Here is a 144,179-nt window from a genome sequence, read left to right as displayed (position 1 = left end):
TGTCGCCCACAATCATTTGACAGCAAATGTCACCCTTTCAATGCCAGAGGGACAGTCTAGGATATAGCACAATCACCATGTCCTTGGAGAAGGGTCAGGAATTCTCAAAAAAGCTCCAACAAGTCCCAATCTCTGGCTGGCACAGCTTATCTGTACTCCTTTATATATAAGCCCCTATGTTTACCTTTATTTGAGAAAAAGGGCTCTGGTTTTTAAAAAATATATTGGTTTTGGCACAATCCCAGAGAATGTAATTTTAGGACATTAATCAGTCACAGAATGAATTGTAAAAACCACAGAACTAATCCAATACCTTTCTATCCAGACCAAGATACCAGTACCCAGAGAGGGGAAGGAACTCACCCAAGATCACACAGCTAGTCAGCAGCCGAGATGGGACTACAACTGAAGCTTTCCTGATCCTTCTACCCAGATATGTGTGTGCACACGCCTGCATGTGCATGTGTGTGCACATGCACACGCACACACAAAAAAAAACTGATTCCTAGTACTGTACAGTTTGCCAATTTTTTTCCTCAGAGTTACTGTTTTATTAGTTTCCTAGGGCTATCAAATTATCACAAACCAGGTAACTTAAAACAACGAAAATTTACTGTCTCCCGGTACCAGAGGCTAAGTCCACAGTCAACCTCTTTAGAGAAAACAGGTCAGGTTCTCTCTAAAGACTCTCTTCCTTCCTTACCTCTTCCAGCTTCTGGTGGCTCCTGGCAGTCCTTACTGTACCTGGCTCACAGTGCATCTCTCCGATCTCCCCCTGCGTTCCCATGGCACCTCCTGCGTGTCTCTCTGTGCCTCTGTTTTCTCTTCTTAGGATACCAGCCACTGAACTAGGGCCCACTAGTATGACCTTGTCCTAACTTTTTTATATCTGCAAAGACCCCATAGCACATTCATGGGTTGTGGGTGGACAAGAATTTGGGGTGGGGGCAGGATGCTATTCAATCCAGCTTATGTCTATTTGGGATCTTCATTCCAAGAAATGAGTAGCAAGAGTTCCAAGTCCAGCAGTAGCCAAATAACAAAAAAACCAAAGCATGTTCTCCATGTCTTTCTTTCTGCACTGCATGGTAATAACCTGTGGCCAGTTCTGCTGCCCCTCCAGCCTGTGCAGTCCTCAGGGACAAAACCAAATTCCTAGCCCCTTACATAGCCCTGGCTTGAAGGAGACACGTTAGGATCATTTGCTGGACAAATGAATAAAATGAGATATTTGGAAGGACAGCACAAAGAACGTGATTTCTAACAGTGAGATGGTGGCTGAGCGAATTTTAATGGTGATGTCACCAACTTCTCCACCTCCTGTGGCTTCTTGGTTTCATGGTGAACAATTGCAGGGGACTCTCTCTGAGGGAGTCAGGAATGGGGCTGGCATCTGGCAACCCGCCAGCAGGGGGCAGGGTGGTCTCAAGGACAGAGACCCAAGGAGGTGTGCTTGGCTTCCCCCAGCAAGGAGAGCGAAAACAGGGGCATTTCCCACCTCAGGGACTTGGTGGAAACAGCTAGTCCAACTCTTCTTTGTACTGGCAGAGAAACTGAGGCGTGGACATGGGAAGGAGCTGGTCCAAGCTCACACAGAGTTGGGACCCAGGACTCCAGACCACTCCCTGGGCCAGTTCTACTGCTGGCTGCAGGCATGGTGTCCCTGGGACACAGAGCTTGTCAGTTCATCAGGGGGCTTTTAAGTGACCCCTCCCTGGGCTGGGGTTGTGACTCAGTGGTAGAGTGCTTACCCTCACGTGTGAGGCACTGGGTTTGAGCCTCAGCACCACATAAAAATAAATCAACAAAATAGAGATATTGTGTCCATCTACAACTAAAAACATTTTTAAAAAGAGTCCCCTCCCTGACTGAATTATAAGTACATGATATATATCCCTTTCAACTAAGTGATGTCACTCTCAGAAATGTGTCCCAGAGGATGTTCACTGGGGTGGTGTTTTTAGGAGAGAAAAATCATAAACACAAAACTTGGAAGCAGGGGTGGATGGAGCAAAGCAAAAAGAAGAAGAAGAAGAAGAAATTAGAAATGATCAGCATGGGGCTGGTTAGCAAATGATGATGTGTCTTGCAGAATGTTGTACAATTATTACAAATAAATTTTTTGAAGAATATTTATATCAATGCAAGAATGTACATGGGTAATCACAGCAACCTGGGAGGCTAAAGCAGGAGGGAGGCCAGCCTCGGGAATTTAGTGAGATCTGTTTCAAAATTAAAAAGGTAGAGCTGGGGCTTGCCTAGCATGTGTGAGGCACTGGGTTCAATCCTTAGCATTGCATTAAAATAAAAATAATTATTTTTTTAAAAAAGGTAGGGCTGGGAGTCAGAATGGGAATAATCAAGAATACAAGCAACAAAAAGTGTTGGCAAGGATGTGGGGCAAAAGGTACACTCATACATTGCTGGTGGGGATGTGAATTTGTGCAACCACTATGGAAAGCAGTATGGAGATTCCTCAGAAAACTTGGAATGGACCCACTAGTTATCCCACTCCTAGGTTTATACTCGAAGGACTTAAAAACAGCATACTACAATGATGTAGCCACATCAATGTTTATAGCAGCTCAATTCACAATAGCTAAACTGTGGAACCAACCTAGATGCCCTTCAACAGATGAATGGATAAAGAAAATGTGGTATATATACACAATGGAATATTACTCAGCTTTAAAGAAGAATGAAATTATGGCATTTGCTAGCAAATGAGAGAGCTGGGGAATATCATGCTAAGCAAAAATAAGTCAAACCCAAAGAACCAAAGTCAGAATGTTTTCTCTAATATGTGGATGCTAATTCACAATGGAGGGTGGGGTAGGGAAGAATAGAGGTACTTTGGATGAAGAGAGGGGAGGGGCATGGGATTAGGAATGAAAGTAGACATTATCTCCCTATGTGTACATATGATTACACAACCGGTATAACTCTACATCATGTACAACCAGAAAAATAAGAAGTTATACTCCATTTATCTATGAGGTGTCAAAATGCATTCTACTGTCATGTATAACTAATTAGAACAAATTTTTTAAAAGAGAAAAAAAAAGGTAGGGCTGGGGATGTGGTTTGGTAAAGTTCCTCTGGGTTCAATTTCAGCATGACAAAATAAATAAATACATATTTATGAAGAAAATGTTCATACTAGAAAACTGGAGAAATAATACATCCTGTACATTCCTAATGTGTCATATATATATATATATATATATAAAATCAACCCATACAAATATATTTATTGGATGTGTATATATATTCATCCCATAGATATATTCATAGTTTCAAAGGTACTAATTAGTGCCAGTTAAAAATTAGACCTTAGATATGTTAATAATTATAATAAAATGAATAAAAATTATCTTAGTTTTTTAAGTGAATATATTTATTTTAAATTATATATGTGTATATATTATATAATATATTATATATACATATGTATGCATATTATGTATGACATATATAATATATGTGTATGAATATATATTTATATACCCATAAACATTAGACCTGGACAAGTAAAGCACTGCCTTGGGTCCAACGGTAGAATGTTCTGCATTTCATGAACACAAACAGACAAATAGTTATTACAGAAGACAAGGCGTGGACACTTCCGTTACTTGGGATCTGACGCTCAGTGCTGCTGGTATAACCCTAAACATCAACTCGGAACTAACATCATTCAAGCCCCAGGAAGCGTGTCTCCAGCTCTCACCCTCTGTCTTTGAGACAAAGCAGGTCTGAACCCCAGTGCCACATCCCTGGCTGGGCTGTGCTGCTGCTGATATCAGAGATGGACATGGCTCCAGAGTGCCTGGAAGATTCTAACAGAGGATATGCTTAAGTACATAAAAGCAAAGAACTTAATTTGTCAAATATCACCTCTCAGACAGCATGAAATGCAAGATTTTCTTGCATAACAGAATATCATCTCCCAGTAGTGCCAAGTGTCCTTTACCTTGCTTTTTCTTCAAGTTCTAATTCATGGTGCCAAAGGTGCTCGCTAATTAGCAGGATATTTGCAACAGCTGCACATAACAGCTGAGGAATATTTTGTAACAGCAAATAATTCATTTTACTCTTAAACTTGTCTATACATAGCTCTAGATACACTATGTGTGAAGCACAATACCCATTCTTTATATTGAAAACTAGATGGACCTTGACAATCAAATAGCATAGTTTTATTATTTTTAATATTTAATCAGCTTTAATCAAATGTTTAAAAAAATAAATTAAAATCTGCTTTATTGAAATACTTTTATCTAAATTTTTAATATTTACTAATTGTGATTTGAATTTTGCCTTTCCATCTTCACAGATAAATTTTGGCTCTGTTAGAAGAAAAATAACTCTATAGAAAAATGATTTAGATATTAAATATTTAAACATGGTTGTGTGACTCCAGCTGTACTCTTGCCCTGGACCTGTGTTTATAAAAAAAATACAGATATAAAATATGCCACAGTTTTAAAGAAGAGTGACTCTTGACTGTGGGCTTGCCATTTTATTTTATTATTTTATTTTTTTCTTAGTCTGACTCTAGATGTAGTAAGTGTATATTTTCAAGTATCGCATCAGTTCTCCAGTCCTCAACCCCATTTCAACCTCGAATGATTCTGCATTCAACCAGCGTCCTGGGGAAGGTTTCTAATTCTGTCCCCTCACAACCATCCCAGATTTCCAGCAGGAGAGACCCCAGAGGGTGACTCTACCCTCAGCTTGCACTGGTCACTCCCCACTTACCTGGCATGCCTGGGTTTCAGAGGTCAATTAATGAGAAACAGAAGCTGTCCCTAAGTACCCTGGGGGTTCATGTCCAGGCAAATGATACTCATAGTCTTGGATATTATTTCCCTGAGCTCTTAGTTCAATAAAACTTGAGAACTGTTTTAGTTGCTTTTTTTGTCACTGTGACCAAAAGATCTGACAAGAACAATGCAGAGGAGGAAAAGTTTATTTGGGGTTCATGTTTTCAGAGGTCTTGTCCATAGACTGACAACCCCATTGCTCTGGGCCCAAGGTGAGGCAAAACTTTGGCTTCTAACAGAGCCAAAGTTTATCACAGGGGACTGGTGTGGAAGAGGAAAGCAGCTCAGGATATGGCAATCAGGAAGCAGAGAGAGGGAAGGAGAACGTACATGCACTTTGCTCACCAGGGACAAAATCTAAACCTAAAAGCCATGCTCCCAGTGACCTACCTTCTCCAGTCACCCCCTACCTGCCTACAGTTACCACCCAGTTAGTCCATATCAGTGATTGATCAACAGATTAGGTGACAACTCTCATGATCTAATCATCTCACCTCGGAACGTCCTTGTTTTATCTTACACATGAGCTTTTGGGGGACACCTCATATCTAACCCAAAAACAGGAGCCAAGGTAGACAGTGGCCACTGTCCCTGAAGTTTATGACAACCTCACATTCCCCGTAACAGGATGAAAAGAGCTCAGAATCTGACGTTCCAGGAGCCTCCTCTGGAGGATGATGGAGCACCCCACGGAAGTCCAAATCTGAGAGTCTTTTTTTTTTTTTTTTTTCCTTTTTTTCAGTGCTGGGGATCGAACCCAGGGCCTTGTGCTTGCAAGGCAAGCACTCTACCAACTGAGCTATCTCCCCAGCCCTGAGAGTCTTTATTAAGCTGGCCGGCTGACTGTCTCACACAATGTCCCCAAAAATGGCTATTGGGAGAACAGCCCCGAACACAGGGTTGTAGGGGTTCTTATACCAAAGTCACATCAATCATATGTGTCTGTTGCTATGATTCGAAATTACACATTAACATCATGAGACATTCGACAGAGGGGGAAGTGGGTCAAAATGACCCTTACCTAGGTACAAACTAAAGAATGGTTACTAACATCCATACAATCACTGTTCACATGGTACATTGTTTAGGAGCAATAGGAATCAAAAGAGAGCAATTCTTTACTACATAGGAGTTGCCATTGTATATTATTAAACATGTCACACCAAGTAACTGATGATGGGTACAGAGGTGAGGTGTTCCCATGGGAGAAGCTTATTTCCTACATAACATGGAATCTCAGAGCAACATGGAGTGTGTTTAGTCATTTCCCTTAGAGTCTGGCCTAGAACATTCTGATGGAGTCAGATCTGTCAGCCCATCACATACGGACCAGTTCTAGGGCCCAACAAATGGGATCCTTCCATAGAAGGAACAAACTGCATCCCCTGCAAGAAAACAATGGTAACAGAGATGGAGAGGCCAGCGTGTTCTCCCTGTTCCCATTCAGTCCCAGCAGTGGCCTCTAAGGGCAGAGGTGTCTGACCACGGAGCTTCCCCTGCCCACCCCACCACAAGCAGCCTCCCACCTCCCTGCCTGGTGGCCCTATCCGGGCACTCGGCCTCAACAGCCACATTCCCTCGACAGACAGTGACTGGTAGGAAATTCCCCCTGAAACTGAAGGAGGGTCCCCTGCCATTCTGTACTCCATAGGTCCCTGGAGGTAAAAGCCAGGAGGGCCTCTGAACCCAAATGACCTCTTCTTTTTATGATGCTGGTTCAGAAGCCTCACCTGATTACTGACCCAAGTCAGATCTTGTTCCAACGGAACAACGCATTTTCCCTTCCAGCACACCGCATGTGAGGATGTGCTGGACGTGACATTTTAAAGTGAACACAAGATGCCTGTCACATTCCTCAAGGAGATGTACTCACACTTCAGGATTTTTAAGAAAAGAATCTCCACCCAGAAGCTTTCTCCAAGCTGCAAATTGAGCTAAGGTGGAGACTGCAATGGCCTTATCCCCACTGGGGCCCCAGAGGCTGCCAGTGTGGTTACCTGGCTCAAGGTGGGCTCTTTCATGGTTCGTTTTTTTTTTCCTTTCTTTCTTTCTTTTTCTTTCTTTCTTTCTTTCTTCCTTCTTTTTTTTTTTTTTTTTTAAGCACTGAGTTGCCTAGGCTGGCCTCAAACTTGTAATCCTCCTGCCTCAGCCTCCTGAGTAGCTGGGATTACAGGTGTGTACCACCATGCCTAGCCACTTTCTCACATTTTATCTTTGAAATAGTGATATAACTTGCAAATTGGGAATATAACAGGTCAAAGTGTAATAGGCAGCATATTTGTCCTTAGCCAAATCATTGTACAGCCTATAGTCAATTGATGGCATCTTAGATTCAGTGAAATATGATCACAGTGGCCAAATAATATTTGTCAAATAAATAAATGTGCCAAGAACTCTGCTAAGATTCTACATGCATCATCTCGTTTGCTCCTCCTGTGAAAGAACCATTGTTACACCCATTTTACAGATCAGAAGACTAAAGCTAAAAGCCGTAAAGGCCCTTGTCCAGGCTCACACAGCAATGGTGGAGGCAGAATCGACATCTAGCTCTGGGAAGATGTAGTTTCTGCTGTACCACAAATAAATCTGACATTACCAGGAAAATGCAGTTCCTTAGCCACAGAATAGTGATCACCCATCCTAGTCTGCCTGGTCTGGGAGTGAAAGGGGTGGTTCATGAGAGTTTAGGGCTGAAACTAGGAAAGTCCCTGATGAAACAGCATGGTTGGCCACCCTCTCACCAAGCCCACAAGTTCTTCCCTCCCCTCCCCCTCTCTGCCTGCTTCCTCCTGCACGGTCACTTCTTTGCCCTTAGGCCTGACTGGGGCCCCTAGGGCTTGAGTCCCTCTCTGAATGAGCTGCAGATACCTCTCCTTTCCTGAATGTCTGCCACCAACACAGGCCAAACCCAGTTGTTCACTGGACCTGCTGATGTTCATAGGACCTACTGGGCTGTTCCTGCAGCTGGTGGAACATCTGGTCAGGTTCTCACAGCATCATTGAAATTATGTACCAGGCTCTGGCTCATTATTTCCTGTTTCTTGGTGCTACATGGATTTAACAAGAAGCTCAGTCTTTTGGGGTTCTGGGCTAATATCAGCACGCTCAGACCCAGACAGGAAGGATCCTTGCATTCAAGAAGTCTCCCAGCTGCCCTGACTGCGGCTGCAGGAATCCAGGTAAGACCTAGGTTTTCTCAGAAAGTCAAATGCCCTTGAGCAGAGCTCTTAAGTGGGATCCTCACCCCAAGGCTCTTGGGGTCACCTCACTCCAGACCCTCCTGCAGCTGGGTCCAGAATCCTACTGCCCCTCCCCCTGAGGCCCTTGACCACAGCCCCTTCCTCCTGGGCATGTCTGGGCTGTCCCATGGTTAGACTGCAAGGGTTCACCATATCTGTTCCCACTCAGGGCGATGGCTGCAGTCCCTGGAAAGGACCTGAGGACACAGTGCCAGGACCCACAGGAAGTGCTGCTTTTACTCACTGCATGTGGGCATCTTACATGTCCTCTGCCATCATCTTCCCCATAAACTGGCCTCCCTACATGCTCTGCCCCAACTATTACAGGAGTCCTAGTTTTATTGAGTCCAAATTCAGGAACCCACCTCACCATCCCTGGCCCCCAAGCTCTGTTCCACCATGCTACCGCCACCTGGGTCCTGCATTTCAGGAGCAGACAGACCTGGGTCTCCTTCGGCAACTGGTTTGCATTCTGTCCTGAAACTGGACATCGTAAAATCTCTCTCCTCTGTTCTTGCTGCTACATTTACATTTCTGCTTCTCTTTCTTTGCCCCTCACTTTCTCTTCCCAGACCAGGTTCTGCCAACGGCCACCTCGAGAGAGATATCAGAGATATGAGAGATATGAGAGGTGATGAAGCAAGGCAGAACTTATTACTCAATGTGGCCACACTGGGAAGCAGGGGCACCAGAGTCCTAAGCCCTGTTGACAGGGTACCCACAAAAGCATCAAGATTACATAGGAAAGAACAAAAGCAGGACCTGAAGCTTGCTTGCAGAGTCGAGCAGCCTTGGCCCAACTGTGGCCCAGTTGATCATCATTTCTAGTCTGGTTCTGCAAGGTTCTCCTGGCTCCAGGGAAGTTGTTATTCTCAAGGGGCAGATTGGTTCCCTCAGGACATGATGGCTTCCTCTTGGGAGGCAGGGTGGTTCCCATCATGGAGTGATCTGACTACAAAGTTTGCTGTTCCTGGAAACTTGAAAATATCTTAGTTCCTTCCCCCCCGCCACTGCCCGTCCCCGGTGGTGCTGGGAATTGAACCCAGGACCTTGTGCATGCAAAGCAAGCACTCTACCAACTAAGCTATATCCCCAGCCCCCTTAGTTCCTTTTTTCTTGGTGTCGTTAGCCTTGAAAGGGGACAAGACAGATTAGGTAAATTTAGTACTCATCGGCTTTATATTACCATTTTTAGGCAGACACTCCTTAAAGGATGAGATGTCGACCTGCAGAGTTGAGCAGGAATCTGAGCCCAGGCTTCAGGTAGCAGAGGACACAGCTACAGCTCAAGGGAAGCATCGGTGCCTTTAGCCACAGCTACCTGTAAGTCCCTGTTACACCAAGGCACCTGCCTCTGTCCTCCGCAGCCTCCCTTCTCCTCACCTGAGAGCTCCTGGGCTCCCTGAATCCTGGTCATCTGGTGTCCCTTGCAATCCTTGTACATTTTACATGACTCATTAACAAATGGACATATGTTGCCCTAACCTGATCGTAATGCCATAAAAATACAGAGATGGGTCCTGTGTTTTGCCCTCTGTTATATTCCCAGTGCTTAGTACAGAGCCAGGGACATTGTAGGAACTTAATAATTAAATAAATAGATAGATACATAAATCCCCACATGATCCTAGGAAATGGAAACTATTATTATTCCATTTTCACAGTTGAGGGACTGAGGCTCCAGAGGAGGGGTTGAGGAATTTACTCATAGTGCTCAACTACTAATTGGCGGAACAGAAGGAACCCACCTCACCATCCCTGGCCCCCAAGCTCTGATCCACCATACTACCACCACCTGGGTCCTGTATTTCAGGAGCAGACAGACCTGGGTCTCCTTTGGCAACTGGTTTGCGTTCTATCCTGAAACTGGGCACTGTAAAATCTCTCTGCTCTTGCTGCTTACATCTACTTTTCTGCTTCTCTTTCTTCTCTCCCCCCTTTCCCTTCCTGACCTGCCCTGTCCACCGTGTCCGCAGCCTCATAGAGTCCAAAGTCCCGTTAATGAGGAACTTCTCAAAATACAGGCAAACACATGCTGTAAATAGAAAAACAAACAAGTCAGCATCGCTTCTAGGTGATTCACCAGCGCCAGTGAGTTGGAAAAACAGAGGCAAATAAGTATCTAAAAGAATCAGTGCTTTTTTCTCTTCAGATCTGTCTTCAACAGGAAGGAAAAACAAATTAAGGAAAAAATAGAAACAGCTCCTAAAGATGAAGAAAATGATATTTGGAAAACTTGTAGAAATAGATATAATAATGATAATTGGAAACTGTCTTCCACCCTTTATAGCAAATCCTGATGAGATGCATCCTGAAGTGTAAACAGATTTGAACAATAAACTTATTGAACCATATACAATTATTTCTGGAGAGAAATGGATGAGCGGTTGGTTAGACAAATGGAAGAGGTGTGAATGATTCTTAACACTCTGATCTGGCAAAATGGTCCTTGGAAATTAATGGAACAAAAAATTATACCGGGGAAGAGAAGCATCATCAGGAGAAAGCACTAAACATAGGAACCATGAAATGAAAATGCATTCTTATGAATAAGAGAATTAATGAAATGAATTTAAGAAAAGGTCAAGTTGGGGAGAATTTCAGATGGGCTGCGGCTCCACAAAAGCCCCTGATTTACTGTGGCATTTGAAGCAGAGGTCTTTGGGATGTACAAAGTCCCTGAGAAATCATCCATTCCATGTGTTTTTTTTATAGATCCAGAGAGGGTGAGTAACTTGCCCAAGGCCACACAGCTAGATGGGTATGCTCTTAGGCTGGATTAGTGCCACATGTGGACCAAGGGAAGTTACATGCCTCCCTCTGGTCTGGGCTGTTTTTAGAGACAGATGCTATGCTTTAGAGGTTGCTGAGAGGTATGAAACAGGCCTCAAGCTTGCTCAACAGTTGACTTGCAAAGAGCATCCTTTCTAGAATCAGAGAGATCTGACTTCAAATATCAATTTCACCAATGACCAGCTGAAACCTTGTTAGTCTCTCCACCTTTCTGAACCTCAGTCTTCTCATAAGTAAAATGGAGCCACCATTACCTACTTTACAAAATGACAGATCTCAGGAAAATCACCTACTACATAGTAGAAACTCAACAAATGTGTTATTATTCAATTCATTGCCTGGAAATGCTTAATTTATCCCAAAAGGAAAAATGGCAACAGAGAGAAAAAAAAAGTCATGGAAAAGAATGAAAGGTCTGACAGAAAGAAATCAGGGTAGCCCCCAAACTTAATAGCTTTCTGCAGAGAAGTTATGGCCCAGGATTATAGGAAAAAAATATATTCAGGCCTGGCACAGTGTCACACGCTGGTAATCCCAGCTACTCAGGAGGCTGAGGCAGGAGGATGGCAAATTTGAGGCCAACTTTGACAATTTAGTGAAACCCTTATCTATTTCAAAATAAAATAAAGACTGAGGATGCAGCTCAGTGATAGAGCTCTTGCCTAGCATGCGCAAGGCTCTGTCTGGGTTCAATTCCCAGCACGACGAACGAGAAAGAAAGGAAAGAAAAGAAAAAGGAATGAAGAAGGAAAGAAAGAACACATGTACCCAGACTTGGGTGCAGCCTGGAAAGTGCTAGCCATGGTTCTCGACCTGCTTTTGAGGCTCTGGGCTGCCCTTTCCCAGGTCATGCCTGTGGGATCTTGAGGCAACACTCCCTCCGCGGAGCATTCCCCTCATAACTAGGGGTTCTGCGTCAATTTCTGGGTGTGGCTCAGGGAACCGGGGCAGAGGACCTTGGTGAGCAGGTTCCACTTCCCTCCACAGGGGGCGCCAGGGAGGCGCTGTCCTCCCGAGGCTGTCTCCAGAGCATGCGCCATGGAGCACGTCTTGCAAGGCTGGCTGGAGTGGCGGGGTGGAGGACTTTGTGGACAAGTTTGGCAATACTCACGGGACTGCTGGGGTCTGCAGGGCCCTGGGGCGACTCCACTCAGTCGTGCCCCTGAGCACTCGTACCTGCCAGGGAAACGAGGAGAAGGACCTGGTCAAGAACTAATTCTTGTAATCCTATCAGAAGCCAAAGTGTACTTAGCTGGAATTATTTTCACAAAATAATACTATGAACAGCTTAATAACAAATTATTAAGCTTAGATATCAGCATGGACATAGCTCAGGATTCACCCAGTCAGCAGCTCAGAGGCTCAGGCGCTACACTCTGCGCTGAGACCTATGGTCACAGTTCTCTAGATCCTTCAGATTAAGCTGCCTGTTTTGACTGAATTAACTAAACAGCAATGATGTCCCATTTCAGAGTTTGCCACATTCACAGCGTCTTCCCAGATATCCCACCAGAATCAACCCCTGCCTCCCCGGACTCCTGCAGGTCTATGTTGACCATGTCTTTGTGGAATTAAAGACATGACTGCATGTCAAGTGTTAGCAACTGAGGTCAGGCCCACCTTTTCTTCATCCTCAGTGCCAACAGAAGTACTTAACTAAGAATCTGGCACGTGGCCAGGGCTTAGAAGCATTCTTGAGATTAAATCAAATAATCATGGAAAATGTGGGACTAGACAAAATGGACTCAGAAGTCAATCTTTCCAAGAGGCTGTTGTTGCTGTTGTTTTAATAGCTTTCATTCTTCCTGGAGAAGTCCAGGGTGGCTTATACCAAGGGACTTTTGGTAAAGGGTCCTGGGCTCTGGGTTCAGCCCTGGGGTAGCTGTGGCTGCAGGGATAACCTAAGGTGGGGGAAAGGGGCTTCTGTTTGGTGGTGGAGGGACCCAGGGTCAAGCTCTGGCCCTCTGCTTACTACCTTGGACTTCATTTTCTTCCTCTATAACAAGATAATCATAGTCACTTTGCAGGGTTATAGTGGGATTTAAATTTAACAATGTGCAAAGCACCTGGATCATGGTTGGCTCATAAATACAGTGGTTTCATTCTCCTCTAATCTTTTAAAAAGACATGGTGGGGTAGAGAAAGGTTCAGGCTTCAGTGCTAGGCTGATCTGAGTAGTTTGAGTGTTCTCTTCTCCACATACCCTTGTATGACTATGGCAAGTTATTTAATGTCCAAAAACCTCTGTTTTCTTATGGCTGGAATGGGAATAATAGGACCTACTTAATTTGCTTGGGGAGGACTAAAGGAGATTAGTAAAATGCTGAGAATATTGCACGGAACTTATTCATTTCTAAACACGTGGATGCTATTATGATTCTCTTCCTTAGCCTGGAATGGAATATCAACCAGGCTGACAGTCAGGGTCAGGCTTTATAGTGGACTCTGGATTTGGGGTACTGGCTCAGAGGGCCTGACTGAGGGTGGAAAGCTCCTCCTGCGTGGTCATCACCATGGACAGCTCCACCAGTACTGTCCATTGGGGGAAGAGGTATGGAGGTGTCCCAGAGGTTCCCAACTCTGTTGGGGGTCTACCTTCCAAGGAATCATCAGCACAAATTATTCAAAAGGAATCAATATCCTGGTTCTCAACTTCCATAAGAGTTCCTTTCTAAAAATGGTCTGCCTGTGGTGGACTTGCCATTCCCACCTCTCCTTCACTACGAAGACTCACACATCTTTTTCACCCTAACCTTATTCTTGTGCATTGTTCTTTTGAGTCGCAAATTCTGGGATCAAATAAAGGGACAATTTGACAAATGGTGTGCTCAATGTCACCTTTAATCAAAGCACTATATCACTACACCCCCAAATCCAGGGCCACCACATCAGTTGTACAGGTTGTCCACTGAAAAACTCCAGTGGTTGCTGCTTATATCATAAGTCTATGGGAATGACCATCCCTAGGATTTTTAGTGCTAAGGCTGTCCTGCTCCCATCCATCTCACTAAGAAACACATTTCTAATAAAATTTAACTCTTTAATAATTATTTATCAAAATGTGCAATATATTCATGTTGTTTTTATCATTCCTATTTGAGATGATAACTCAATCCAGAAGAATTTTTTCTTATACTTAGAGGCTTATGGTCAAAGGAAATTTTAAAAATTCAATTTATATACATCTTTTTGTTGTAGAGACATGTGATAGAAAAATCAATAAAAGACTTTCAAGCATAAAAATACATTACATTAGGATAAAATTCTGTGGGGGAAGTGAATTGGAAATACAATTTCCTGCTGTTAAATAAGAGCTCATTCGTGTATTTTTTAAAAGGATGATGGTATCAAATTGCTATGATATTTGTATTTTATTGGATACATTTAAAACAGCAATGTAAGAATTTTATCTCATAATGTCTATATTCATAATACACTAGACATTACAACCTTTGTAATTATTTAAAATTGTTATGAAGTAGTCTAGATGTCATTTTTTAAAAATATTGGAAAAGAGACAGATTTTCAGAATCATCTCTGGCAGCACGGAGCCACGATGTTGAGCCCACTGAGATCATCAACACCACTTTAAACACCCACTCAGCCCAGCTAGCGAGTGCACCCCAGACACAGAAGAGTGAAGGTATCCTTTGGGCCTTTGCTTCTCTTCAGGCCAAACTCAGGCTCAGGGGCCAGGACGCTGCTCTGTGGGAAGGATGGTCATCCTACTAAACCAGATTTGCCTGTCTTTCTGTTGTCCCTGCTTTCCTTGCCAAAGGACTTGGGTTTTATTCTGTGTGAGGGTGGACAAGTGCTCACCTCCCTCTGGGCTTCAATTAGGTCTCTTTCCGCAGAGAAAGAGCAGGCCTCCTTGGTGCTTTGGGATTCTGGCTTCTGCTCTGCCCAGGCTCCCTCACTCTACATCTGACACCACACCTAGCACATAGTAGATCTATAGTAAATGTGCCTAACCACAGGACAACCCCAAGTGTAGATAGATTTGCTTTTTCCCCATTGGAAATTCCAAAACAGATTTTTGACCAACTTTCATATATAAACTTTTAGGAATTAGACAAGAGTATCCAAGGTCTCCCCGTAATCTTTAATTTTTAAAAAATAGTTATAAGCATCTTCTTTAGCATTAACTATTATTTCACATCATTTTAATGATTACATAATGTTCTACTGAGTGGTTATGCTGGAGTATGTTTTGGGGAGGCATTTGAGTTGTTTCTAATTTTTCCCAGTACAAACGAAATCTCTTCAAATTTAATTTTAATATATAAAATATATTAACATATTGTGGTGACTAGAAATTAATATGTTGCTCAGAAGTTAACGTTAATATAGTCTTATGCAAATGACAAGTACAGTTCAAAGAATTTCTTTTCTTCCATGTTCACATCTGATTCATGAAGCAATTGTATTCACTCTTCACATACATCTTTGACATTGACATTGGTATCTTTGTCATCACCAGAGCCACTTCTTGAGTCATCTAACAGAGCTTGCCAGAGTGCGTCATCTTTGTTTCCATCTAAGTCATTGAAGATACAGGATGCTTTGCATCCGTGGATGATGCTGTCACTGGAAATTATACTCCTGGCCCCAAGTACCCATTCTCTATTCATGAGCTCTGCAAACTAACCACTTAGTGTATTATTTTTTTAAAGGGATCTTTAAGAGACTTATTTATAACATTCAACACTTGCAATTGTAAGGAGAAATTACTAAATCTATACTGGGCGTTTTTGTCTCCATTTTTCCTCCAAAGAGTGACCTTTACAAGCATTTGAAACATAGCATTGATTGGAGTATTTTGGACAAATATATTTTTCCCTAATTCTTTGTGGATGAAAATTAAGTGACTGAAATAAGCCTTGTAACTTGAGAAATTTAGGCTGAGTAGATGAACTGTCCAGGTTGGAGCTGGTTGAGGGCTGCCCTCCTGGGACTTAACCACCAGCACGCCAGGTTCCAGTCTGGGGAAAGACCAGTGGCAAAAATTGTAATCCCAACCCAGACCCCAGCCAGGGAAAAGCAGCCACCTGTGCCAGGCACTTCCTTTGTACCAACCGTGCACCAGAACCGTCTGCTACCCTGCTAAGTCTCCCAGCCAGGTGTGAGGTGGCTGTTTACCTGCATTTAGCAACAAGGAAACTGACACTCTAGGCATTTTCAACCACATTTTTGTTGTTGTTGTTGTTGTTGTTACCGGGGATTGAACTCAGGGACACTTAACCACTGAGCCATATCCCCAGCCCTATTTTGTATTTTATTTAGAGACAGGGTCTCACTGAGTTGCTTAGCTCCTTGTTTTTACTGAAGCTGGCTTTGAACTCACAATCCTCCTGCCTCAGCCACCCGAGTCCCTGGGGTTACAGGTACGCCACCACACCCGGGTTCAACCACATTTATAGAGATATGAGAAACTGGCCAATAATTAATCTCCCAAGTGGTTATGAAACTCTGGCTCAGAACTAGCTTTGGAATGAGACATCTCAGATTTAAATCCTTGTTCTTCCACTTAGAAGACATATGACCAGCAACAAGTCATTTAATCTTTCTGGGCTTCACTTTTGTTACCTATAAAATAAAAGTGATAATGCCTACCTCATAGGGTTGTCATGAGGATTAAAATAATGGTATCTGGAAAAGAAATACCTTGATCTTGTAAAGAAAAAAAATTTTTTTAAATAATGGTACCCAGGCTGGGGATGTAGCTCAATGGAAGAATGTGTGCTTAGCACACACAATGCCCTGGGAAGAGTAATAATAATAATAATAATAATACCTAACACAACTCACTATATCATAAGTGCTCTTCACAAGAACCTGGAGGTCCCAACTATAAGGACAGAAAACATAATATAAACAGAGACAGTTGCTCCTTGTGAGGACACAGCTTTCCTGGACAGTAAGTGACCACAGTGTTTACCTTTGTGCTTGTGAATTACAAGAAAGAAAGCAGGCTTTCAAAACTAATCTGAAGTCTGGGGATATAGCTCAGTTGGTAGAGTGCTTGCCTTGTATGCACAAGGCCCCAGGTTCAATCCTCAGCACCACTACAAAAAAAAAAAAAAATGACCACCCACTCAGTGTCAATGATTAGTAGGGATCTTGGCCTGTGACAAGCATTTTAAATATCATGTTGTGGCTTGTTTTTCTTTATTTCAAATATGAATGATACATCTCATTCTACACAAAAAGAAAATTGCAAAAAATTCTAATTCCCAGGGATAAGTTCAGTTGTGATTTTGGTATGCATCTTTCTAATTTTTTTTGTTGGTTGGTTGGTGTTTTGTTAGTTTGCTTACCTGCTTTTCCTCTTTAAATAGTCAACACAGGACCACGCTCTACACATTATTTTGTAACTTGCTTTTCTGAGTCAACACTTCATCAATATCCTTCTTTAGCATTAACTATTATTTCCCATCATTGTAATGATTACATAATGGCCTACATGCCATGCTATGTTTGAACAAATCTCCTTTTTTGGAGGCATTTGAATTGTTTCTAATTTTTCCCAGTACAAACAAGATCTCTTTGAATTTTATGGTGATTAAAGCACTTGCTCCCGTCGCATGAGATCTTCTCATTAACTTGGCAGGAAGATAATGCCATGATCACTCTCTCCATTTGACAGATGAGAAAACAGAGGCTCACAAAGAAAAAGTGACTTGCTCAGTGCTGCTCAGTAACTGGTGTAAAAGCGCCCAACCAAGGTCTTCTGGGCTCCCACTATAGCCAACTTCCTGACTCTCCTTTATTTCTTCTCATGGAAAAATGAATCCCACATCTTCCCCCTTCCCAGGAGCATCTGGGTTTAGAAGGAGCCCTTGACCCAAACCAGAAGCCCTGACTCCCCCATCCAAAGTAGCTTTTCATTCTTTCCCTAGTTCATCACTCAGCCTTTTTTTCTTTATTTCTTTCTTTCTTTCTTTTTTTCTTTCTTTCTTTTTTCTTTTTAAATTTCTTTGTGGTGTTGAGAATGGAACCCAGGACCTTATGCATGCTGGGAAAATATTCTACCACTGACTTACATCCTCAGCTAGACCAAGTCAATCTCATTTTGATCATAATTACTATTATTTAATTTTCTTTATTTGCTTGTCTTTTATGTAGTTCAGGAACTCTCAAGTGGGTCAGAACCAACCCCCAAGGAGGTATTTTGGTTGTCAGCAGTCAGAAGGCAGAGGGAAGCAGGAAGCTAAACATCCTGCAAGGCATGATGGTCTGACAACCTCACAACACTCCATTTAACAAGACGTCCATGTAAGTCAAAACCACCTATAATTATCTCAACCTAGAATCCAAACCATCTCATCTCACACTCAAACACTAGAGATGGTATGGTTGGTTTAATTTATAATGACTTTTCCAAGAATAAAACCAATATGGAAGCTGAGAGGGTTTTTTTATTTTTAAGAGATTATTTTGTTTTCTTCAACTTGGAGTTTCATCATTTCAGAAAATGACATCATCATTGGTCACACTGCGCATGACATTTGAGTCACAGACACTATTTCTGGGCCAGGATGACTTTGTGCCTGCCATCTTCAAAGCAATTCTAAGTATATTTGCCGATAGACTTTTTTTTTACCTCTTTTTTCAAAATGTCAAAAATTAAGAGAAAATATCATCAACATTCAGTAGGAGATCATGTCTTTTTATTAAATTCAAATATTCATGGTAAGTTAAGCCTAAAAGCCTGAGTGCTCCATTATATTTTCCTGCATCATTATGACCAAACATTTAAATACTGAAATATATATTATTATTAAAATTGCTTTTTTTTTTTACATTATATGACAGGATAAATGTTATGCTTATTTTGTTTAATTATGTGAATAAGTGGAATCTAGTATTTATCAATTTAATTTCAGGATGATAAAAGGCAATTTTAGAAATTGTATCATCCATGCATTTGGCCTCCCTCTACGCTGGAAGATCAGCTGCGTGAAGGCAGAGCCTGGTCTGGTGACTCTCCACTGCGGGCCCAGCACTCAGAAGAGCTCTCCATAAAGTTCAGCTGAATGAAAAATGGTGGAGGCATATTCCAGGCACTGTCAAAGAACTTGAGTGGGGGAAGAGATTTATAGCCAGAGTTCAGCCTTAGATAAGGGGATTGGGTGCTGTTTCTGAAATTCTTTTTCACCAAGTACAAATTCGAGCAGGAACCCCAATCTGCCTGGATGGGAAAGGACGCAGGGAGATCTTGGATCTGGAGACTGCTGGCGGAGCGCCTGGCAGAAGGGAGGGCTGAGTAAACAATGGTTTTGTCGTCATTATTAGATTTCTCAAGCAGTAAACCTGAACTCTCTGTTCTCAGCTACCACCCCTCCTTCTCTGCTCAAAATCTGTTTGTTGTTGCTTTTAATACATTTTCCTAACTGCCTCCTATTCTCATTTATTTCCTCCCACCTCCCCCGCCTGGGCCTGGGCCACCTTCAATAATCTCACTCTAATTGGAAATTGGGGCTGTCAGGGTGACCTTCCTCTCCCCTTCCCGATTCTCACCTTGGTCCCTGCCTCTGACAGATGCAAACATCCCCACAGCTCCAAGCAGAAGCCACAGATCAGGAGGGTGCCGTGAGGGGCAGGCTCCCACAGGCACTGTGGCGGGCAGGCCTGTGCCCCAGGCTTCAGCTGCCACGCAGGGAGTGGACCCGGCCTCACTCGTGATGAAATGTGCCACCCCCGGGGAGCCGTCCCTGGTCTTCCACAGTGGCTCGGGCGGCAGGTTTATCACACTCACTGAGAGAAGACATAATCAATTCCCCAGCTGGCACTTTGCGCTGAATACCCACTTTTTCAGCTTGATAGCAGGACTAAATTAGTTATTTAGCAACTAGGCCCTAATTTAGAGCGAGCGAGAGCCTTGACAAGGATCATTGTTCAAGGCCATCCCCCCTTTGCCTTCAGATAGGAGGCCCACAAATCCCCAGAAGGTGATAAATAGACAATTAGAAAATAGATATATTTGGTTAGATCTACAAGGCTCCCCAGCGCTGTCAGGCTCACAATGAAGGGGGCCGGGGTAAATTGGTGGCCAATGAACGCCAGCTGCACGGCCATCCGTCCTGCAGACACTCAGCCATATGTGGCCATTTACAGGCCATCCTGAAGAATAGATCGGACCAATAAGACCAGAGGGAACTAAAAATACTTGACGAAGTTGGCTGCTCTTCATTTAACAAGAATAAAATATCTAATGGGGTGTAATGGAGGCCATCAATCACCTACTGCCAGCCCCGACCATAATACCACTTTTAACTATTAATGCAACTTTTTTTCTCTAGTAAGTGGGACAGTCACATCCGCTTTGTACACAGGGTGGATGTTTGGGGAGGGGAGATGAATGGAAGATACTGGAGAGCTGTGGCAGAGGATGAATTCCAGCTTCAAAATAGGAAAGGGATGGTGAGAGTGTAAGATGGTGCAGATGCTATGGAAAACAGCATGGTGGCTCCTTAAAGCCTTAAACAGAATTATAATACAATCCAGCAATTCCACTCCTAGAGGTAAACCCAAAAGAATTGAAAGCAGGAACTCAAGCAGATATTTAGCTACCCAAGTTTGTAGCAGCATTATTCACAATACTCAAAAGGTGGAAGCAACCCCAGTGTCCACCACCAGATGAATGGATAAATAAAATGTAGTAAATACAAACAATGGAATATTATTCGGTCTTTAAAAAGAAGGAAATTCTGACACATGCTACACCATGGGTGGACCTTGAGGACATTATGCTAAGTGAAATAAGTTAGTCACAAAAAGAGAAATATTGTGAGATCCTATTTTATATAAGTTACTCAGAATGATCAAGTTCTTAGACATAAAAAGTAGATGGGTAGTTGCCAGGGACATAGGATAGACAGGAATGAGGAGTGGTTGTTTAATGGACATAGAGTATCTATAGGGACTCATAAAAAGTTCTGGAAATAGAAAAAGATGGTGGTTATACAATGTTGTGAAAATACTTAATCACTGAATTGCATGCTTAAATTGTTAAAATGGTAAATTGCATGTATCTTTTACCATAGTAAAAAGGCAGGCGGGGGTGGGGGCGTAATAGGAAAGGGAGAGCAGGCAAGGTGTTTGAATCATTTGCTCCAGGAGCAAACCCTGGATTCAGCAACTTGGTGCAGTTTGCTTATTTCCTACAGATAGGTTTTCTAGTCCATCTGCTTCTTCAGATTCTAAGAAGCAGCCACTGAGCCCTGTTCTGCATAGGACAGCGACCAAGGGTACAGGATGTATGTGGATTAGGCCACGCCTGCCCTCATGGAGTTGTCATTCTACTATGGTGAACCAACACATGCCCTGGGCATTCTGTCTCTGGGGAGATTGAATTTTCAGCCTTAAAGAACAGAGGAAATTTCTCCATGCACAAGAAAGAATGCAGGCAAAGGGACCACCCTGGTCCCCATGACACACCCTTTTAGCTGGAGTGGAGGGTACATCAGAGGAGGAGTAGACAAGGATGAGGTGGAAGATGAGATTGGAAGTCATGAAGAAAGGCTTCCTCCAGGGATGGGGTGTAGCTCAGTGATACAGCATGTGCTTAGCATGCACAAGGCCCTGGTTTGATCCCCAGCACCGCCCTCCAAAAGAGAAGAAAAAAAAATCCCTTCATTCATTCATTTGCTTATTCACTCTATAAATATTTAACTATGATGTCAGATATTGGGATTTGTGAAAGAGAGATATATAGAGAAAAAAATAAATTTTTAATATATCAATAATTTCCAATCTTGGCTTTATATCAGATTAAAGAATCATTTTATAGGACAGCACTCTCTGTCCCACAACTCCATTAGAAAAGAAAGGCTCAGAACCACTTGACTTTAAGTGCTAACTTCTGCTTTTCACTCCAAATGACAATCCAGCCCCTCGCCCCGTCCCCAGCACAGCAATGGGCCACGAAACTGGAGGAAAGAGATTAGACAGGCATTGGTTAAGATGTGCTTAGCAGTGCCAAGCAGGAAGCCTGGCTCAAGCTGGCCTAAACAACAAGGAGATGCCCAGGCTCCATCACTGAAAGTCAGAAATAGAGCAGGCCCTTGGGTGGGTCACCTTGGAGGATCAGCCTTGCCAACACATACACTCTACTTTCTTTGGGGAGACTAGGTTTTCACTAACCCATTTTCTCTTCTTCCTGAGCATGAAGCTAGAGTACATTTCCCAGCTCCCTTGCAGGTGGATGTGGCCCACTGAATTTCTGGCTGATGGAAGGTGGGAAGGAGGGTGCACCACCCCAAAACCTGGTTCATGAAAACCTCCCTAACCTAATCCTCCATTGTGGTTTCTCTTGTCATCCAACCAGATTCAGAGGAACCCAATGCAAGGGGGTGGCAGAACCGCATGCAGGAAGGAGCTGCATTTCCTGAATAACCATACATATTAATTTGCTAGAGCTGCTGTAACAAAATACCACAGAACGAGTGGTTTTAATAACAGATTTTCTCACATTCTGAAGGCTAGAAGTACAAGACCAAAGTGTCCACAGGTTTGGTTTCTCATTGGCTTGCAGATGGCTGCCTTCTCACTGTCCCTTCACGTGATCCCCCAGCATCTCTTATGTAACATAATTTCCTCCTCTTGTAGGGACAGTCAGTCAGACCAAAGTCAGGTCCACCCTAACAGCCTCATTCTGACTCTCATCTCTTTAAAGACCCTTCTCCTGGACCTCACATTCTGAGATACTGGAGTTAGGATTTCAACATATGAATTTTGGAAGAACAAAATTCAGTCCATAGCACCACATGAAAGATCTTTTCCAGATTTCCAATTGGTGTTCATGTGATCAAGACGCAAACCAGGTATTGTATTAAGGCATTGAAATTTGGGGGTGTGTTAAACAGCTAAGCCAGTGCAGTCCTCTGCTCTGTAGTCAACGGTGAACTTCATCTGAAAGAGTTTGCAAAATAGTCACCAAGAGAAGCAGAGTTGTCTGTTTCTTTGTTTACATCCTTTAATAAAAAGAGGGTGATTTCCCAAAGTTCTCTAAGAATAATGAGTACCCTCCTTTCCCAGAAGCCCCTAGCAAACACCTCTCCTGTTTCATTGGCCATAAATGGGTTGCATGCCCTTGATCAATCTCATGACTGGGGAGATGGTGTCATTTCTTCCCCCAAGCTCACGACCACATGGGAGAAGAAGGGATATCTGAACAAAACTTGAATTCTGTTAGACTACAGGAGAGAACAGATATTGGGAATGCAATCAATAACATCTGCTGCAAGTAGTGTTGATGTTTTTGAGCCACTGCCGCTTCGGCATTTGAGGGAACCATAGATGGGAGGATAGTATGCGAAAATGTGAAAAGAAATTTGGTACTGTTATCACTCCAGAAACATGGAAAGATGGGGCAACGAATACCACAGAATGTGGAGGAAGAGAGCTGAATGAAAATAAAGCTTTGACTTCAAAAAAGCAAGCATACAGCTTACATGGAAGGAGCAGAGGTAGTCACCCAGAAGAGTCTGCCTGTCAACTATAGAACTGGATATAAGGAATGGTTTGATCCATATGGAAAGAATAAGTTCTCCACTTGCAGAATTGGTAAAAGTTCTGTGCACTAACCAGGTTCTCATTACTGCCAGAGCTGTGCCTACAAAAAGGGCATCTGTGCAATGTGTGGAAAAAAGGTTTTGGATACCAAAAACTATTAGCAAACATCTGTGTATTGATGAAGTTACTGTCTTTCTGTGATTTTCCTTTCTGCTTTGAATTTTCAAGGCATAACATAGATGTTCAACTTAAAAATAACCTATTTCAGAACAAATGATTAAGTTTTAGTGAGGAAAGTTGATCAGTACTCATTCTTTTGCTCTCAACTTCTAAATGCAACAATGTAACTAGTTTTTTGCTTTAAGTGGTTACTTTTCTTTTGAGCATTTCTTTGAACCAAACTAAGTAGCAAATTTAATGAAAAAGTGTTTCTGTGTTCTGTATGCACTTTTTACTTAACATCATTTTATTTTATCCTCTCCATCTACTTTTATTTATAGATATTGCAAAAGTGAGAAGATTATTGATATTTTGCTTTGAACTTGGCATCCAGAATGAGAATTCTTACCTCATCCCCTTACTGGTGGCATAGTTCTTGGAGTCAGCAGTCCCTTAATGAACTGCAGTTTCAGAGAGGATATTTAAATGTTTGAGGCCATTATTGCTGAATGGTTCCTTAGTAATTAGGCTAGACTCAAATCAAAACAAGTTGGGTTTGTGATTTTTAAAAAATTTGTTCTAGAAGCCAAAGTGCCAGTTCCTTTCATATGTGAATAAGAATACAAGGAGTACCCAGGTGTCCAAATGAACTTACTGGATTTCAGAAAAACATATTACACATATTGATTGCCTTCAATTCAAATTGTCATGAAAGTTATGAGAACAGTGTTCATCCATGTTGATGTGTATTGAAAATGAATCCCCCCCTCCTTTGGGAAAGCTCTTTGAAGCAAGAAACAAACTTTTTTTAAACCTTCTTCCCACCCCTCAAAGAAATAAATAGAACAAAACAAACATCTTGACTTTTTTTTATAAGGTAGATAACTGAGAGATTACTTTGAGGTTTCAAATAAAGATCTTTCTTATACAAGTTCAGAACTTCTTTTAAAATTCACAGCCTATTATAGGGGACCAAAAGGATATTTCCTATTTCCAATTGTAATATGTATAAATTTGTGTCACTATAAAATATGTAGAATATTGTAGATAATGTGATAATATACATGGTAAAGACATTGCTTCTATTGGCTTACTGTGAAAAGTATTTAAAAGTTTTAACTGTACAAGATTTTTTGAATAGTATTTTTAGGATACATTGTTATTTGTTTATATATCCAGAAAGATTATAAGAATAATGAAAAATAAATATCTCTGAGAGCAAGAAAAAAAAATAACATCTGCTCCAACAATACTTATCAGGGTTCTCCTTGTTTTAGATCCTCCAGGGGCCAGAAATTAGCAAAGCCTATAGGACATGCAGAAAGTAAATATGGGATGAAACTTTTGAGATCACCTATTCTAGGCCAATCCCTTCATTGTATGGATAGAGAAAATGAGGCCCAAGGACCCCAAGAAGTCAGTGTGAAGCCAGAGCAGAACAAAGGGCCCTGACCCGCAAGTCATGCCTCCCTCACCCCAGTGATTCCCACACCTTGCTGTTTATCAGCAACTCCTAGGGAAACTTCTAGGAAAACAGATTCTCAGACTTTGGCCAGGCTAAAGCCAAATCTCCAGAATTGGATCTCAATAATCTGCCTGTTTAAACATCTCCCTAGTGTTATCTTTTGTTATCTTGTTTGAAGACAAGTGTGGGAACCAGAACATCACACTTTTCCTAGAGAAATTGTCTTTACATTCCAATTAACCCTAAGAACAGAAAATGTTGTGAATTCAGTTAATCTAGGAGTATTGAAAGAAAAATCCACCCAGAAGATCAAACTTCTCCTAGGCAAGTCCTACTTTGTTCAGGCCTCTGTTTCCTTGTCAATAGATGAGTTACCAACCCCGGTTCCTTTACCTCCCATAGCTATCATGAAGCCCAATGAATGAAACATGCACATCCGTTGGAAACAAGCACTGTTGTCTAATTCATATGTCCACACGCCCTTCCAGCCAGCTAAGAAACATTTAAGGAAATACTAAAGATACTTCATCCATGTGGACTGAGCCATCAATCTGAGAGATTCTGTGGATGGAAAAGTCAGGTCCCCACAGATGGAGGCTAGACCCTGTTCTCAACCCACCACTCACTTGGGGAGGCTCCCCCTTGGCCACTGCTGGATTCATGCATTATTCAGCCACAAAGTCACCCTACAGTGGCCTGATAGTGTCCTTCACACAGTCTGAGAATGTCTCCAGGTAGGGCAGACAAGGAACAAGAAGCTGAATGACTTTGAACACACCTACGGAATGCAGATGAGCCAGGTGCTTTGGCAGCGTGGGACTGAGTGCTCTTCAAGGAGAAGGCAGAAGAGGTCTGGGCACAGAGGGGATGATGACAGCTACAGACTGTTGGCCATTAGGTTCTTGATAATGCCTGTGGTTTGGGCTCTTTGTAGTCTTTCATCACCCTAGAACGAATCTTTTGAGTTCATTGTAAAATTCCCTTCTATCTCAGTATTTAGCACATTCACACCTCTTAACTCATTCAATCCTCAAAAACACCTTGTACACAAATAGATTTAATATTTCCTTTTGTTGACATGCCATGTATCAGTCCTGGTTTCAACTCAGTCCCTCTGCTCACTGTTTGACATATGTTCACAAACCCAAATGCCCTAGGTTCCCTTTCTTATTTCATTTGAATCATGCTCAATAAGGTCTTCACTTAACAAACTATGTAAGTTAGGATTCACAAGTAGGAGAAAACTGACCCGAACCTAAGCAAGACTGAGGAAGTTATTATAAGGATAAAAAGAGAAATCCATGGAACACAAGAACAGGATCATACAGAGAATAGAGGCAAAACCTGGGAGCTCAGACTTTGTCAGAATATTCTCTTCATCTCTGGATCAATGGGTAGCTATGATTCCCTCCCCTTCGCGGTCAGTCTTCTCCTGTTCCCTAGTTCAACAAGAAAGAAATATGGCAGCCAAGAGGCCTGCTTTGCCTCTTACATGTCTATCCACTGGAGTGGGGGGAATTTGGTCATCCATCTAACCCAAATTTTTAAAGTCCTTACTGGCCTACTCAAAATCCAATTACTAGTGGAAACCACCATATGGATAGAATAGAAGGTTAGGGGATAACCCTAGAAGAAGATGATTGGGGGGATTATGCTAGGAAATAAAACAGAATGTGTCCATTATGCAAATATTTCTGTAGTCCACCATATGTGAGACATACATTCATTCAAAAATATATACTGAACATCTACTATGTGCTAGCCACTGTGGAAGGCCCTGGATATAAAGCTACCTCTGCTGAACAAGTCACTACCTCTGCTGTCAAGGAGCTTACACATTATCTGACAAGACAGAAAACACAATCATACCTGATAATTTATTACAAGTGAGGTAGTATGAAGGTCAAACCAGGTCAAGAGATAAATACAGAGATGAAATTAGAGAGACATCATATGACCTAGTTTAGAGGGATGAGATGTCCTCCCAGAGGAGGTGAGATTGAAGCTGTGACTGAACAATGAAGAACTGTTAGCTGGAAACTACTGAGTACTCTGAAAACTTAAAGATGAAGACTGTCTTCAAGATATTTCAGGCTAAAAAGAGTAATGTTTCCTGAAAACTCCCATAGAGCATTGGATGTATCCACAGCATAGTGACAAGTTTCTGTCTGGTTAAAAAAAAAAAAAGACACTGCAGTCAAACAGATTTTGGAAATGCTGAATTGACCGTAAAAATAAAATTAAACTGTTGCCTTTACTGCAAAATTTGTTGGAGAATTTGATGTGACATGGTGCCCCAAGAATCTCCAAAGAGAATCTTTTTCCCAATCAAGACATCTTCAAATGCCAACAAAAGTGCTATCAGGAAACCATGTCAATCTGTAGAGGTTAAGAGACCTGTTCAAGGACACACAACTCATTAACAATCGAATTTGTCCTCTGTTGATCTTTCCACTGGCCTTCCCTCAACCCCATCTTCTTTGCACATGTACAGAGGTTGCAGGTGTGAATTAACTACTTTCCAGTCTCCTTTACGGCTACAAATGGTCATGTAACCCTTTTCTGCTAGTAAGATATCAGGAGAATTCTGATTAAGGGCTTATGAAAAACGCTTTGCTCCCAATATAAAGCGAGACTAATATGATGGAGTTCTCTCATTGTTCTTCCTTTTTGTTTTTGGACTCTGCTAACAGCAGATGTGATGCTCTGAGCTGCTGCAGCCATTTTATGACCATGAAGAGAGATATCCCTAACACCATGAGTGTGGAAAAGCAGAAAGCAAATGAGAATGGCAATAGCCCTCAATCACATTGCTACTAGACCAACTCTGTGACTGTCCGTCTCTGGACTTCGTGTTATTAATACCCACTTTATTGAGGATGTTCTATTACTTGAAGCCAACAAAAGAAAATCTTAATTCAATTCTCAACCCTGGTCATCCATGTTGGACTTCAAAAATGCAGAAAGTCTTCCTGTTTAACATTTTCCTGATAGAATATCTTAGTTTTTTGTTTTGTTTTATGCAGTACTGGAGATTCAATCCAGGGGTGCTGTACCACTGAGCTACATCAACAGTCTTTTTTTCTTTTTATTTTGAGACATGATCTCACTAAATCTCTGAGGCTGGCCTCACACTTGCAGACCTCCTGCCTTCGCCTCAAGCACTGTACCCATCTTAGGATGTCTTATTTTTTATTTCCAAATTTCATACACACACACACACACACACACATATATACATATATACATATATGTGTGTGTGTGTGTGTGTGTACACATATACATATATATATATATCTTTCAATATATTATTTCAGTCAATATTCATAAGGGAAAATTTATACATACATGACTTCAAAAACTCATTGTGACACTATTAACAAAACAGTGCATGAAAAAAGTCTCAAGTGATATTCCAACTTGGAGACCATCAGAACCACACTCAAAATTTTGAAGAGCATACCAGGAAACAGCAAAATGGAGGCACCTCTCAGATGAGCTGCACTAGGAGCCTCGTCACTGCACATGAGCAACACTGTTGATCATTTGATGACAAGAAGAGATGTTGGAAGCATTTTTACACCCTAACATGATTGTTACTAAATTAAGGCATTTGATTGTGTTTAGTTCTGTTAGGCAAATGTGGTTAAAGATTGTGAGTTGACATTAAATACGTTGTATTTTCTTTCCATTTAAAATAATGGAAAACAGGCTGCCAGTCCATATTTCTGCATAAAGTGTGTGATTTTCGGGGCTGGATTACTGAAAGTACAAATGGCTGTAATTTCATGTGGTGAGAAACCTGAAATTTGAACTGTTTTAGAAATAGTCTTCTTATATTTAACAATCAATATGAATATTTGCTACCTTAAGAATTTCTGCATCTAGGGACTGGGATTGTGGCTGTATGGTAGAGCGCTTGCCTGGCATGTGTGAGGCACTGGGTTCTATTCTCAGCACAGCTTATCAATAAATTAATAAAATAAAGGTATATCAACAACTAAAATATATTTAAAAAAAAATTCTGCATCTAGCCAGGCATGGTGGCACATGCCTGTAATCCCAGCCACTTGGGATGCTAAGGCAGGAAGATTGCAAGTTCAAAGCCAGCCTTGGCAACTTAGCAAGGCAATCAGCAACTCCGCAAAATCCTGTCTCTAAATAAAAATATAAAAGGGTGGGGGATGTGGCTCAGTGGTTAACATCTCTGGGTTCAATCCCCACTACCAAAAGAAAATTCTGCATTTATTATAGAACAGTGATTACTTACTTGTTTTCCATAAACCACTGAGCCACAGGTCTGGCCATGCACCCAACCTACCTGAGGACGTTTTAAAAACACAAATGCTACTGAGTATGGTAGTTCACACCTGTTACCTCAGCTACTTGGGAGGTTGAGGTGAGAAGCTTGCAAATTTGAGGCCAGACTGGGAAACTTAGGGAGATCCCATCAAAAAAATAAAAAAGAAGAAGAAGATACATGCACATATCCCACCCTAGACAAATAAAACAGAATTTCTGGGTTCATTCATCAGTATTTTTTAAACTGTCCAGATCATTCTAAAGTATAATCAAATTTGAGAATCCTAGCTCCAAGAAGTCAGAAGTAGGAAAAGAGTTGAACTCTGTGGCACACACCTGTAATCCCAGTGACTTCAGAAGCTGAGATGGGAGGATCACAAGTTCAAAGCCAGACTCAGCAAAAGCAAGACACTAAGCAACTCAGTGATGCTGCTTCTTTTATCTTAATTCATTTACATTTCAATAAAGTCCCAAGTCATGTCCTGTCAACAGAACTTCTCCCTGCCTCGACCAACCACTCTAACATGGGCACGCACGCAGGTGTGTGCACACGTATACACACTCACATTCCAGGGTTTAACTACCCCTGGAAGTCATACGTCCTGCTTTTGACCTAATCTTTTTTAACCTCCTCCAGAAGTTTGTTTTAAACATGTTCTACAGTGATTGGAACCTTGACTAATCCAATTTTCTAATTAGGAATATCAAATATTAATATCAACTTACTTTCTGTGGCTAAAAAAAAAATGCTTTACTTTGGGAACAAACCACATGGTCTCATTTACGCCTGAGTTTATCAACCAATTGAAATTTTTTGTGTTGTTCTTTTCATCAGGTCTGACAAAGTGATATAGAGTTAGACACCCTGTGAACTGTTTCTTTGCTCTAATGTGTGAGCTGTGCTTCACTAGAGGGGATAAAATAATCCACTGTCATTTCTGTTTTTATCATATTCATTTTTGGCAGAGAATTTATTCACTCTTCACTATATAGTTATATAGTGCTACAATCTCGCATTTTTTGCATTCCCTAGAGAACGCACCATTAAAACTCTTAATATGACACCTCATATTTTTAGTAGACTAGAAAATAGTTACAATTTTAATTTAAATTGAAATGACTATGTAATAGCTGGACAAATCAGTTTGAGATCCCCAGAGCTCTTAATTGTAATTCTCCATTGTTTTCTATGCATAAATTTCTTTCTCAAAGTGCTCATTCTGAAATACTCAGTCATTTCTTTCAGCTGTTCTGTTCATTTCAAACTCACTTATTTAATAATTTTCTATGGTTAACAACTTCATGACTAAACTTTAATGTTAAATATAAATGGCTGAAATAATAAGCTTTATTAGAGTGTTTAGAAAAGAAAAAGGATTCAACGTTTAAAGATGATGAACTTAAGTATCAAATGTAAGAAAAGGGGAGATATTCATTCTGACCAGGAACAAAGCAGAGACACAGATTTATATATATGTATTTATTTTTATGTATTTATTATATATATATTTAAACTATATATGTTAGAGATGTAAGTGGGAGATATGAATATGTATGTTTTCACAAGCAGAGGGAAGAACTTTAATATGATGGAATTTGAGGACAGAAGCAACTGTGAGGGTATTTAGTGTAACCCACTCATTTTACAAATGAGGTGTCCAAGGTTCTAAAAAAGGAAGCGATGTTTTCTTTTTTTCCTGTACCTGTATTATTATATTTTTTAATGTGGTGCTGAGGATCAAACCCAGGGTATCACTCATGCTAGGCAAGCGCTCTACCACTGAGCCACAAGCCCAGCCCGGGAAGTGATATTTTCAAAATTAAATTATTTCTACAGTCCCCAGGTCCACCATGCTCAAGTGTCAGACTGAGCAATAATTATATCAAAGCTGTCCACCGAGGGTGTGGCTGTGCTGAGGACGTATTTCATGGCATCTCCACCTTAGTTTAAAAAAAAAAAAAAAAAACCTGACACCTGGGATACTGTAAGATCAGGTTTGATTTTACCCCTGGCTGGCAATGTCATGATTAAAACATTTCCAAAAGGAAACCAGTGGGTGCCTCTCAAATAACCCATGAAGGGACAACTCAGCTGTCTTGCACAGTGTTGGAAGCAAGAACATCTATTCTCCTCCTCTGTGCCACATCCCAAGCCCCTGAGACACACACACACATGCACACCTAATGAAGGCTGACTGCTGAGCTATCCCTCCAGTTAGTTACTTGAAAAAGATTTAAACCACCTATATAAGAGCCTCTGAGAGGTTCTAGCAATCTGGGGTCTGATGCTAATTCTGCCTTAACTGATCATGTAACCTGAATCTTGTCCATTTTCCATATTGGGCCGCAATTTCTTCAGTTATAGAATGAGAAGTTAGGCTATAACTTTCCCTGGCTTCTAACTCCCTTTAACTCTGTTTCTGTGTCCTTAATTAAATATTTATTGAGTTTAGGTAAGACCCTGTGCTTGGTACAGGGAATATCAAAGTGAGTAAGATGCTCCCCTAAACTCCAGTGGCAGAAATGAGATCAACAATACAGAATGTGGGGCAAGCAAGAGGGGGCTGAGAATAAAAATGGGCATTTGTGTGGATGGGCAGACCAAAGTGCATTGAATGACCATATGATATGCCATATAAACCAGGACACTTGTGAAGGAAGGGGGGGTACTATTAATATCATGCTAAAACAACGGGCTTAAACTGACACTGTCTCAGGCAACCCAAGATGTATGTCACCCTATAGATGAGGTTTGGAGAGGACAATAACTTAGGGTCTAGGAATGTTGGCTTTTAGGTGCCTATGGAGTATTCAAATGGAGCTGAATAATGGAAAAGTGGACATGGTTTTGGAACCAAGCTGAGAGGTGTAGTCCAAATATACAGATTTGGGAGACACTGAGTCACAGGACAAGCTTGGTATGATGGTACATGCCTGTAAGCTCAGCTACTCAGAGGGCTGAGGCAGGATTCCAAGTTCAAGGCCAGCCTGGGTGACTTAGCAAGAAAGATTCTATCTCAAAATAAAAAGGCCTCCAGGTGTAGTGTAGCTCAGTGGTAGAGTATTTGCCTAGTATATGTGAGGCCCTGGATACCAAATACCAAGTACAAAAAAGGGGGGGGGGGCGTGCATAGGACAGATGGGCTCATCCAGAGAAATGAGAATAATACAAAGAGAAGAGGGTCAAAGTCAGAAGACTGAAATTAACATCCAAGGGTAAGGCAGAAGCAGAGACAGAGAAAGAATGGTAGGAAACCATAACAGGATAAGCTTCATAGCAGAAAACCCTCCAAATGCAGGACATGGTCATTGCTGCCAGAGGCAGTGAAGAGTGATTTCAGCAAGTAAGTCACTCATGCCCTTGGAAACTCTTCATCACTGGCAATCTCCTCCACAGAAACACTCTAATATCCCCTTTAAACCAAAGGACTTCTCGCCTTCCCTTTAAAGTTAGTCCCATCTCTATGGCGTCTGTGCAACCAAAAAATGGATATGATATTCAAAGACTTCAGAGTTCTAAAGGGACCAAAGCACTATGCAAACTCTAAATACCATACCGAAATTCTCTTTCTCCCTACCCACCAGCCTTTCCACCTTTAGCAGAGCAATTTCTCATCTCCATCCTCCTTCCCTCTGCCATCAATTTTTATCAGTCTTACCAGTCCAGCCTCCACCCCAATCCTTCTTGCAGCCAAACTCAGGAGCATATGGTCTGCACTTCTTGCCTCCACCTCCCTTCTTCTGAGATCAAGCTTCTACCCCCGCCTCACTCATGAAACATCCCCCAGTTTGTCCTGGACTGACCCAATGCTCTCTTCTCCTTCCTTAGCCTCCTCATCCTCTGCAGCATCAAGTACTGTTGCCTATTCCTCCTTCAAAGATTTTTTTTTTCAAGACAGGGTCTTACTAATTTGTTTAAGGCCTCGCTAAGTTGCTGAGGCTGGTTTTGAACTTGTGATCCTCCTGCCTCAGCCTCCCAGGTCCTGGGATTACAGGCATGCACCACCGTACCCGACATCATTCAAAGGTCTTTAAAGTTCTTGGTTTTGATGATATATTGTTCTTACTCCCACCTCTCTTCAACTCTATTTATTTTTTAGGGCCATATTTTATAATACATGAGTCCAGCTGCAGTTTTCAAAGGGCTTAGACCTATTCATGTAACCTTGGAGAAGAAGAAATACCAGGCCAACAGAAAGGGCCCAGTTTGCCATTTCTAAAGCCAGATCCTAAACTTGAACCTTTCATCAAAAAGCCTTTTGGCACCCACTCTACAACCTAAAATCCAGGACCTAGACTCATGTAAAATATCTCAAAGAATTATTGCCTCTCGGTGTTCAAAAGAAACCTCAAATCATTGAGTTCAAACATCATGTAAGGATTATAACCTTCCTCAACAGACTCAGTGGAGGGACTCTCCTGCTTCTACCCGAGGACCTTGGGACAGGGAACTTGCCACTTCCAATGCAAGTGTTTTCCTTCCCAGACAGCGAATGGAGAAGTCTTACCTCACATCAAACCAAACCCGACTTCTTTATTTTTTAGGTACTGGTAACTGAACCCAGGGCCTTGAGCATGCTAAGCAGGCACCCTACAGCTGATCCATATCCCCAGCCCTTTCAATCCTAGCTTCCTATTGCACCCACACATTTGGTCTTCTTTTTACCCCACAGGTTACCCAAAGCAGCCAAATCCCTCTTCCACACATTTTCAGATATTTGAAGATGCCTATTACATCCTTGTTCTCACCTCTGAAAAGCTGAGCCACCTCCATTTCCTTCACCATCGTCACACCGAGCAGCTTCAAATCCCCATAAAGACCTTCACCCATTTATCTAAGTGTGACTGTTTCTAGTAGTGAATGTGTGTGCGCGAGCACGCATGGTCATGTGTTAAGTGAACAAAGGGAATTTCTTTTAGTTTTCCTTTAAGTAGTTCATTTTTGCAAACATCAGGAAACAATTTCCAAGAGGCAGCATGACATATGATGACATAGGGACAAGGTTATCCAGAGCCCAGCACATCAGAGCGTCTGGAAATCCCTTAAGTGAAGAATGCTCGTCTCCATGAAACCTTGATAATTTAAAAGGGACAATGACTATCTGAAGCAGTCAAGGTCTCCGTTAAATCTGGCAAAGCTAGGTGACTGGAAGGGGGGGTGCATCTCATCTTTGGTCTTTAGCGACATCATTATCTGTGGGTTATTATCATTACTACAAATACTAATACACTTTTATTAAGCACTGGCAATGACCCAGGGCAAGTGAGTTTAAGTTCATATTGTATCCATTTTCATTATCTGGAGAAAAGAGGAGAATGAACAAAGGACCTAATGTGAAATTCTAAAGTAGGAAAAATGAAAAAAGGTTAATTAAAAAAAAAAAACCCACAGAGTAAAGAGAAAGGCTCCAACTGTTGGTGGTCAGGAGCCATGATGGATGGTGGATCTTGTCACCCTGGACTTGTCCCCTGTGATTTCTTTCCATCTCTCTCTCTCTTTAAAAAAAAAAAAAAAAAAAAAAAAAAAAGCTCTTCCTCTCAGCTAAGGACATGGCAGGGACAGGAGAGGGGGTGAGGAACAGGGAGGCAAAGTTTTTCTTAAGGGCCCCTCTGGCTCTGAAATTCTACAAGTCAGTACTCCCTTATCCTAATACCTAGCCCCAAACAAAATTAAATTTATCATTAAACATACATTAAAATGTAAAAATAAAATTAAAACTTTAAATCCTAACAGATGCCTCTTTTTTTTTTTTTTTTACCCAGACACTAAAATATTGAAGCACACCACTTTCACCTTTCAGTACACCCTGGTCTTCTGGACAGTTATAGTTCTCAGGAAAAATGTAAGAAATGTCCCATTAACCACCATACCTCTTTGAAAACCTCCTATGAAATTATATCTTTCTGCTCTATGACTCTGTGTGTGGTAATTTGGATTATGTTTCAAAGCAAGTTATTTCTCTCCATCAAGGGAATGGTTGAGGTTTTTCAGAGTGTAAAAACTAGCCTGAGAATCAGAACACCAAGCATGTCAGCAGGATGGACACTAATGTAGGGACGGAGGGTCAGAAGCTCAGACCTCTGTTAAACAATAAGAAAATCTTTGAAATGCATGAAATGACTGTAGAATCCAGAAGTTGAAAGTTTTTCAATTCTTTTTTTTTTTAAGTAGGAAAAAAAGGAAGACACTTTGAACTTGTTGCTTTCACTAATAAGAATCACATACCACATTCAGTTGTATATGACACTTAATATAGTCTGCATTAGTGAAGTCTTCCTATGTTTTAACCAGTTTGTATAAGATTGCTGCCATGGAGAGGTAATCTTTTAATAACTATCAAGTATAATCATAATTTTCTATACAACGAAGCTTCAGGAGACAGGTAGTCCTTTATTGCACAGGCTTTGGGGCCAGTCACACCTGTTTCAAACCTATTGCACCTGTAAGTTCTATGACCTTGAGAGTTATTACCTTGCCTCTCTGAACCTTAGCTTTCTCCTCTGTAAAAAGAAATACCACCGACCTTGCAGAGTTCACATAAAGATTTAAATGAATTAATACATACAATATACAGGGTTGTGGTGGTGACTTGAAAGCATTTATCTAAATCTGAGATCAGCAAACTTTTTCATATAGTAAATACTCTGCAAACTCTGCCCAAATTACTCAGCTCTACCACTGTAGCACAAAAGCAGCCACAGACAATATGAGCATTGCTGTGTTCCAACGAAACTTTACCAAGAGAGGCCACAGGCTGACTGGCATAATGTAATTGGCCAGCCCTTAATAAACTCATCCAGCATACTGCATGGTACAAAGTGGGTGCTCAATACATGAGAGCTGCCATGATGATTATTTTATTTCTAGCCAACAAACAAATCATTTTCCCTTGTGGAACTCACCATCTTATCATTCCCAATTTCCATAAAATTCAAAACTATCTAAAATGCTACTGCCAAAGCTTCAGGATTCAGTCTTCTCCCAAATTCAACCAATTAATTCATTATATTCTATATTGTTACTTGTTCACAGATGCCAAGGTTAAAAGGCCCTTTGAGACTATGGGGTTTATTTCAGTACTCAAGTTCCTTCTGTGACATATCCCACAAGGTGTCATCTAACGTGTCTGAATATCTCTAATGATAGGGAAAACATTGTATTTCTTAGAAGCCCTTTCTCTTGTCAGGTAGCTTTGAGTGGTTTCTAAAGTTCTTTATACTGAGCTAAAGTTCAATATGGTTCAGTATTATAAATATATGCTAAGTCCCCTGCTATGTTCTAGTCATTTCTACATACAAGACAAAAGATGAATAAGATATGACGTCCTTATCTACAACTTTTCACTGGACCTACTTCACCTGCTAGTTATCCAAAACTAGTCCCATAGTCTCCTCCATATGACAACTGTTCAGGTATTTGACACTGGGTGTGGTGGCACATACCTGTAATGCCAGATACTCAGGAGGCTGAGGCAGGAGGATTGCAAGTTCAAGGCCAGCATAAGCAATTTAGCAAGACCCTGTCTCAAAATAAAAACATAAAACAGACTGGAGATTCCTAGCAGCTCGGGAGAATGAGGCAGGAGGATCACAAATTCCAAGCCAACCTCGGCAAAATTGAGGTGCTAAGCAACTCAGTGAAACCCTGTCCCTAAATAAAATACAAAATAAGGCTGGGGATGTGGCTCAGTGGTCAAGTGCCCTGAATTCAATCCCCAGTACAAAAAAAAAAAAAAAAAAAAAAAAAGACTGGGGATGGAGCTCAGTGATAAAGTGCTCTTGGGTTCAATTTCCAGTACAAAAAAATAAACAAATAAAAATATTTAAAGGTAGGGCCCTAAGTTTTCTCCAGGTTCCAAACTCCCAATTTCTTCAACCATTTTTCACAAGTTCCTATATCATCTCTTCATAATTTCTTCTTCTGGTCATAAAATTCATACATACCCTACAAAGAAGCCCAGGAGTGACTGGTTAATGGGGAGAGTGGAGCAGACTTAAAACTAAACCAATTTAGTTTAGGGGTCAACAATCTAAATCATATTTATCTCAGTTAAGGTTGGGTGTGGTGTCTCCCTTCCAAAGAAAATTCCTATGTTAATGCAGCAATGCTCAGAGGTAAAGTGATTGGACTGTGAAAGCTGCAAACTAAACAATCCATCCTAGTTTGAATGAATGAGTGGTAACTGTAAGCAAGTGGGATTGGGCTGGAGGAGGTGGGTCACTGGGGGTGTGCCCTGGAAGGGTGCATCTTCCCTTCTCTCCCTCTCCCTCTTTCTCTCTGCCTCCTGACCCTGCCATGATATGCTGCCTCACCTTGGGCCCAGAGCAATGGAGTCCTCTGAAACAGTGAGTCCCAAGAAAATGAACTTTTTCTCATCTAAGTTTTTTTAGCTCACACCTATATCCCTTTAATTTTCCAAGTAGTCCTATAGAATTAGAGCTAAATGTTAAATTTTAACTATGGCAATCATTGACATTTTATTTCTCTTAAACGAGATTTAGCACTGTCAGAGTGCCTATTTTTAGTTGATCTAGTCTGATGAGTAGAACTAATAATAGCATTTCTAAGTTGAATTGATGTTGTGAATAACAAAAATACATAAAATTGATTTGGAAAACTCCTACCTATTCACTAATGAATAACAAATTCACATCTCCAGCTCCAATTTCTTTTGGGTTTCAAATACATGTTTCTCTCTATATATTAGTTTCCACCTGGGTGTTATAAGGCATTTCAAAATCAACATGTGCAAAAGTGAACTTAACTCGTTAAAACACATCTTTTTCTGTATTTATTCTCTATCTTGTGCATGGTTTGCCTATCTACCTACATGTGTGTCAGAAACATCAAAGCATTCTTTATTCCACCATCTATTCCCCTTTGATAACCAATAACTTCCTAAATTCTGATAATTTTAGCCATGTCCTGGGTTTTCTTTCCTAGGCAATAGTAATAGCTATCTAGCTGCTCTCTCGGCTACCAAGTTCTCCCATTTTTAAAATTATTTATTTATTTTTAGTTGTAGGTGAACATGATACCTTTATTTATTTATTTTTATGTAGTGCTGAGCATCAAACCCAGCACCTCACACATGTGAGATGAGCACTCTACCACTGAGTCACAACCCCAGACCCAAGTTCCCCCATTCTAATCCACTGTTTTATAAACTGCAGGTTGCAACCTATCAGTGGGTCATAAAATAAATTCAGTAAACTTCAACTTGTATATTTAAGAATAAAATAGAACTTTTCCTCAAAGCAGGATGGAATGGTTTGTGACATCAATCCTCCCGCAAAGAACTAGAAAAATTGCGTGAATTTTTTTCTTTGTTTAAAAGCATCAGGGAGGGGCTGGGGTTGTGGCTCAGTGGTAGAGCACTTGCCTAGCATGTGTGAGGCACTGGGGTTAATTCTCAGCACCACGTGCAAATAAATGAATAAAGGTTCATCAACAACTAATAAAAAAAAAAGCATCAGGGAGCTACTGAAGCAATGAGAACTAAAATAGTTAAAATCTTGGAAAGGAGAAATATGTGGAGAGATGCCTCGTCCATATAGACAGAGAGGCACTGCTGAATACTAGAGAAGCAACAACACTTTGAAAGTTTGTGCAGGGCTAGAGTAAACAAATGGGGACTTGAGGTGCTTTGAATACATGATCAGTTTCCCCCATCAAGATATTAGCAAATTTTGAGCTATGCAAAGCCAGAGGGGAAAAAAAAAGCCAAAAATAACCAAAAGCAGTTTGTTTGTTTTTTCTTTTTTTCCTTTTTTTTTTTTTTTTTAGTTTTTATTTTTACAGACTGCATTTTATTCCATTGTACACGAATGGGGTACAACTTTTCATTTCTGTGGTTGTACATTAAAATCCGTTTTCTATACAATTTTATAGAGTGAAGAAGACAAAACTTAGATTTCAAGACCTGCTGGGAGGGGGGCTGGGGAGATAGCTCAGTTGGTAGAGTGCTTGCCTAAGGCCCTGGGTTCGATCCCCAGCACCCAAAAAAAAAAAAAAAAAAAAAAAAAAACCTGCTGGGAGGATGAGTCCTGGTGAATCCAGCAGGGTCTCAGTTGAATGCCTTGAGTCAACTGAAAGTATCAGCTCAGTCCTGATGGAATTAAGGTGATTACTCTTGACCCTCTCTGCCCAGCAGAAAAAATAATGAATTCTTTTTGAGGAAATATCATTTGAAGCTTTGATACTCTTGAATACATAATATCTAGCATTCAGTTAAAAAATTACTAGACATGCCAAGGAATGTGTTGAAAACCATGTGGGAAAATACATGATAAAAACTGACCCATAGTTGATTCTAGTTTTTATCAAAAATTTTAAAATTTTTCTGATATTTATGTTCAAGAAACTAGAAGACAAAATGAAGAAATCAGATGAAAAGATGAAAATTTTCCCCCCAAATTGAAATCTATTTTTTAAAAGTCATATAAAAATTTAAAAGCTAAAAATACTATTACCAGCTACTCAGGAGGCTGAGGCAGGAGGGCTGCAAGTTCAACACCAGCCTGAGCAATGTAGCAAGATCCTGTATCAAAAATAAAATTTTAAAAGGATCGGGGATTTAAAGAGCTCAGTGGTAGAGTGCTTGCCTAGTATGCAGGGCACCTGGATTCAATCTCCAGTACCACAAAACAATCATTTTTTAAAAATCCAATTACCATGCCTGAAAATCAAAAGATGATTGTAGATTTAGTATAACAGAAGAAAACATTGATGAACTGGGAGACATGTCAATAAACAAACTGAAGAACACAGAGGAGAGTTGGAAATACACAGGAATATAAAAGATAAATGGGGTGAGGGAAAGGGGAAGATCTGGGAACTGAAGTGGAGCAAATTATATTCCATGCTTGTATGCTTATGTCAAAATGAGCCCCTGTTATGTATAACTATAATGCACTTTAAAAAATATATAAATGGGACACAATGAAAAGGTTTAACTTACATGTAACTGAAGTCCTGGCTGAAGATAAAAAATGCAGCAGAATAGTTTGAGATGACACCTGAGAATTTTCCAAAACTTGTAAGTTTCTCAACAATCTCCAACCAGCATAAATTTCAAGAACTAATAAACAAAAATTTACCTAAATCATGATCAACCTACTGAAAGCCAAAAACAACAACAAAAATGTTTTAAGCAGCTAGAGGAAAAGGAACATTGCCCTTCAAAGAAACAACAGTAAAACTGATGGCTGACTTCTCAAAAGAAATTATAGAAGCCAGAAGACAATGGAATAACATCTTTAAAATGTAGTAGGAGAAAGAGAAATGCAAACTTGCCAATTTAGAATACCAAGTGGGAAAATCTTTTTAAATAAAAAGTAAATATGCCTTTAAACAAACAAAAAATTTTAAAAATTAAAGAATTTACCACCAACAGATCTGCACTAAAATGAAGATAAAAGGAAGTTCTTTTGGCAAAGGTCAAAGGCCAAAAAATGACCACAGGTGAAAACATAGAAATGCAGGCATAAAGAGCAATGAAAGGGGCAAATGTGGGCTGGAGTTGTGGCTCAGTGGTGAAGCACTTGCCTAGCATGTGTGAAGCACTGGGTTCCATTCTCAGCGCCACATACAATAAGTAAAACAAAGGTCCATTGACAACTTAAAAAATATTTTAAAAAAGGGCAAATGTATGAGTAATATAAATCAATAAGGACTGTGAAACAGTGATAGCATTGTTTCTTGAATTTTGAAATGCAGACAATAGTGCAAAAAGCAAGAGGAGGTAATATATTTAAGCTATTGGAAGAATAATACTGTTTTGTTTGAAAAGTGCTATGTAGACTGTAATAACCTAAAGATATATTCTTATAAACTAGCATTACCACTAAAAAGAGGGCAAGCAAATGTATAAAATTGAGTTATAGTTTGGATACGAGGTGTCCCCTGAAAGTGTGTATGTGAGACAATTCAGGAATGTTCAGAGGTGACATGATTAGATTATGAGAGCTGTGATCTATCTAATCAGTGGATTAATCCACTTGATGGATTAATAATTTGAAGGGACTATGTTCTGCACACAGGTAGAACATAGTCTACTGGCTAGAGGAAGTAGGTTCAGGCATGCCTTTGGGGTTTACATTTTGCCCTTGGGCTCTTGTGCTCCACCCACCTCTGCTTCTTAGCTGCCACAAGCTGTTTTTTCTCTGCCATGCCCTTCCATCATGATGTGCTGCCATATCTTGAGCACAGAGCATGCCCAGAGCAATGGAGTTAGTCAACCATGGATTGAGACTTCTGAAACCATGAGCCCAAAATAAGCTTCACCTCCTCTAAGTTGTTCTTTAAAAGTCACTTAAGAAAATGAAGTCACAGATGGGAGAAAAACATGTGTCTCATCAAGGACTGGTATAAAATTATACATAGGAACCCTCAAATTTCATTTTTCTTCTTTCTTTTTTTTTTTTGGTGCTGGGGTTTGGGCCAGGGATGTTCTACCACTGAACTACCTCTCCTTTTAGTTTTTGCTTTTGAGAAAGTTCTTACTAAGAAGCAGGCCTCAAACTTGTGATCCTCCTGCCTCAGGCTACTAGGTCACTGGGAACACACCAGCTCAAATTTTAATAAGAAACAAATAGCCCAATAAAAAAGGCACAAAAGCTGGAAGGGGAAGAGAGAGGGAAGACAATAGGGAGCAGATGGTCAATGAGTACAGGGATGGTGTTAGGTAGCTTCTCAAATTCTATAGCACAGGAGGATGCCTGTAGTTGACAACTGTATATTCCAAAATGTGTTCCCAATACAAAGAAATGAGAAATGTTTGAGGTGATGGACAAATTACCTTAATTTTATTATTACATTGTATACATGTATTGATATTATGTAGTTATTATGTGTGAATTAAAATTTTTAAAATATTAAACATTTAAAAGGCACGACAAAAGATTTAAACGCTTCAGCAAAAAAATATGAATGGCAAATAAATACACAAAAAATGCTCAACATTATTAATAATTAGGGAAAAACAAACTAAAAACAAAACAAGGGGCTGGGGAGATAGCTCAGGCCCTGGGTTCAATCCCCAGTATTACCAAAAAAATAACAATAATAAAATAAAATAAAAATGATAACTACTGCATATCTATAGAATAGGCAAACTCTTAAAAACAAACAATAGAAAGTGCTGACAAGGATGTAGAGTAATGGCAATGTTCACACACTGCTGTTGGAGATGCAAAATAACACAGCTACTTTGGTAAACTGCACAATCCTTTGTCATTTTATTTTTAGAAAATGCAACATATTCATTTGATTGCCAAAAATAAATAAATAAAGGAACAGAGGTACATTAAAGACAATCTCTCTGCTTCCTGGCTGCCATGAGCTAAGTACGCAGCTTTCCTGCACCAGGCTCTTCCAACATGATTTTCCACCTCATCTCAGGTTCAGAGCAAAGGAGTCAGCTGACTATGGACTGAATTTCTGAAACTGTGAGCCCAAAATACACTTTTCCTCATCTAATAGGCTCTTGTCATGTATTTTGGCCATTGCAACAAAAAGCTGACACAGAAATTTATACCAAGAAATGGGGTTCTTGCTGTGATGAACCTGACCATGTGGTTCAGAAGCTTTTGGAACTGGATTGCAGGAGTTTGGAGTAGACTGAGAATAGAATAAGTAGAGCTTAATGGGTGATTCTTGTGAGAGTTCAGAGACCAGAATGCCCACAGGAATGCAGACAGTAAAGACTGTGCACATAAAGTTTCAGAGGGGAACAAGGAATCTACTGGGAAATGGACTAGAGGCCATTCATTTTACAGTCTGGCAAGGACTTGTCTACGTTTTGCCAATATCCTGAGACACTGTGTGAGGCCGAATTTAAAGGTGATGAACTAGAATTCAAAGCAGCACAATATTTGGGCAGTAGCATGTGTATTGCTGGCAGCTTTTATTTAGGTTTACTGTGAACACTGAGAGCTGACAGCAGAGGAAAAGATTTGAAAAAACTGTAATTTGGCCAGAGAAGAATATGTAAAATTGAGGTCAAGGAAGTTGTGATTGTTGAAGAGATCACCATTACTAAAGAGAAACTAAGTACTTTGCACAAAGACAAAAAGAAAGATGCCTTTAAGTCACCTCAGGAATCAGAAAGACCACACCCATGGCAGGCTTAAGGGTGTAAAAGTGAAAACTCATTTAAGAGAACATGAGGGCACTCTGCTCACACAGAGGGGCCTACGAAGTTGTTTCCCCAGAATTCATTTCACTGTGTAGAGCTGCCCAGGCACTCAAAGGCCCCTGCAGCTGTCATCTAAGGGAGTACAATTACTGCTCAATCTGGAGACAGACCTTGGCATCATCTCTATGGTGCTGGTTCTGCAGGAATCAGTATGCTGGGAGGTAGTGGGTCATGGAGGCTTCTGCTGAGATTTCAAAGGAAGGCCTGGGAGGCCAGGTAAAGGGTAGCAGGTTTAGAATTCCCATCCTGAATGGGCAATGTGAAGCTGTGAGAATGAAGCTAAAGCTAATGGAGATCCCCTGAATTAAGAGATGCCATAAATGTGGAAATGTGCTGAGGAAAGCTATTGGTTACAGACAGAGGCAGTCTAAAGAGAACACATGGGCTGCAACCAGCAAGGCCATAGGAACTTGGTTGCACAAGCCTTGTAAGGATCACATCTTACCACGATGCATCTCAGATGTTGGACATGAAACTATTGAACTTGATTGTCCAGCTGGATTTTGTCCCTTTTTTGTTTGTTTGTTTTTTTTTTTTTTTTGTTCCCATCCTTTCTTTCCATAGCTTTATTTCTCACTTCTGGAATGGAAATGCTTATTCTGTGCCATTATGTATTGGGTATATGATCTTTACAGGAGCTCATAGCTAAGAGATTGCCCTGAGTCTCAGATGAGACTTTGGACTTGGATCTTTGGACATGCTGGGACAGTTGATTATGGGGGCCCATGGAAAAGGGCTAAATCTATTTTGCACTATAAAATGGGCATGAGCTTTTGGAGATCAGGGAAGAAATGTTAGTATTGATATGCAATATTGCCCAAAAGTTCAGGAGACAATGAAGCAATAACCAGGGTGAAATTATTAGATTATGAGAGCTGTGACCTAATCAGTGGATTAAACCATTTGAAGGATTAATAATTTGAAAACACCACTGTAATGGGCAATAACTGTAGGCAGGAGGGCCATGACTAGAAGAACTAGGTCACTGATCACTAGGAGTGTGCCTCTGGAGTTTGTATTTTATACCTGGCACCTTTACCTTTCCTCTGCATACTGGTTGCCATGAGCTGAACAGCATTCCTCCACCACCCCTTTTTACCATGAAGTTCTGCCTCATCTTGGGCCCAGAGAATGGAGTCAGCTGACCACAAACTGAACCACGGAAACCATGAGACAAAACAAACTTTTCCTCCTCAAAAACTTTTTCATGTGACTCTAAGGCAACCAATATTATTGGTTTCTTTTGCTCCAGCTCTATTCATGCAAACAATCATGTATATATAGTCATTTATATTTGCATTTACATTTTTTACTATATATGTGTGCATCATATAATCTTTCATCCCTTTAAAAAACAAATGCAAGTATACTATAGACATTATTCTGCTCCTTGTTCTTCCCATTAAATAATATATATCAGAAATTATGTATCATTGGTAAAAATATTCCTCATTCTTTATCACAGCTAGATAAAACACCACTGCCAGAATTCCTTTAAACTAATATGGCTGATGCATATTTGGCTAATTTGTGATTTTTCCTATTATAAACAATGTTTCAATGTATGTATTATTTATCTTATGTTTAAGTAATTTTAGTTTTGTATACAAATATACATTGACCACAAGATTCAGCAATTCCATACCCAGATATTTACCCAAATGTAATGAAAACATACATAGAGCAAAACCTGTATATGTATGATTACAGCAGACTTTTTCCTAAAAGCCCCAAAATGTAAACTCAGAAGTCCTTCACCTGGTGAACAGACATATTTTGGAAAAGGTTGAGGATCCTTTATCCAAAATGCTTGGAGTCCAGAAATGTTTCAGATTTTTAGATTTGGGGGAGGGGGCGCGGGGTTGGAATATGTGCATAGATTTTACAAGTTAAAGCATCCCAATTTAAAAAAAAAAAAAATCCAAAACCTGAAATGCTCTGGAAAAAAATTTTTATTTTTTTCTGTACTAGTGACAGAAATCAAGGTCTCACAAAAGAGGCAAGCACACTGACCAACATTCCCAGACCATGAAATCTAAAACATTGTGAGTACTTAATATGTTGCCACAGAGTTTCAGATTTTAGAGCATTCTAGATTATCAAATTATGAGAATTCAATGGGTATATCCAACCAATGGACTATTTATTATTCAACAACAAAAAATCATGAGCTTTTAACAACTAGGCAACCACATAAATAAATTTCAAAATCATGATACTAAGTGAAAGAAGCTATATCTAAACATTCCATATGGTGACTGATGCTATTTATGTAACACTCTGGAAAAAAACAAAACTATAGAAAAGGAAAGCTGTTCAGCAATTGCCAGGGTCTGGGAGGTGGAAAGCCTGACTAAAAAGCAAGATCGAACTTTTGGGATAATAGAAATGCTCTAATCTCAATGTAGTTGGGTAGTAATTACATAACTACATAGATTTGTCAAAACTCAAACTGTACACTTAAAAAAAGTAAATTACATCTCAATAAACCTGATCTCCCCTAAAATATTTTTAAAGTAAATGTACTTAAAACTCCAATTTAAATATTACAATTGTCAAATAGATGTTTAAAAAAAAACAGAATCACTTATAGTAAGGCCAAGTGTTTACACAAAATATTTTATGTGTGTGTACGTGTGTATCTGAGAAAGAGGGGGAGAGAGAGAGACAGAGATAGATCCCAAAGTCATTAAGGAAATGCAAATCAAAGCCAAAATGAGCTAGTAATGTATAAGTGTTTATTTATATTATGTGCACTCGCTTGCATTATGTTTGTGGTAAAAAATTTTTGAGGTTGTTTCAGACTGGGTCATATCCTTTAGTTAAAAGTGATCCTTACCTTGTGTCTCACAAAAAAATGGACTTGAGAAAATTAAAACTTTTGTTCCTCAAAAATACTATCAAGAAAGTTAAAAAAAGAAAAAAGAAAAAAATTGTAAAACTCACAGAATGGGAAAAATATTTGCATATATTTACCACCATATCATTGTCTCATATATCATCATATAGTTAACAAAGGACTTATATCTAGATTAAAGAACTCTTGGGGCTGGGAAGATCGCTCAGTCGGTAGAGTGCTTGCTTTGTAAGCATAAGGCCCTGGGTTCAATCCCCAGCACCCAAAAAAAAAGAGAGAGAGAGAGAACTCTTACAACTCAACAACAAAAACACAACCCAATAACAATGGGCAATGGATGTGAATAAACATTTCTTCAAAAAAGATATATCAATGGCTAATAAGCACATGAAAAGATGTTCAGCATCTTTAATCATTAGGGAAAAGCAAGTCTAACCCACAATGAGATACCACTTCTCACCCACTAGAATGGTTAAAATAAAAAAGGAACCATAGAAAGTGTTGGAGAAAATGTGGAAAAATGAGAACTCTGATGGTGGCATTATAAAATGGTACAATGGCTTTGAAAACAATATGGTTCCTTAAATGTTAAATGACCCAGGAATTTCACTCCTAGGTATCTATACATGAGAATTGAAAATATACGTCCACACAAAAGAATACACAAATGTTCACACCAACATTATTCATAACAAAAAGATGTAAACAACTTAATATCCATCTGCTGATAAATGGGTAGGTAAAATGTGATATATCCATACAATGAATATTATTCAACTACAAAACAGAATGAAGTACTACTATATACTACATGATAAATCTTGAAAACCTTATGTTAAGAGAAAAAGTCAGCTGAGTGAGGTGGCTCACACCTTTAATCCCAGAAACCCAGGAGGCCAAGGCAGGAGGGTTGCAAATTCAAGGTCAGCCTTGGCAATTTAGCAAGAACCTCGGCAACTTAGTGAGACCTTGTCTCAAAATAAAAACTAAAAAGGACTGGGGATGCAGCTCAGTGGCAAAGCATCCCTGGATTGCCCAATATACACATTAAAAAAGAAAAACATATTTAAAAAAGAGCAAGATACAAAGAGAATGTGCCAAACTCCAGAGACAAGACATTCCATGATCCCATTTATATGAAATGTCAAGAATAGTGAATCCATACAGAATGTAAATTAGTGGTTGCCAGTGCTAGGGGATGGAAAAAGGGGACTGACCATCACCAGTGGTTTCTTGTTTAGGATAAAAACGTTACAAAATTAAATTGTGATGACAGTTATACAACTATGAATATACTAAAACCATTGAATTGTACACATTTTAAAGAGATCAGTGTTCCAGTGTGTGAATTCTCTCACAATAAAGCTGATATGAAAAAACTTAAACCCTCTCCTTTATTTATTAAATAGCTCTCCTTTGCCAAAGCACTTAAGTTTATAGAGTATTCTAATTTCTTCATGACTTATTTTCAGCTATACTCTCTGTCTTCATCTCCTGCTATTTCTCTCTGCACCACTTTCTAATTCTACCCCAAACACTTAGTGCCATTTTATAATTTCATGCCTTTACACATAGTCCTCTCACTCTTTTCTTTCTGGTGAACTCCTATATATCCTTCATGAATAAATGCTGTTTCTTTCAAGAAATCTTTCCTACCTTCAGATCATCTCCTCTATGCTATAAAAACTGGTCTACACATCTGCCCCTGCTAGTTAAGTCTAAACTCCCTGAGTTTACCAGACAGTATCATCTTAAGCTCTAGGACCCAAAGCTTACAAGCACCTATTAAATGACAAAACACTCACTTGCTACTGATCAGAAATAGTGCTATTTTTTCTCCAAGAGTATAATTGGTAAAATCTATACAAATGTAATTTGAATTCTGACCTTTAGAGATCAATAAAGTGAAATAAAAATACAAATTTGGGGCTAACATTGAGACTTGGGGAAATTACCATAAAGTAACATTTCATGGGGGTTCATAGTTTAGATACTTATCATTGTTGACTGAACATACTTACTGAAGTCAATACTCTTATATTCAACATATTAAATGTGTTGTTTAACTCTGGTAACCACAGCTGTGACTTGGTTAACGATCTCAATAAATCCTACTTAAATCAGAGACAGGAAAAAAATTATGCAAATGAATTCTTATCTGTTTTTCTGCCCAAGGCATATTTGATAACAGATAAAACACACTCCAAAGAGTCTCTACTTAATAGGAAACCATTCAAGATTTTATTTGTATTAAAATGAAATATAAAGAAGAAAATTCCGTTATATTAACAGTTTTGTTTCAGAAAGAAATTTCACATGAAAAGGAGACAGATAATAGCTTATATTCACATATGAAAGTGAATTAAGACTATATGAAGCACTGATAATAAATATGAAATGAAAAGCCTTTTTAATTCTTAAAAAAAAGTGAATCAAGAAAAGTCAATAGTTATTAATATACACAGTCACATGATTAAAAAAGACAGTAACAGATAATGATAGACTTGCCTTGAATTCATCCACAAAATAATACCTTTTGTTTAAAAATTAAAAGGTATTATATTGGTCTTTAAGACAACTCTTTAGTTGATAGTTCCAAAGGACTTTAGAATCAAATCAATCACATTAGTCTCTATGTATCACACCCACATTTGTCAGAGCAGGATAGAAATCATTGAACTACACCTTGCAGCTAGACAGAATATCTTCCACTAATCTCTTGTAAACCCAGGCATCACCCTTAAGCCGTTGCCTCCGGATGCCCACCACATCAGGTTTTTGAAGCTGGCACACTTCTAGTTCAAACTGCATTGTCACTTTGCCAAAATCTGATTGTGTTTGACACTTCAGTGTATAGCTGTGAAAAACAAGATAAGATACCAGTTAGTAGAAGAATCATGACTATTTTGGATAATACAAGACATTCCTAAGCTTCTAAGAGGATGGTGGGGAAAACGAGCCATTATTTCACATTAGGCGATGTATTACTGCTTATGGTTTCCAAACGGCCTATCCATGCTTTAGTGATAGAGTATGACTGGTGTTTTCCCAGAAGCTAAAGGAAGATTCCAAGAAAGAAAAGGATGAAAAGGCTTTACCAGAATTCTTCCTTGCTCCAAAGAAAAGCCCTTCTTTCATAGCTATGCATATCACTCATGCTCAGGAAATCTGGCATTCTCCAAGCAATCCTTTCAACAGTATAATCCAGGAACACTAGAACATTTCCACAATGTTTACAACAAAGCAAAACACAAGGAAGATTAAGAATATTTTATGTAGCTGCACCTTAAGACACTTCTGTCTTTCACATAAATGAAGCAGAAGCCACCAACCCATCAGAACATGTGTTTTAGAGGATTTTCTAATGGTAGTAAGAGGTAATGATCATTACAATATTTTATAGCAGAAAAGAAAGTCCAAGGAGATGTACATCCCCACAGTTGAAACGTAGGGCACTTAGAGTTATAACTGCCACATTATCGACCCTGACAACAGAAAGGCTCAGTTTAAGTGAAGATTTAAATTCATTTTAAGAAATAGAAATGATCTTCTAAAGTTGCATGAAGTGAGTTCATATAAATAACACTATGTCTAAATTACACTGCATTTTAGAGTTTTATTTGTCTTACTGATCTCCAATAAAAACAATATTTTAAATTTAGGCTCCCTAAATATTTAAAAGTTATAACTGGGCACTGTTTCACTTTTTAATCTGTTATGTTTTATGAGGTTTCACTAATTATCATTCTTTGTCTTACTGGTTACATTAGTTAAGTGTTTTGGGGAAATTGCATGATCACTTAAAAATAAGCAGTCAAAATCAGAAATACTAAAAGGAGCACCCTATAAAGTTCTTGATTTCAAAAAAAAAAAAAAAAAAGGACCACAAAATGAGTTAGTTGAAAAGCAATCCATCCTTACTGGAAAGATAATGTAATATAATATGACAGAGATTATATCATACCAATGAAAAATTTTTCTTTCTGTTTTGTCACAAGGATGGTGAAAAACAATGAAAAAGAAAAAGGGAAAGAAAGGGGTCAAGGAAGAGACCATCTGGTTGCTCAGGAAGCTAAGAAGTTGGTTAGCATCAGATCACATGCTGAAGGAATGATCAACCAAAGCCTTATGACAGAGATTCAGTCAGAGGTTCTAGAACCACAGATAAGACCCTAAGCATGAAAAGAACAGAGTAAGTTAGAGAGATGTGTTTTAATGAGTCCAAAAGAAGAAAACCCAGGTTCACACTAGTAATGTCTGCCAATATCTGCAAATAGTAAAAAGTAAAGCTATGTTTGCAGAAGTTTGTCTTTTAAAACCTTACTCTATAGTAATTATTCTATTTACATGTTTTTAATAAATCTTTTAGCAGCTGTTATGGTTTGGATCTGGAGTGTCCCCCAAAGGGTCACACTTTGAAGGCTTGGTCCACAATGCAGCAATGTTCAGAAGTGATAAAGGGCTTTGGAAGTGATTGGATCATGAGGGCTCTGAGGAAAAAATTTTTTTTTTTTAACATGAGAAAAATATTTAGCAAAGTTTTATTGTGATATATATCTTATATGGTCAAGGATGTAAACAAAAGATGACTGATAAAATAACAATTAATAATAATACAAAACAATATATTACGCATAGAGTAAGTGTAGGTTTGATGGCTAAACTACATTTTTTTTTTCAATTTTAAAACTGATAATAACTCAAATTGTAAAAAGTTTTATATTGCTGAATACCTATTTTTTAACTGTCCTTACGATTCAACTATTTTTTTTTTTTTTTGTAAACAAATGGGATACATGTTGTTTCTGTTTGTACATGGCATAAAGGCATATCATTTGTGTAATCATAAATTTACATAGAGTAATGTTGTTTGATTCATTGTTATTTTTTCCCTTCCCCCCACCCCTCCCACCCCTCTTTTTCCTCTATACAGTGCTTCCTTCCTCCATACTTGCCCCCCTCCCTAACCCTAACTCTAACCCTAACACTAACCCTTCCCTCCCCCCATTATGTGTCATCCTCCACTTATTAGCGATATCATTCGTCCTTTGGCTTTTTGAGATTGGCTTATCTCACTTCGCATGATATTCTCCAATTTCATCCATTTGCCTGCAAATGCCATCATTTTATCATTCTTTATGGCTGAGTAATATTCCATTGTATATATATATACCACAGTTTCTTTATCCACTCATCAACTGAAGGACATCTATGTTGGTTCCACAGTCTGGCTATTGTGAATTGAGCAGCTATGAACATTGATGTGGCTGTATCTCTGTAGTAGGCTGATTTTAAGTCCTTTGGGTATAGGCCAAGGAGTGGGATAGCTGGGTCAAATGGAGGGTCCATTCCAAGTTTTCTAAGGAATCTCCACACTGCTTTCCAGAGTGGCTGCACTAATTTGCAGCCCCACCAGCAACGTATGAGTGTACCTTTCTCCCCACATCCTCGCCAACACCTGTTGTTGCTCGTATTCTTGATAATCGCCATTCTAATTGGGGTGAGATGGAATCTTAGGGTGGTTTTGATTTGCATTTCTCTTATTACTAGAGATGTTGAACATTTTTCCATATGTTTGTTGATTGCTTGTAGATCTTCTTCTGTGAAGTGTCTATTCATTTCCTTAGCCCATTTGTCGACTGGATTATTTGAATTCTTAGAGTAGAGATTTTTGAATTCTTTAGATTCTGGAGATTAGTGCTCTATCTGAAGTATGATTGGCAAAGATATTCTCCCACTCTGTAGGCTCTTTCTTCGCATTGCTGATAGTTTCCTTTGCTGAGAGAAAGCTTTTTAGTTTGAATCTATCCCAGTTATTGATTCTTGCTTTTATTTCTTGTGCTATGGGAGTCCTGTTAAGGAAGGCTGGTCCTAAGCCGACATGTTGAAGATCTGGACCTACTTTTACTTCTATAATCTGCAGGGTCTCTGGTCTGATTCTGAGGTCCTTAATCCATTTTGAGTTTAGTTTCGTGCATGGTGAGAGATATGGGTTTAGTTTCATTCTGTTGCATATGGATTTCCAATTCTCCCAGCACCATTTGTTGAAGAGGCTATCTTTTCTCCATTGCATATTTTTGGCCCCTTTGTCTAGTATGAGAAAATTGTATTTATTTGGGTTTGTGTCCGTGTCCTCTATTCTGTACCATTGATCTACCTTTCTATTTTGGTACCAATACCATGCCGTTTTTGTTACTATTGCTTTGTAGTAGAGTTGAAGATCTGGTATTGCACTCTTCCTGCTAAGGATTTCTTCAGCTATTCTGGATTTCTTATTCTTCCAGATGAATTTCATAATTGCTTGCTCTATTTCTGTAAGGTACGTCATTGGGATTTTAATTGGAATTGCATTGAATTTGTATAGCACTTTAGGTAGTATGGCCATTTTGACTATATTAATTCTTCCTATCCAAGAACTTGGAAGATCTTTCCATCTTCTAAGGTGTTAATTTCTTTAATTTCTTTCTTTAGTGTTGTATAGTTCTCATTGTAGAGGTCTTTCACCTCTTTTGTGAGATTGATTCCCAAGTATTTTATTTTTTTCGAGGCTATTGTGAATGGGGTAGTTTTCCTAATTTCTCTTTCTGAAGATTCATCACTTATGTATAAAAATGCATTGAATTTATGAGCATTGATCTTGTAACCTGCTACTTTACTGAATTCACTTATGAGTTCTAAGAATTTCCAGGTTCCTCTAAATATATAATCATGTCATCAGCGAACAGGGATAGTTTGAGTTCTTCTTTTCCAATTCGTATCCCTTTAATTTCTTTGGTCTGTCTAATTGCTCTGGCTAGAGTCTCAAGAACGATGTTGAATAGAAGTGGTGAAAGAGGGCATCCCTGCCTTGTTCCAGTTTTTAGGGGGAATGCTTTCAGTTTTTCACCATTTAGAATGATATTAGCCATGGGCTTAGCATAAATGGCCTTTACAATGTTAAGGAATGTTCCCACTATCCCTATTTTTTCTAGTGTTTTGAGCATGAAGGGGTGTTGTATTTTATCAAATGCTTTTTCTGCATCTATTGAAATAATCATGTGATTCTTAACTTTAAGTCTATTGATATGGTGAATGACATTTATTGATTTCCTGATGTTGAACCAACCTTGCATCCCTGGGATGAAACCCACTTGATCATGGTGCACTATCTTTTTAATATGTTTTTGTATGCGATTTGCTAAAATTTTGTTGAGAATCTTTGCGTCGATGTTCATTAAGGATATTGGTCTGAAATTTTCTTTCCTTGATGAGTCTCTGTCTTTAGGTATCAGTGTGATATTGGCTTCATAGAATGAGTTTGGGAGGGTTCCCTCCTCTTCTATTTTATGGAATACTTTGAGAAGTATTGGAATGAGCTCTCCTTTAAAGGTTTTGTAGAACTCGGCTGAGAACCCATCTGGTCCCGGACTTTTCTTTGTTGGTAGGCTTTTGATGACTTCTTCTATTTCAGTACTTGAAATTGGTCTATTTAAATTGTGTATGTCCTCCTCGTTCAGTTTAGGCAATTCATATGTCTCTAGAAACCTGTTGATGTCTTCGAAATTTTCTATTTTGTTGGAGTATAGATTTTCAAAGTAGCTTCTAATTATGTTTCGTATTTCAATCCTGTCTGTTGTGATATTTCCTTGTTCATTCCGAATTTTAGTGATTTGGGTTTTCTCTCGTCTTCTCTTTGTTAGTGTGGCTAAAGGTTTATCAATTTTGTTTATTTTTTCGAAGAACCAACTATTTATTTTGTCAATTTTTTGTATTGTTTCTTTTGTTCTGAGGAAAATTTGATGGCATTACTGGAAGGTGGGCGAACTATAGGAGGTGAGACCTAGAAGGGAGTTAAGCCTTTGGGGGCATGCCCTTGGAGACTATATCTTGTTCCTGGCCCCTATCCTTACCCCCACCCCTTCCTGGCTTCCATAAGGTGAGTTAATTTCCTCTTCCATGCCCTTCCCATGATATTCTGCCTTGCCTCAGGCCCAAAGCAATAGAGGCAGGTGACCATGGACTGAAATCTGATTCTGTAAGTCAGATTTGTCATGGGGATACAAAACTAACTAATGCAGTGGATCTACTTAGCTACTTTATTAAAAACATTTTAGAGACATAAATTAGGGAAAATTGCTTAGAAATACGAAGATCTTGGATAATCAGAAGAGGTCTGGCTATTCAGACCATGAGATCATCACCAAGGAGCCAGTTTACTCAACAGCAAGAAACAAGTTTAAGTGAAATAACTTCCTTAAAGTACTGAAAACCCAGTCCTATGAGATAGTCAGTCATAAAGAGGACTCTCTATAAATCCTTGATTATTGTCTCATTAATTTACATTAAAATTTGTAAATATTATTGTAGGATAGAGAATCAAAGGAAAACAAAACTTAAAAGAAAACTGGAAGTTCAGATCTTCTCATTCCAAAATAAAAGTTTAACTTAAAAAGGGGTGCTTAATATTTCAAATAGAAAAGAATAAATTATGAACAATGATATTACCATAAAAGCTTTTCAAAAAATGATGGGAAAAATATTTTTTTAAATGGTAAGATGGGGAGAGAATCAATTCACATTTCTTTAAAGTCTAATAAACACAGTAATAAATGCAACAGTTTCTAATTGTGCTTCTTACCCCTTTTGTACATAGTCAACGTGCTTCTTTGGAAGAATAGACATTATTTCATTCAAGAGTTGATCAGGATTCACTAATCTGGTCGTAGTCACATTATAGTGAAGCTTTAAAAAAAAAGAGGAAGAAGAAGAAGAAGTAAATCTTTACATCAGACCCAAGACCATCCTATCTAATCTAGAGATCCAAAATTCCTCAATATAATACCTTTTCAAGCAGAAATATTTCAAGAAAAATACTGGAAGAACTGACAGCCAGCTCTAGGTTAATTCAATTAAGATGGTACTAGGAAAGTTTGGAGAAACAATGTTTATTAGGAACTATATCCAGGTTACTCCACTCTATACTTCCATCTTCCTCTTCTACCAATTTCTTCCTCCTCTCTCCCTCCCCGCCAGCAAGGTTTCACTATGTTTCTGAGGCTGATCTCAAATTTGCAATCCTGCATCAGGCTCTTGAATAGCTGGGATTATAGGCATTCACCACCATCCCCAGCCCTATCAATCTTTTTTTAAGAAATAAATATTTAATAGCATCAACTTAACCTGTTTTAGCTGTACCTATTTCTACCTTCTCATATCAAGATAGAGACATTAATATAGTCTTGAAATGTAAACTGTGGGAATATGAAACAAATGCCCTAGAAAGTTTGCTTGTATATAGTTGGATATGTTTCCTTAATTCTTTCTGGAATATTCAAAGACTATTATAGAATTTTAGGAGTTGATTCTATAATTCCATGAGAAAATAAAAAGGTACTCCTTTAAAAAAGTAATGTTGTTATGTTTTTTCTCATTGAGATGATAATTCTAAGATATTTCATTCTTAATTGATATTCATACATCCATTTATTCAACAACTATTTATTGGAGTATGCACACCTATAACCAATCTCAGCTCTTCAGGAGGTTGAAGGCAGGAGGATCACAAGTTTGAGTCTAGTCTGGACAACTTAACAAGACCCCATCTTAATACAAAAAATAGAAAGGGCTGGGGATGTAGGTCTGGTAGAACATGCTTGGGTTCAATCCCCAGTACCACAAAAAATAAATAAACAATTATTTTTGATTTATTGGATACTACCATATGGTAGGTTCTGTTTTACTAGGTATTGGAGAAGAACAAAAACTACACCTTCCTAGTAGTTGCCTTACTGCCCAAATCATACTTCCTAGGTCTTTTTGAGATTTTAGTTATTTTTATAAATAACAAAGTGCTGAGGCAGGAAAGGAACCAGCTTCCATAATTTTCAAAATTAAGACCTATGCTCCAAAGAAAAATGTAAATTTAAGATAGAGTTTCCCAAAGTGGGGTATAAATTATCACTGGAGATATACAAGAAAACTCCAGGTGGCACATGAAGAAATATTTTTACTTTAATATTTTGTATTTGTTTCAATTTGATCTGTAAATATAAAATTAACAGAAACAAATGAGTTTCCTTTTAAGCAAATTTAACTTTTAAAAAAGTTGTTTTGATTGTGATAAATTTCATAGGCATACATAAATATAATGCCAAAGCACATTAATTGTACTTTTTCAAATATGTACAGTTTATTATATGTCAATAATACCTGTATAAATCTATTTTTTAAAAAAGATCAAGCCAGGTGCGTACACATCCATAATCCCAGCGGCTCAGGATGCTGAGGAAGAAGGATCACAAGTTCAAAGACAGCCTCAGCAAAAGTGAGGTGCTAAGCAACTCAGTGAGACCCTGTCTCTAAATAAAATACAAAAATAGGACTGGAGATATGGCTCAGAGGTCAAGTGCCACTGAGTTCAATTCCTGGTACCCTCCCCACCCCCCCAAAAAAGAGGATCAACATAAACAAAATATCAGATCAATAATAGTACAGATGATATATCAATAAAGCAAATATTGTAAAGCCAAGTGTTCAATGGTTAGAGTTTGGGGACCTCAGCTTCAAGTTATAAAATGAGCAAGCAGCACAATCCAGATGGGACCCTCTATCTTCTAGCTCCCAATCCAGGGCTCATCATCAAACTAAATTAGTTCTATTAGGATGGTAACAAACCAAACATTTCCAAATCACAATTTAAATATTGCTTTTATAAAATAAAGAATAATCCCAATTTATCTCTTTATATTTGAGATTTTTTAATAGATCGCTTCCTAAAAATGGGCTTATGACTTGCTATCTTAAAAACTAAAACTAATTGTTCTACTGTTCTTAGAACCTTTCTGTAAGTTTATGATTTTTTAAATTATAAAAAGCTAGTGGAAATAATGAGATTAATTTCCTAAAGCAAGTCCTTCAGTTCTGCAAAAACAGAAAGCATTAAAGAGTTAAAAATGCAAAGTTAGATCAAGTTTCAGATCTTAGGCTTGCATTTAAGGCTATGGTTCTGCTACACTGGGATCGAAATGTTCAACAATGATGATCCTTAACATTGGAATGATATGTTATATTAATAAAGCATCCCGTATGCAATGCCACATCCAGCTTGTTTGTAAAGCTCAGCTCTATGAGGTTGCTGGGGTAGGCATTATCTCTAGATTGCACAAATGAAGAAACTGAAGAAATTCATGATAAAAGTACTTGTCCAAGCTATACAATACCAAACTTTTGCTAGAACCCAGGTCTTCTGATCTTCAATCTTGTGGTTTTTCTCCACATGGGGAAAGTACCAGGGGACTACCTGGAATACCAACTAACACCACAGCAGTTCCCATTGAAAAATGCAGTCAGGTTCCAAAAATACACATAGGTGAAGTTTTAGAACATTGCTCATTAATATTTGATATCTGCTTAGCTTCTCAATAACACATGTAGTTGGACAGATTTCTTTAATTTTATTTATTTCATGTTTTTCTTAATCCCAATGTTAAGAGTTTGAAATACTTCCTGTCTCCAATTAAAGAAATCCCAGAATAAAAGGATAAAATATGCCTAGTGAATAAATAGTCGTACACTACATAAAACTTCCCAGTGCACTTTAAGTTTGACAAGACAACAACCAATACTAATTGGCAAATCCTATCTTCCATTTTGAGATAGGGCATACATGGGATCACAGAACATTCTCTTTTGAAGTACCTTTCTGCCCAATTGCTCAGCATTTTCCTTTCCCTAAACCACACAAAATTGCTCAAAGTCTTGATACAAAAGCTAAACACAGACCCAGTTCCCAAATCATAATCATATTCTCCCTCCCTGGGGTCCCACCCTCTTGGAATATATTTATTACAGCACTGTGCCCAGGGTGCCAGAGCAGCTTTCTAGCCTGTTTTCCCTGCCACTCTATGTGCTCCTCAAGGGCATGTACTGTGACTTCTTCATTCCTTTAGCTCTTACTTCCTTCCCTTCCATCAAACAGAAACACCATTCATGTGATGTTTGAATAAATGCTCAGAGAGAATCCAAGAGGGTAACAGTTTATTTTTTCCTTTCCTTTCCTACTAAATATATTGTTCGCACTGACAGATTAACCCATTTTAATGTGTACTACCTCTATCAAATAAGATCCAAACCTCTAAGGCTTTAGGACCTCCTAGTCTTCCTTCCTGACCTGTTACTCATTATTTTCCTCACACATGTGACACTCAAAGTTCAAATCAACTTCCCACACATGCTAACATTTTGTAAGGGTCTACAAAGGTACTTGTGTGGCAAGGACTCATCTGTGTGCCAGAGATAACAACAATTAAGCTCAAGTCCCCACCCTTAAGGCAGCTCTTCATTCCTCATGCCTCCCTATGTCCACATTGCCTCTGTGATTAAGCCCTCCATTCAATCTTGAATATTTGAATTGTACTGATTTGCTCTTTGAAAGAATTTAACTGATTTACCTCTGCATTCCCAAAGACCACTGCATAGGAACCGGCATATAGTAAGTGCTCCAAAATTCAGGGGAATGAGTAAGTAAATTAAAAACACCAATCAGTTCATTCATCACTTTTCTTAAAAATAAAAAATAACAACAAAAAGCAGTCATCTTCTGAAATCCATATAAAAGAATTCCAATCCACTTACCTTTAACCTTCTTGGCCCATCTTTGGCAGAGCCCTTCCTTTTGCTCCTGGTAAGTACAGTGATAACCTTATCCAACCCCCTTTCAAGGCTCCCAAACACTTTGGTTCCTTTTCTTTTTGGAGTATCCTCCATATGTGCCTGGTTGAGATCTAGTTCCACTGAACGGCACCTTAAAAAAAAAAAACAAAGTACCATACACTGCTGGTGGAGTTGCAAATTGGTGCAGCCACTCTGGAAAGCAGTATGGAGATTCCTCAGAAAACTTGGAATGGACTCACATTTTGATTCAGCTATCCCACTCCTCAGCTTATACTCAAAGGACTTAATATCAGCATACTACAGTGATGCAACCACATCAATATTCGTAGCTACTCAATTCACAATAGCTAGATTGTGGAACCAACCAAGATGCCCTTCAATTGATGAACGGATAAAGAAACTGTGGTATATATACACAATGAAATATTACTCAGCCATAAAGAAGAATAAAATTATGGCCTTTGCTGGTAAATGGATGAAGCTGGAAAATATCATGCTAAGTGAAATAGGCCAAACCCAAAAAACCAAAGGCCAAATGTTTTCTCTTAAGTGGATGATGATACTTAGTGGGGTGGGGTGGAGTGGGAGAGAATGAAGGACTTTGGATGGTGTAGAGGAAAATAGGATGGGAGGGAGTGGGAGAAGAAAAGATAGTAGAATGAGACAGACAGTATTACCCTATGTATATATATGATTACATGAATGGTGTAAATCTATATTGTGTATAACCATAGAAATGAAAAGTTGTACCCCATTTATGTACAATGAATCTAAATGCAGTCTGTAAAAATAAAAAATAAAATTTAAATTAAAAAAGAAAAAAGTACAAGTGGCATTGAGCTTATGCCTGCTGGGCCCCTTCCAGGCCCAGTTTTGTCCCTTTACACACATTGGACTGCCTCAATCAGGTGTGCCTGGGCCAGATCATCTCATCCTCAGGGGAACTAAAGCCACACCCCACTGGAGAGGAGCCAGCCCCCAAACCCCAGCAAGTGCTACTTGACAAAACTACTTTCCCTTCCTTTTTCTTTCTTTCTTTTTTTTTAATAATGTCAAATATATTAAAAACTGGGAAGAAAAATACAATGAACACCCCCATATATCCTCCTAGTTTCAACAACTGTTAATATTTTATTCCTTCTCAATGTGTACAAATACATTAAATGTATGTATATATTTGCTGAACCATCTGAAGATACCACAACACTTCACTCTGAAACACTTCAGTATACATCTCAATAAGGATATTTTCTTACATAACCATAATACCATTGTTACATCGAGAAAAATAATAATTCTACAGTGTCATTTACACGTTCTAATCACCATAACTATCCACCAAAATGCATCATGCTTTTTAAAAAGCTATAAAAGACAATGGTCCTTATGTTGCAGAACATTTCAACTTAGCGCAGTGAGTTTTCTTTGAAACACCCAGTTAGTATCTTTACTATTTGGGGGAAGCTCTTGTTAGGGGATACCTATGCTCTACTGGCAGAAGAACGGGGAAAGATGGGCCTCAAAGAGGGAGCTACATGGCTGGAGGCAGGGCCATTGTCTTTCCAGCATGCTGTACTTTAAGAGAGGATGCCTGTCCCATTGCTAATCAGTTATAATTCCACCCCATGAAGAAGGCAGAACCAATAATTCCAGTAATGGCCACAGACCATCATCTTACAAACGTTACTATAGTCTCCAAGAGCATATATGTCATGACTCCCCTTAATCAGAGTTATCACAAATGAAAAGAGAAATCTCATTATATGTACCAAAGTCAGAGTCTGAAAAGTGAATACTTACCGCCTCTCAGGGCTAATGACACTTGTCATTAACTTGTCTGTTCCTGCTGAATTTCCTGGTGTTTTAACTGGGGTTTCTTTCAGACACTGGTTTCTAGCTATTAGAAAAAACAACAAACACAAACCATATGTAGCCAACATACGATGGTTCCAAAATTTCTACCAATACTGTATATATCACCTATTGACTTGAAATATTGTTACTATTTGGCCATTGATGTTAAAGACTGTAATTCTGCTTTTTTTCTTTTTCTTTTTCTTTTTTTTTTTTTTGGTACTGGGGATTGAACCCAGAGGTGCTTTTACAACCACAGTTTGAAACCCCAGTCTTTTTTATTTTAAGACAGGGTCTTGCTAAGTATCTAAAGCTGGCCTCAAACTTGCAATCCATCTGGCTCAGCCTCCTGAATCACTGGAATTACAGGTATAATGACACTGGCACCCAGCTCAAATTCTTTAAGGAAGTATTTCCATGTGTTTTATAATAAAAACAAAATCATTTTATCTTTGATGTGTGGCTTTTCTTTTACTGCACACTGAGGCCATACTTTTATGATATTATTATGATACATCTAAATAAATCATACAAATATAGAGTTCATGATTACTGATTCTCTTCTACAAATAAAAATCAATTTGTATTTACTCGAGGGCCTAGTTTATGCTCTTAATTGATATAACATTACAAGGTGTTAATTCGATTCACAGCCCTACTCAACTCCTGTTAGACAAAGTGATCAGGTCCCTGAGAAAGCTTGATAAAAGTCATTAAAAAAAAAAAAAAAATGAGCCCCAGCTTGCTGCTGTAAGCCCAGCTGCTTGCTGTAGAAATGGGCAAGTTCATGAAACTCAGGAAAGTGATGTTGGTCCTGACCAGACGATACTCCAGACACAAAGCTGTCATTGTGAAGAACACTGATGATGGCACATCAGACCATCCCTACAGCCATGCTCTGGTGGCTGGAATTGATTGCTATTCCCCCAAAGTGACAGCTGCCATGGGCAAGAAGAAAATCGCCAAAAGGTCAAAAATCAAGTCTTTTGTGAAAGTTTATAACTACAATCATCTCATGCCCACAAGGTACTCTGTGGATATCCCCTTGGACAAAACTGTTGTCAAAAAGGATATGTTCAGAGACCCTGCTCTTAAACATAAGGTCCTTCAGGAGGCCAAGTGTAAGTTTGAAGAGAGGTACAAGACAGGCAAAAATAAATGCTTCTTTCAGAAGCTTAGATTTTAGATTTTTTTGTTGTTGTTGTTCCAATCATTAAAAAGAAAAAAACATGAGCTCCATTGTTCTTTATATTTCCCAATTCCTGGATTGTGTGCTTTACTTTAGGTAGGGTATTTGCATCTCAGTGTGAATCAATTTTTCAGTAATAAATCTGGTTACCACTGATCAGTTAACTTTTGGTTCATGATCTAAAAGTTTTATACCCTTTAGAAATAATATTTTCTTTATAATAACAAAGATATGATATCAAGTTTTTCAAGAGAGATTGTGGACTTGATTTTATTTATAAATTTTATGCTTTATTTTCCCTAGTTCCACTATAACAAGAAAATAAGAGCAATCAGAAATACCCATGAAAACAATTTTCATCTTTGTGTACTAAGAGTATCTGCTACCACACATAACTGTCTTCTGACAACTATCACTGACTGGACTGTGCAGGAATCACAAAAAATGAAATTAATGTTTGTGTCAAAAATAACTCATGGCAAAAGTAAAATGCACTAATGGAAGCTATCAATTATAGCTTCAGTCGCTTTCCCCCTTAGGCAGCTCTTACATTTAAAGGAAAACAGCCAATAAAAGCTTTTTGACCAATACAATCTCACAGGAACAAGATATGTTAACTGATAACACTTTAAGATAATAAAATAAATTTCAAACCATCCACATTTCATAACTTTCAGTTACATAAAAAGTATCAATAATGGTAAAGACTATATTGTCAACAGGTTTTTATTAAAAATCCATGAATAAAATAAGGTGAGCTAAGGTTCATCTTGTTTCCCTGTCCAATCTATGACTCATAAAGGACACTGTAATTTTACTGAGAAATAATAGACAACAGAGATGCCTCATTGGGAAAAGATGAAATCATAGCTACCTTGGGATCCTACTACATGTAGATGTTATCACCTTGAACCCCTGCAACAAGCACAGAAAACCAAACAAACACACTTCATCACACCAAACAGGACTCACAGTTTTCAGGAAAGTATTATTTGAATTGTTGAAATAGAAAATGCCATTAACAAAATAATGGGATTTCGAGCAAATAATCAGGCAAAGTCTTCCATAATATCTTTATGGATAATAAATTGACCACTTAAACTTGCTATCAACCCAATTAGCAAACTAGAAGCACAATGGTAAAAAGTAGCTTAGCAGCAGTTCACAAGGCAATGCTTCAGAATTTGAGTTCCCAGGATCTTAAGATAAAACAAGGAAAGGTCACAATTGCTGGGAAAAAGGCTAATAAAGCTTAGGTGACATTTTTTAAAGAGACATGAACTGGATCAAGGTAAATAAAATTCCTTTAGGCTCTAACTTATTCCTTCCTTTGGCAAATATGACCTTACTATATATACTATGCGAGGTATATAATAAACACGACTGAGTCTACTGTCATGACACTACCTTATCTTGGTAAAACTGCCTTATCTTGCTTAATTTACTTAGTAACACTGAAAACTCAGGTTCTCATCCTAAGTACTATATTTTAAGAGGCGCACTGACAAAAATAGAATGTATCCAGATGAGGCCTGCAACCAAAGTGTCATAAAAGAAACAGTTTAAGTAACTCGTGATTTTTAAACTAGACGAAACCAAGGGAAATGAAAGTTGTGATAACAAGACACAGACTTAGATACCTAGAGGGACATCACAGATTTACCCTGTTTGCTGGGTTTGGCCAATAATACAACAGGCCAGAACAGGACCAGAAACCAGAACTGGAAATCCAGATGAGTAAGAAGGGTTCTTCAGAGACTTCAATTTTGAATCATTCTAAGTGGAGGTAACTAAGCAGGCAAGGCCTAAACCTGAATATATGACCTTAGGAAAATCACTACACTTCTCCGAGTCTCAGGTTTCTAAGCTGTGAAAAAAATGAGAGTTGGATTAGATAAACTCTAACCTGTCCTTTCAGTTGTGCTATGCTATGATGCTATGATTCAATTTTATAAATGTGGAAAAAAAACCTCAGTATTATTTGAGAACAATTAGAAGTTAACTAATGTGCTTTCATTTCAACTAATACAAGTAGCATATGACAAAAAGCAACTTGACTTCTAGAAATTCCTGACAGTGATGCTAGCAATTTCTGACCTGATATATATTTAACATAGTAAGAGGAATGAAATTTGAAACTTTGTAATCACTGCCTAATTCACTTAGGAAATACCTTTTGAGGGTATAGTGTAACGATTTGGCGTTGTGAGTATTTCTCTTCTATGCTGGTTCTTATTAACTGGAGTCTTTGGCTCAGGAAATACAAAGTATTCTTCATTCTTTACTGAAGACTGTGGAGTACACACATTCTCTTTGTTCTTCAACTTATTTGCAGATGCCCTGCATAATACTGGAGTTAATGATTTAGACTCCAGACCATTTGATTCTGTCCAGTGCTTGGTAAACTGAAAAAAGAAGTTACTAGATAAAGCACACTGAAAAAGAAAAGTCAATTTTTTTTGTAACATGTTTAAACCATCTCCAAATTATCTTACACTATTTTTATTAAAATTAAATACTTGGGCTGGGGATTATAGATCAGTTTTGGTAAAGTACTTCCCTCACGAGCACAAGGCCCCAGGTTCAATCCCCAGAACCGCAAAAAAAAAAAAAAAAAAAAATTAAATACTACCTGGTTCAAACCCCAGGGCCACAAATTTTAAAAATCAAATATTATCAAAGGTTATCATTGGCAATACCAGGAAATTTTAAAATGTATATCCAGTTCTTTTAAAAACATGTAGATTATTTCAGTCTATTCTATTGTCAACTAACTTTCAACATTTTTCGGGTCAAGTATTTAAACATATCTAAGATCTACTGAGAACGGCCAGAAATAAATCCCTTAGAAAAGCTTCCTATGTCTAGATTGCCATGTTTTGCCTTTAAAACAGACCAAAAAAATAGTCTATCAGTGATCGGGGTAAAAAAAAAAAAAAATGTTAAAATACTCTGTTAGAAATGATCGGTAAGGTGGACACAGTGGCACACACCTGTAATCCCAGCAGCTCGGGAGGCAGGGGGATCTTGAGTTCAAAGGCAGCCTCAGCAAAAGCGAGGCACTACGCAACTCTGTGAGACCCTGGCTCTAAATAAAATACAAAATAGGGCTGGGGCTGGGATAGCTCAGTTGGTAGAGTGCTTGCCTTGCATGCACAAGGCCCTGGGTTCAATCCCCAGTACCACAATAAATAAATAAATAAATAAATGAATGAATGAATGAATGAATAAATAAATAAATAAATAAATAAAAGTAGGGCTAGGGATGTGACTCAGTGGTCAAATGCCCCTGAGTTTAATCCCCAGCACCTAAAAAAAAAAGGGCGGGGGGGCCTGAGGGTGTGGCTTAGGGGTCAAGTGACTCTGAGTTAAATCCCCAGTACCCCATAGCCCCCCAAAAAAACCAGAATCAGCAACTTAGTGAGGTCCTAGGTAACTAAGATAAGAAACAGAAGGAAAAAAATAAAGAAAAATGAGCCTGAGAGAAATGAATGGTACCATCAAGTATGCCAACATACACATGATAGAAGACCCAGAAAAGAAGAACGAACAGAACTAAAAATTAATTTGAAAAAAAAAAAAAAAAGGCCCAAAATTTCCGAAATCTGCAAAACATTAATCCACATAACCATGACACTCAACAGACTTCAAACAGGACAAAAAGATCAAAAGACAGAAAAACAGATCAGTTGCTGCCTAGAGTTGTGGGGTAGAGAGTTAACCACAAAGGGACATGGGGAAATTTAGGAGGCACAGGTTACATATTGTAAAAAACACATAGATCTATATACCAAGAAGGGTGAATTTAACTATTTAGCTACATCTAAATTATGTCTCATTTAATTTTTTTTTTTAAAAGGAACAATATAGTGCTCCAAAATGGAGTTTCAGATTTCTTTTTCTCAGTACTGGGGATTGAGCTCAGGGGTGCCTTACCACTGAGCTATATCCCAAGTTCTTTTTACTTTTTATCGTGAGACAGAGGCTCACAAGTTGTTGTGGCTGGCCTCAAACTTGCAATTCTCCTCCATCAGCCTCCTGAGTTACTGGAATTATAAACATGCACTACCACACCTGGCTGAATCTTGGCTTTTTTTAAACTTGGAAATAATTTCTTCCCTTTCATTAATATTCCAATAATCTCTCAATAATGTTTTCAATTGTTTTTCAGTAAATCTGCAATCACACATTTGATTTCATGTCAGTCTAGGTGTTTTTATAATTGAGACCTATTCTGCCTTAAATAGTAATAACTACTACCAACCTGTGGTGTTTGGGGAGTTGATAAATTGTCTTCACACCATTCATAGTCTATTAGTCCAGCCACATAATTTTCATCACTTGTCACATCTTCCAGACTCAGATTCTTTGACTATTGAATTAAAAGACAAAAGAAATTAGATTTTTTTCGATTTTTAAAACAGGCACAGGGCAAGGACCTGGAAGCAGAAACAAACAAGAGACAGGATACTGGATGAGCTCACCATCAAATTGAAAAACCACAAGTCAAAAATTTTTAGTTTAATTACCAGTTAGGAGGCTCTCTCACTCTCAAACAATGTGTCTTAGAACACTCAAGTTATATGGCATACTGCTTACTTAGCTTATCAGTATCACACAATTACTACAATTCCAGACAACTTGCTTGTAAATTTACAAAATAAAAGCTTTGACAAAGCAGAAGATGGAAAGGAAACGACTTCTGAAATTCAGGAGTTTTACATAAAAATATACAGAACAGTTAATCATTTCTACCAGGAGTAAATTAGTCTTATGAAATATCTCCCACAGACAGGGACACTTGAGGGTCCTGTGCTAATGCTTTTGTTAGTGTTTAACTTGTTTTCCCTTATTCTTTCCCCTCTATAAACTACGGGTATACCACATACACCCTAAAATCTAAGAGTAAGGGGTGTTATTTATTTTCTTATTTCTCCCTCTCTCCCTTTTTTTTCAACATCATGCCAATCTGGCCAGGAAAATTTACTTGAATTTATTATATCTCATCCTTCTTTTCTAGACCCACTGCTATTGCTCCAGAACAAAGCTTATACCTGAACTATGCAGATAATGTGGTCTTTGCCCCCAATCTTTCTACCCTCTCAACCAGGTGACAGAGTTCTACAGGATTGCCCATTATCATCAATTAGAAATGGCTACATGGGGTGCCAAGCTGAAAAAAATACTAAACTAAGTCTGGGCTTAGTGGGGGAAAGTTCAGTATTGTATAAACAATGACTATTATGAGTCCTGCAATAGGGAATTAACAAAACACATAGCATCCCTGACTGAACAAGTCTATATACCACTGGGTGAATTTCTCAAAATCATAGTCTTGTCTCTTTCTTGCGCAAAAATCAATGATTCCCCATTACCTATGGCACAAAGTCTAAAACTCTGACATGGCATTTCAAGGCTCTCCATAGTCTAGTTCTTCCCCACCCTTCCAACTTACTTGTTCTCTCACTCTTACTTTTTTCCTACTTGAACTTTTGATTTTAAGCAAACAAGCCCAGTCACTGTCAACAGAATATATCAAGCATAATGAGGTATCTAAGCTTTTGCTAATTCAATTTATCTTGTCCTAATTACTATGCTCTTTCTTTTCCTTTTTTTTTTTTTTTTTTTTTTTTAACTCAACTGAGTCAAAGTAAGCCCAGTTTGACTCACTTTGAAACTTCCCATGGTTATCATTTGGTTATCATTTCTACTGTCAAAAGCCCCTACAGCACACCTCTAGTCACTTATCTGGCACTACAATGTAGTGTGATAGATAGTCAGACGGACGGACAGATGGATCTTGCCTCAACTTGACTATTAAAGAGCAAGTATATATAGATCTGTTTCCTAAGAAACTTTATATAGATCTGTTTCCTAAGACTCAGCATGGGGCCTGAAATGCTAATAATGTTGATGATGGTGTGATCTTTTACGAATCTTGGATCAGGCTGTATTATTGTTTCACTGAATGTGCCATCTATAGACTGATAATTCAGAATTTCTTTCTTATAAACAACAACCCAGAGGAAAAGGATGGTTTTATCAAGGGAGAAAACAGTACAAATATATCATATGGTTGCTCTAAGGCTCAGTTATTTGTATAAAGATCAGAAAAGGACCCAACATGTACACCCACAAGATTGGGGTCCTAAAGAGAATAAGATTTAGTCCATGCTTACATAATTATATCAAAATGAATTGTCATGTACAACAACTAAAAACATACCAATAAAACAAAAACAAAAAAAGAAAGAAAAAAAGGACCCAAAATTTGATTTGTACTTCATTTCTTGCCATTAAAATGTCTATCTGCTATAAACATTGACTCAATGACTGACCAAATAATGAAATTATTAGAAAAATGTTCATTATATAGTAGATGGAAGACAAAAGTAAATATCTTTCCAGATATTTTCTATTTGAATACTTTACAAATCATGTACATATCTCAACTGAGATCATGCCAAGTCAGATATAAGAAAATCCAATGACTCAGGTAAATGTCTCAGACCTGTTAGCTAAGGTGTTGTAAATTCTAAAATTTAGCCAAGCGATTATCCTAAGTATAGGCATTTAATAATACCTTTCTGCAATTACCTGATCAAAAGCAAAATTCATGACTTTGTATCCTCCCAAATCTAAATGAGTCTCTGGGCAGAAGGGTGATAGGTTGATTCACAGAGCAAAAGGTCTGTCTGGGCATAGGGAATTCATCAGCCCAATAAACTCCTAAAATAGCTAGAACACCATCCTAGGAATAAGATTACCTCATTTCAAAGCCCTCTTTACATAATAACCACTTGCACTGATACTTCGAGTTCTCAGTTTGGTCAAAAGACCAACTACAGAGGGAAGACAGGAGGCAGATTAGGTCTGGCTAGACATATGACCCACTCCCCTTGTTGCACATGACTGACAAGACAAGGGCCAAATATATATCCTGTATTCATAGATCTTTAAAATTATTCCCTACAATTCAATAATACAACCTTTCAATGACATGTATATACATAAATTACATGAACAAGTACACTAAAAAAAGACTAGAAAGCCACAGTAAAATATTAGCTATATCATCTATATGTAATAGGTTTACAGGTTGATCCTATTTTCCTTTTAGCTAATCTATTTCTACGATAATTATTAATTGCTTTTGTGAGTAAAAGGGGTAGAGGCAGGAGGTTTTTAAAGTCAAGTTTACATTCAAACTTTAAGAATTCAAATTCAGAACTTCCTGTTTTTCTCATTGAAAATGTTTGAGTCATAAAATAACTTGTCTTTGGCTCCTTGACATCAGAGTTGTAGTACATGGGGGACTAGCAAGCATCCACATGAGAGATTCTCACATTTACCTTTGGGGTGGCACTGGCAGGTCCACAGGAAAAAGGAAGCCGCAAACGAACTGGTTTTCCCCGAGACTTCTTGGCCAGAAGAAGAAGATAAGTGGCCGAGAGGTGATCATATTGCCACTGGAGGAAAAAGAAATCAAGCTGTTTAGATGACTAAAGTTACTTGTTAATATTCTATTTACAACATTAATAATATCTATTAAAACATTATTAATAGTTTTCCTCAATGATCTAGACATTCAGGATTTTAAAAGTCAATAGCTTCACAAAGGCATATGTTGACAAATAGCAATCCTTTTACCACACCTTCAGACTCCTATAATTTTCACTTCACAGGAAGAACAATTTCTAAACACTTAGCTAGTTTTTCTGCCATTAATTCCATATTTCTAAATTAACTGCTTATACAACTTTAAGCTTTTTCAGCTTCAGATATTATCCATAGATTTCCTAGTACAAAAACAAGAAATTAGCTGCACAACTCATTCCCTTTCATACACATCTCTCTGAATCCTCCTACTGTAATTTTATCATAATTTTTAGTTAGATTAATATTTATACTATGAGCACACAAATATTATTCACAACTAAGTAGGGATAATGTTCTAAATATTTAATTGGTACTCTGATACCAACCAATCAGAACAGAGGCCAAGAGGTGAGCAGGGTCCCCAGGGACTCCTGTCATACCAATTATTAACCTTTTAATTGTGGGATGTAGGGGAAGTAGTGCCCAGGTGTGTAAGAAAGGTAACAGGGAGCATACTTGTGGTGGTGCTTTTAAACCCATCAAAATATAAAGACTCTGGGACTGGGGTTGTGGCTCAGTGGTAGAGCACTTGTCTAGCATGTGTGAGTCACTGGTTCAATTCTCAGCACTGCATATAAATAAATAAAAAATAAAAGTCCATCAACAACTACAAATACATATTTAAAAAAAAAAAAAAAGAATATAAAGACCCTAGTATTTTAACCATCAATATGGTCATACTAACTGATGAGTATCAGCCCAGCAGCTAAACTATATAGGGTGCTATAGTCAGTTTCCTCTTTTTAAAAAATTTGTTTTTCCTGTAGTTAAAAATTTTAAGAGTCCACTGTTCTAATCCAACCCACAAGTTCCAACACTAATGACCTCCTCTCAACACGTTCACAGCACATCCAATAACCTGCCTCCTGCCTTCTAGAGACATTCCACCCAACAACAGCATTCCATGTTCTATGCTGAACTGGCTTCTTACTCAGCCTGCCACCTGTCAACTTAGAAATTCTTTTCACCTCTATCCTAAGATGCGCCTCCATTTTTCTAAGTCCTAAGTATTTCTCTCTCTTGGTTTACACTCTTATTTTGGGGGAACCCATCCTCCAGTAACTCTGAAGGTGCCCAAGAGATAAACTTTTTAAGATCAAATACATGAAAGCATTATAGCTTCACACTTGATTCTGGTTTGACCAGTTATAGAATTCTAAGTTGATAACAGTTTTCATGGTTTTGAAGATATTATGGACCTCTAGATTCTAGTATATCTACTGAAAACTCTAGTCTTTCATATACCCAAGACTTTATGACCTTTTGGTTTGTCTCTGAAGACCTGTTAGATCTCTTTTTTCCCAGCCTTCTGAAAGTTCACTGGAACAGGCCCTGGCATAAATCTATATTCACCCACTGTGGCAAGTCCTAGTTAATCCCCATTTCACTCTTGGAAACTTTATTCTTCAATTCTGAAATATTTCTATGAGGTTTTTTTTTTTTTCCCTTTTTTCTTCTGTTTTATCTTGCTGCAACTTCTATTATTTGTATGTTGAACATTTCTTACTCCATCTATTTTTTGTATCTCTTTGGTTTTAGGTTCTACTTTATGACTTCATTTTCAAACATTTCTACTGCAGTTTTCACTCCTATGGGTGTATTTCAGATTTGCAAAAACTGTCACTTGAAGGTGGCTTCTTTTAATTATCTTTTTTTCCTATTACAAGATAATATTGTCATTTTCAAGCCAATTTTTCCCATTCCCTGCATTACATGTTTTTTCTGATTATCTTTACTTTTCCTTCTGTCTTCCTTCCACCTCCATTTATTTTGATTTCTGACTTTCATGTTAGAGGTTTTACTCAAATGTCTATTCATCTTTGGTAATCTGTTTCTATTTAAAAGTGAAGAATTATATTACACAGCTGATTAGAGCCTCAATAGGGAGAATGGACGCTGCTAAGGGCTTTTCCCTAAGATGAACAAATAGGAACCTGAACACACAACCACTGGTAAAGTGGATCTTTCCTCCTGGATGTTCTCTAGAGGTAAATCTTACAAAATTTTCTCCATCCTCACTGAAAATAAGATAAAACTCTGGTTCCAGCATTCTCAGAGATGAATGGGGAAAGGGTTTAGAGGTAGCAGTTTGCTGTTCAATACAAGAACTTTGTGTGTCCATGCATCTATTTTAGAAGGGTTCATCACCCCCACTTTAGCTATGTCTGGTTCAGAAGGCCCTCTTGTTTAAAATCTTCAACCTTCTGCTGGGGTGAGTTAGGAAGAAGTGGCAGCATGCAGCACAAAATACAGAAATGGATCTAGCGTTCACACTTCTCCTAATACAGACTTTCAACCAATCTATTTCCAGTCCTTCTCACCTCCTTGACTTCAGAGGTTCCTGTTATTTCTAGTTCCTGAGTTTTTCTGGGTACTAATCAGTTTGCTTGTTGCCTTTTCCCACTGCAGGCACTAAGCTTTCCACTTTCTCTAAAATGTTATATTAGTTACCATTTATCTATTTTTTAACTTTCAAATTGTATTGATATCCCTTTGTCTCCTCTTTTATCATCTTTGTCCTTGGGAGTTTTTCACACTTTTTAAAAAAAGTACCTTTTTATTGTTTTTGTGAGTTTTCAGGAAGTGTTAGGTGGAAACATATCTACTTGAGCCACTAATTTTAGTTGAAACTTTCTAAATACTATACTCGTAAGACGAGAAGGCAGGCTGGGGCTATAGCTCAATGGCAGAGCGCTTGCCTTCCACCTGTGAGACACTGAGTTTGATCCTCAGCACCACATAAAAATAAATAAAGGCACACTGTCCATCTACAAAAACAAAAAAGAAAAATTTTAAGTAAAAAGACTAAAAAGCTCTGCCCTACAAAAGTGTTAAATTTTCACAGTATTGAATTTTTTTTTAATGTTAATGCAGCTTTTTAATTTCTATGGTACAGGGGATAGTACTCTAAGGTTGAGATATACCCCCAGTTCTTTTTAATTTTTCTTTTATTTTTGAGACAGATCTCACCAAGCTGCCCAGGGTACCCTTGAACTTGTGATCCTCCTCCTGCCTCAGTCCCTAAATTGATGGGATTACAGGTATGTGCCACCATATCTGGCCAGTACTGAGTATTTAATGCTGTAGCACTCCCTCACAAAGTACATGACTTAAAGAAGTCAACTATCAACTGGTTTTTTTTTTTAATATTTTAATTGTAGGTAGACACAATTCCTTTATTTGTTTATTTTTATGTGGTACTAAGGATCAAACCCATGGCCTCACACCTGCTAGGTGAGCGCTCTACCACTGAGCCACAACCCCAGCCCACCAACTGTTTTTATTAATAAATTTTATCATTTAATATTTTAGACAGCCCTAATCATAGCATATGCTCTGAAATTTGCATGATGGCCCAATCGATCTATTAGATAAAGTATAAAACACTATGACAAATTATCATGGAAAGTTACCTTTAATCCTGACAAGGCAGAGGAAAAGAAGAACAGGCTTCATGGAGAAGGTACCTGGGAACTGGGTGACAACTAAATAGCTACAATCACCTCAACTTTCCAAAAACTTCATTAAAGATTTTTCCCTATCTCCTACACCTATTGTGTCTTGTAGCCAACTTTTTTTTGAAAGAGATGTTAGAAACTGATTAGAGACAGTGGATGAGAAAAAAGTTGTCACTTTCTTATCAATGATAGTATAACATCATCCAGGCGTTAGATGCTTATCCACTAGGCCACATCCCCAGTCCTTTTTTATTTTGAGACAGGGCCTCACTGAGTTACTTAGGGCCTCACTAATTTGCTGAGGCTGGGTTTGACCTTGAGATCCTCCTGACTCAGCCTGAGCCACTGGGATATCAGGCCCACTGCACCAATTAGATGGGTTTTTCCTAAACATGCCTAGGAGACACACAACCATCCTCTAAACCTTTTCCCCAAGTTTAAAAGAAAAAAAAAAATTCTTTTTATAAACTTCCTGGCCAGAGCCACTGTATACTTCTCATTTTGATAAGATGCACAAGGGAGTTCTGTGTTCAATAACAGATAAATCAACACATTAGTTATGCTTTCAGGTGATGTCAATCCAAAAGCCTAACACAGCTGTCTCCCTTATCTTTTAAGCAGTTCCCTCTTTTGAAAGTCAAATGTCTAAAAGTGATTCTTTACTTATTAGAAATTTCCATTTCTAGAAAATTAAAACATTTTTAAACCCTCAGTTAATGTTAAATAAGTTCATAGGCACCTGGGCTGAAGAGGCAGCTACTGGGTTAGAGGTTTAGATAAATTGAGGAGTGATCCTCTACCCCTCCCATGACCCTCTGCCTGAGGCCCTCCATCTTTAAAACACATGGGTGTTCACATCAGGCAGGTAAAGGAAAGGATCTGTCTTGGTCTGAACAGGTTCTCACATGCACATATGACTGTCAGTGAACTTCCCCTTTCAGATAACTGGTTGCTCCCACAATCTAGAACTACTCCCCGCTGCAGGACTGGGGGAAAGTAAGGAGAGTAATAAGTGGAAAGCTCTAGCACCAGTGTTAAGAATCACAGTGGGGCTCAACATCATGAGTCATAAGAGACTCTGTCTACTGCATATAAAAAGCATTTCAGGAGTGCTCACACACACAGTATAAAGTGGGAGTTCCGCAAGAGATGAATATTTGGGGGAATAATGTTTCTCTGTCTTTACAGAAAGATTAGCAGTACCAGACCAGCATGGACCATAGTGAATCTTTCTTTCTCTCTCTGTCTTGTCTTATCAGCCCCAAAAGTAAAAGCAGAACTTTTCCAAGATGCCACAAAAATTATAACAGGCCCTAGCTAATCTCAAACTTGGTTTTCTCAGGGCTCTTCACATTAGAAAATACCTAAAACTAATGTGAATTCTCTGTTACTACTTAGACTAGGGACCTCAACTTTAGCACTAACTTCTGGTCTAGATAATTCTTTATTGTAAAGGACTAGTCTGTGCATTGTAGGATGCTTAGCAGCATCTCTGGCTTCTACCCACTAGACACCATTAATATATACACACCCCAGTTGCAATAACTAAAAAATGTCTCCAGATATTGGCAAATACACCCAGACAGGCAAAAATCACTCCTGGTTGAGAAAAACTGACCTAGACCAACATTTCTTAAGTTTTAATGTACATGTGAATCACTTGGGAATTTTATTAAAATACAGATTCTGATTCAGTAGGTCTATTATGGGGCCTGAGAGTCTGCATTTCTAACAAGCACCCTAGGGATACTGATTTTGCTGGTCCTGGATTACACTTTGAATAGCAAAAATCTAAAACAGGGTTTCTTAACTCCTACCTGCACAATGCAATCACCTGAGAAGCTTTTAAAAATTCCAGTGCCTAGGTAACACCCCACACCAACTAAATTACAACCTCTAGGGAGTAGGACTTGAAAATCAGAACTCTTTTTTAAGGCTGCCAAATGATGCCAATATCCAGCCACGGTTGAGAATCTGATCTGTAGGAAGCAGCCTGTATCCTAGTCATCCCTAGAATTGAACATGAGAATAAACAAGTATTTGAGAATAAAAATATAGGGGCTGGAGTTGTAGCTCAGTGGTAGAGTGCTTGCCTAGTGCAGGTGAGGTACTGGTTTCAATCCTCAGCACCAAAGGGAAAAAATAGTAAATAACATATTGTGTCCATCTACAATTTTAAAAAAAAATGTTTTTTTCAAGAATAAAAATATAAAGAAGAAAAACTATTACTTTGCTCACTACAGGCTCAATGTCAGTCATGCTCAACTTTTGGAATAACCAAGATCTTTGGAGAAATGTACCAAGAGAAAATAATCTCTAATATGCTTCAATATCATTTTCTACACAAGTAAGGAAAGCAATTAATTCATATTTTACTTTTAAGTCTGGAGATTATATGTAGAGATTTCATGATAAAGGATACCACATAAAAGACTTTTTTTTTTTTTGGTGGTACTAGGGATTGAACCCAGGGACACTATATCACTGTGCTATATCTCCAGCCATTCTTTTTATTTTGAGAAAGAGTCTTGAGAAGTTACCCAGGCTGGCTCGAATTTGTAATCCTCCCTCATCAGCCTCCTGAGTAGTTGTGATTACACACTTGTATCACTGTACTAGCTCGGTATGTCACCTTTTTTTTTTTAAAGATATTTTTTAATTGTAGATGGACACAATACCTTTTATTTATTTATTTATTTATTTATTTATTTTTATGTGGTGCTGAGGATCAAACCCAGTGCCTCACGTGTGCTAGGAGAGTATTCTACTGCTGAGCCACAACCCCATCCCCAATATGTTACTTTTAAGATTCATATTTTAAAAGTCTGTGGGTCTCATCAAATTTTTCCTAGATAAAATGACACGATACCTGGAATTTTCTCTGAAGTATTTCAGTCAGAAAAGATAAAGGTGGTTAGGATATAGTTAAAACTGGCAAAACATTAACAACTGTGGAAAATGGGTTGTGAGTACATTGAAATTCATTGTTATACTAGTTTCTCTACTCTTGTAGGTGTTCAAAAACTCTATAAAATTTTAAAAGAAACTTTTTGTATTTGAAATATAGTCTTCTATTAAAGATCATCCCAAAGAACAAGGCATACAATTTTTTTTTTCAAATTTTGTTACAAGAATAAAGACATGTTAATCTTCCAGTAATTTCCAATTCTTGCCATTCTGCTAAAGGCATTCCCCATGAAAAAATAAAGTATACTTCCATTTTCCATTCATATTTCAGAGTCTTTGCTCATTAGATCATTCAAAAGAATTCCTTTATATATCCTCCTCAATAAAAAGAATTATGCTTTAAGTAAAGCTTTATTCAATTTTTTTAAATCTGATTAAGGTCTCTACCTTTCAAGTTGGAGAACAGAAAAAACAAATACAAATCATAACTGTAAAAGACAGTCCGGAACCAGAAGCAAAGCTACGTATGATCCTTGCCTACTATATTAGATTGCACTCAGACACAGTTGTAAATGCCTCTATTTTGAGGAAAAAGATACAGGAAAAATTCAGACATTGAGTATCTGAGTTAAAATGATTCGACATCAGAAATCTTGATAATTTTATGGTATTTGCTTCATATCTTGGGAATGATATGATACTACCAGGTTTTTTAATTAAGAAGTATTCACCTCATTTTTACAGCAGAACCAGATTTCTATGTTAAAAACTCTAAAGTAGTGAAAATTAGAACTGTCAATTCTCTGTGGATTAGTTTGCTCTGTTCCTTAATTATTTATTCCCTATCAGTATCTTTAATCAATGTCTTAAGTAAAGAGTATTCATGTAAAGAGGACATCCAGGAGACATCAGAAAAAATTGCACTGAAATCATACATAAATGTAAATAAGTACAATATTTATATTGATGACAAAATTACAGGTCTGAAAATACTATATTAATATACTAATAACATAAACAAAGAAACAAAAGATATCCTTAAAATCATGTTGTATTTCTTACCAATGAAATTAAATCCTCCATTGTTTGCCTGTTGTTTCTGTGATGTACAGAAAGTTCTGTTACGCAATCATCATCAAGGTGAATAAACTACAAAAAAAATTGTATAAATTTGATTAACAAAAAATTATAAATTATTGGGCTGAGGATATATAGCTCAGTTGGTAGAGTGCTTGCCTCACAAGCACAAGGCCCTGGGTTCAATCTCCAGCACCACCAAAAAAAAAAAAAAAAAAGAAAAGAAAAAAAAATTACAAATTATTTGTTTTCAAACTTACAAATCAGCATAATTATTTTATAAGACCAAATAACAACAAGTAAAAACAATATGAATTTGTCAAACTTTGGGATTTAACATCACTCCCCAGCATTCACATTCCTTCAGAAAATCAACATTTCTGAGGCAGGGAGGAAGGGGGAAATGCTAGAGAGTGATACTGGCTAAATTATATTATGTACATGTTATGAATATGTAACAACAAATACCATCATTATTATGACCCCAATGCACCAATAAAAAATGTGGAAAAGAAAGAAAGAAAATCAAATTCCTTAAAGTCTATTTCTTTCTTGCAGTGTTGAGGATTGAACCCAGGTACTCACTCAAGCTAGAAAGTGCTCTACCACTGAGCTACATTCCCAGTCTAACATTCCTCATCATTTTAAAGATGTGATCAAATGATAATAAGCTTTTCCCAGCTCTTCATATCCCCCTTGTCAACTGACCAATTTTTAAAATGTCTTAGTGTAGCAAAGAGACTATGCACCCCTCCCCTATTGCAAGAGCTACACTGACATTTTTATCAAAGAGCAGTCATCAAGGTACGACAGTGTTAAAAAAGTGGCTCGGACCAGTACCATATTGTACCTCAGGTTATGTTTAAGTCAACACAATCCAAGGAGCCTTTGTGATGATGCCATAGATGCTACACAGTAATCAGTGTGCTGAACATACAGAAAAACGTAATTTTTAAAGAAACGAAAGTTTCTACAAAACTTTCATTTTACTTAAGGATGGAAATTATCCGAGTATTCAGATTCCTGCATCATGGGATAAAAATGGGGTAAAAAACAAACTCAATCTGGATCACTGAGAACAAAAAGGCAGGACCTAGGAAGGAGTTCAGAAGATCACATTTGAAAAGACTCCTAAGGAAAGTAATGTTAAAGCTCATCTTCCCCAATGTAAGATGTTTTCTTCATGACAATGAAAGAGAGGTTTGGTCAGCATAAGGCAGAACAATAGCTTGACTTTCCTTTTAAGGATACACTTGTAACAATACGCTCAAGAGAAAATCATCATGAAATCATAAAGAGAAAAACAATTTAAAAAAGAGAAAAACAATAAATGACCTTGCTGTGGTCTGAATGTTTGTGTCCCTCTAACATTAATATGTTGAAACCAATGTGACAGGATTAGGAAGTTGGGGTCTATAAAAAAGAGGCCTGAAAGAGATCCCTCACCCCGCTTCAACCGTGGGGGATAGAGTGCAAGAGAACCAACTATCAACAAGAATGCAGGCAATCACCATACAGCAAAAAGGCTAGCGTCTTGATCTTAAAATTCCAAGATTACAGAAAGGTGAGAAATAAATTTCATCACCTTATGTATGGTATTTTGTTACAGCAGCTTGAACAGACTGAGACAAACTTGCACTGTTGGCTGGTATAAGCATAACCTCATGGGTTACAGGGAAAGTGGTACAAAGGTTTATAATAGTGGTACTGTGCAAGTCCAAAGTACTTAGAGGAAGTTTTCATTGTGTTGCTTTGGGCAGCTCCCACAACTGTAGATTTTCCCCTTTAGGATGATCTCAACCTCAGAAGTTCAAATAGTTTAACACCCAATTCAGTATCTTCTTGTCCCTGTCATCATTGTTCAAGCAAGAAGAGAAAGATCTAGGGGGTTCTCTAAATGATCTTAAGTTACACCCTTAAAAAAATCCTCTCTCATATTGAGCCTGCCCTGAAGCCTGTGTTCCAATAGGTGGTGATAGAGATAGGATCAAGTCTGGCCAAGGCCAAGATGTTGGCTATCACACCTCTAAGCAAGGTCTTGATCATGGGCTGCTCAGAGAAAGGTGAACCCTAGAAGGCAACTCGGAACTTCTCCATCTGAATTGGGGACAGTGTTGGATTCAGGTCAGATGAGAAGCCAGAACACCCAGGGTCCCAAGGTGGGAGCCAAGGTTGCTGGGACTCTCCATATCTCCCCCACAGGAGCAATGTTTCTTTTGTGGCATTCCTGAAGGTGAGGGACTGACTCCAGGTGCTACAGGTCAAGGTGGGTTTAAGAGTGGACAAAGACCAACGCTCCATTTCCTCAACTCCTGGTGGCTGGGCATGGCCCTGGGGGGAGCTGGGTTGGGCAGTGTCTTGGGGTGGGAGTGATGACCTTTGGACTTTCTTGGTGGTGCTCGGGGAACATTAGTACACTAGTCCTGCATGTTTTGAGGAGAATTCCTCGTGGGATTGTAATGATGGAAAGTAAATGGTCAGGACCTGGGCTCTCTCATGGGGACAGTGTGACATGCGGACAGATAGGGAAAGACTACAGTACTAGAGGAAGAGCCAGGACTTGTCCTGCCACCTCCTTTATCCTATAGTCTGTTCACACACACCTATCTGGACCTCTGTACTCATTTGTCAATGGGGCGCTTCCCTCCCTGCTTCTCCCTCTGCACTCTGGAGTTGCTGCTCTCAGGCAGCCACGTGGACAGAGGGACAGACATTCCAAGGGTCTCCAGTCATGCTGGGAAATGGCCCCCAAATTTGCAACTCTTTCCCCTCCCTTAGGAAGGAGATGACTGGAGGCATTCCCTTCATAGACACAAGCACAACAGCAAACCCTATGAAAGTAGAATTTTCTAACAAAATAAACTTGCTTGTTTGGTCTTTTTTCTGTAACTTTTGCTAAATATAGCTTTTTTGATGTTAAAAAGCTGGGTCTCCTGCCAGTATCCCTTACCCCAGTATGAATGCGTTTACTTGACACTGTATATCATTCTATCCTCTGGCTACCTAGATCAGTAAATCAAACTGATGTAATATAATTTATAAGTAACACTGTGGACACTCTGATCCCGATGGAGGCTGTAACCCATCCCTCTCCAGCCCCTCCCTAAACCCCCATAATAGCATTTGTGTGTATCAAAGTTGAAGAATTAAATGTTTAAAAAGTTGTTTTTTTTTTTCTTAAATCCTCTCTCCTCCACAGCCTCCTACTCTATACTTTTACTACAAGGTTTGTATGGGCAAGGGTAAGAAGAGGGTGCTACCTTTTCTTCTGGACTCCTGAAGTGGAAAAAATGAAAGGCGTGGGTTGGAAGACATATAGGGTCTGAAAATCATGGCTTATCTCAAGCTGGGTTTTCCAAAGGGGCTCCATACTTTGTGTTTAATGTGCTCTGAATTCTCAGTTGCATATATTCAAGTTAGGTTAAAAACAAAAATGTATATAAAAAACTATTATTATTTTGGATTATCCGTGCCAGCTACATTTCCTGTTCACTAGTGTAGAAAATGGAACTGAATATAACTTCTATTTGCTACAATACTTGGATACTAGAGATGTGCATAGAAATGGCAGGAGGAAATCATGCATAGTTTATTATAGCATATATACTTTAAATATCCAAGTAAATCTGAATTACTTCTTATAACTTATTCTTGATAAAATACAACACTGAAAGAAAAAAAAAAACAAATATTTCAAAAAGTAACGATCCCTCATACCTCTTCTGCATAAAACTCATTTGATCCTGCAATAGCTCTGTAAAGCAGACAAAACAGAGAAGAGTCCCTACAAGTAAAAGTACTTTATAAATGTCAAAATATACCCAAACATGCACAGGAGATTGACATCAAAATACCCATATCAGAGATAATAAAATGAAGACTACTGATATCACTCAAGACTGGCATTTTTCATTTCTAGCCCAAGGCTTTTTCTACTATACCACAACATCACCTCTCTATGACTCTGTTCCAGTAAAGACCACACATGCAATGTCTTGCCACAAAGGCTGCAGATGCACAGGATACAGGACTTGAGCTTAAACCAGCTGACCTATCAGATTCATTCTGTGCCACAGCCCTTCCGTCTGGATTCAAATCCTGGTTCTATGCTTATTAGTTGTTTGAGTGTAGGCAAGTTACTTAATGATTCTGTGACTCAGTTGCTCTATTTGAAAAAAAAAAGAAGTAATAACAATACCTACCTCAGAAGACTAGTGTTAATATGAGGAATGAACGGGTTTCAAAAACTTAAAATAAATAAATAAATAAAGGTCTCTAGCATAATGCCTGATTCTTAGAGGTATTATTCTAAGAATTATATCTATATTATAAGGGTAGCATAATTATACTACTAATTATAATGGCCCTTATTATAATGGAAAACGATGATTCTAAGTACTTAACAATTACTAGTAATTATCATATTAAGATGTAAGGAAAACCATATCCTCTAGGAACACTCAAAACTTTATGTTTTACTTCCCCCCCCCCTCAAGTTCTGATGATTGAACCCAGGGGTGTTCTACTACTGAGCTATATAGCCCCAGATCTGGTTATTTTTAATTTTGAGACAGAGTCTCATAGTTTCTGAGGCTGGCCTCTTAACTTGTGATCCTCTTGCCTCAGCCTCCCAAAGAGCTTGGATTATAGGTGTACACCACCATGCCAAGCTATATATTTCATTTTATAACAAATAAAAAACTTTTTGGGTTGTTGAAAACAGAGACTTTCTTCACTTTGGTATCTTTTCTGTGTATCCTATTCTGCAGGATCATGGCTGAGAAGGCATGCAAAGCCCTCTACACATGGAGAAACAATGACCCCCAATGGTTGAACATAGGCATTTGCACCACCCACCCTCTACCTTACAAGGAGCACAGCTTCTCTGGTTCTGCTGCACAGTTCTTAGACACTCAGCATTGATAATTACTAGAATTAAGTTGTGTTTGCTCAATTGCTTTTAAAGATATCATGGAGGGCCAGGAAGAAAATAAGAGAAATTTTAGGAGTTGAGAGCCAAAAGAGAATCAGGAAGGATTTTAGCTCAGGTTACATGGTCATAATAGTGGAGAAAAGAATGACAAAGGGCTCAAATCAAATAAAGCCTGTTTTTCCAAGACCTTTTGGCTACTGGGATTGGTGTGATTATTCTAGAAAGCAAACATGTCACTACTATGCCAAGTCTACACTACAGCATGTCTGAAACACATTTCTTTCTTTTTTTTTTTTTTTTTTAACTGAATAGGTTTTTATTTTTTAATGTTTTTTTCTAGTACTGGGGATTGAACCCAGGTACATTCTACTACTGAGCAACATCCCCAGCACCCCCAGTGTGAAACACATTTCTAAGCTACTGTTGACCCAAGTGCATGTACCACTCCACTACAGAACTTTTGGTGGAATATCAGAATATCCCCAACTATCTGAAAAGGTTATTAAAATACTTATCCCTTTTCTTATAATATATGTATATGAGGCTGTATTTTCCTCATATGCTTCAATTAAAACAATATATCATGGGCTAGTGTTGTAGCTCAGTGGTAGAGGGCTTACCTCGAATGTGTAAGGCACTGGGTTTGATCCTCAGCACCACATAAAAATAAATAAAGGTACTGTGTCCATCTATTACTAAAAAAAAAAAAAAAAAAAAAAAAAAACTTTTTTTAAACATATCAAAGCAAGATGAATGCACAAGCAGTATCCAAGTTTCTATTAAACCAGAAAAATTGCAAAAGTATGAAACTATAAAGCAATGCCACTCTTCTCACTAAATTATTTCTTAAATTGTTTTTTGTTTGTTATCTGGTTGGTTGGTTGGGGTTTTTTGTTTGTTTGTTTGTTTTTTTTTTGCCTCAGTTTCCTAATCTACAAATAAAAGAATTATACTGACCTCAGAGAGTCACCTTCCATAGTGGTTCTGGGCCCAGACATGTGTTTTGCTTTAGCCAATGAGACGTTGGTGGGAAAATGCAAGCAAAGGCTTGTGAAATGTTTAGGTGTTAGGGTTTGTCCTCTTTCTTTCTTCTTTTAGAATAGTCACCATATGAAGTAGCCCACACAAGCCTGCTAGACCCGCATGGCCCAGCAAACAGCCAGTCTTCTGAGTGAGGCTTAGACCAGTCACCCCTACTAAAATTAGCTGATGACTGACTGAAGCCACATGACCCATGCCAGGCAACAATCAGCATGAGAACTGCTGCCCAGTTAAACCCAGCCCAAATTGCTAGTCCCAAAAATTATAAATTAGTATTATTTTAAGCCACTAAATTTGAGGTGGTTTTTTATGTACCAATAGTTAACAAATAAACATAGACATATCCTTTAGTAATGACTAATTCTTACCAAGATTAAGACGCCATTTGTTTTTAAAAGTATTTGTATAATATTTAAATAATTGTTTAAACATGAATAGCACTTTATGCTTTTTGAGTTCTGCTTATATATTTGACTGTTTTTCAAAGAGTGATCTGTAGACCCCTGAGGGTCTCCAAAGTCAACTATTTTTATAATAATACTGTATTTCATTTTTCATAGTCCTGACATTTGTACTGATGGCACAAAAGCAGAGCATGATGAATAACAATGCTAGTGCCTTAGTACAAATCAATGTGTCACACAACAAAACTGTACTAAGACATTGTATTTTTTTGTTGTGTGTTCACAGTTCAAAATCCAGTTTCTTTATTTCTTTTTTAATGGCTTTCAACATTTTTGTTCTTTTAGTTATATATGACAGCAGAATCCATTTTGATATAATTATATAAGCATGAAACATATTTTATTCTAGTTAGGATCCCATTCTTATTGATGTACATGAAGGTAGGATTCACTGTGTTATTTTCATATATGTACATGGGAAAATTACATCAGATTCATTCTATATGTTTTTCCTTTCCCTATCTCCCCACCCGCTCCATTCTCCATTGTCTAATCTACTGAACTCCTATTCTTCCATTCACTACTACCCCCTTACTGTGGGTTAGCTTCCATGTATCAGAGAAAATATTCAACCCTCAGCTTTTGGGGACTGACTTATTTCACTTAGCATGATAAGTCTCCAGATCTATTCATTTGATGGCAAATGGAAAGGTACGCTCATACACTGCTGGTGGAACTGCAAATTGGTGCAACCACTCTGGTAAACAGTATGGAGATTCCTCAGAAAAATTTGGAATGGAACAAACATTTATCCCAGTTACCCCACTCCTCAGTATATACCCAAAGGATTTTAAATCAGCATACTACAGTAAAAGTCAGTTTCGATTAAGTCCTTGATAAGGATCAGAGGTGTAGCTCAGTGGTAGAGCACTTGCCTAGCACGTGGGTTTAATCGCCAGCACACACACACACACAAAATGCAAACACAACTAAGTCCTTAATAAAGCAGTGAAAGTATTAATTTTATTAAGTTTTAACCTCAAGTACACATGTTTTTAATACAGTGTGTGATAAAACACAAAGCATGTATGATGTGCTTCTGTACACAAAAGTATGATGGCTGTCTGGAGGAAAAGCACTTCTGTGGTCGAGTTACTAGCCCAGTCAATTTTTTCACAGAACACTATTTTTATTTGAAAGAACACTGACAAACTATCATTATTAATTTATACTTGGATATTCAGCAGACATTTTATTAAACAAAGTGAATTTGTTACCTCAAGGAAATTAACTGACAGCATTTGTTGCCAATGATATAATTTGAGTTTTCAAACAAAAATTAGAATTTTGGAAAATATCTGCCAATATGAACTTGACAGCTTTCAAATACTTTCTCTGATGAGATTAGTAATGATTTTAAGGAACGTAATTTTTTAAAATATTGTACAGTAAAATGTATTAACATCTGGAAGATTTGCACAACTCAGTGAACAAGAATTTTCAAAAGGACCAGTATATGGGGAAAAGAGTCAAAGGACCAATGAAAGGACCAATGAGTGGATTTTGTGGGATAGAGTACAAAGAATTCATTAATAAGGTTTCAGATTCTACATGTAAGTAATCTTTAAGAAACCAAGCTGGTGGTACACTACTGTAATTTCAGTGGCTCAGGAGATTGAGGAAGGAGGATCCCAAGTTCAAAGGCAGCCTCAGCAACTTAGTGAGGCACTAAGCAACTCAGTGAGACCCTATCACTAAATAAAATACAAGAAAGGGCTGGGAATGTGGCTCAGTGATTGAGTGCCCATGGGTTTAAAACCAGTACCAAAAAAAAAAAAAAAAAAAAAAGAAAAAGAAAGAAAAGAAAAAGAAACTGCCACTTGCCAAGCGTTAATGGATTATCAAGAATATCTGAAAGAGCTATTAAAATATTTTTCCCTTTTCCTACTACATCTGCAAGAGGCTGCATTTTCTTCAAATATTCTTCCTTCAAAATAACATATTCAGACTGAATACAGAAGGAGTCAACTGTACAGATGTCTTCCATTAAACCAGACTTTATTGTTGTTGTTACAAGGGATTGAACCCATTGAGCCACATCCCCAGCCCGTTTTATTGTTGCTGTTTTTTCCTTTGAGACAGGGTCTCAATAAGTTACTGAGACTGACTTTGGCTTTGAATTTGCAGTCCTCCTCCTTCAGTCTCTGAAACTGCTGGGATTACAGGTGCATACCACTGCACCTGACTTAAACCAAACTTCAAAAAAAAAAAAAATTCAAACGGAAGAACTTTAGATTATATAGAAGGAAATGGGGGGTATGAAAAATGGTGGAATAAGACAGACATCATTACCCTATGTATGTGTACAACTACATGAAAAGTATGAATCTATATCATGTACAACCAAAGAAACGAAATGATGTACCCCATTTGTGTACAATGAATCAAAATGCAATCTGTAAAAAATAAAAAGAATAAATAAATATTTTTTAAAAATAAATACATTAAAATATACAAAGATGCAAAACATGCCACTGTTTTTGGTAAGAAAAAAATTTTCTGGGGTGGGGAGCACTGGGGATTTAACCCAGGGGTGCTCTACCACTGAGTACATCCCCAGTCCTTTTTATTTTTTATTTTGAGACAGGGTCTCATTAAGTTGCTTAGGGCCTCACTAAGTTGCTGCACTGGTCTTGAACTTGCAATCCTCTTGTCTCAGCCTCTCCCGAGTTGCTGGGATTACAGGCGAGTGCCACACCACCCAGTTAAATTTATTTTTTAAATAGACTACCTTCATAAAAAAATTTGTGACATGGCCAGATATAGTGGCACACACCTATAATCCCAGTGACTCAGAACACTGAGGCAGGAGCATCACAAGTGTGAGACTAGCCTCAGCAACTTAGCAAGACCCTAAATGACTTCATGAGACACTATCTGAAAATAAAAAGGGCTGCAGATTTAGCTCAGTGGTAAAGTACCCTTGGGTTCAATCTCCAGTAAAAAAAAATATATATATATATATATATGTATATATATAATATGTGATAGGTTTATTACTGTAAATTTTAAATGATGTAAAAGAGTCCTTAGACAAAAAAGTTTGAGAACCATTATAACTTATAACTACTTGGGGAAGTAGAACTGGTTTAACCTATATTTTACAGATGAATAAATAGGTTTAGCAAAATTAAGTAACTTGCCCAGGACTCCCAGAGCACTGTTCACAATCCTGACTTCACATGAGAAACACCTAGGAGCTTTTAAAAATACTCATTTAAGTGTTCTTGGATATCATGCTAAGTGAAAGAAGCCAATCTCAAAACACCAAAGGACGAATGATCTCACTGATAAGCGGATGATGACATATAATGGGGGGGGTGGGAGGGGTTAGTGTTAGGGTTAGGGTTAGGTTTAGGGTTAGGGTGAGGGAGGGGGGCAAGAATGGAGGAAAGAAGGACTGTATAGAGGGAAAAGAGGGGTGGGGGAGAAGGGAAAAAATAATGAATCAAACAACATTACCCTATGTAAATTTATGATTACACAAATGGTATGCCTTGACTCCATGTACAAACAGAGAAACAACGTGTATCCCATTTGTTTACAATTTAAAAAAAAAAAAAAAGTGTTCTTGGGTGGGGAGCGGGCATTGTTTTATTTTAAGGTCCCACATGATTTTCATATGCAGTCCAGATTAAGGAACCACTCACTGTACTAGAGATTAACAGGCAAATATATGATCAGGTATGTTTCCCAAACAACAATCTCATGAGTCAATCTACAAATTGCATTTGCATTTTTATTTAGATCACAACACTGTAGGTCCTGAATTCATACAAAGATCACAGTTTTTTTAAAAAATTCTACTGGATTTCATTTTACTTACAGGATTCTTGCTTTGCCACTCGACAGGACAGTTGTAATCTTGCATGATCCAGGGATGGTTCAACAGATTTTTCATAGAAATCCGTTTCTTTGGGTCCACCTAGTGGTCATTAAGAAGCAGCTAGAGATTAACATTTCAAATAGAGAACACAGAACACCTTTCCTCTTGAGAATTCAAAATGTACCAGAACAGATGTAAACTTTATCATCACAAAAATGCTGTCAAAGACCTTAAAATGGCCTTGGAATAAATTCTTTTAAAAAGGCAATAGAGGCAAGAAAACTATAGCAACCAACACAGGATTAGAAGAAAAATGTTTAACAAACATGAACTTCATTGGTATGGACATTATTCATGAAGTTCAGTCAATCTATTGTATGATGTAATAGTCTTTCCTGGAAAACCTATTCACAGGAAATATTCACCAATTTAATATTCAAGCAGTCACAATGCAGGGCATTCATATTGAATATGCAATCTCTACCTCCAATGAGCTTACATTCACATAGAACAAGTTGAAAAGCACACCTTTCTTTCCCATTTGTAATTTTCAAGTGTGAGGAGAGAAAAATTAATCAACAAAGATTAAGTTTTTGGAGTCCAGAAGAAAGGATGAGGCGTTTTCAATCTCATTATGGAGATTTGGTGGTCTGGCCCTACTTAATCAAGGTGGGTGAGCCTGAGGTAAATTTTGAATAAGAGGTGGAGATGGCTTAATAGATGGAAAAAGTGGAAGATATTCCTGAATACATAATGAATAAAATATTGCACTAGTAAGATACTCATATTTTCAAACCGTTTCATAGCAATCTCATTTTATCCTTCTAACACTGCATAGCAGTGAGGCAGGCTCAGAACCCCATTTTATAGATCAAAACCAGTTTAGGTGGTATGCCTACTGATGAATACGGTAGACACCTAGACTTTTACCCTCAGAGATTCATTCTACTAAATCAGTGGTTCTTAGAGTATGGTTCCAAGACTACCAGCACCAACGTCACCTAAGAGCTTGTTTGAAAATCAAATTCTTAGCCCTGCCCTAGATCTGCTAAATCAGACACTCTGAGAGTGGGGCCCAGTAAGCTACGTATTAACAAGCCCATCTGGCTATTCTGACACATGCTAAAGTTTGAGATCCATTGTAGTAGGTCACAGGACTCAATTGTACATTGGCTCATTCAAGCAATCACTCAGTATCTTCTGTATACCTAATACACAGGGAGGGAACAAGAAAATGGAAGCAAGTGGAACAAGAGCTGGTTAAAAAAAATAGACAATGCTCAAGAAAAAGTAAGAATGATGGGCATGGTGGTGCACACCTGTAATTCCAACAGCTCGGGAGACTGAGGCAGAAGAATCAAGAGTTCAAAATCAGCCTCAGCAAAAGCAAGGTGCTAAATAAAATACAAAATAGGGCTGGGGATGTGGCTCAGTGGTCAAATGCCACTGAGTTCAATCCCAGTACACACACACACACACACACACACACACACACACAAAGTAAGAAAAAGCAGGGGTTACATCATTAAGAAAGGATTCAGCTAGTTAGGGGTGCAGTTCAGGGGTAGAGCACTTATATAGCATATGGGAGGCCCTGGTTCAATCCCCAGTAAGAAAGAAAGGAAAGAATGGAAAGGAAGGAAGAAGGCAGGAATAGTGAAGGATTATCTGCAAAGTTGATTTGATTTTTAAGCTAATACATAATGATAAATGTGGTAGTAAAATAGATACCTTAAAAGTTGAATCAAACAATTATGATAGACTTTTGTCATTAAAAAATAAATAACAAAGTTTACCTGCAGCATTTGTTGAAGAAGCAGAATGCTACTGGGAGACAGCCACTTAGGAACATCATATTTCCCTCTCTACAAAAAGCAAAGAAGACATTAATTTTTCAATCAGCCTTGACCCAAATTCCTAAGGTAATGATATACTATAGGTTTACCTACAAATTTGAAGACTTCACCCAACTATGAGATTCAATAAACATTGTTAATAATAAGAAATCCATTTTCTTGCCTTAAAGAAGAAAATCCAGCAAATTAAATACCATCATCACCTCTAAATTATTCAAATGTAAGACAAGGATTGGAACACAGAGAATGTAACAGTAGAAAATGTAAATGTTATAGGGCTTGGGAATTCATAGTATGATTACATGGACAGCAAGTAAACCGCTGTACCCAATTTGTATTGCTGAAGCAAATTGGGAGTTTATAATCTCAGAGTAACTGTCAGTTAACAAAACAAAGTCATAGAAAATACACTTGAGGGCTGAGAATGAAGTTTAGTGATAGAGTGCTTACCTAATATCTGCAAGGCCCTGGGTTCAATTCCCAGTATAAGAAAGGAAAGGAAAGAAAAATAAAATAGCAAAAAAGCAAAGCAAATTTTGTAGCAGGACAGAGGCTGTGATTAAAAACAAGTCACATATCATTCACAAAGAAGAATCTATAATCATTGAGACAAACTGATAAAAGTCACTTTCTAAAGCACGTACCTTTTCTGGGGAATGGAAAAGACTCAGGAGACAAATATCTACAACCTAGTATAGTTCGAAATTAAGATCATCATGTCATCAATTAAAGAGAAGATCAGGGGGTTGCCAAACACTAGTACATGTCAGAATCGCTCTTTCTCTATTCAGATGAAATAACACAAAAAATTCTCACAGCAGCAATCAAACTGTTTAGTGATATACCAGATACAGTGGCACATGTTCAGAATCCTAGCTACTCAGGAGGCTGGGCAGGAGGATGACAAGATCAGGGTCACCCTTGACAACTTAGCAAGATCCTGTCTCAAAATAAAAAAGGTTGGGGGTGTGGTTCAATGGTAGAGCAACCCTAGGTTCAATTCCTGATATGGCAAGAAAAAAAAAAATGTTTAGTGATGCTAGGATAACAAGATAATTATTTAAGAAAAATTAAGGTTGAACCATAATTCACAGTATAACAAATTAATTTAACCCAGATTAAATGGAAATACAAAAGCATTTAAAAAGATCTCACAAGTAAGAACAATGTCACCACCACTACCAAACCTATTCTTCCCACATTTCTCCTATCAGTTAATGGAACTGTGTTCTACTAGTTCATCGGGCCAAAAACCTTGGAATCATTGTTACCCTTTCTCTCACATCCTACACTCAATTCATCAACATCTACTGGCTGTGTTCAAAATGCATCCAGAATCACTTAATACTCCCTCTATCACCAGCAAGTTCAGTCAAGCCACTGGCTTCTCTCATCTGGCATACTACAATAGTCCTAACTGGTCCACACATTCCACCGCTGTTCCCCAAAGTCTAGACTCCACCCACCACCACCAATGTTCTTTGAAAACGTTAGGTCAAGTCATGTCACGGCACTACTCAAAACTCTCCAATGGATCTCTATCTCACTTAGAATGAAATCCAAATTCCTTATAGGGACTCCAAGGCCTTGGGTAGTCACTCTCCTTACTACCTTTCCAACCTACCTCCTCATTCTCCCCCTTGCTCACCTAACTACAGTTTCAGGAGGAAATAGTCTTGCCTCCAGGGTCTTTGCATCCACTGTTCCCTCTGCCTACAACACTTTGGCTAGGTATTGGCAGAGCCTGTGCTTTAATCTTCAGGTCTTCACTTAAACACCAGTGGTGTCAGTCAGATCTCCCCTGACCCCCACAGCCATCTACTACCTACCTTCCATTTCTAATTTACTTTACTGTCCTTATTATCACATCATATTATATTCTATTTATTTTTGCCTCATTCAAATATAAGCCCCTTAATCACAGGAATTTTTGTCTACTTTGTTCACCTAGAATAGTATCTGACCCTAGCATGTGCTCAATTTTTTGAATAAATGGAGGAATACAATAAAAAATGGACAAAAAATATTCAGTTAAAATCCCCCCCCCCCAAAAAAAGGTTTAAATGGCTAATAAGCAACAACAAAAAAGAACAATATTAACAATAAAAATCAATCTAGCCAGGCACAGTGGCACATGCTTGTAATCTCAGCAGCTCCGAAGGTTGAGGCAGGAGGATCACGAGTTCAAAGCCAGTCTCACCAACATAGCAAGGACCTAAGCAACTCAGCAAGACCCTGTCTCTAAATAAAATATTTTTAAAAGGGCTGGGGATGTGGCTCTGTGGTTAAGGACCTCTGTGTCCAATCCCTGGTACCATCCCACCAAAACTCAATTTTAATAAAAATATGGAGTCTGTGGTTGTGGCTCAGTGGTAGAGCACTTGCCTAGAACATGTGAGGAGGCACTGGATTTGATTCTCAGCACTGTATAAAAATAAATGAATAAAATCAAGGTAATTTTTTTTTTTTTTTTTGGTGCTGGGGATTTGAACCCAGGGCCTGTGCTTGCAAGGCAAGCACTTTACCAACTGAGCTATATCCCCAGCCCAAGGTAAATTTTTTTTTTTTAAATGAAAATATAATCCACTTGCTGTCTATCAAACTGACAAACACTTTTTTTTCTTTCTTTGAAATAGGGTCTTGCTGTGTCACCCAGGCTGGTCTCAAATCCCTGAGTTCATATGATCCTTCTGCTACAGTCTCCGAAGTAGCTGGGACTATAAGCATATACCACCATATCCAGCTTTCAAGCTGATAAAGAGTTAAAAAAAATTATCCAGCATTCATAAGAGTTTAGGGACAAGAATGATTATATACACAAATAGAAAGTATAAACTCCTCTGAAAAGGAACTTGGAAGTATGTATTAAAAGCATTCAAAAGAAAAAAAAAAGAAGCCTTCAATACATATCCTTGAGCCAGCAACTTCACTTCTAGCAATTTACCATAAGCAAATAATCTGGCATACAAAAATTTATGAATATTAACATTTACCACAGAATTGTTCATGATGCAATTGAGAACTAAAGAACTATATATGGCAAACTACAGAAGAGTCTCCAAAACTACTGAAAGAAGACAAAATTCTAGTCCTGAGAAACAAGATCAAAAGCGCAAAAAAAAAAAAAGAGTAAACAATATCCACATTATGTTCAACCACAAGAATGGAATTCTAACTAGAATAAATTATAATCCATGGATGTATAATATGTTAAAATATATTCTACTGTCATGTATATCTAAAAATTTTTTTAAAAAAGTAAAGAGCAATTGAAGGACACCAAAGTGGAGAAGCCACTGACTAGCATCAGCATTTGGGTTTTTCTGTTCTCATGAACTAAGACATAATTCCTACAGAAATCAGTCCAGCTTAAAAGTGAGGGGAGAAACAGATGGTATGAGTCATTCAAAGTCCTAAAACCATACAGTTGGTTGGATTTCAACTATGTCAAAGAAGTAATCTGGAAAAAAAAAAAAAAGAAGTACTCTTGAGTCCCAAAGAAGCATTATCAAGCAACGAAGTTACACAGAAAAGATGCCAACCTCAGAACAACTCTGGAGAGAGTACACTAACCTAAAAAGTATATTTTTAGGAGGGGCAACTGCTTTCATTTTACAGATGACATTTGAATATTAAAATTTTCATGCCCCCTCTTCTGAAGCACTCAATATGATGCAGAGGGCCCACTCTTACTTATACCTTGCCAGGGGGCCTTAACATTTGCCAGAGTCAGAAACTGAATTCTGAAGCACAGTGAGGAAGTCCCAAATTCATTTCTTCCTATGTCATTCCTGTATGGCCACCTGAACCCCAATGTGAAGGCTCAGTACTACCTGTTCCACACATATCCTTAGGAAAAAGGGATTTTTAAGTGGGGCACAGTGGTGCATGCCTGTAATCCCAGCAGCTCACAAGGCTGAGGCAGGAGGATCACAAGTTCAAAGCCAGTCTCAGCAACTTGGTGCAGACCTAAGCAACTTAGCGGGACCCTGCCTCAAAATAAAAAAATAAAAAGGGCTAGGAGTAGAGCTCAATAGTTAAGTGCCCCTGGGTTCAATCCCTAGTATCAACAAGAAGGGATTTTTTCTGGGCCAACTCTCTGGGACTCAGCACTAAGTCACAGATTTTGTAATACTGGCTCTGACCTATTGCTCCCTTCTCATAGCTGAGCTTTTCTTTATTTCCTAAAACCAAGGTTTCCCATGATTCCAACCCTGGGAACTTGACTTGTTCTCATTCTTGGCACACTCCCATTTGCCTGGTATCTCAAACATTTCAGCTTGCTCTTCCCAGGGCCCCACAGAGAATAGAGACCAGTCTGGAAGAAGGACCCTCCTACCTTTGAATCAAATGGTAATGGCCTACCAAGTTTCTGATTGCAGCCTGGTCCTGCAGTGTCCTCCCTCATGCTTCACTCACTGGTCAGGACCTCCATGTACTCCAGGTGGTCTTCCCTCACACTGACCACTTGCAGTGTCATTTGCTGCTTACTCTCTGGATACCCCATCTCTGCCAAGCTGAATAGTGTTCCACTGTCCACTCCCCAAGAATAAATTTCTGTTGTTTAAAGCCACCACACTGTAGTACTTTGTTATAACAACCCTAGGAAACTGACACACCACCTATAAGGGTTTGGCTTCACATTACTCTCTCCCACCAGCATTACCCACTCCAAGGATAAATCTGGATCCAGATTCAAGCTCTTTCTCATCTGCTCCAACACATAGCAGGCCCATAATTCAAACCAAAGTAAAAGAAATGTTATGCCTTAAAGTTCAGAAACAAACATGCAAAACATAAGTACTCTCAACTAAAAGTAGGAGTACTCCGCAGAACCAGATGTAGAAATACTCAAAGTACTGAAAAAGAGAGCTCCACCAGACTGGTTAAAAAAAAATTTTTGTCTTTTCATCATCCCATTTTGAATTCATGAAGTATCTTTTAGAGATGCCCTATGCTTCTTTAGCACCATGCTAGCAACTGTGTGTGTGTGTGTGTGTGTGTGTGTGTGTGTGTGTGTGTGTGTGTGTGTGTGTGTTACAGGGATTGAACTAAAGGACACTTAAGCACTAAGCTACATTACATCCCCAGCCCTTTTATTTTTTATTTTGAGACAGGGTCTCACTAAGTTGCTTAGTGCCTCACTAAGTTGTTAAGGCTGCCCTCAAACTTGTGATCCTCCTGCCTCAGCCTCCCAAGTCACTGGGATTACAGGTACACACCACCATGTCCAGCCATGCTAGCAATTCTATCCAGAAAGAAACAGAACAAGTGAAAAAAGGTGGGGTTTAGTACATCAGAAACAACAATGAAATGCATAGCCATTCATGACATGTAAATCCCAGTTCTGCCACCTACTAACTCCATGAACTTGTACACGTTATTTATCTCTTTGACCCTGTTTTCTAAGAGAACAGGCTCTGAAGACAAATTGCCTATGTTCAAATTCAAAATCTACCACTTACATGCCATATGATCACAGAGGAGCAATTTAACCTTGCTGTACCTCAGTTCCCTCACATATTAAAAAGAAGTATAATCATAGTATCTACTGCATAGAATTGTTGGAATTGTTGCTAGAATTCAATGGTTTGATATATATACATAAAGCACTTAGCACAGTGCCAGGTACATAGTGAGAATTCAAAAAGTCAGTTTCTTCTATTACTGTTGTTGCTACAGCCACTAATACTATAGTTGCTATCTGTAAAACGATGCCACTTATAATATTAAAAAGGAAGAAAAAGAATATGTGTATGAAAGGACCCAGCACACCCTGCGCATAAGAAACCATAAATGCTTACTGAATTTGAAATAAACAGGAGAGGGAGATAGGGATAGTCAAAAGAGTAGTAGACTAGAGATGGGCATGTTGGCCAAAAGCCATGTGTGCCAGAGAATGAAATAGTATAAGAAAGGCCGAGGACATTCTGAGGAATGCCATATATTGTCCCAGTGGGCTCTAGCTCAGTGTAGCTGCTTCAGAATCTCAGGATTGCCTGATAAGGAATATGTATCATCCACTCAAGCTCTGGTCACATCACGTCCTGAAATGCACCCACCCACTTACCCTGTTTGTACAGAACGCCTCTGTAGAATACCATCCACAAGCAAGTCATGAGGCTTGTGACATTCTCAGCTTTATTCACTGCACTGGAGTATCATCAGAAAGTAAGTTCATAGCTGGGTTCTGCTGCCAGACCTCACCTAATCGCTTATCTCAACATGGCACTTCAAAATGCACAAAACACATATATTTTATCTTGTGGAGTAGGCAAGAATTATTAACCACATTACACAAATCAGGAAACTAAATCTCAGCAAGGGAGATTAAGTACTTGATCAATGTTACAAGACATTGTTTCTCATTTGTCCCACAGGACACATCTGGCAGTACCTGGAGACATTTGATTGTCACAATTTGGGGGCTACTACTGGCATTGAGTCAGTAAAGGTCATGGATCCTGTTAAACATCCTACAATGCACAGGACAGTTTCCCCAAACAACAAAGAATATTTGGTACAAAGAGTCAATCAATAATACTGAAATTGAGAAACACTGTTATCAAGCAAAAAACAGCCAAGTAGAACCAGAAGAGAGAAACAGTACTTCTTCTATTATGTTGTTCTTGAAGGTCTATAAGAAAGTCTATAAATAGAAGAAGAAAGGCTACTTATTTAAATATTAAAATATATATCCAAAGACCAAACAGAAAAGACCTCCACAAAAAGCCCAATGTCAACCAGGGCTGTTCCCCTTAACCCTTGTTTCTGTACAGTCTTTGGAGGATTCTGGTTTCTTTATTTAAGGGATGATTACCTTGCAAATGAGAGCAAGGGCAACAGCAAGTGAAAGCCAAGTAGAAGAGGGGAAAAGATCTGTAGGCTAAAGCAAGATAATGCTGGGAATTCTAATAGGCTTGAAATTGTTCACTTTTCATATACTTCTAAGAAACACAGGCAATCTCTCTAACACATAATCACAGTACTGCAATCAACTCTATAACTCTAAAAATATAATCTCATAAAGAGACAGCTAGCCTATTTTTTTTTTTGCCCAGTTTTTTTTTTTTTTAATTATAAATTATAATGTTATGAAGCAATTTGGAGCTTGGGTTGTAGCTCAGTGGTAGAGTATTTAGCACGGGTGAGGCCCTAGGTTCTATCCACAATAACACACACACACACACACACACACACACACACACACAGCAGCAGCAGCAGCAATTTTATTTTTCAAGCCATTCAACTTACATTTACTAAATTATTTATACTATTCTAATATTTCTGTACCAGAACTGGAGTACACCATGCTTGTCTTTGAATGTAGTGATAGCAAATGAATATAGGTGACATTAATAATATTAACACTCAATCTATTAGTAATCATGTTGGAATTTGCAGTTGAGCATTTTGGTTAAAATAGTGAACAAATGCAAAAGATAAATGAAGCCTGCCTTTTAAACAAGAGTTACATACAGTGTGTCAAATATTGCTGGTTTTTTTCAATCAAGGCAAGAACTGAGGGAAGTGTTATTCCCAAGTGAGGAATTTTAGAACATTCTGGGCAAAGATACATACTGCATGCAAGTGATACGACACCTTAATTAGATTCAACCAGCAGACTGTATTACACTGCGACTCGGAACAATAGTTCTGAGCCAAGATTACAATAAATTTCAAAATCTATAATGTGTGAAATTAAATTCCACAATAATGCATAAAAGTCCTAATTTGAATCAATTTTCAACTTGCAAATACATGAAAAACTAAAAAATGAAATTCAGAGCAGGAGAAACAAAGAATGTACAGTATTAGTAAATAATATTAATTAGGAAGGCCAAATCTCTACTGAACAAGTATTAGACATTTTCTACCACATTCATTCCATTGCAAAGATATTGGATTTGCCAAAAATATCAAAACTTGGATCTAGCATCTACTCTTAGGATGTAACCTTTCATATTATTTTAAGGTAAGTGCCTACCCTCAAAGGATTAATTCAGAATCAATTAGTACATTCAAATAAATAAATACACTGATGAAACAATATATTAATATTTAATAGCATTCATTCCATGGCTGCCATGTGAATATGAACTTGCCCTAACAACAAATGAAGACAAACAGCATAGCAGTTTAAGGTTTGGATATGGAAAAATACACCTTAAATCAATAAATTAGGAATATCATGCATATAATTCAACTTCAGTAGAATCATTTCTCTTTTCTGGGGATAAGACTACAAAATCTTGATAAGGTATATTGGAAACAGACTAAAAACTGATACCCAAACACTTAGGGGTTGTCCTGTTGTATTCAGTTTTGGGGTTTTGCTTTTGTTTTTACCTGCGGTTTTTATGCTTTTATTTTAAAAACAAATAAAAAGCATGCTGAGTTATCTATTACAATTTCTTCACTGTGCAGTCTGCACTGTAATTGGTGACTCTGGTGGCCTGCTAGGTTGCTATGTCCACAAAGACTCTGTGACTCTTAAAAGAAAACATCATAAGCAATCTCAGCACAGGCAGATTCCAGTTCCTCAACACTGTGGACTAGGAACTTCTGGAAGCGACTAGGCAGTACATACTTTGTTTTCTTGTTTCTCCCATAACCAATGTTGAGCATCAAGTTTCAACCCTTGAATCTCTCTGCACCCTACTGTCCATACATCTGGGTTTTCACCAGTTAAGCTTCTAACTTTTCAGTCTAACTAGTGCCAGTTGGACTTCTTGACATTTTTTTTTGAAAGTAGGAGATGGCTGCCACCTCCATGGGCAGTACCAAGAAAAGATTTATTCAATTTTTTAATCGATAACTTAGATCAGAGGTATTTAAGAAATACAGAAGTAGCACAGTGCTCTCAGGGAAAGTTATCACCACATAACAGGAATATCAACTTTCAAAATTTCAAAGTAAGAGAATGCTAAGCTGAAATAAATAAGAAAAATGGAATGTGAATAAATAGAAGTCAGAGAAAGACCCTGGAAACAACTGATTACTTCAGTGCTCTAACACTACTGATTAAGACAATCAGGACCAGTAAGAGTTCTACTGGGTGACATTCTACAAAGAGTGAAAACGCTGGTGCATAATAAAACTTAGTATGAATTAGGAGAACTAACTTATACTCTTGGTAAATCTGAGAAGATGGAATATCTGGGAGCCTTTCCAAGTTCATGAGCACAAAAAGATCAAGATAAGAGGCACTTCTCTAGGCATCTGATTCTCATGAAACTAGCAACCAGAATTGAGAGACAATACTGGATGCTGAGCTAGACTGCAGCTCAAAGAATGGATAGCTGAGCTTCAATAGGTGGGTTAAAATCCCACCTCTGCTACTTACTAGCTCTAAGACCCTGAGTAAATTACTTAAGATCTCTGTAGCTTAGTTTCCCTAACCATAGAAAGGGAACAATGATAGAAACTGCCTCACCTAGAGCACAGCTTAGAAAATAACAATAGCTCATGAATATTAAGTATTACTTTTGTTACAATGGAATAAGAATATGCATGCCAGCAAACAATTTATTTTTTTCTTGAGCAACCATGTGCAAAGGGCCATAAAGATAAACAAGGTACACACTTCAGAAAGCTCTCTCTCTCTGGAGGAACAAAAAAAAGAGGGGGTTGGAGAGTAGAGAAAACAACATAGAAATTCAATGAAAAGACTGTTGCAAATGCTCTAGGCAGAAGAGATTTCAGCAAATCTCAACAGAGCCAAGAACTTTATTTCTGTACACCTACAAAGACTCAGACCTGACCTGCAGAAGTCACCTCTCCCACTCTCCACATCAGTTTTTTTGGGTTCAAACTCACTAAAAACTTAATCGTTCTATTTTTTTAAAAGTCCACACTGGCAAACCAACTTCAACAACATATTAAAAGAAGTATACACTATGACCCAAGTAGAACTTGTTCCTGGAATGCAAGGATGGTTCAACATGCTAAAATCAATGTAATGCACCATATGAACAAAAAGGAAAAAAGCCACATGCACAAAAAAGTATTTGACAAAATTCAACACATTTTTCATGATAAACACACTAGATAAAATAGGAATAGAAGAAAACTTCCTTAACATAATACCAATCCACAGTTAATATCATACTCAGTACTAAATGATTAAATGCTTTTCCTCTAAAATCAGAAATACAAAACAAGGATGCTCACATTTGCTTCTATTCACATAGTAAGGGAAGTCATAGCCAGAGTAACTAGAGAAACAAGAAGAAAAACACTTACATACTTCAAAATTTAAGTCTTTGGCATAGAATGAAGTCTCCCTTCTAATACTCCCCTCCAATTCTCCTCCACAAAGGGAATAGCAATTATCATTATCTAACACCTTCTGTCATATGTGAGCAAATAACAAATCTTTCTCTCTCTCATCAACAATTAAAGAGGTTCCTCATTCATTTTTTATTTATTTCTTGATTTATTTATTTATTTTTATGTGGTGCTGAGGCTCAAACCCAGGGCCTCACACGTACTAGGCAAGCACTCTACCACTAAGCTACAACCCCAGTCCCCCTCATTCACTTTTATATCTGTACAGTATACCCTGATAGATATACCATAATGTAACAATATTGTCCAAAAGAAAAAGAAAGCACTAATAAGACCCATAGATTCAGACAGTATTAACAAAGAACAACATCAAGTAATAAACAGCACTGTGCTACTATGCCATGAGACTACAGACCCTTGAAAGAGGTTTGAACCTCATATAATGCAAAAAAAAAAAAAAAAAAAAAAAAAAAAAAAAAAGGTATACCAGGGGAAAACAATCATAGCAGAAGAGCCAGGAAAATTCCACAGAGAAAACAGAATAATAAGTTAATTCTACAAGACAATAAATGGTATTAAGGTATAGTTGGGCTGGGGTTGGGCTGGGGTTGTGGCTTAGTGGTAGAGCACTTGCCTGGCACATGTGAGGCCCCGAGTTCAATTCTCAGCACCATAAATAAATAAATAAATGGTCCACTGACAACTACAAAAAATGTTTTTTAAAAAAAGGTATAGTAAATGAAACACATAGTTATAAGCTAAAAAGAGACAAAAAGATAAATGCAATGAAATAAAGAATCCAAAAGGGCTAGAGGAGTAGCTCAGTGATACTGCATGCTCTCAGCATGTGGAAGACCCCAGATTCAATCCCTAGGGGCCCCTACCACCACCGCCACAAAATAAAAAGTGGGAGGCAAAGAAAAAGATTGTAGAGTCAGGCATGGTGGCACACACCTGAATCTCAGTGGCTTGGGAGACTGAGGCAAGAGGATTGTGAGTTCAAAGCCAGCCTCAACAATTTAGTGAGGTCCTAAGCAACTCAGCAAGACCTTGTCTCTAATAAAATATAAAAAAAAGTCATAGAGATATAGCTCAGGGTTAGGCACCCTTAGGTCCAATCCCTGGTACAAAAAAAGAAAGAAAGAAAAAGAATTGTAGGAATTTAGTATATAATCAAATTACCATTTCAAGTAATTAGAAAAACAACAAATTACTGACACGTAGTATTGGGACAACCACATAGATCCACTGAGAAAAAAAATACATACTGGATTTCTAGAAACTATCAGAGATCAGAGGGAGGCTAAGGAAACATGATAACTAACTATAATATGGTATCCTGGAATAGGAAAAGAACAAACTAGTGAAAAAAAAACTAGTGAAACTTGAAGTACAGAGTACAAAGTTAATTCCAATATATCCACACTGATTCCTTGGGCGTAGCAAATGTCATCATAGTAATATAAAATGATAATAATATGGAAAACCAAGTGAGGAGTAAATGGGTTATAGGATGGGGGATAGATAATGGAGCAGTGATCAAAGGAACTCTAGTTACTTCTTTATAAATAATGCTTTTAAGGGTTAGGGATATAGCTCAGTGCTACAGAGTTTGTCTAGCAAAAATAAGGCCCTGGGTTCAATCCACAGGAGGCCGGGGTATGTTTTCAGCAGGATTAAGTGGCACACCATTGTAATCCCAGCTACTCAGGAGGCTGATACTGGAGGATGACAAGTTCAAGGCCAGCCTGGGCAACTTAGCAAGACCCTGTCTCAAAATGAAATTTAAAAAGGCCTGGTGAGGTAGCTGACTGGAGAGCACTTAGGATGGTGAGGCCCTGGGTTCAATCCCCAGTACCACCAAAAAAAAAAAAAAAGAAGAAAGAAGAAAGAAGAAGAAGAAGGAAGAAGGAAGAAAGAAGGAGGAGAAGAAGAATCATCATCATCATCATCATCTATACATGCTGTTATGTGTAAAGCAATCTTTAAAGTAAAGCATTCAGTCGGACGTGGTGGAGAGCTTCTGTAATCCCAGCGGTTTAAGAGGCTAAGGAAGGAGGATCACAAATTCAAGGCCAGCCTCAGCAATATAATGAAGTTCTAAGCAACTTAGTGAGACTCTGTCTCAAAATGAAAAATGAAAAGGGCTGGGGATGGATGTGGTTAAGTATCCCTGGGTTCAATTCCCAGTACCAAATAAATAAATAAAAGGAAGCATTCAAGTGGGCTGGAAATGTAGTTCAGTGGTAGAGTGCTTACTTGCCTAGCATGTGTAAAGCCCTCGGTTCCAATCCCATCACTATAAATAAATAAATAAATAAATAAATAAATAAATAAATAAATAAATAAATAAATAAATAAATAAACAAACAAACTTTTAAAGGAGGAGGGGGCACAGTACACTAAATGTGTGAATTATGTAATACCAAAGAATATACACACATTAAAGTTTGTGCAAATACAGACAATTCTCTTTTTCTTTTATTTGCAGTAGTGGGGTGTGAACCCTCACTAGTCAGTATAAAACCTACAGTAAGATACTCCTAAGAAAAATGGAAACACTACGTTCTTCCCTGAATGTAACAGTGACATATGACAGAATACAGTAGTGCCATCTTTCACTCCTCTCTGTATTGTAAGTACTTTCCTTCACATAAATATAGTTAAATGGATTTACAGATTATAGTATCTGGTTTAAATAAGCTAAATCCTCACAAAATAGCAAGTGGCTAGAAAAGATTCCTGCAGAGAAACCACAGATTAAAGTCTTAAAGATAAGACTGAATACAAGCACAAGCAAACTATCACAGAGCTGACACCTTTACTCTTAGTACAGTCCATCAGCCAGAGCAGGTTATGAAAACATCTAATTAGACATGATAATTTGTGTACAAAACTTGAAATTAACAAGACTATCTGAAATAAGGATTTTTACGTACACTATTATTAGTAATAAGCTTCAAATATTAAATACAAAAACGTAGAATATGAAAACAAACTTTTTTTTTTGGTACTAGGGATCTAACCCAGGGGTGCTTTACCACTGAGCCACATCCCAGCCCTTTTTTTTTTTTTTTTTTTAAGACAGGGTCTTGCTAAGTTCTGAGGCTGGCCTTGAACTTGTGATCCTCCCGTCTCAGTCCTTTGAGTCACTGGGATTTCTCTAATTTTTTAGTAATGTTTAAAGTCAAGAAACCACATCAAAGCAAATTCCAGATGAATCAAATATTTAAATTAAAAAAATGAAACCATAAAAACACGAGAAGAAGCTAGGTACAGTGGCACACACCTATGATCCCAGGAACTCAGGAGGCTAAAGCAGGAGGATTGGAAATTCAAGGTCAGCCTAAGTGACTTAGTAAAATCCTGTCTTAAATTAAAAAAAAAAAAAAAAAAGGTGGGGAGGCAGTGATAGGGATGTACCTCAGAGGTAGAATGCTCCTGGGTTCAATCCCCAGGACCACTAAAAAAAAGAGAAAAGAAAACATGGAAATTTTACAAAGTAACCTAAGTCAGAAAGTCTTTCCAAACTTGACAATAAAAGATTGGTAAATTTGGCCCTGTGCAATGGCACATCCCTTGTGATCCCAGTGGCTCAGGAGGCTGAAGCAGGAGGATCTCAAGGTCAAAGTCAGTCTCAGCAAAAGCGAGGCAGGCACTAAGCAACTCATGTCTTTTAAATAAAATACAAAATAGGGTTGGGAATGTGGCTCAGTGGTATAGTGACACTGAGTTCAATCCCCGGGACCTCCTTCCCCAAAAAAAGATTGGTAAATTTGACTAAATAAAAATTAAGGGTTAGGGATATAGTGGTAGAGCTCTTGCCCACTATGCATGGGGCCCTAGTTTCAAACCCCAGCACTGCACACCACATATACAAAAATTAAAATTACTACACAGAAAAAAAAATCTTAAATATAAAGAACAAAAAGGTGATATACTATATTGATCAGGGTATGGAGAAATAGGCACTATCTTGTTATTTGTGGTGGCAATTATATGACCCAACATAATGTTCCATCAATAGAACTCTGATGGAAGTAATATGGCAATATATATGAAAATTACTAATCTCATACCCTCTGACCCAGCAACTCTTCTATCAATTTTCTTTTTCTTACTTTCTTTTTTTTTGGTTTGTTGTTGTTGTACTTACAGTACTGAGAATTGGCAATTTTCTTACAGATATGTTCAAAATATGCAAAATGACCACTGGAAAATTACTTAAATGTCCATTAACATAGGATCAGTTAAATAAATTATAGTACAAACATAGACTGTTACAGGCAGTCATTAAAAAGAATAAAGAAACAGGTGTGGTGATGCATCCCCATAATCCCAGCTCTCTGGGAGGCTAAGGCAGGAGGATTTCAAGTTTGAAGCCAGTCCTTAGCAAGACCCTGTCTAAATAAAATAAATAGGACTAGGGATGTAGCTTATCAGTAGAGTGCTTGTTTAGTAAGCACAAGACCCCTGGGTCCAATTCCTAATACTGCCCCCCACAAAAGCAATGAAGAGGCTCTGAGCTAGGTATGAAGTGGTATAATTTCTAATACACTGTTAAGAGAAAAAAAAAAAAAAAAAAGAGGCAAAACAGTGTGTTTAGGATATGCTGCCATCTGTGTAAAAATAAACGGGGAAGCAGGTAGCACGACAAGGAAATACAAAGGCTATGGGTGTGGGTGTGGCTCTGTGTAAGGGCACTTGCCTAGTATGCTAAGGCCCTGGGTTCAATCTTTAGTACCACCAAAAAAAAAAAAAAAAGGAAGGGAAGGAGGGATAAAATACATTTGATATTTGATTCCTTATACATGCATAGACTCATGTCTGAAAAAAATACATAAAAAATCTGATTAATACTCTGGAGTTGGGGCTCAGTGGTAGAGCACTTGCCTAGCACATGTGAGGCACTGGATTCGATCCCCAGCACCATGTAAAATAAATAAATTAATTAATACAATATAATAAAGATGTTGTGTCATCTACAACTAAAAAAAAAAAAATCTGATAAATATGATAACGCTGTTACCTCCAGGCAACGGGTTTTATAGCTGGGTAAATAAGAACTTTATGCCAACAAATCTGAAAAACTGGAAAAAACAGACTTTTTTTTTTGGTCCAAAACTGAATTCTGGTCATCCCTTCTCTACCAAGTCTTCCCCATCTCAGCTGATGGCAGCTCCAACTTTCTAGTCATGCAGGTTACTCTGCTCATTCAATGTATCAGCAAATCATGTTAGCTACACCTTCAAAAGACATCAGTTCCACATTCTGACTGGGGGGGTTTACATGGATCTATAAAATTCATAGGCTCAATACCTCAAAAAAGGTGAATTTCAATTTATACTAATATAAATATATTTTATAATATAAACATAAATACATTTTATAATACAGTATAAAAATATTTTTTAAAAAGAGACTTCCAGAATTCATCCATTTCTAACCATCTCCTCTCTACCATCTCTGTGAATCACTGTATCTTCCCAACCAGTCACCCTGATTCACCTTTTTGCCTCCTACAGTCTCTCCACATAGCAGCCAATGTAATCCTATTAAAAACTTAACCAAATCATATAGCACTTCTCTGCTCAAACCCGCCACCAGCTCCCCAAATGCCAAGAACCCCATAAAGCCACAGTCAGCAAGCAGGAAACAAAGCAACAACTGCTACCTTGCAAGAATTAGAAGAAGTTCAAGAAAAGATGAGAGGAAATGCAGGCTGTCTTGGCCACATCAGCAGATTCCAGGAGGCTGGCTGCCTGTCCAAGCCCATAGATCTCACCTTACCAAAGAGAAAAATGCATACACAGCCCCCAAGACAGGGGTGGTAACCACTATTACTATCATTACTTTTGGTTGACCCAGCAGAATTAGAGCTCCTCAGCCTTCAAGGAGTTGAACAACTATGATTCCATCTCTTCCCAAACTCTTCTCTGTAGTTTAGGCATCAATTTTAAAGATTTTTTCCAAGATAGGTTATAGGAAAAAAATTAAGTTAAATAAAGAAAAATTAAATACCCCAGTGTCCTCAGACTTGATGTTCTTTCCAGGGGTGAGCAATACGTGAACTGGAACTGCCACTTTCAACTCTGTGCTACCTCCCAGAAATAAGAGTTAATTCAGGGGGCTGGGGATATAGCTCAGTTGGTAGAGTGCTTGCCTCGCATGCACAAGGCCCTGGATTCAATCTCCAGCACCAAAAAAAAAAAAGTTAATCCAGGTAATCTTCCAACCCAAAGCTGGTATAGACCCAATGGTCCAATCACAAAAAACAGTGACCATTCCTTCCCACATTTCTCCCATCTCTATGCCTTTGCTCATACTGTCCATTCTGCCAGAATACTTTCACCCACATCATTTTCTGAAGCACTTCTACTTCATGTGCATGTGTGTATGGTACTGGGGAGTAAACCCAGGGCCCCATGCATGCTGGACAAGCACTCTAAGCACTGAGCTACATCCCTAGCCCTTTTTTATCTTATTTTGAGAGGCTGCCCAAGATGGCCTCAAACTTGCAATCCTCCTACCTCAGCTTCCCAAGTAAGTGGGATTACAGATACATGCCACCACACCTGGCTTATTCTTTTAAAGTATATGACTTACTAGATATTAGTATATTCATAAAGTTTTGGGGACTGGGGTTGTAGCTCAGTCACAGAGCATGTGTTCAGCCTGCAAAAGGTCCTGGGCTCAATCCCCAACATCTCTCTCTCTCACACACTCACACACACACACACACACACATGCTTATATACAAAATTATCATTACTACTTAATTCCAGAATGTTTTCATCATTCCAAAAGCATACAGTATAAGAAATAGAAAACTTCAATGTTGAAATTTTATGCATTGGGGTTGTGGCTCAGTGGTAAAGCACTTGCTTAGCACATATGAGGCCTTGGATTCTATCCTCAGCACCAAATAAAAATACATAAATAAATAAATAAAGTTTTTTTTTTAAATAAATTCTATGTCATGTAATACTCACCATAATCTTCTTGTACAAAGCCATGACATTATCATCATCAAATGGTAGAAATCCACACATAAGTACATACAAGAGTATGCCCATGCTCCAAACATCTGCCTGACAGGGAGGAAAAAAAAAATGTAGAATACATTTCCGAATGATAATACACTTAATAAAACCACAGAATCTTTTTTTAAATATTTTTTAGTTGTTGGTGGACTTTTATTCATTTTTATGTGGTGCTGAGGATCGAACCCAGTGCCTCACACATGCTAGGCAAGCAATCTACCACTGAGCCCCATCCCCAGCCCAAAAACACAGAATCTTTATGAAGCTGAAATAGAGCTCAGAGACCATCCAATTCAACCTGTTCACTCTAGATAGGAACACTGAAGCCCAGAAAGGCAGGCATGCCCAAAGTCACCCAGTCAGTGGCCAGCCACCCAGGAACTTTCCTCTTAGCTGTAAGCTAACATTTAATAGAAAAAATTTTTCATTTTACTTGGCTAGATTGGGCATGATAAGGAAATGAGGCCAGGTGTCAGATTCTGAAAGACAATTCTACAGAGCTACTAAAGATCTCAGTTACATATGAGGATTATGTAAACAAGTGTGGGGATGTCAAAACAAGTCTGAAATTTCCTGGCAATCTAAAAATGTGACTAAGTTACACTGCAAAAACTCTATGTAGAGAAATCTTAATAAAATTCAATGACTGACTTTTTCAAATATAGGGGATAGAAATTAGCCTGCCAGCACAAATAGGCCTATAAATCTCAAAATCCAAAAAGGAGTTTAACCTTTATGTGAAATATCATGTGTCCCATGAGCCCTAAGCAGTAACTATTTATTCAAGCAAGATTTGACCTTAGTCAATATTGACACCACCAGTACGAGTTATAGTTCCCACCCTCATTTGATCCTTAGAAAATTTTTAAGAGATAATAAGGATGGATTGGGCTGGGGATATAGCTCAGTTGGTAGAGTACTTGCCTCGCAAGCACAAGGCCCTGGGTTCAATCCCCAGCACCGCAAAAAAAAAAAATAATAATAATAATAATAATAAAATAAAATAAATAAAAAGGATAGATGGCATTTTTTTGAAGAAGAAAAAATAGGGAGACCCAGTGACTCAGGAGGCTAAAGATTAAAAGTTTGAGGCCAGCCTTGGCAACTTAGCAAGACCTTATCTCAAAATAAAAAGTAAAAGAAATTACAAGTGCTAGGGATATAGCTCAGTGGTGGAGTGCCCCTGGATTCAATCCCTAATACTACCAAAAAAAATAAAAAAAATAAAAATATATATATATGGGGAGAGAGGGAGGAGAGAGAAAGACAAAGAGAAAGAGAGAGAGAGAGAGAGAGAGAGAGAGAGAGAGAGAGAGAGAGAGAGAGAGAGAGAGAGAGAGAGAGGGAGAGAGGGAGAGAGAGAGGGAGGGAGGGAGGGAGAAATAGAGCTAAACAATGAGCAGCATCACATATCTGGGTAATACTTACACTAGATAACCCAGGTTATTGAGTCCTGTCCACTGAATCACATAAATTACTAGGACTCTATTGTGATGCCACAAGTGAACAATGTGCTTTTAAGCTGACATGTGATTTTGGTTCCAAGTTGTAGGAGGTCAGAAATAAACAATTTATGCCAGAGAGATGTCATATATTTAATCTATAAATTGAGGCATAATGGCATGGCACTGATTCAAAGCAAAGAGGTGACACAGCAAAGAGTGAGCTAACATGACCTTGTCAAGTACCATAAGAAGTCAACAGAGACATTATGTCTGGGGTTAAACTAAAATATGAAAAAAATAGTAACATTACCATAGATTTACCAAAGCATACATGAGAGAAGAAAGCAGGAAAAGTATTCTATAGTTAACTTATCACAGCATCGTCACCATTTCAAATTAGATACAAGAATAAATTAATCAACTAAAATCATTAGCCAAAGCAAATCCAATCTATAAGTTACAAACTGCCAAATAACACAAAAATAACTAGGGGAAGAGGGACTTAAAACCATTTCCTATGAGATATTACTAAAGGAATTTGAAATATTATCATGGAACATGTCCTTAAAGCATGATCTGGATCATAAGCATCAGAATCACATAAAAAATTGCTTATTTTAAAATGAAGATTCTTAAAGCCCCAACTTCAAAAACAAACCAAAATCTCCAAGGGTACAGTCCTGAGCTCTGCATCTTTTAACAAGTACCCCAGAGATGTCTTAGTATACTGTTCTTAAGACATTGTCTTAGAAGGTTGGAAAGTCAACTAACATGGACAAAAATACAAGATTACGTAGGAAAAACTCAGACAGACTAGCAAGGCCATATCACCAGCCCTCTAGGAATCTTTCCAGATTAGGTTTATGAATATCACTCCTTCTGGGAGATGAGACAAAAATGGAAAAGTTCTTCACTTAGTTCAAATCTTAACCAACAGTTACCAGCTCAAAGAAAGCCTAAGGAAGTCTTCAAAACTAAAAAAGACTAAAGAGATACAGTAACTAAATACCATATGTGCCTGGACTTGGGGCAGAGGGCAGGGATAAAGCTAAAAAGAACATCATTGATAAAAGTATCATCATGTGAACACAGACTAACTGAATAAATTACACCCATGTTAAATTTCCTTGTTTTGATAATTAAAGTATAATTATTAAAGAAAAGATCCTTGCTTTTAGGAAAAATATGCATATTCAGTGATAAGGGGACATAAGTCCAGTTATTTTTTTTTTAAGAATACTAAAGATTAAACTCGGGGCATTCTACTGCTGAGCTACATCCCCAACCTTTTTTTTTTTTTTTTTTTTTTTTTTGAGATAGAATCTTGCTAAATAGCCATGGCTAGCCTCAAACTTGTGATCTTCTTGCCTCAGCCTCCTGAGTCTCTGGAATTACAGGTGTGAGCCATGCCTGTCTTCCAGTTTATTCTCAAAAGATTGAAAAAATTAATATGTGTACATACATATTTGTATGCACACAGACAAAATGATAAAGCAAATGGAGAAAAATTAAAACAATTGTGAATTTGGATAAAAATAAATCAAAGTTCCTCATGCCACCTTTATACTTACTATAACTTCAAGATTATATCAAAATAAAGTTACCAAAAACAAGTTAGTTCCCATCTTCTTATGTTACAAACTAAATAACCTGGTATTTCCCAAAGTTTCTTTTGCATAGCACTAGTTCCAAAAGATGTTCCACATGAAAAATGAATTCTGTAAATAAATAAAATCAGGACAAGCAGCTACCTGTGATGTTTCCCTTCCAAATGATCACACTGTACAAGAGCATATTAAAGATCTGGAGATATCCTGAAATCATGATATAAAAAGACTGTTCCACTCAGCACTTCCTGAGCTTTTGACAACTTTTTTCTTCTTTTTTTACTTTATGAAACTAATAACAGCAACACTAATACTCCAGAAAATAGGAAGAGCTGACTAGCTTGAAGTAGCAAGTGTAAAGCAGAAGTCTAAGCCTTTTGAGCCTGGACTGTTGGCCTTGGAGAGCCAGCTATGGACAAAAGACAGGTTTTCTCTCTGCTAATTGCCATCTCTGAAAACAAAGTCTGTAACCCTGGCCTTGTACTCTAACCAGCTGGACTAACCAGTCCAAACTATGGCACTGTTCAGTACAAAAGCAACCACAATAAGGACACCAGAACTATAGACCTCCTTCAAAAGAGTATTATAGTTTTTGTTTATTGCAAATTATTCATTCCATCTACTAGTTTATAAATCTCACTCTCCAAATAAACTCTTTGATTAATAAGCTTACTTCATTGTTACATCCCCAATATAGTGTCTAACTCACTGACTATAAATCACCAATATGTTGATTATATTGATTTAATCAATGGATAAATACCTCTGATCCAAGATATGATTTGCCTTGTATTAATTCAGGTGCTGCATAAGCAAGGCTCCCACAACATGTCTGTAGATGGTAATCCTTGTTACCCTGTCAATAAGATAAAAATTAAACACTTATTAATTACAGCCCTTCAGAATATTAAACCTTGTCAGACATGGTGGCGCATGTCTATAACCCAAGCAATTTGAAAGCTGAGACAGGATCACAAGTTCAAAGCCAGACTTAGCAACTTGGCAAGGCCCTAAGCAACTTAGACCCCATCTCAAAATAAAAAATAAAAAGGGATGGGGATGTGGCTCTGTGGTTACGCAGCCCTGGGTTTAATCCCAGTACCAAATAAAAAAGAGAATTAAATCTGGATAAGCACTCTTTGAACACAAACGGGAGTTAAATGAAGAACTACCCCAAATAAGGAAAAGACTTCAGCCAACCTGATATTCATTGCATACCTGCATATATGTACGTTTTCTCTGCTTCTCTGGATTTCTAATACTACTACCACCGGGTACAAAATACTTTTCTCCACTCAGTCAAGTCAGGTTTATACTTCCCTGTATATTCATTTGCATAATAATCAGCCTAGCATACCCCCATGTCTTCCCACCCTTTAATACTCAAGGAGAAAGGATTATTTCTTTACCAGTTCCTATCTCTAAGATCAAATCCTTACAAATACAGAAGAGCATCTTTCTCCTTAGAGAAAAGAAAGCAAAATGGTATGTGAAACAGTGTCTTGAAAGCCTATTTTCTAGATTCAGTTATATGAGAAATCATCACCTTAGCCTCCCAGATCTGTTGAGCAATTTGCTTATGCTCCTCTCTCCCACAGAAACATCAAGACAATGAAAATGAAGTTACTACCCAACTCCTGTAGAGTCCTAAAGCAGGCAAAGGACTTGTAAAACTGAGATCTCATTTATAAATGAAATATGCCCAGAAATGAGTTTCTCACAGAAGACAGAGGTAATTCTCTCCCAGGCCACCCCCACTTTCTTAGATGTCATCTATGTGGGTCAAATCTTTGGAGGCCATTAAAAAAACAGGTAATGAAGTCTATCGCAAACACTTCCCACTGCCTGCTGTGGACAAGCTTATCTGTTCAAAGTATAATCTTTATGTGTCTAGAAAAATATAATACCTTCTAGCATTTCCTTCCCAAACACCAGGCTCCACTGATAGTCACTGAAGAGCCAAGAGAGGGAAAAGAATCAGAAAGAATCAAACATTCCACTGAAGGGCTAAAATCTGCTTCCCTTTGCAACTAGCTAATTCTGACTGGGATAGGAAATAATCAAGGGACTACAAAGGGCTAAGACAAGTCTGCAATTTCAACATTCTTAATGAGTGTAGACAGCTCATTTTAGAGACTGTGAGTATCATCATTAGAGAACTCAGGAGGAAACACAGGAGATCTGCTACAGAAAGCAAAGCTGCGAAGTTCAAAGTCACCTCAAAGAGTAGTTATGCTAGAGAATACCAGTATTTAATTATGGAATGCAAATTAGGGAAATACCTAATGGTATAAATATATAAGTTCATCTGGACATTTTCCTCCTCCTTTCCTAAAGACAGGGGATTCTCACAAAATGTAACTAATTCTTAGTTATATAACCATTTGTATAACAAATACAAATAAATTCTCAACTCCTAGCTAGATGAACAAAGGCATCATCTAGTGGCAATACACTCAAACTGCAACCATATGATCTATTCAGCATTCGTGCTAATGACTTTATATGGTCTGGGCGCTGCAACTGCAAAGTCTCTCACAGCTTACCCATGGGGTCTTCAGCAGGACCAACCCTACACCTAGGTCAGTGGTACTCAATCCTCGCTACATATCTTATAATCATCTGGAGGATTTATACAAATTACTGATGCCAGGAATTAAATTTAGCATTCTTCACAATGGATGCAACCAAGCTCAACAAAGACTAAGTAAAAGTCGGTGCACAGTAACACGCTAAGAAGTGCATTTATAAAGAATAACCACATTTTTATTTCCGCACTTACCTTGGGTTTTGCACAGAGACCAAAGTCAATCAGCTTTAATTTATGATTTTCATCGAACAATAAATTTTCCTGGGAAAAACAAAGATACTTTGATAACTGTATTATTGCCTTATATTACATCCTATAGCGATTTCTAAAACTGATTTAAGCTTGATTATATGGAAAAGCCTGAGTACAATAAAAAGAAAAATCACTAAAAAGTAGTGAAATAATACAAAGTATAAAAGGAGAAAAGAGAAGGAATGTGGATAAGTACACCACTTCCCCTCAAGACACACCAGCATAAATCATTCCTTAAGGGCCAACTACAAGCAAACACAATTTGTGCCAAGTTAAGTTTAAGCCTGAAGAGTAAGTTCAAATTGAAGAGTTTGGCATAAACAGATTAAAAAAGATAAGAACACTGTCATATCTTCTCAGACCAATTCTAGCTCCTTGAACCTTTAAATCCATATTTACCTTCACCCACTAGCCTGCAGACTTAAAAAGTATTCACATTTTTATTCAGCAGTCCTTAAAAAGCCAAGTCTGCAGAAGGCTGAAGCAAGAGGATCCTAAATTTGAGGCAAGCCTCTGCAACTTAGCCAGATCCAGTCTTAAAATAAAAATAAAAAGGGATAGGGATGTAGTTCAGTAGTAGTGAGACTCAAGTTCAATCCGTAGTACAGAAAAAAAAAAAGTCTGTTGATTGTTGATTCCACTGAAATCCTGAGGAGTAATGGATTTAAATTAAAGAAGCACAGTGTTAGAGAAACAGCAATGAATGGAAAACCCTCAATGACTCTTCTTTCCTAGGAATAAAATACTGATTACAAAGACGTTTATAATGATATAAAAACGACAGATAAAAAATGTTAATCCATCCAAAAAGTCTACCATAATTCAAAAGGAGGAAAAAAGAAATTGGATAGATTCTGACTGGAACAAGAAAAAGAAGCAAATCTAAGATTCTTAAACAGAAAATCTAGAAGCCCAAAAACACCAGGCAGATAATGCTGAACTCTCAGATGAGGATCTAAGTATGTTACAGTCACTTACTGGTTTGAGGTCCCTGTGAGCATAACCCTGGCTGTGCACATAAGCAACTGCAGACACTATCTGACGAAAAACCACTCGGGTCTCCTCCTCCGACAGGCGATCTTGGGAAATTATGTAGTCAAACAGCTCTCCTCCAGGGCAGTACTTCAACAGCAAGAGTCAAACAGATATTGTTACAGCTTACAAAAATCACTTCAGAAGAATATAAAAAAATTATACTGAACTCAGATGTAATGAATTCAACTTTAAAGGCAAGGGATATGAGTGAGTATATTCAAAAATACACTCTAAGGATCAAACAAGTCAATAATTATTCCAGGAATAAGAATAATAACTCATCTCTTGAACAGTTTTATTACCAATAAACAAAGGTAGAACCAACTACCACTAGGGTTTTAAAAGGTTCTCTCAGGGTTTTATATTTTTATAGCAAAGAATTAGAACTCATTCTCATCTTAATGCACTCACATCTACTACAGTTACCTACTTTTTTTTTTTTTTTTTTTTTTTTTCCCTTTTCTTTTTTGGTACTTGGGATTGAACCCAGAAGCACTTCCCCACTGAGCTATCCCCAGCCCTTTTAATTTTTTATTTTGAGACATGGCCTCTCCAAGTTGCCTGGGGTTTCACTAAGTTGCTGATGCTGGCCTTCAACTTGCAATCCTCCTATCTCAGCTTCCTGAATCACTGGGATAACAAGTATGCACCACTATGTTCAACAGTTACCTAAAAATTTCTTTTGGAGCAGCAGTAATTATTTCTCCAGTAATTATTGTTGATTGCTGTCCAAAGACCAGTGATTTTCAGCATTAGAAGGACTCGAGTTGCACAGAGGAATACAGGGTTTGCAGGGAGAAGAGGTTCCAGAGCTCAAAGTTCTAGGCTTTCTATGCCTTCTCTAGGGCAGTCATACTTTTTGTAAACTGGGTTTCCAATTAAAATTTTATTTCATTTTGGGGGAAAAAAATTTCTTTTCATTTTGGCAACATCAATTAAAATTATAAATGCATATCACCTTTGACCTTATAGTTCACATCTAAGAATTATTCCTAAAGATGTACTTAAATTGAAAATGATGCACATTAAACATCACTTGCTAAAGCAACATTGTTTATAAAAGCAAAAGACTGGAAACAATTGTTTCCACATGGTATTATACCTTATGCTGGTAACTTATAAACAACCAAAATTTATTGTTTATAGTTCTGGAGGCTGGGAAGTCCAAAACCAAAGTGCCAGATGATTGTGTGTCTGTGAAGACCTATTGCTCATAGATGGCACTTTTTATGTGTCCTCATGTGGCAGAAGGGAATAAAAGGCTCCCTCAAGACTCTTTGATAGGAGAAATAATGCCATTCATGAGTTCAGATCACTCCTCCTAATGTCCCTACCTCTTAATACTATCACATTGGAGAATAAGTTCCAGCATAGAATTTGTGGGAACACTTACATTCAGACCTTAACAATAACCCAAATGCTCACGTTATATAAATTATGTCAGTTATAAAATGAAATTTGTAGCAGTAATTTTAAAAAGAAGAGAAAGCTCTTTACAAACTGATATAAGACAATGTCACGAATTAAGTAAAAAAGCAAAGTGTAAAAGAGTATACCATATTGATATGGTGACTTGTTAAAGCATAATGCTGAGCAAAAGAAGCCACATGCAAAACAGTACAGATTATATGATTCATTCATATCAAGTTCTAGAGCAGGTAAAAACAATCTATGGTGACAGAAATTAGATCAGCAGTAACTGGGAAGAGCAGAGCAGGTGTAGTTACAGAAATTTACTTTAAAAAGGAGGGATAAAACTTTCTAGGATGATGGGAGATGTTTTATAACTTGAGTCAGATAATAAGTACATTGGTATATACATTTATCCAACTGTATACCTAATGTGCTCATTTTATTATATGTAAATTACACCTCAATAGTAATTTCTGAAAACTCTATCCAATAAGATTTACATGAAGAAAACAAACTATTTCATATTTTCCAATACAGAAATAAAAAATAAAGAGGACCAGCACAATGTCGAAAGCCTGTAATTCCAGCAGCTCGGAGGCTAAGGCAAGATTGTGAGTTCAACACCAGCCTCAGCAACAGCGAGGACCTAAGCAACCTGTGACACACTGTCTTTAAATAAAATACAAAATAGGGCTGGGGATGTGACTCAGTGATTGAGAGAGCCCCTGAGTTCAATCCCCAGTACCCAAAAAAATTAAAAATTAAAAATTAAAAAATAAAGAGAAAAAACATCCAAAATTCAAAAATTTTTTAAATAAAAAAAAACCAACAGAGAAAAAAGAAACATATAAATCTCTATGAATGTAAATAGATAATCTTCAAACTAAAATGCTAAGTGACTGGTGCACAGGACTGGTGGCACACACCTATAATCCCAGCTACTCATGAAGTTGAGGAAAATGGAACATAACAAGTTCAAGGTCAGTCTTAATAAGATCTCTCAAAATAAAATTTTAATAAAGAGCAGAGGATGTAACTCAGTGGTAAAGTGCCTGCCTAACATGTGCAAGGTCCTGAGTTCAGTTCTCAGTACTATAAAAAAATACAAATAAATAAAATGTTAAGTAGGGGAAAAAACAAAGTACAGAGTAATATAGTTTGTGACCATAGGCTATACATACATAGACATATACAAACATACACACACACAAGTTAAATATTTCTTGGTACCCATAGGAAACATAAGAAAAATAGTGAATGACACAGAGGAAAAGGAATTGGATAAATGGGATACAAGATAGAGAGAATTTTATTTTTAACATATATTCTCTTGTACCTTTTAAGTTTGTCCAAGGTTCAAGAATATTTTGAGTTTTCATTTATTTTTTGGGAATTTCAGCCAAGCATGGTGGCATGCACTATAATCCTAGCTACTCAGGAGATTGAAGTAGGATTATTTGAATCTAGGAGTTCAAGTCTGAGTACAGCCTGGGCAACATAGAAAGACCCTGCCTCAAAAGAAAAAGATTTTAAAATCACTATAGCAGACCATGTGGATTGATCTATAGTAAAGTAAAAATAGCTCTAAGTCCAAAGCTTTCAACACAAATTTTAAAATATGCTTTTAAAACAGTGTTAATCTGTAAAAACAATGTCCATCTACAAATCCTTTGACTAAAACTAAGGAAAATAAAATAAGAGATGAATGATACAAGTTCTCAAAATTGTGTTTAATGCCAAAAAGGGCAGTGTAAAACTTGAAAGAGTTTAGCTTGCATAACACATGCACTGGAAACTCTCTACAAGCTGTGGGTTAAACTGTAGCTCCCCCTGATAAAAAAGATGTTCAAACGCTATGTGGGACCAATAAATGTGACCTCATCTGTAAAGAAGGTCTTTGTAAATATAATCAAATTAAGAGGAAGTCATACTAGATTAAAGTGGGCTTTAATCCAATGACTTGGGTTCCTATGAGAGGGAAATTTGGACAGAGACACTGACAAAGAGGAAATGCCATTTGAAAATGGAGGTAGAGATTGGAGTAGTTTGGTGTATCTATTGGCACAAAACACCAAAAATTGCCAGCAAACACCAGCAATCAGCAAAGACTCTCCAGAAGAAACCAAACTTACCCATGTCTTGATTTTGGAGGACTTCTATCCTCTAAAATCTTAAAACAAATTTTTGCTGTTTTAAGCCATCAGGTTTGTAGTTATATAGTACTAAAATAGAATCCTTCCCCTGGGACCAAACCTGACATATTTCATCCAATAATCTAAACCACCTCATTAGGGGTATATTAGGGAGAATACATATACAATGAATATCCACTGTGTTATATATGTCTACTTTAATGATCTAAATTGTTATAGACAGAACTCAAACAGGCAAACTACTTAACATTTACTTTAATCTTTCAGGTGAAACATAATTTTCTCTCAACTATTGATAAAGTGACCAAAAGTCTTAGGTCTCTGGAAAACACTACTAACCTCAAGAACTATGAATATTTTGTTGGCTGTCTCCAACACATGATAGAGTTGACATATATGCTGATGTCTCAAATTCTTCAAGGCATCAATCTCTGTTTTCACCCGGGGCAAATCACTCTGTGACAAAACATCATTTCAAACAAGCAATAATTTAATGAGAAGTGTTCCTAGCATCCACATCAGAAGTCTCAATACTAAGTAGAAAAACTATCAAGAGCTCTAAAGCAAACTGTTCGAAAACACAGGAAAAGTTGGGCATGGTAGCGCACACCTGTAATCCCAATGACATGGGAGGCTGAGATGGGAGGTTTGCAAACTCAAGACCACTCGCAGCACTCAGCAAGGCTCTAAGCAACTTATCAAGAACTTGTCTCAAAAAAATAAATAAATAAAGGCTGAGGATGTGGCTCAGTGGAAATGCCCCTGGGTTAAATCCCCAGTAACAACAACAACAACAAAATGTCAGTTAGGAGCCAGACTCAGTAAGGAAGGCCTATAATCCCAGGAACTAGGGAGGCTGAGGCAAGAGGATTACAAATTTGAGGCCAGCCTCAGCAATGTAGCAAGATCCTATCTCAAAATAAAAAGTCTAATGAGCTGGGGTTGTAGCACACCTACATTCAATCCAAAAAGAAAAAGTTGGTTAGGGAGAAAGATGGGCCAGGCTGAAAATCTTGGAAAGATAGAAACCAAGAAATCCCAAGTAATAATAAAACCTTATTATAAAAACAGACTCAAACTAATCATCAATGGCTCAAGATTCAATTATCTAGAACTATGCAACCAGATGATGGGTCTTATCAAGAATCTATTACAAGTGCTTGCTTTAGCTGCACATACACTAAAGTAAAACAATGCAAAGAAGAGTAGCATGGCCCCAGCATAAGGATGACGTGCAAATTCATGAAGCATTCCATATTTAAAAAAGAAAAAAAAAAACTTAATTGCAAGCCAGGCACAGTGGTGCATGCCTGTAATCCCAGTGGCTAGGGAGGCTGAGGCAGGACGATCACAAATTCAAAGTCGGCTTCAACAACTTAGTGAGGCCCTAAGCAACTTAGTGAGACCCTGTCTCTAAATAAAATATGAAAAAGGGCTGGTGATATGGCTCAGTGGTTAAGCATCCCTGGGTTAAATTCCTGGTACCAAAAAAAGAAAAAATTGCAACTCAAAAAAAAATTTTCTTTTTTTGGTGAGAGAAGCCTGTTGACTAAAACTCTGGAAGTAGTTGAAATAACTAAAATAAGCATAAAATAGAAAATATTAAAAAAAGAGCTTAGAAATAATAAGCTAATGTTGTCATATTGATGCTTTAGGGTAAGTTGTTTTGTTTTCCCTACAATACTGGGAAATAAACCCAAGGCCTCACACATGATAGGCAAGTGTTTTGCCACTAAGCTAAACTTCCAGTCCAAGATCAGTTTTGAGTATTGAAGTGCATGATGCATTTTATAATAATACACATTTTTGTTGATTAAATGTTTGAAGTGATCGAGTGAATTAGTCATACTAAAGTTAGAACTAAAGTCTAAATTGCTCAAGGGAATTAATCAAATTTGTAATCAATGTGTAAATGCCCAAGAAAAATGGTTTTTTAATATTCTTTCATTAGATTAATGAATATAGTACTGAGAACTAAAAAAAAAAAAAAAAAAAAAAAAAAAAAAAAAAAAAAAAAAAAAAAAAAAAAACTGAGCAAATAGCTCATTTCTTGAGTGCTTGCCTAGCATGCTCAAGGACGGGGATTTGAATCCCCAGCACCTCAAAAAAGAAAAAAAAAAAAACAAAGATTGAAGATTGAATTATTATTTGACAGATTATTAAAAATAATATCTGATTTTTTAGTATAAATTTTGAAGAGAATTCAAAGAACTGAATGACATTTCTATTACAAAACTTAATCTCCTTTGATTTACTTATGTATGTTAATCATCACTTATATCCTTAATTAAAAAAAATAAGGTAATGATTAATGTTAAACCCTGTCTCATTCCAACAATAAGGAAAACATTTAAAAAATATTTTTTTATGTTTCATAATTAAGAACATGTTATGGCTGGGATGCGGAGTATGCCTGTAGGATGAGGCAGAAGGGTTGCAAGTTCAAGGCCAGCCTGGGCAACTTAGTGAGACCCAGTCTCAAAATAAAATCTAATAAGGACTGTGGACATAACTCGGTGCTTGCCTAGCATATGCAAGGCCTAAAATGTTTATACTGTTTTACTAAACTGTAAACTATGAATAATTATAATACTAACACAATCCAGAAGAAAAGTTCCTTTTTTTTGTTTTTAACTTTTTTTTTCTTGCAGTACCAGGATTGAACCCAGGTCCTTGTACCTGCTAGGTAAGCACTTTACCACTGACCTACATCCTGAGCCCCTTTTGAAACAAGGTCTCACTAAGTTGCCTGGGCTGTCCTTCAACTTGTGATTTTCCCGACTTAGCCTCCCAAGTTGCTGGGATTACAGACATGCACCACCATGTCCAGCTAATTTTTCCTTTTTTTTTTTTTTTTTTTTTTCTTTTCTAATACTTAAAAGACTTTGGTCAGAGAAAACATTTAATTTTTAAAATTTATCCTTAGAAAAAGAAACAGCCAGCTACTTGGGAGGCTAAGGCCAGGAGGACTGCAAGTTTGAAGCCAGCCTGCACAAATTAGCCTAGACCCTGTCCCAAAATTAATAATAAAAAGGGCTGGGAATATAGCTGGGTGGTAGAGCACCCCTTTATTCAATCCCCAGTAGTATTAAAAAAAAAATAAAGAGCCACAGATATATACTGAGATATATATTGAGAGACTAGTAGCAAACATTCAGCAAAAGACTAGAAACAGAAAAAATTAGAAAATGATGACTTCAAACACTAAAAAGGTATAGAAGGCCCAAAAAGACCATCAATAAAGATAGGTTTTACTTCAACATAAAAATAATAACTTTATATACATTATAGCCAAAACCACAAATTGAGTGGGCTATTTTAGGAGGTAATGAGCAGGTTAAACCTAGAAGCATTCTCAGATAGGAAAAAGAATGATTAAGAAAAGGATTGATTACTAAACTTCTGATGTCACTTTGAATAAAAGGCTAAATATAAGATTTATCTATGCTACAAAATAGATCAACATTAGTGAGAGTATTGTGAAAAGGTAAAGATGGGAGATATTAATACTCAGAAATTCCTCCAAGACTATGAAACACCCACCAAAAAAATGGATGCTACAGAGTTGAAATGCCCCACCTTAAAATCTGAAGGACAAAGTAACCCTACCACCCAGAATTCTTTAAAACCACACATCTAAACACTTTTTAAAAACCACAGAAATATTATTTTAAGAAAAGAGTAGTAACTAGGATTTTCAGGTTTTTATCACAAAACTGTTCTATAAGAATATTAAAAAATAATAATTTTAAACTTACCCCTAGGGCATTTTTATCCATGATTTTTATAGCTACCATCTCTCCAGTGAGGATATGGCAGGCAAGCTTCACCTTTGCAAAGCCACCTACATACAGGAAAACATATGACAAAGAGATGAACAAGGACTCAAGCACAAACATCTGTTCACATATTTTTTTAAAGCTTCCATTAAGCCACAGTTTTCTGGAAATGTGTGGCTCTTTCTTCTGTCACTTCTCAAGCGTTACCTGTGACCTTAGCCTCTTCTCATTCAATGTCTAGCTGAAGTTTATTTTTTTCCTACGATGACAGTATACATCTAATTTTGTAATAAGAGAAAAAAAGAATTTACTGTTTAGAAATATGCTTTATGATTAACATTGAAATTAAATTTGCTTTAATAATTCACATTGCTGGAATACAATATAAAGTTGCTGAGATCATAGACAAATTATATAAAACTTCCATTCAGTTTTAAAACTCTGAAGATAAACAATTGCTTCAAAACTAGGTCAAAAGCTGAATAAATGTTTCTCCTTAGATTTCTCAATCTTCAAATTAACACTTCCAAAAAGAAGCTTCTGGTAGTCTGTTCCAAATTCTTCCCCATTCTATTAATAAGCAACTCCATTTTCCCAGGTGCTCTCAGGCCCAAAATCCTGGAATCATCTTTATTCCCTCTCTTTTCTAGCACCACCCCATAGCCAAACCATCAACAAATCCCACTGGCTTACTGTGGGAGAAATACATCAATAGTTACATGGGGAAAAAAGAAGCAGGTACTTACTAGAAATGGTCTCTCTTATCTGAGTGAATATATATAGATATACATATATATCCCATCAACCCATCAAGACTAGTGCACTTCATGTTTTACTCTACGTTATACTTCAATAACTACCTCACCACCTTCACTATCATCCTCTTCTGAGTCACCATCATTGCCAGAGTCACTCACCTGATTTACTACAATACCTTCCTAACATCTCTCTGCCTCTGCCCTTGCCCCACCCAATTTTTTCACCACCAAGCAGTGACTCACTGAAAACAAAAGTCAGAGCGCTCCTTGGTTCAAACCTCTCCAGTGACATTTTTTTTTTTATTTCTTTACATTTTTTTTGTTTGTTCGTTTGGACGATTACTTATTTAGGATATAAGTCAAAGTCCTTGCAATATAAGGCCTCTCCTACTACTGTCCTCTATCCTTGCTCCACTTTTTCTTAGATAGAAAAAAATTTTTTTAATATTTTTTTAGATGTTGATAGACCTTTATTCATTTATTTATATACATTGCTGAGAACTGAACCCAGTGCCTCACACATGCTAGACATGCGCTCTACCACTAAGCCACAACCCTAGCCCCAGGTAGAAAATTTTAAAACAGTATTAAGTTAGACTAAAAAGTTTATGACTGACCAAACAGACTATACTCTCAAATAGCTGATCTAGCCTCTGCCTCCAAGGGGAAAAAAAAAAAATAGCAATCACCTGTTCCAATAGTTTCATATAATTCATAGTATTTGAGAAGTTCATCGTAATCTTTCATAGTCCACCTGGAAATATATTCAAAATGACAAAAAGTACCTGTAAGACAGAAATAGCACATGACCAATAAAGGAAATAGTGCCAGATTATCAGATTATATCTTCTCTTTGTAACTGCAAATGTAAATGACGTAAGGGCTGGGATTGTGGTTCAGTGGTAGTGTTTGCCTCACACAACTGAGGCACTGGGTTCAATTCTCAGCACCACATGAAAATAAATAAATAAAATAAAGGTGTTGTGTCCATCTACAACAAAAAAAAATTTTTAAAAATCAAGAATTAAAAATAAATGACGAGATCCAAGATGGCGGACTAGAGGGAGGCTGCGTTTCTTGTTGCTCCTTAACTCCAGTTTCAAGCAGAGGATTTTTGTTTCTTGGTAAGGCAGTTTTTGCTGCTTATTGATCCCCTGCTGTTTACCCCATTTGTCTGCTGTGATCGCCTGCACTCTACCAGCATATCCACGCCTTTTTTGAGTGCAGATTGCTCACTGTCAGGCCTGTCATCCGCCATTTTCCTGCCTCTCGCCTGTCCATTGCCTGCCTTACACTTATCCATTACCCAATGCATGAGGTTCACCTCCCGATCGTCTGACAACAGTCAGCAAACTGATCGTTGACCGCCAGTGGAGCACCAGCTGCCTGCTGTTGCCTGCAAGTTCACTGTTACAGTACCTGCAGGTTTGATTACACGTGGCTGCCACCATTTTGAGACAACAGCCAGGCCCCATAGGACCCCTGGCCGGACTGACTGAGCCCCATCTCCAAAATCCCTCAGCCCGACCGATCACTCCCTGCCTCTGGGGCCCTCACATCAACTGACTGCTCCCTAACGCCAGGATCCCCAGACCAACTGACTGCACCCTATCACTGGAACCCCAGACCAACTGATTGCACCCGGCCTCCAAGATCCCACAACCACACCAAACACACCCGACCTCCAGGACCCCTGCCTGACAAACCGCATCCCGCCTCCAGGACCTCCTGCTGACCACGTCCATGCCCTGAGCGGCAGCTCCCCATTTGCCAACACATTTCAAAGCCAGAGCGGCCATCTTGGATAATCCTGGAAGCCATAGCTCCGATCTTTAGGTGGGGCAAAACCCATCCTGAGACGCCTGCTAGAGGATTGAAGCTCATTGTCAGGTACCTCTCATGCATCAGGCTACTGAACTCTGGGAGGTTTCATTACTATATGACTGTTATACTGTAGATTTTCTTTTTTCTCCTTATTGAAAAAGTATAAGTTTTTATTTATTTTTCTTGCTCTCTTTTCCTTGTTTCCTGTTCCCTCAGAGTCTCTTTCTTCTTTTTTTGCATGTTAACATCCAATTTCTTTTGATTACACTCTCACCCTATTATCTAGAACTTCTGTATATTCTTTTCTTATCCCATGAACAGCCACATTCTACATCCCTCTGCATCCTCTTTGTCCTCCACTTGAAACTGCAGACCTTATTGCAAATCTCTTTCTTTTACTGAAGATAATATTTGACCTCATTCTGTTTATTATGACAATTTTGTTATTGTCCTCATAGGGACTATTTGGTCTAGGATTGCATAGTGTCTGAATTGGGCACTGCTAATATTGATGTCCCCTTAAAGAAAGGGTTTTGGAAACCTATAGGGCCACTATAAGCCTATACGGGGAAATCTGCAATACCCCAGATCTGCAGCGCTAGAGGGGAAGATACATGAACAACATGAAAAAACAAGGGAAGAAAATGATCCAAACAAATCTAGATTCTATAGTAATAGAATCCAATGACAGTATGTTAGAAGAAATGTCAGAAAAGGACTTCAGATTATACATGATTAAGATGATTCGCCAAGCAAAGGATGAGATAAGAGAGCAAATGCAGGCAATGAATGATAATACCAATAAGCTGAAAGAGCAACTGCAGGAAGCAAAAGATCATTTCAACAAAGAGATAGAGATTCTCAAAAAAAAAAAACAAACGGAAATCCTTGAAATGAAGGAGACAATAAACCAAATAATAAACTCAATGGAAAGCATCACCAACAGACTAGACCACTTGGAAGACAGAACCTCAGACAATGAAGACAAAATATTTAATCTTGAAAATAAAGTCACCCAAATAGAGAACACGGTAAGAAATCATGAACAGAATCTCCAAGAACTATGGGACATCATGAAAAGACCAAATTTAAGAATATTGGAATTGAGGAAGGCACAGAGATACAAACCAAAGGAATGAACAACCTATTCAATGAAATAATATCAGAAAATTTCCCAAACCTGAAGAATGAAATGGAAAATCAAATACAAGAGGCTTACAGAACACCAAATGCACAGAATCGCAACAGATCCACACCAAGGCACATTATAATGAAAATGCCTAACATTCAAAATAAAGATAGGATTTTGAAGGCCGCGAGAGAAAAGCATCAGATTACATATAGGGGGAAATCAATACGGATAGCAGCCGACTTCTCAACCCAGACTTTAAAAGCTAGAAGGGCCTGGACCAACATATTTCAAGCTCTGAAAGAACATGGTTGCCAACCAAGAATCCTATACCCAGCAAAACTAACCTTCAGATTTGAAGATGAAATAAAATCCTTCCATGATAAACAAAAGTTGAAAGAATTTACAAATAGAAAGCCTGCACTACAGAATGTTCTCAACAAAATATTCCATGAGGAGGAAATGAAAAACAACAATGGAGGTCAGCAAAGGGAGGAACTACCTTAGAGAAAAACCACTCAAAGGAGAAACCAAGCCAACTTAAAAACCAAAAATAAGCCAAATGACTGGGAATACAAATCATTTCTCAATAATAACCCTGAACATTAATGCCCTAAACTCATTAATCAAAAGACACAGACTGGCAGAATGGATTAAAAAGAAAGAGCCAACAATATGCTGCCGACAAGAGACTCATCTCATAGAAAAAGACATCCACAGACTAAAGGTGAAAGGATGGGAAAAAACCTACCAGGCACATAGACCCAGTAGAAAAGCGGGGGTTTCCATCCTTATATCAGATAAAGTGGACTTCAAGCCAAAGTTAGTCAGAAGGGATAAAGAAGGACATTTCATACTGCTTAAGGGAACCATAAATCAGGAAGACATAACGATAGTAAATATTTATGCCCCAAACAATGGTGCATCCCTGTATATCAAACAAGTCCTTCTCAATTTCAAGAATCACATAGACCACAACACAATAATTCTGGGCGACTTTAACACACCGCTGTCACCACTAGATAGATCTTCCAAACAAAATCCAACCAAAGAAACCATAGAACTCAATAACACAATCAATAACCTAGATTTAATAGACATATATAGAATATTCCATCCATCAACGAGCAGGTACACTTTCTTCTCAGCAGTAACGGGTTTCCGTAGTGTAGTGGTTATCACGTTCGCCTGACACTTTCTTCTCAGCAGCACATGGAACCTTCTCGAAAATAGACCATATGTTATGCCACAAAGCAGCCTTTAGGAAATGCAAAAAAATAGAGATACTGCCTTGTGTTCTATCAGATCATAATGGACTGAGAGTAGAAATCAATGACAAAGTAAAAAAAGGAAATTACTCCAACACTTGGAGACTAAATAATATGCTACTGAATGAAACATGGATAACAAAAAACATCGGGGAGGAGATAAAAAAAATTCTTAGAGGTCAATGAGAATGATGATACAACATATCAAAATCTCTGGGACACTCTGAAAGCAGTACTAAGAGGAAAATTCATTGCATGGAGCCCATTCCAGAAAAGAATGAAAAGTCAACAATTAAATGACCTAACATTACAGCTCAAAGCCCTAGAAAAAGAAGAACAGAATAACAGCAAAAGTAGTAGAAGACAGGAAATAATTAAAATCAGAGCTAAAATCAATGAAATTGAAACAAAAGAAACTATTCAAAAAATTGACATAACAAAAAGTTGTTTCTTTGAGAAAGTAAACAAAATAGATAAACCCTTAGCCACACTAACAAAGGAGAGAGAAGACTCAAATTACTAAAATACACGATGCAAGGAAATATCATGACAGACACCACTGAGATACATAACATAATGAGAAGCTACTTTGAAAATCTGTATTCCAACAAAATAGCAAGTACCGAAGACATTGACAAATTTCTAGAGACATATGCTCCTCCCAAACTGAACCAGGAGGACATACACGATTTAAACAGATCAATATCAAGCAATGAAATAAAAGAAGCCATTACAAATCTACCATCCAAGAAAAGCCCAGGACCAGACGGATTCTCAGCCGAGTTCTACAAGACCTTCAAAGAAGAACTCATTCCAATACTTCTCAAAGTATTCCAGGAAATAAAAAAGGAGGGTACCCTACCGAACTCATTCTATGAAGCTAATATCACCCTCATACCCAAACCAGGAAAAGACACATCAAGGAAAGAAAATTTTAGACCAATATCCTTGATGAATATAGATGGAAAGACCCTTAACAAAATATTGGCAAAACGTATCCAAAAACACATTAAGAAAATTGTGCACCACGATCAAGTGGGGTCATCCCTCGAATGCAAGGATGGTGATGGTTTAACATCCGTAAATCAATAAACGTAATCCATCATGTCAATAGACTTAAGGATAAGAATCATATGGTTATTTCAATTGACGCAGAAAAAGCATTTGACAATATACAACACCCCTTCATGCTCAAAACACTAGAAAAAATAGGGATAGTAGGAACATACCTGAACATTGTAAAGGCTATTTATGCTAAGCCCATGGCCAACATCATTCTTAATGGAGAAAAACTGAAAGCATTCCCTTTAAAAACGGGAACAAGACAGGGATGGCCTCTTTCACCACTTCTATTCAAAACTCTAGCCAGAAACTCTAGCCAGAGCAATTAGGCAGACGAAAGAAATTAAAGGGATATGAATAGGAAAAGAGGAACTTAAGCTGTCACTATTTGCGGATGGCATGATTCTATATGTAGAGGATCCAAAAACCTCCTCCAGAAAACTTCTAGACCTCATCAATGAATTCAGCAAAATAGCAGGCTATAAAATCAACACGCATAAATCTACAGCATTTTTATACGCAAGTGATGAAACAGCTGAAAGGGAAATGAGGAAAACAACTCCATTTGCAATAGCCTCAAAAAAAAAAATAAAATACTTGGGTATCAATCTAACCAAAGAGGTAAAAGATCTCTACAATGAAAACTACAAAACATTGAAGAAAGAAATTAAGGAAGAGCTTAGAAGATGGAAAGATCTCCCATGTTCTTGGGTAGGCAGAATTAATATTGTCAAAATGGCCATACCACAAAAAGTGCTATACAGATTCAATGCAATTCCAATTAAAATCCCAATGACATACCTCACAGAAATAGAGCAAGCAATCATGAAATTCAATTGGAAGAATAAGAAACCCAGAATAGCTAAAGCAATCCTTAGCAGGAAGAATGAAACAGGGGGTATCGCAATACCAGAACTTCAACTATACTACAAAGCAATAGTAACAAAAACAGCATGGTATTGGCACCAAAATAGACAGGTAGATCAATGGTACAGAATAGAGGACACGGACACAAACCCAAATAAATACAATTTCCTAATACTAGACAAAGGGGCCAAAAATATGCAATGGAGAAAAGATGGCCTCTTCAACAAATGGTGCTGGGAAAACTGGAAATCCATATGCAACAGAATGAAACTAAACCCCTATCTCTCACCCTGCACAAAACTCAACTCACAATAGATCAAGGACCTTGAAATCAGACCAGAGACCCTGCAGATTATAGAAGAAAAAGTAGGTCCAAATCTTCACCTTGTTGGCTTAGGATCAGACTTCCTTAACAGGACTCCATAGCACAAGAAATAAAAGCAAGGATCAATAACTGGGATAGATTCAAACTAAATAGCTTTCTCTCAGCAAAGGAAACTATCAGCAATGCGAAGAGAGAGCCTACAGAGTGAGAGAATATCTTTGCCACTCATACTTCAGATACAGCACTAATTTCCAGAATATATAAAGAACTCAAAAAACTCTACACCAAAAATACAAATAACCCAATCAACAAATGGGCTAAGGAGATGAACAGACACTTCACAGAAGAAGATGTATAAGCAATCAACAGATATATGAAAAAATGTTCAACATCTTTAGTAATAAGAGAAATGCAAATCAAAACTACACTAAGATTCCATCTCACCCCAATTAGAATGGCGATTATCAAGAACACAAGCAACAATAGGTGTTGGAGAGGATGTGGGGAAAAAGGTACACTCATACATTGTTGGTGGGACTGCAAATTAGTGCAGTCACTCTGGAAAGCAGTGTGGAGATTCCTTAGAAAACTTGGAATGGACCTACCATTTGACCCAGCTATCCCACTCCTTGGCCTATACCCAAAGGACTTAAAATCAGCATACTACAGAGATACAGCCACATCAATGTTCATAGCGGCTCAATTCACAATAGCCAGACTATGGAACCAACCTAGATGCCCTTCAATTGATGAATGGATAAAGAAACGGTGGTATATATATATACAATGGAATATTACTCAGCTATAAAGAATAATAAAATTATGGCATTTGCAGGCAAATGGATGAAATTGGAGAATATCATGTTAAGTGAGATAAGCCAATCTCAAAAATCCAAAAGAGGAATGATCTCACTGATAAGTGGATGATGACACTTAATGGGGGGTGGGAGTGGGACAAGAATGGAGGAAGGAGCGACTGTATAGAGGGAAAAGAGAGGTGGGAGGGGTGGGGGGGAAGGAAAAAATAATGGAATGAATCAAACATCATTACTCTATGTAAATTTATGAATATGCAAATGGTATGCTGTTACTCCATGTACAAACAGAAACAACATGTATCCCATTTGTTTACAATAAAAATAAATTAAAAAAAAAAAAAAAAGAGCATGTGCACAACCACTTGCAATTTGGGAAACGGAGTTCCACCTGAAAAGAACAGAGCCCATGCATCTGATCACTTCCTCTCAATAGTGAAGTACTGGTGCTAGAGCCAGTCTCGCTTCATAAACAGGCAAAACTAGCAAGCCCATTTAAGTTCTGGAATTGATGGATGGCAAGCATCATGTTCACTATCTTCAAGTTCTCTGCTCTGTATTCTGTCCTCATCCAGGGCTGAATTACCAACATATTACATAGTCTTAATAAGGGTACTGAAATTGGGACACCTGGAGTACAAGTTCAACCTCAGGAATGTGATGAGCTTACAAAGGAAGACAGACTAATAAGGTAGGCCCTTATTAGAACAAGGATGGTCATCTTAGAGAAAAATCTGAATGAAATCATCAAAACTCCAAGAATTACAAAGAATTATTTTTTAATATTTCAAAATGTCTAAAGCACTGATTTCATGAATCCTTTTTCTTGGAGAGAAAGGTAAATTATTATCAGTAAAAAGTCTTTAAACTTGGCCAGTGAAGCCAGGTGTTGTGGCTCACACCTGTAATCCCAACAACAACTCAGGAAGGTGAGGCAGGAGGATCACAATTCAAGGCAAGCCAGCCAAGGCAAGACCCTGTTTTTCAGATTTTTGTTGTTTGGGGAGGGATTAGGAGTGCTAGGGATTGAACCCAAGGGCACGTTACCACTAAGTCCTTTTTATTATTTTTATTTTTTTCGAGACAGGGTCTCACTAAATTGCTTAGGGCCTCACTAAACTGTTGAGGATGGCCTTAAACTTGGTGATGGGTCACCACACCCAGCTTAACAAGACCCTGTCTAAATTAAAAATAGGTGCACCTGGCTTAACAAGATCCTGTCTAAAATAAAAATAGGGCTGGGCATGTACTCCATGGTAGAGTGCTCCTGGGCTCAAACCCCAGCATAAAAAAAAAAGAAAAGAAAAGAAAACTAGAGAAATTTGGGAAGGAAAAATACAAAACTCAAAAAAAAGAGAGAGAGAAACAGCATTTAAAAAAAAAAAAAAAAGGGTTTTAGGCTCAACATAAAAGAACTGGAAAAAGAAAATGGGCAAAAGACATCCTAATCCAATAAAAGGTTATTAGCCATTTCTCAAAAAGAAATGGTACTCAAACAACTTAATAAGGATATTGAACTTTTTACTCTGCCTATACCTGTCTGAATTGAGCAGGCAAACATTAGAAGAAAAGTCAGGTCCTGGTGCTGTGCTGAGGGAAAATTGATTCTCACTGGGCACTTGAAGGCATAGAATTAGAACTCCTAATAGCAACACTAATTCAGAAATCTTTTAAAAGGCATTTGTCATTAGGGTCAATGTGAGAATAAAATTTGCCCCATTCCCAAAAAACTGGGAAAACAGGACTTAGGATTTCTAAAACAAGCAATTACAGCAGTTAAAGTCTAAAGGTCAACACAAAATTCAAAAATTTCTGGGATCCTAAGGAGGGAAAGAAAAAGAGCAGGGGAATGAAAATAGAGGAATGTTGGACTATAAATCTGTGGAAAGTTGTCTGCTACAAAAATAAGCTAACAGATTCACTGCAGAACAGAGCTCCAAATAGTGCAGTGCTGGGGTACTGAGAACAAGGGCTAAACAGGAAACAGAGAGATTTCAACGTCTTAAAAAATCATAAGATGGAAATGGATAAAGGAAATATACCAGGTCTCAGGAAGAGTCCTAAGTGCCACTACTGCCCTCCACACAAAGAACTGGTCTATTTCAAATTGTCACTCTCAGAAGGAAAATGCAATTTGTAGTATGATGTTGGAATTCAACATCAAATTAGAGATATAAGGAAATCATAATTCATTTTGTTGTTGTTGTTTGTTTGTTGGTACCAGGGACTGAACTCAGGGGCATTTAACTACTAAACCATATCCCCAGCCCTTTTTTTTTTTTTTTTTTTTTAATTCATTTATTTTTGGACAGGATCTCACTAAGTTGCTTAGGGCTTCACCAAATTACTGAGGCTAGCTTTTAACTTACAATCCTCCTACCTCAGCCTCCAAATCTCTGGGGTTACAGGCATGCACCACCTTGCCTGGCCACTTTTTAATTTTGAGACACAGTCTCCCTAAATAGAAGATTTGGAGGCATCCATAACTAAGTACTTGAACTTCTCTAAGGAAACAAGAAATTGGCTAGAATTATGGCCTGGGGTTGTAGCTCAGTGGTAGAGCACTTGCCTAGCACATGTGAAGCACTGGGTTTGATCCTCAGTACCACATAAAAATAAATAAAGGCATTGTGTCCATCTACAACTAAAAAAATATTTTTTAAAAAAGAAATTGGCTAGAATTAATGGGAGGAGGTTTATGGTTAAATTTTATAGGACAGCAACAAATTGAGGGCATTTTGTTACTAAGAAAATTTTTTGGGCAATGCTATTATCTGATGCAAAATACATTTATGGTGCCTAGAGAGTTTAATAAGGCACTGATATGGAGAATAATTTCAAGCGAGAATATAGACTGGCTTACAACGTGGCCTTGTAATAAGGTTAATGAGCATCCTGCTCTGCCCTCCCTTGCATAAGTTTCTGAGGGCACCAAAGAGACATTCATTCCCAAAGGTATTAAGGTATTGATCTGCCATCTAAGTTGGTCCATAGTAGTTATTCAGGATGGTGAGATCCACTGGTGAAACAAGCCTCATGAAGATACAATAAGGCTTTTTCTGATTTCTCCCATACCCATGAGAAACAGAAATGAAAATATGAACAAAATATTAGAAATATTTCTCTCAAAGGAAAACTTGAAGCATGTTACCCTGACCTTCTCCCTATCCCACTAATCAAACAGAAATGCCAATGGTGAAACTCAAGAACAATTATTCACTGGGGTTTAATAATTCTCTTGAGATGCCTTCTCCAGGGAGTGTCCCTCCCCGCCCCACGACCCAGGCTTCTTGGTGGAAGTGACCTCGCTGCTGCTTCTTTGCTTTAGCCTTCCGTGCAGCTATTTAGTGAGTCCTGAAACCACTATCTTGAGGTTAAGGGAGGGGGGTGGATCGGACTCAGAAAAGGGGGTGGTAACACATTTACTTTTTTTTACTGGAATCCCACAGTTGTGCGGAGAGAACGCCAAACCCTTCTTGGAGCTCCTCTCACGGAGACAGCCATCGTCACGGAAACCGGAATGGAAATTCACAGTCTCCTGGGCGGCACGCACCGATAACCCCGTGAAGCCGGTTCCATCTTTCTCCTCACAGAGGAGAAATCCGAGGTTCGGAAAGGCTAAGAATCTCATCGGGGTACAGCGCTGGTAGTGTGGGTCTCCAGTGAACTCCTCCGTCTCCGGGAGCCAGGAGCGAACTGGGCTGCGGCGGCAACGCCCCGTGCCCCGCACAGCAGAGACCCCGGCCCTCACCTACCGCTGCGAAGGGCAGACGGGAGAACTGACCTGAGGGGCGGAGGGCCGGGCGGGGTAGGGCCGGACAGCACCGAGGAGCCCGCCAGCCGTCCGAGACCAAGCGGCAGAAGCTAGAAGACCTCAGGAATGATTTTCGAATGCCAGGATCCGGTCGCTTCCGCCCGCCAAAGGAATCAAACCTCCCGGGCCGGAAGGGGCGGGGCGCGCGCCGCCGAGCTCCAGGGGCGGGGCGCGCAGCTGTCGCGAGCGCGCGGGGCGCTGGATTCGGGTGGCCGGAGGTCCGGCGGTCTCGTGGGGGCCTAGATTACTTGGTCGGGGTCCACTGCTCCTGGGTGGACTGCTGAGGAGTGACTCAAGCCCTGGCTCTTCGAAGTGGAGTGTGCATCCTCCGGAGAGTGACGATTTCCCAGGTGGCATAGACGTGCAGAGTTACCCTACTCGGCTTTCTTACGTTCTCTCCTAAAGTTGATCTGCCGGAGATAAGTCCCTAGTGGTTACAGTTCTCATTTTCGCCTCCCCCCTCCTAAAGGCGGTTTTAGGAGAGAGATGAATGGATTTGCATTTTATTTTTTAATTTTTTTAATTTTAATTTTATTTTTTGGTACCAGGGATTGAATTGAACCCAGGGGCACTTAACCACTGAGCACATCCCCAGCCCTTTTTGGTATTTTATTTAGAGATAAGATCTCTCTGAGTTGCTTAGGGCCCTATTAAATTGCTGAGGCTGGCTTTGAACTGGTGATCCTCCTGCCTCAGCCTCCCAAGCCACTGGGATTATAGGCATGTACCACCACTCCTGTTTAGGATTCTCATTTCAGAGAAAGCTATCCACCAGCATCCTAGGAGTGGGCCAGGCCTGCCAAAGCAGGGTGGAGCTGTGTGTCTCTGGATGCCATGAATCTCAGTGCCACGTGTGACTGTGGCATCAGTGGAACAGGAAACAAAGGTTGCAGTCCATTCTCTGAAGACACCATTTATAGCTATGCTTTTTGCCTTCCAAGGTCATCCAGGCAAGCCAACCTCAGGCTACAAACTATGACCTGACTTTTATATACAATCCTATTGAGCAGGAAAGACACACAAAATTGAGTTTTGGGTCATACTCCTGGAAGAAAAAGAAATGGCTTAAAAAAAAAAAAAAGGAAAGGACAGGAAAAGAAAAAAAGAAACTATGAAAAATACTTCAGAGCCTGATGTGGCAGCAGCTCATGCCCAGTGACTCAGTAGGCTGAGGCAGAAGGATCACAGATTTCAGGACTGCCTCAGCAATTTAGCAAGACCCTATCTTAAAAAAAATTTTTAAACAGGCCAGGTACCATGGTGCAAACCTGTTATTCCAGCAATTTGGGAGGCTGAGGCAAGAAGATTAAAAGTTTAAGGCCAGCCTCAGCAATTTAACAAGGCCCTAAGCAATTTAGCAAGGCTGTGTCTCAAAATTTTAATAATAAATTAAGAATTCAGAGTATCACAGCCTTTGGGACGGGAGTCCCCTATGTTTCTCCTTTGCTGGGAAAGCAATAAATCTTTTTCCTTTTTCTCAAACTTGTGTCCTCATTATTGGATTGGCATCAGGAATAAGGACCAAGTTTTTGGCAACAATACTCCTGAAATAAAACCAATGCCCATTTAAAGCTAGTTTTACTTTTTCTAAGAAAAAATATAATAATCAAAGAAGCTGGAGGATCCAAGATGGCGGACTAGAGGGAGGCTGCATTCCTTGTCGCTCCATAATTCAGGTTTCAAGCAGAGGATATCTGTTTCTTGGTGAGGCAGGTTTTGCTGCTTATCAATCCCCTGCTGTTTACCCATTTGTCTACTGTGATCACCTACAGTCTGCCAGCATATCGACTACTTTTTGAGTGCAGATTATTCGCTAACTGGTGCCTATCATCTGTCACTTACCTGCCTCTTGCCTGCCCTTCATCTAAACATCACCCACCACTGGTAGCCAGCAGACCAACTGCAGACTGCTCCTGGATCACCAGCTGCCTACTGGTGCCTGGAAGTCCACTGTCACAGTACCTGCAGGTTTGGTTACACACGGCTGCCACCATTTTGGGACAACAGTCAGGACCTGTTGGATCCCAGGCCGGACTGACCAAGCCCTGTCTCCGGGACCCCCGCCCACACCTGCAAGCTGCAGCTCCTCATTTGCCAACACATTTGGAAGCCAGAGCAACCATCTTGGATTATCTGGGAAGTGGTAGCTCTCATCTTTAGGTGGGGCAAATCCCATCCTGAGATGCCTGCTGGAGACTGGAAGCTTTTTGTCAGGTATGTTTCATGCATCAGGCTACTGAAGTCTGGGAGGTTTGAATACTGTATGACTGTTATACTGTAGATTTTTTCTTTTTTTTTCTCCTTTTTGAAAATGTTTAAGTTTTTATTTCTTCACTTGTCTCACTCTGTTTTCCTTTTGTTTACCTGTTTCCTCAGAGTCTCTTTCTCCCTTTTCTCATTCTATCAACTTCTTTTGATTACACTTTCACTCTACAATCTAGAACTTCTATATACTTTTTTCCTATCCCACTAACAGTTATACCCTACACCCCTCCCCATCCTCCTTGTCCTCCATTAGAAACTGCAGACCTTATTGCAAATCTATTTGTTATATTGTAGGTAATAATTGAACTCATTCTGTTTATTATGACAATATAGTTAATGTCTTCATAGGGGTTATTTTGTTTAGGGTTACATATTGTCTGTACTGGGCACTGCTAATATTGATCTATCCCTCAAAGAAAAGGTTTTGGAAACCTATTGGGTAACTATAAGACTATAGGGGGAAATCGCAATACCCAAGATCTGTACTGCTAGAGGGAAAGATATATGAACAACATGAAAAAACAAGGGAAGAAAATGATCCAAACAAACCTAGATTCCATATTAATAGAATCCAGTGACAGCATGGTAGAAGAAATGTCAGAAAAGGGGTTCAGAATATACATAATTAAAATGATTCATGAACCAAAGGATGAGATAAGAGAGCAAATGCAGGCAATGAATGATCACTCCAATAAGCAGTTGAAAGAGCAACTGCAGGAAGCAAAGAGATAGAGATTCTCAAAAAAAAAAAAAAAAAAAAAAAAAACAAAACCAGAAATCCTTGAAATGATGGAAACAATAAAAAACTCAATGGAAAGCATTATCACCAGACTAGATCACTTGGAAGACAGAACATCAGACAATGAAAACAAAATATTTAAGCTTGAAAATAAAGTTGCCCCAACAGAGAAGATGGTAAGAAATCATGAATGGAACCACCAGGAACTGTGGGACATCATGAAAAGACCAAATTTAAGAGTTATCAGGATTGAGGAAGGCACAGAGATACAAACCAAAGGAATGAACAACCTATTCAATGAAATAGTATCAGAAAATATCCCAAACCTGAAGACTGAAATGGAAAATCAAATACAAGAGGCTTACAGAACACCAAATGCACAAAATCACAACAGATCCACACCAAGGCACATTATAATGAAAATGCCTAACATACAAAATAAAGATGGCTTTGAGAGAAAAGCCTCAGATTACATATACGGGGAAACCAATATGGATATCAGCAGATTTCTCAGCCCAGACCCTAAAAGGTAGAAGGGCCTGAAACATATTTCAAGCTCTGAAAGAACATGGTTGCCAACCAAGAATCCTATACCCAGTAAAACTAACCTTCAAATTTGAAGATGAATTAAAATCCTTCCATGACAAACAAAAGTTAAAAGAATTTACAAATAGAAAAACTGTGCTATAGAATATTCTCAGCAAAATATTCCATGAGGAGGAAATGAAAAACAACAATGGAGGTCAGCAAAGGGAGGAACAACCTTAAAGGAAAAACTAAGCAAAAGAAAAGCCAAGTCAAGTTAAAAACCAAAAGTAAACCCAAATGACTGGGAATACAAATCATATCTCAATAATAACCCTGAAGGTTAATGGCCTAAACTCAACAATCAAAAGGCATAGACTGGTAGAGTGGATTAAAAAGAAAGATCCAACAATATGCTGCCTTCAAGAATCTCATCTCATAGATAAGGACATCCACAGAGAAAAGATAAAAGGATGGGAAAAACCTACCATACACACAGACTCAGTAGAAAAGCAGGGGTTTCCATTCTTATTTCAGATAAAGTGGACTTCAATCCAAAGTTAGTCAGAAGGGATAAAGAAGGACATTTCATACTGCTTAAGGGAACCATAAATCAGGAAGACATAATGATTGTAAATATTTATGCCCCAAACAACGGTGCATCCATGTACATCAAACAAATCCTTCTCAATTCCAGGAATCAAATAGACCACAACAAAATAATTCTGGGTGACTTTAACACACCACTGTAACCACTGGATAGATCTTCCAAACAAAAACTAAGAGAAACCATAGAACTCAATAACACAATCAATAACCTAGACTTAACAGACATATATAGAATATTCTATCCATCAACAAGTGATTACACTTTCTTCTCAGCAGCACATGGAACCTTCTCTTAAATAGAACATATATGCCACAAAGAAGTCCCTAGTAAATGCAAAACAATAGAGATACTACCTTGTGTTCTATCAGATCATAATGGAATGAAATTAGAAATCAACGACAAAATAAAAAACAAATTACTCCAACACCTGAAGACTAAATAATATGCAATTGAATGAAGCATGGGTAACAGAAAACATCAGGGAGGAGATAAGAAATTCTTGGAGGTCAATGAGAATGATGATACAACATATCAAAATCGCTGGGACACTATGAAAGGAGTACTAAGAGGAAAATTCATTGCATGGAGTGCATTCCAGAAAAGAATGAAAAGTCAACAACTAAATGACCTAACATTACATCTCAAAGTCCTAGAAAAAGAAAAACATAACAATACCAAAAGTAGTAGAAGACAGGAAATAATTAAAATCAGAACTGAAATCAATGAAATTGAAACAAAAGAAACAATTCAAAAAATTGACAAAACAAAAAGTTGGTTCTTTGAAAAAGTAAACAAAATAGACAAACCCTTAGCCACACTAGCAGAGAAGGAGAGAGAAAACTAAAATTACTAAAATTTGTGATGAAAAAGGAAATATCATGATAGACACCACTGAAATACATAACATAATGAGAAGCTACTTTGAAAATCTATACTCCAAAAAATAGAAAATATCAAAGACATTGACAAATTTCTAGAGACATATGCACCTCCCAAACTGAACCAGGAGGACATATACAATTCAAACAGATCAATATCAAGCAATGAAATAGGAGAAGCCATCAAAAGCCTACCAACCAAGAAAAGCCCAGGACCAGATGGATTCTTAGCTGAGTTCTACAAGACCTTCAAAGAAGAACTCATTCCAATACTTCTCATTGTATTCCAGGAAATAGAAAAGGAGGGAACCCTTCTAAACTCATTCTATGAAGCTAGTATCACCCTCATACTCAAACCAGACAAAGACACATCAAGGAAAGAAAATTTTAGACCGATATCTCTGATGAATATAAACACAAAAATTCTTAACAAAATCTTGGCAAATTGCATCCAAAAACATATTAAGAAGATAGTGTACCACGATCTAGTGGGGTTCATCCCTGGCATACAAGGTTGGTTCAACATACGGAGATCAATAAATGTGATTCATCACATCAATAAACTTAAGGGTAAGAATCATATTATTTCAACAGATGCAGAGAAAGCATTTGACAAAATACAACATCCCTTCATGCTCAAAACACTAGAGAAAATAGGGATAGTAGGAACATACCTGAACATTGTAAAGGCTATGCTAAACCCATGGCCAACATAATTCTTAATGGAGAAAAACTGAAAGCATTCCCTTTAAAAACTGGAACAAGATAGGGATGCCCTCTTTCACCACTTCTATTCAACATTGTTCTTGAAATACTAGCCACAGCAATTAGACCAAAGAAATTAAAGTGATATGAATAGGAAAAGAGGAACTCAATCTGTCACTATTTGATGATGACATGATTCTATATCTAGAGGATCAAAAAAACTCCTCCAGAAAACTTCTAGACTTCATAAATGAATTCAGCAAAATAGCAGAAATCAATATGCATAAATCTAAAGCATTTTTATTCATAAGCGATGAACATCTGAAAGGGAAATGAGGAAAACAACTCCATTCACAATAGCCTCAAAAAAAAATAAAATATTTGGGAATCAATCTAACCAAAGAGGAGAAAGATCTCTACAATGAAAACAACAGAACATTAAAGAAAGAAATTGAAGAAGACCTTAGAAGATGGAAAGATCTCCCATGTTCCTGGATAGGCAGAATTAATATTGTCAAAATGGCCATACCAAAGGTGCTGTACAGACATTTCTCATAAAAATAGAAAAAGAAAAAGCAATCATGAAATTCATCTGGAAGAACAAAAGACCCAAAATAGCCAATGCAATCCTGGGCAGGAGGAGTGATGCAGGAGGTATCACTGTACCAGACTTAAACTCTACTACAGAGCAATAGTAACAAAAACAGCATGGTATTGGCACCAAAATATACAGGTAGACCAATGATACAGGATAGAAGACACAGAGACATACCAACATAAGTAGCTATCTCATCCTAGACAAAGGTGCCAAAAACGTACAAAAAAAAAGATAGCCTCTTCAACAAATGGTGTTGGCAAAACTGGAAATCCATATACAGTAAAATGAAATTAAACCCCTATCTCTCACCCTGTACAAAACTCAACTCAAAATGGATCAAGGATCTAGGAATTAGGCTCAAGATCCTTCACCAAATAGAAGAAAAAGTAGGCCCGAATCTCCAGCATGTTGGCTTAGGACCACACTTCCTTAACAAGACCCCCATAGTGCAAGAAATAAAAGCAAGAATCAATAAATGGGATAGATTCAAACTAAAATTTCTTTTTCTCAGTACAGGAAACAATAATGTGAAAAGAGAGCCAACAGAGTGGGAGAAAATCTTCTCCACACACACTTCAGAAAGAGCACTCATTTCCAAAGTTTATAAAGAACTTAAAAAACTTTACACCCAAGGTCGGGTGCTTGGTGGGTTTAGCTGTGACTGGATTGTTTTCCTCCAGGGTTTCTTACTTGGGATCAATGCGGCGCCATCGCGTGTTTTGTGAGACCAATTCTGAGAATGCGAAGCAGAGAGAAAGGGCCAAAATTGAGGCGAATCTGAGGCATGCTGATGGGACTTAGGTTCTCTGATTCGGAGAGAATGTAGGAGCTGCTGTCTGGTTGGCTTTAAAAATGTGATTCCAGAGGAGCTTGAGGGAAGAGTCTGAAGTGAGCATGCTCCGACTCTTCATTCAAAGAACCCCTTTCTGCATGATGCTTTGCTACTTAGAGGGAATCAAGGAAATGAGATTCCAGCCAGAAAGATTGGGGACAAGGAATTAACTCTTGAAGAAATGGGAAAAGACATGTGGATCTTGGAAGATAATTCTAAATATGCAGGGAAGGACTAACATTGAAGGTTTTTCTTAGAACATCATTTGTCATATTCATGTGATCAAGAATTTGAAGATTTATATGTAATAAGAACTTCACTATTTGAAGACTTCCACATTACTGAAATGAAAGGGGGAGTCACAATTCTCAAAGGAATATTTATGGACCATCTATAAATCCTAATATAAAGTGTTGTTCTTTAAATTATTTTCAAACATTGTTCTATATTGAGTAATCCAGTCTTGAAACTAGCACTCTTTGAGAGAAGCTTTGTGTTTATTTGATTCAGGACAAAACTTGGTAATAGTTCATTATAGGGCTGGGGAGATAGCTCAGCTGGTAGAGTGCTTGCCTCGCAAGCATAAGGCCCTGAGTTCAATCCCCAGTACTGGAAAAAAAAAAAAAAAATAGTTCATTATAAAGAATTGAAAGTTGACTTTTGTGAAATATTGATTTTTTTTTCTTTTTAGGTATAAGTAGTCTCAATATGTACAAGTATCAGTTACCATAGTAAGTGGTTAAAATTTTAGTTACTAACTGTAAATAGTTATATAAATTTTACTATTAGCTCTTTAGCTCATAAATTATTTTGCAAATAAAAGATGTACATCATCAAAAAAAAAAAAAAACTTTACACCCAAAATACAAAGAACCCAATCAATAAATGGGCTAAGGAACTGAGCAGACATTTCACAGAAGAAGATATACAGGTGATCAACAAGTATATGAAAAAGTGCTCATCATCTCTAGTAATTAGAGAAATGCAAATTAAAACCACCCTAAGATTTCATCTGACTCCAATTAGAATGATTATTATCAAGAACACAAGCAATAGTAAGTGTTGGTGTGGATGTTCAGAAAAAGGCACACTCATACATTGCTGGTGGAGTTGCAAATTAGTGCAGCCACTCTGGAAAGCAGAAAACTTAGAATGGAGCCACCATTTGATCCAGCTATCCCACTGCTCAGTTTATACTCAAAGGACTTAAAATCAGCATACTCAATGATGCAGCCACATCAATGTTTATAGCAGCTCAATTCACAATAGCTAGATTGTGGAACCAACCAAGATGCCCTTCAACTGATGAATGGATAAAGAAGCTGTGGTATATATATATACAATGGAATATTACTCAGTCATAAATAAGAATAAAATTATGACATTTGCTGGTAAATGAATGAGGTTGGAAAATATGCTAAGTGAAATAGGCCAAGCCCAAAAAACCAAAGGCCAAATGTTTTCACTGATAAGTGGATGATGACATTTAACCAGGTTGGGTGACGGATGGAAGAGAAGAATGAAGTAACTTCGAATGGTATAGAGGAAAATAGGTGAGCAGGGGTGGGAGACAGAAAGATAGTAGAATGAAACAGACAGTACTACCCTATGTATATGTATGATTACAAGAATGGTGTGAATCTATATTGTGTACAACTATAGAAATGAAAAATTATACCCCATTTGTGTACAATGAATCAAAATGCAAAATGCAGTCTGTAAAAATTTTAAAAATGAAATAAATAAACAATTTTTAAAAAAGAATTCAACATCTCTAGCAATTAGAAAAATTCAAATCAAAGCTACTCTAAGATTTCCATCTTACGCCAGTCAGAATGGCAGTTATCAAGAATACAAGCAACAATAAATGTTTGTGAGGATGTGGGGGAAAACATACACTCATAAGTTGCTGTGCGACTGCAAATTGGTGCAACCATTATGGAAAGCTGTATGGAGATTCCTTAGAAAACTTGGAATGAAACCACCATTTGACCCAGCTCCCACTTCTCATTTTACACCCAAAGGACTTAAAATCAGCATATTACAGTGATGCAGCCACATCAATGTTTATAGCAGCTCAATTCACAATAGTTAAGCTATGGAACTAACCTAGGTACCCTTCCACAGAAGAATGGATAAAGAAATTGTAGTGTATATACACAATGGAATATTACTCAGCCTTAAAAAAGAATGAAATTATGGCATTTGCCAATAAATGGGTGGATCTGGAGAATATCATGGTAAGTGAAATAAGCCAATCCCCAAAAAAGTCCAAATGTTTTCTCTGATATGTGGATGCTAACTCACAATAAGAGCAGGGAGCTAGGGAAGAATAGAGGTATTTTGGATCAGACATAGGGGAGGGAAAAGAAGGGAGGGGGTGTGGAGGTAGGAATGACAGTAGAATGAATCAGACATTATTACCTTATGTACATATATAACTACACAACTGGTGGGAATCTACAACATGTATAACCAGGAAATTGAGAAATTATACTCCACTTATGTATGATGTATTTAAAATTTTTCTGGACTATGTTTCTATTTTTTAAATTTTTTTGTAGTTGTAGATATACAGCATGTCTTTGTTTATTTTATGTGGTGCTAAGGATGGAACCCAGTGTCTCATACATGCTAAGCAAGCACTCTGCCTCTGAGCTACAGCCCTAGCCCCTGGACTATGTTTCTTATTATTGTTTATTCTTTAGTACACACTAGACTATCTTAATAGCACTATAAATAAACAGCAACTTATCCCCATGAGTCATCATTCTTTGCTAAACACTATATGAGGGCTTGTATATACATTATTTCTAGTCCTCTAAAGTAGGTATTCCTCTTCTCATTTTACAGATGAAGAAACTAAGACTCAAGGAATTTCAGCATCTGGTGAGAAAGAGATCCAGAGATTCAAAGCCCAGGCTTTTTCTATCATAGTTCTCAGTTAATGTTTGCTGAACTGAATATGGGAGCAGTTTGAACAATTAAAATTTTAGGTACCATACAAATATAAGAGATGTTGTGTATTAATGAAAATAACAAAGAATATGGATCTAAAGATTACTTTCATTAATAGGCAAAGGCAAAGGCTAAGGCTGGGGGTATGATGAGTGGGAAAGTGCTTGCCTAGCATGTGGAAACTGCTAGGCCCCAGCACAGAAAAAAAAAAGGCACAGGCAAAATATTCTAGAGTGGAGTATTATGCGACCAATATTTCAAAAAATTAGGTAAGTACAATGCTATCAGGGTTGCCAGATAGAATGCCAACATATTAGGGACATGGTTATACTAAAATATTATCCATTATCAAATTTAACTGGGCAGCCTATATTTTTATTTACTATATCTAATAACCCTAAATACCATGGAAGGGTATCTGATTTAAAAAAAAAATTTTTTTGTAGTTGTAGATGGACAGCATGCCTTTATTTTATTTGCTTATTTTTGTATGTGGTGCTAAGGATTGAACCCAGTGTCTCACATGTGCTAGGCAAGGACTCTGCCACTGAACCCTAGTCCCAGCCCAGGGTATCTGTTTTTTAAGTCAACAAAATAAGCTACCAAGATAAATAAATACCATAGCCCCATCTTTGTTTAGAAAATATAAGAAGCCAGGTGTGGCTTCTATAATCCCAGCTACTCAGGAGGCTGAAGCAGGAGGATAATAAGTACAAGACCAGCCTGAGCAACTCAGTGAGACCCTGTTTCAAAAAAAAAGGTAACGATATTGGAAAGTGGGAGAGGACTTACCTATAGCATGCCTTAGGCCCAGGGTTTGATCTCTAATACCAAAAAAATAAAAATAAAAAAAAGGAAATTTACATTTATTACTAAGAAATAAATAATACAGAGATTTCTTGTATGCTTGGTTCAGTTTCCCCCAATGGTAATGTTTTGCAAAACTATGGTACAATATCACAATCAGAATATTGACATTGATTAAATAATCCACTAATTTTATTTGGATTTTCCCAGTGGTACTCATTTGTGTATGTAATAAATTCTACAATAAATTCTACATATTTTTCATCTTATATTGTGCCAGTTTTTTTATCTTTTTCAAAATTTTTATTAATTTTTTACTGTACACATTTATGGGATACAGTATAATAATTCCACACATGTACACAATGTGTTAAGAAAAAATCAGGATATTAGGCATTTTCATCTTTTTTAACTTTTTAAAATAATTTTTGGTTAACACTATTGTACATATTTAGGGATACAATGTATATTTCAATACATGAATATAATGTGCGCTGATCAAATCAAGGTAATTAACATTTCTATC

At 38.0% G+C, this 144,179-nt stretch overlaps 2 protein-coding genes and 1 long non-coding RNA gene across 5 annotated transcripts; 2 read left to right on the top strand and 1 right to left on the bottom strand.

The window, feature by feature from the left end:
• Nucleotides 1–48,581: 48,581 nt before the first annotated feature.
• Nucleotides 48,582–132,840, bottom strand: MELK (maternal embryonic leucine zipper kinase). Of its 3 annotated transcripts, none has more exons than XM_079113531.1 (18): nt 132,707–132,840; nt 122,322–122,417; nt 120,854–120,939; nt 117,435–117,551; nt 113,473–113,616; nt 112,435–112,503; nt 110,416–110,508; nt 106,550–106,648; nt 89,208–89,276; nt 87,412–87,510; nt 77,133–77,219; nt 69,399–69,515; nt 66,311–66,418; nt 64,220–64,451; nt 60,804–60,900; nt 58,965–59,133; nt 54,970–55,073; nt 48,582–49,209 (listed from the first exon to the last, which is right to left on the bottom strand). In XM_079113531.1, exons 2-18 carry the CDS (start codon nt 122,377–122,379, stop codon nt 49,032–49,034), a joined length of 1,926 nt encoding a protein of 641 aa, XP_078969657.1. In that variant the 5' UTR covers nt 122,380–122,417; nt 132,707–132,840; the 3' UTR covers nt 48,582–49,031. The 3 variants fall into 3 exon arrangements, with proteins under 3 accessions (XP_078969657.1, XP_078969658.1, XP_078969659.1); XM_079113532.1 differs by having other exon boundaries at nt 122,322–122,386; nt 132,707–132,832; XM_079113533.1 differs by lacking the exon at nt 122,322–122,417 and having other exon boundaries at nt 132,707–132,832.
• LOC306645641 (large ribosomal subunit protein eL27-like) lies at nt 61,145–62,058 on the top strand. The gene has a single exon (XM_079113588.1). The coding sequence runs from the start codon at nt 61,633–61,635 to the stop codon at nt 62,041–62,043; it is 411 nt and encodes a 136-aa protein (XP_078969714.1). The 5' UTR covers nt 61,145–61,632; the 3' UTR covers nt 62,044–62,058.
• A 109-nt stretch (nt 132,841–132,949) lies between the features above and the next one.
• LOC306645651 lies at nt 132,950–143,495 on the top strand. Its single transcript, XR_013759690.1, has 3 exons — nt 132,950–133,086; nt 134,625–134,950; nt 142,742–143,495. It is a non-coding gene; the product is annotated as an uncharacterized lncRNA (long non-coding RNA).
• The last annotated feature ends 684 nt before the right edge of the window (nt 143,496–144,179 follow it).

This window comes from Sciurus vulgaris (assembly GCF_902686455.1).
Source record: "Sciurus vulgaris genome assembly, chromosome: 15".
Lineage (NCBI taxonomy): Eukaryota > Metazoa > Chordata > Mammalia > Rodentia > Sciuridae > Sciurus > Sciurus vulgaris.
This window is presented reverse-complemented; position numbering and strand designations above follow the sequence as displayed.

Excerpts from the sequence above, each read along its gene's own strand:
- LOC306645641 (XM_079113588.1), top strand. The coding sequence starts at position 61,633 with ATGGGCAAGTTCATGAAACTCAGGAAAGTGATGTTGGTCCTGACCAGA.
- MELK (XM_079113531.1), bottom strand. The coding sequence starts at position 122,379 with ATGAAAGATTACGATGAACTTCTCAAATACTATGAATTATATGAAACT. Across the intron at positions 106,649-110,415 it reads AATCATATCTTGGATCAGAG|GCAGATGTTTGGAGCATGGG; the intron begins GTATTTATCCAT and ends CCTCCCTGTCAG. Across the intron at positions 77,220-87,411 it reads AGTGGCAAAGCAAGAATCCT|TTTATTCACCTTGATGATGA; the intron begins GTAAGTAAAATG and ends TTTTTTTTGTAG.